Below are 144,179 nucleotides of genomic sequence, written 5' to 3'. Positions count from 1 at the left end.
ATCATAGACTTTAGAAACACTTTGGGGCGAAAACGTAACAATTAAACAACATTAAAGCACATTTTAGAGCAGAAATGTGAATCCGGTGAAAAATCCCACGACTAACCTCTGTCAACGACGGCCAAGGAAGAGGCCAGAACATCGCGAGAGTTGAATTAATCCAATGCGAGCGAGTCATCGTGTCAACGCGAGAGTTGAATGAATCCAATGCGAACGACCGCGAGCGACTCATGTTGTCATCGCGAGAGTTTTTTTTCCAAAACTTTATTTAGAACAAAGAAGTAAAACAACAACTGTGATACAAAAAAGTTTTTAAAAAAACACCTTTGTATTAAGTCCTTTTTGATTTTAAATAAAATGCACTTTATTATCGCGAGAGTTGTGTGAGATTATCAGTTTACACAGAAGAAATGTTTGAAATATTGTTAGTAATGCAGTGGTTAGAGGATACAGGGATACAAGGATTACATTATAGACATTTTTGATAGAATTACAACAAAAATTATACAGAACTCAAATGATGGGTCTTACAATAATATTTCTATGAGTACCGGAACATATTGGTATCAAAGAAAATGAAATGGCAGATAGGGTTGCAAAGGAGGCCACAAAAAATAATCACATTGATTTGGCAATTTGCTTCAGCAGGACAGAAATCAAAAGCATTATATTAAGCAGAGATTGAAGGAAAGGTGACAAAAAGCAGTGGGAGGAAGAGAGGAAAGGATGAAGGTGTTACAGAGTTCAAAGGAAAGTCAGAGAAATGAGCTGTGCAGGAAGGAAAGATGAGACAATAATGTAATGTAGTATAATATAACAATATAATATAATAGATTTGGACACACTGGACTAAACAGTACACTATTCAAAACAGGAAAACATAATACAGGCGGATGTAAATATGGTGGAGAAGAAGAAACAGAAGAGCGTGTTATGATACACTGTCAGAAATATGAGGCATCTGATTCAAAACCTCATAATTTTCAACATATGATTCAGTACAAGCAGACCCAGACAGTACAAGGAGGACAATAAGACAGACAAAAAGGATGCAGTGGAGAAAGTACTGTGATACAATCAGAAACATGACTCAGGTAGGAGAGCTACGGGGGATGATAAAAGAGACGGGAGGGGACAGGAGGGAGTGGAGTTACTGGTTCTGACTGATGGAAATGAGACTGCAGTAACAAATAAGGAAAAGGCAGCGTTAATGGAATAATTTGTCTGGAGAAGAAAGAAAAGGCAGAGAGAAAACAAAATCTGAAAACACGGAGGCTTTATGAGCAAAATGTCCCTTCCAGCATGATAGAATTAAGAAAGGCACTAAATAAAACAGGAAAGACTGCACCTGATAACAATGAAATAAGTTATAGCATGTTAAATCAACTAAGTGTAGGAGGTCTGGAGAAATTATTGCTGCTGTAAAATAAAGTGTGGGAAGAGGGAAGAATGCAGGGAGCTGGAAGGAGGCGATAATTATTCCAGTAAGGAAACCTGGAAAAGATGTCAGCAGGCCTGGAAACAGACCAATGGCCTTGACATCACACATCTGTAAATGAATGGAACATGTGATAAATGAGAAATTAATATACTTCTGGGAAAAAAAGAAGTATAATGGCTACACGTATACTATACTGGATCCAGTGTTGTGTTTAGAGGACGAAATAAGGAAATCTCAAGTAAATAAAAAGACAGTGGTTGCAGTGTTTTTTGATGTTGAGAAAGCCTATGATATGTTACAGAAAGAAGGGATTCTAATCAAACTCCACTTAATGGGAGTTGAAAAGAAATGTTTAATTGGGTTATGGAATTTTTTAGATGGAAGAACTATTCAGGTGAAGATAGGGTCAAGAGTAATCAGGCCAATATGATGTTTGCAGATGACGGGGCTTTGTGGAAAAAGAGGGAGAAATGTTGAACACATAGTAAAGAAATTGCAAGATGGAATTAATCTAGTTGAAAAGTGGAAAACGACATGGGGAGTTAAAGTTAAAGACAGAAACTCAGGGAAGGTTCTTTGAAACTGTACGGAAATAAATTGAGAGTTTTCGTCTTTTGGGTGTGTATTTTGATCCGAGATTAACACGGAGAGAGCGTTTTAGATATGTAATTAATAAATGTAAAAAGTGATAAAGTCAGTTTTTTTCGTTTGTTAGTTAGTTTTCATTGTTTTAAGTCATGGTGTTACATTTCCGATATAGCAGGTGGCGGCTTCCTTAAACGTTGATTTATATTGTAGTCCGCCAGTAAAACCAAAGAAGAAGAAAAAGTACAAGCGGAGGAGCAGGAAGAAGAAGAAGAATGCGACATCATGGATGCCAACTGCCGTAAACACCAAAAGTCACAGTAGAAGAAGAGTTGCGTGTCAACACGGAAAGACGTTAGCTAGCAGTGCCGGTGTCACTTCTCGCCTTCTGTGTTTGTTTGAGCACTTTTAAGGAGTAAAACAAACGCAAAATTCCGGATTTTGAAGATTGAAATAGAGTTTTTTCTGTTGTCATATTTATCAGGAGTGCATTTTGTCTTTCTTTAGAGGTTCAGGAGAAGCTAACGTTAGTAACAGCGTGTTTTGGCATCTCTTACTGACAGTTTGTAGGATTTCATAGCAAACACGCGTTTATGAGACAGATTAAACGCGATTTTTATTGTGTCTGAGCGAACATCACGATGAAAGCCGCCCCTGTTTCACGACAGTTTCTCGGCTGACAGTGATGTTGAGACTGACCAGTCTTTTGAGGGCTGTAAGGTTAAGCAGGACTGTTTGCAGCGCCGCCGACGACATGGCGAAGTCTTACTACGCAGTGAGGAAAGGAGTCAAACCGGGGGTCTACTATTCCTGGTGAGCCTGTTCACACCTTAATGTCAGCACCTTTACCTGTAAGGAAATCGAAGTCATCGATCCCTCTTTAGTGCGAGGAGACACATGCCAGAGTCCATTCAGATATGTGTTAATTTAAAGTCTCTTCGGTGTTCGGCAGATAAACACGCCAGCTAAAAGATCCTTTAAGAGCTTTTTTTAACTATAACAATCCACTCTGTAATTCGGCATAAAAGCAACACATCAGCACCTGCAAATTTTAATAATATTGTATGTTTTTTCCAGTTAAAGTACATAGTAGAGGGCGTTGCTGAGAGGTACAGCTGCAACGATTAGTTGGCTAATTGAATCAAGGGCTGTTTAATTAGTGTTTTTCACTGTCATTTAGGGATGAGTGTAAGAAGCAGGTGGACAAATTCCCATCTGCCTCTTTCAAGAAGTTTGCATCAGAGAAAGATGCCTGGGCCTTCGTCAGAGGAGTCGAACCATCTGCAGTTCCAGACGTGAAGAAAGGTAAGTTAGTCCAAAATGCTTTAATAATCGTTTAAGCCTTAATCAATGGGCACATATCTGCTCTTTAATATTTGTTACAGGAAGAATGTCGATAATTTAAAGTCACTGGATGATAGAAAATCTTCTCAGAGACCTTTTTAAGCAGGAAAAAGTGATGTAAGGTTGGTTTAAAGTAACAGTATAAACAATGGAAGAAAAAATATGATGGCACAGCTGCACTTTCCAGCTTACAGGCTGCTAAGAAGATTTCCTACCGTTCGATAAGTTTGTATTGTCAATATTCTTCCTGTAACAAATTGTATGAGTATATCTGTGACTGAAACATCCAAGTTCTGGGAGATATCCATGCAGCACCCTGATACATAGTAAATGATCTATATTTACTAAATAAAATGGATAGAAAATATAAAACAGCATATTACAAAAAATATCAACTTGTGTTTTTGTCTTTCAGTATCTCAGAGTGTAGAGTCGGACGTCAATCTGCTTCCTAAAAGAGGCCCGGAGCCTCTGATGTACATCCCTCTTGGTAAGAAGAGACGTCACTCGGACGACGAAGCGGAGACCCAACCCAAACGAGTCAAACTGTCAGAAAGCTCGACTACAGAAAGCAAAGACGGATTTACATACATGGGTGAGATGGTCAAACATCTGAATATACATTTTGATGTGGAGCTTTTTTAAATTTCTTTAGGCATTTATGATAAAATATTGGTATATAATCTGTAAACAGGTTTGTTAGCTGCTAGTTGACACATACTGTGGTCTCAAGTGGAGAAAATAGAGACATTGAATAAAACAGTTCTCCGTCCGTCCAGGTGACGCTGTGGTCGTTTACACCGACGGCTGCTGTTTGTCCAACGGAAAGAACAGCGCTAAAGCCGGCATCGGAGTGTACTGGGGCCACAACCACCCGCTGTAAGAAAACACACACACACACACACACTGTAGACACACACCTTTTAGACTGTAAGTGAATTGTTGGCTCACATATTAAATATCTATATAATAAAAAAAATGAGATCAATAAACTAGAGCCCGACCGATACTGGATTTTTGGGGCTGAAACAGATATTAGGAAGTAAAAAAATTCTGATACTGATATATTGGCTGACAATCTGATATATACATAAACACACATTTTTTGCTGATGATCCCTCAGATGTGATTATCAAACACTTGTGACAAACACATGTAAAATAAAGAACAACATAAATAAAAAACACACAGATCCAAACACACACACAGATTGGCGCATATCAGACAACATGTGTGCTGATATATCTGTGACAGGCAAATATCAGCTGACTGATATATCAGTCGGGCTCTTCAATAAATTTCATTTAATTTGTCACATGTGTTGCTGCTTTCCTGCAGAAATGTTGGCGAGCGGCTGCAGGGACGACAAACCAACCAGCGCGCAGAGATACAGGCAAGTATCTCTTATTGAATCTCAGCGTGACTGAAGAACTTCAAAAAAGAAACTTTTAAGCGCTCAGTGAAGTCACTTCTCCAATCTGGCTATTCCTATTCATGTTTTTATTCTAAGTAAAACACACTTTTTACAAATATCAGGCTTAATGTATTTGTTAGAATTAGCTGGTTTGATCAGAGGCAGACGTCTGATGCTTCTCTTCATACTAAACCAAAGCTTTGACTCTGACCTGCTGCTCTTTTCCTGTTCTCCATAAACCAAACTCACTTTATGCTGACGTGTCAAACTGACCTGCAGAGAGGAATAAAATCAACTTAACCTGTATGATGCTCTGCACAAAGAAGAAGTCATATTTCCATTTGTCACAGACCGCTTAAAGAAAACTACTTTCACAATGAAACGTTTGCAGAGCAGAGTATGAGAACAGTTTGTGTTGGACCCTGTAAACATACAACATACTGTAGGCTCTCTGGGTCTAAAGATTAAAAAATTGTGAGTGAAACCTTCCTGTAAAATTTGGCCTCAAAGTCTTAGAAAAGCCCTACACAGATATGATTTTGTGTTGATAGTTTTAACCATGTAAACTAACTGTCTTCTGTGTGTGTGTGTGTGTGTGTGTGTGTGAACGAACCAGGCAGCCTGCAGAGCGCTGGAACAAGCCAAAGAGAAGAACATAAAGAAGTTGGTTCTCTACACAGACAGCAAGTTCACCATCAATGGTGAGTCACAAAAAATAAACTGTAAAACCTGCTTAGACCTCCAACAGGTCCAGGTTTAGACCTTGATAGTTTGAAGGTTTGAAGTGTGTGCGTGTGGTCTATCATAGGCTACTTTTGGGGACAAATTTCAGACTTAAGACCAGTTAATTGGGGACGGTTTGTCCAATTGGGGACAAAAGCCAAAGCTTAGTCTATGTAATGTCCCCAAAAGTGACCGTGATCTGATATGTGTGTGTGTTTCCTGCAGGTGTCACCAGCTGGGTGAAAAACTGGAAGCTGAACGGCTGGAGGCTGAAGTCCGGAGGTCAGATCACCAACAAAGAAGACTTTGTGAAGCTGGACAGACTGAACGCAGAGGTGGAGGTGGTCTGGGTGAATATCAGCCTCTGACACATTACTGTCATGTTATTGTTATTATTATTGTTATTATTATTATTATTATTATTATTATTACATTATTATTATTATTATTATTATGTTTTGTTTTAGACACACTTAAGAGTCAGCAGTGAGGGGGGCCGTCCTGTAAAACAAACCAACTACTTACTTCCTAACTTTTGCATCACCCCTTTAAATATTTAAGCATATATATATATATATATATATATATATATATATATATATTATCCACCTAAACTCAGAAAACCAGCTTTTTAAATACTGACAGACAAAAATTAAATTCAATAAGTCGTCTTGAGTATTTGGTTTTCTTATTCTCAGATCTTCTTCATCAATATTAGATCACTAAAGAGGTTCAAGAGCCAAAGAAACTGTTAGATGAGTGATTTTACTCCTTTACAAGAAACAGAAAATCTTGTTCTGTTCTGTAGTTCGTTAATCAGGAACTTCACTGTCTTTGGCTTCACCACAGAGTGTTAAACTATATGAGACAGTTGATGAGGACAAACACCAAGAACACAGTATCAACACACATGATGAATAAACACAGTACATTCAGTAAAATAGAAATGCAAAGCTATAAAGATTTGCTGCACACAGCTCACTAACTTAGACTGCAGTTTAACATACTTCATCCTACATGTTTAGTACCTTCTTTGCTGTAGGATTTGTTTTTTGCAGTCTACTGCCCTCTGCTGTCAGGACGTTTTTGGTTAAACACGTCCACGAGGGGCGCTAGAGGCACATCAAGTCCAGAACGAGGTTATAACACAGCAGTGGGAAGTTAAGTTACCTGAGTTCAGACCTATGAATCTGCCCGCTCCACCGAGCTGACTGATTCTGGTCTGACATCATGACATGAAACAGATGTTTCTCTTCTGTTGAAAAAGTGATCGATCCAGTGAGCGCTGCAGGGGGATTAACGATCAGCCAATTAGCGCCACGGACGAGTCTAATGCTGTTGTCAAGCTGTGTGTCAGAACCGAGGAGGAGTAAAACTAGTCAAGATTCTGTTACTGTCGATTTATCACATCATTTTGTTAACTGTTTAGCTGTAATATGAGAAAGTCTGTGACCCGGCCTCCATGTTGAAAACTCTCAGTATGTCACCCACTATGTCTTCACTCCAGCCGGATTGTTTAATGGTGATTGAATCGAACACCCCTCCTCCCCCTACGGGGATGAGTTAGAGTGAAGATGGAAACAGAGTGTAACAAGTCGACACTTCTGTCTGATATCAGGGGAGGAAGTGAGGTCATTGTGGCTTTTAAAAATATTCACAAACGGAGGAATGTTGCGTTTATAGAATCATTAATCTTATCTTTGAGGTCCGTATGAAAAGGAAATTTTTCTCTTCTTTTACCCGAATCACCACTGAGACAAACTAAGTCTCTGCTTGGAGCTACTTGGCCAAAGAAATGAACTGAATCAAACAGGTTGATTTATGTTTCATCTGGTATTTTTTGCCTTTTTTGATTTTAGTTTGTTGAATTGTATTATTAATATTATTATAAGTCTGGTCATTTCCATTGAATTTCACAAAAATCAGAGTTTCCTGTTGTAAATACAACTTGAATGTTGACATAAACATTATTTACAAGTCTGAAACTCACAATTACAGTAACATATTTGACATGAACGCAGCGTTAAATCTGACCTGTGACCAAAACAAACCAATCAAACTAATTAGTGTTAAAATGAGGAAACAGAGCAGATTTAGAAATGTTAACTAGAGTTGAAAACACCATCTGTGAGTCTGGAAGAGATGACTTCGCAGGTCAGAAAAATGATATTCTCCCTTCCTCTCTTACTCCCTCTCCCTCTTCCCCTTCCTCTCCTTCCTCCTCCTCCTCCTCCAGTTACATATTCCAGGTCACGCCGGCTACAGAGGCAACGAGGAGGCCGACAGGCTGTCAAGAGAAGGAGCAGCGAAGCCTTTACAGCAGCAGCAGCAGCAGCAGCAGCAGCGGCGAGAAGACGATTGCAATTAAAGAGATCTGCTGCAGGACTGTTCATGTGCACACTGGTTTGTCAACAAGTCTGTGACCAAGCGAAAACTGGATGGTGGATGGATGTGTGTTTGATTGTCAGGTTTTCTGTTGAATGTTAATTATAATTTGTGTCGCTTCTCTTAATAAAGTTTTATGTTTCTGCTTCAACTGCTTGTTTTGTATTTTGTCATGCGGCATGAAATCAAAGTTGATGTATGAGGTTATCAGGAGCAACGTTTTTCTCTTCTTTCTACAGATAAAGAGAAGAGTTTAAAAAAAAATGAAGGAAGCAAGTGAAAGCATAAAAGAGAAGGAGAGCAGGCGAGGAAGAGTAGGGAGACAAAGAGGGAAATTAAAATTGAAGAGATGAGGAAGGATACGAGGAAGTGGACAGGGAGGGTAGAAAGTTCCAGGAAGAAGGAGAGGAACAATGTGAGAAGGAAAGAAGCAGATAAGAGAAAATATTTGTTTTAATTTGATTATGCAACGCAGAAAGAGATCCACTGGTGTGTCATGTGATGTAATACCCTCCGTTGTCCAGCAGGAGAAGCTCCAGGTTGTTATTTGAGCTCAGACAAAGAAAACACACACACACATACAAGGATTTGGGGTTTATTTAAGGATCTGTTTGACTGCTGATTGTATATTGTTTCACACATTGTTGTCAATCAAATTACTTTATATTTTTAATACTGAAAAACTTTAAATTCAATATGTTTAAATTAACTCGTCATCAATGTTCGGTTGCTTTATTCTTGTACATTGTTCTTCTGTTTCCAGCATAATCTGAAGGCAGGCAAACATACAGATCTTTTTCATTAATATTAGACCACTAAAGTACATTGTTTCACACACTTAATTGCTTTGGGAATATTGTTTTTCAAACTACATATAAATAAAGTTTGTTACAGTGAAATCTGGATCTAAATCCAGAAAATCCAGATCATCTGTCGCAAAATTAAACTGGGAGATGTGTGCTCCCAGTCTGACGAACAGGCTGTAAACCAGTACACATTACTATGTAAACACTATTAACCTTAAGCGTTGAATCTGCCCATATGGGCTGTATATAGAGAGTTTCCAATCTCGTTCTCGTGATGGAATTAAAGACTGAAAATGCTCATATTTCAGTCTGAAACACTGTCGTCATAAGTTGTGATTTATATTTTTATAGATTTTTGCTGTATGAACAAACAACTAATCTGTAGCTAGAAAATTGTACAAAACAATAAAAAAATATATAAGTGAGAAGAGAAAAGAAACCACAAAACAAACAACAAACGAAGTTATTCAGTGTATGAAATAAATATCTGAAGACTGATGGGTGTGAAATAGATACATTACTGGCACAAAAGGGCAGTTGTATGCACATCCAGTTGTATATTTAGGACTTCACACTGGGTTATATATCACAAACTTTATTAAACAGTTAGACGTATATTGAGGTACAAAACCGGTAACATTATACCAACGTCATAGTCAACCAATCAAGCAAAACAAGAACAGATTGACGACTGACCCGGTGACCGCAGATGAAGAGGATGGAACGAAGGATCCGTAAGACTGAAGCAGCTGAGTTTGGAGACGTCGTCTGATTGCTGTCATAAGAACAAAGAGGTCAAAGGAAACCGGAAGGAGGACTTTGTGTAAGGATGAAAGGATTTTCTATATTTTTCTTATTGTCAACAAATCTCATGTGCAGATAGATAGATAGATAGATAGACACTACTATAGAAGTGCATTGCATTCATCAGCGAAAAAAAATCATAATTATGATAAAAGATCTCATAATAATGAGATCAGAACCTCGTGATTATGAGAATCTCATCTTTAAAACTAAAAAAGAGACAGCGTTGTTCCCTTCCAGTGGTTGGTGATGTCCACCCGACCTTCTCATACAGGATACAATGATGGGCTCTAAAACTGTCACCAGTAATAAATCTAAGAGAAGTGTGATACACAGCATCAAGGGGTTTGAGGTTATGGGCAGAATTATGCATGTTAATTACATCTGCATAGTCAAGCGCTGATGAAAATGTTGCCTGTATAATCTGCAACCTAATGCTAAAAGAGAGGCTCTTCTTATTTATATAAAAGAAACCTAATTTAAACTTAAGCTTTTAAAGATAGAGTTTTTAAAGATATTTTTTTTATCTAATCTGATACCCAGGTACTTATAACATGGGTCTTTTTCAATTTAAACAGTAAGTTTACAGTAAGAAATTAAACAGATATTGTACTTAGAAGATTTCTTATTTGGGATCTGATGAAGGACATGTATTTAGTCGTATATGGATTTAGTTAAAGCTTAAGTTTAATCAAGGCCATGCTTTGTCAATAGAGGGTGCTGATGAGTAAATTACAGTGTCATCAGTATAATAATGAATAAAGCTGTTAATAACCAATGAGCCCAGGTCATTTATATACAATGTAAACAGGATAGGACCTAGTATCGAGCCCTGTGGCACCCCTTTTGTAACTTCAAGGAAACCAGATTCATGACCGTCCACAACTATTGTTTGAGTTCTGCCAGTAAGATAACTGTGAAACCAGTTACATGCATTTGCCTCAAAACCAATTGATCTAAGTCTATCCAAAAGAAGAGTATGATCCACTGTGTCAAATGCTTTAGATTAATCAATGAACAGGGCAATACAACACTCAGAACGCTCAGATAGAAAGTGACACATTTGATTATTGATGAGCTTTTTCTAAGATTTTGGTTAAACACAACAGTTTGGAGATCGTGTGGTAGTTATCTAGATTAAAAATGTGTGTTAAAGGATGAGCTATAATAGGTGCAGCCAGTAGTAAGAGTCTTGTATTGAAAAGGTCTGCTCCAGTACCTTTTTGGGTCTGTTGAGGCCAAGGCATCGAATACCTCCTTAACAGAGCACAAAAGGACTATTTCTGTCACAACTGCTTCCATCCTTGAGTGAAGCAATTGTAGATAGATTTGGATTTTCAAACAGGTGACCAGAAGAAATAAAATGACTATTAAAATGTCACAAAGTTGTTTTTTTTCTGAGACAAGGACAGAATCTAGAGAAAGATGCTTGGGTAGGGAGTACGACCATGATTTAGTGACTTAATTATTTTCCAAAATTTTGCTGGATTACCACTACAATCGGACAGGGTATCAACAAAATAACATGACTCAGCATTTCTGTCTGTCCTGACACATTCATTTCTCAACGGTCTAAATATCTGCCAATCCAAAGAGGACTTTAAACCTTGTGCTTTTGCCCATGCTACATCCCTTAACCTTAACATCTCTGAGAGTTCAGGTGTGAACCAAGGATTTGATATATTTTTTACTCTGTATTTCTTAAAGGGAGCATGTTTATTTTGCTAAGGAGTTAAAAAAACACATCTGTGAAAAGGCTTAGGGCTTATTCAGGGTCAGGAATAGCACATAACCTTTTGATATCACTGAGAAATAAATCACGAAGAGAAGCTTGCTCAACAAAATGTTTAAAGTCTCTTTTTATAATAACATGTGGTGGAATCTTTTTTTGTCTGGAATCTCTAATGCAGAAAATTGGCCTATGATCACTTAAGTCTAGTGCAAACACACCACTGGCTGCGAATTTATGTGGTTTGTTCATTAGGATTATATCTATCAGGGTCAACTTTTCCGGATTTCTGGTGTCTGGCCGAGTAGGTTAAGAAATGAGCTAAAGTTAAATTTAATTCAATATAATGATTTTTCAACCCCTCAGAGACAGAACATTACCAGTCAAGGTTAAGGTCACCCATGAGCAAAACTACACAAGCCTCATACTCAGATATAATATTTACCAATTTATTTATTAATTTGATGAGCAGACAGGAGGCGATAGGCCATGATTACCACCATATTATTATTAGGATTTAGAGACATTTAATACTAGGAATTTGAATTATTTTGGCAGAGACGGAGCGTAACACAGAGACAGCAAAAGAGTTTCTCACAAAAATAACAACCTCTACCTCCCTTGTGGTTCAGTCCATCCTATATGTATCGTAACTGTCAAGTGCAATGACATCTTTAATTTTATCAACCGGGTTTCTGTTGAAATTAAAATATCTGGATTGGTTTGTTGGACCCAGATTCTAATGGAGTCCAGTTTTTGTACAAAGCTTCTCACATTCATGTGAATTAACCCAAGACATCTGTGGTTTAGGAAGTCAAGAGGAGTATCAAATAAAATTTGATTGGTAGTCTCATTTCTCAAGCCAGGCCATTGGTCATAAAACAAGTCACAGGAAATTAACTTAAGATTGCCAGTATTTACACCATTTCAACCAAGCCACTTACGAGTGGTGATGCCAACAGTAGGGATAAAATTAGACTGAAAACAGGATGTAATGACACTGCATGTACTACTGGCTGTTAGAGGGAGTGTTTTCTGAAAGATCCAAACTAACAAGGAATTAATCCTATGTACTGCAGAGTTGACTTTATGTCACAGATAGTCATTTGATCCATTGATCCATACAAAATCTGGAGTTTTAAACTAAAGTGTTCTATATATTGCAAGGTTTTTTTTTAATGTTTTTCTCTGGGGCTTAACCTGTTAAGCTGTACGTGATCTGCCGATAGCTCCATCTTTACAAATTCATGTTGTTCTGCCTTTTTCAAACCTTCAGAACTTTGCTCTACATTCTAGTGGAGTTCCCAAAGTTTCCAAAAGATACTATATGTGGGTGAAATGTTCATCACCGCCCTTTCTTCTTTTTCGTCTTCTTCGTTCTTTCTCCTTCCTCGCTATCGCCTCATCTTCCTCTTCTCTCCTCACCTCCTTGTCCTCTCGCCTCTTTCTTTTGCGCCTCCTTCCCCCCCGGCAGACCTAATGTACGTGCTTTAGAAAAATAATCACCAGCTTTGTTTCTGCTGATGGAAACAGAGAGAAAGAGACTCAAACGTCCTCCCTCAATCCTTTCCTCCTCCTCCTCCTCCTCCTCCGTACTCTTGCGGCCGGTCGATTGGTCGGTGTCAATGTTGGAAACGGCAGGACGGAGGCTTGGGGTTCCTCGCTCTGACCTCGACCGCTGCCTCGCGGCAAGCGTGGGGCACGACGACCCCGCCAGAGGCAGCCCAGTCTGAGAGAGAGCGCCTCTTGGAGGTCAGAGGTCACCCCGCAGAAGCTTCACCTCCTCGCTGGCTGAGCCTCGTTAGCACTCCTCCTCAACACACACACATGCCGCCTCAGCAGACTGAGCTCTGGCATTGGTCCGCCGCTGTCCTGCTGGAGGGGAGGAAGATCGAGCAAACTGTAAAGAAACTTAACAAACCAGACATTAGAAACATCCTGCTCACATATCAGTTAGAGGTTTTGTCAATTTTTAGACAACCAGTGTCTAAAATATACCAGAATGTTCTGCTGGGGTCGAAGAACTCTCTGACTCCACAAACCGTCTGACACTGAGCGGGGGATGTAAGCGAAAGTGCTCACAGTGCTGATGGGGAGGAAAGAAAACTTCATGCAGACAGAAAATCAGCCCCAACTACGCTGGTGTTGTAGCCAAGTCGCTCAAGTCCAAGTCAAGTTCCGTGTCTTTAGAGTTTGAGTACAAGTCACGGTCATGTCTGAGGTCATGTCACGGAGTCAAAGCTAAGTCACAGAGCTCCTGTCCAAGTCAGTGAAGTCATGTCCGAGTCACTGAGTTAACGTCCAAGTCACTGCAGTCATGTCTGGAGTTGCCTAGGTCATGTCTGGAGTTGCCTAGGTCATGTCTGGAGTTCGTGAGGTCATGTCTGGCTCTCTGATATCATGATCATACATTTTTAGGTTGTATGAAGTAATATCTGAGTCTTTGAGGTCATCTCTGAGTTATTGAGATCATGTCAGAGTTGCAGAAGCAACCTAAAAGTTACTGAGTTAATGTCCATGTCTCAAAGTTAATGTCCAAGGTCACTGCAGTCATGTCCAAGTCGCTGGAGTTGCTAAGATTGTGTCTGAATTACAGAGCTCATGTTCAAATTGTTAAAGCCCCATCTGAGTTTTTGAGTTAATGCGATCGTGCCCGAGGTCTTGAGGTCATGTCCAAGTCTCAGAGTAAATGCGTGAGTCATTGAGGTGATATCTGGAGTTCATGAGGTCGTGTTGCCGAGCTGACGTCTGAATTGCTGAGACCACGTCCGAATCTCCGAGTTAATGTCCAAGGTCATGTCTGTATTTTCTACTGTAATGTCAAAGTCACTGAGTCTGAGTCAATGCCCAAGTTGCTAAAGTCATGTCTTGAGGTGCTAAGACTGTGTCTAAATTGTAGAGCTCATGTTGGAGTTGTTACAGTCTCGCGATACCAGACAATCAGAGATCTCCACCTACCAAATCTGGGGATTTCTAAATGCACGGTAGTTTCTTGAACGGCGGTGAGAATGGCCGCTAATAAACCTACGCCCCTTACATTTTGTCAAGGACACACCTTACTGGAAATGATTCTTGCCCCCCTGTTCTCCTCCGTAGTGAACTGCATGTCACTGCCAAAATATAAAGGGCATCCCTAAAGACTTTGGTTGGTTATGCAATGCAGGGTTTTCTCTTTTAACAACAAAACCTGGGAGATTGTCCTCTGTCTCTACGAAGCGTTTAGACTTGTTAAGGCCATGTCCGGATCTTTGAGTGACTGAGGTCATGTTTGAGTCTCTGAGTTAACGTCCAAGTTGCTGAGGTTATGTGTTGAGTGGCTGCCATCATGTCTGAGTTTGCTGACATTGTATCCAAGTCATGGAGGTCATGTCTACGGCCAAGTCGCAGAAGTATGTCATGTTTGAGGACATGTCCGAGTCACTGCAGTCACATCTTTGAGACATTATCTAAAACCCGCCACCATGACTGAAGAACCTGGGATTTTTTATTTCTTTGGTATAGATGAATAAAACTGTCAGCTAATTACTGGACAGTGAAACCTTTAAACAATTATTAAAGCACATCTGGCGTCGACGGCCCGACTCCCGCTCTCCTCTCAAACAATTATCATTTAACAATTATTTATTCATCAAATCCAGTGACGGTGTTTACACCGGCACTTCCTTTCTGATCCGGCATCAAGGAGAAGCGGGGCTCAGCACGCCATCGATGGGGGGGTGCAGGGGGAGTTGCAATCAAAGATGGCAAGATGAACAAAGTGGCATCTGTTTCCATGACAGCTGTCTGCATCCGGCTCTGAAACCAGCTCCCCCACCTCCTCCTCTACCAACATGGCCGTTTGATATGACAAAAAAGGAAGGTTTCTTAAATGTTTTTGATGAGGGTGCTGGTTTAAAGACACCTCTGATTCATTAAATAAAGATTGTCCCTCCCATTAGGACCTTGTTTTTTTTACTCCAACTTGTTTTCACGTAGCCAAACCCAACATAGCAACTGGTTTAGTTTTTCATGTCTGGCTAAAAAAATGTGTTGAGAAATCATTGAAGTCAGAAAGTAATAAGATAAGATGAGACTTTATTAATCGCCAGGTGGGAAATTAACATGTTACAGCAGTGTAGGAAACAAGGAAAAACAGAATTAGGAGTAATAAATACAACAAAATAAAAAGTCAAGAAATGACATTCAATCTATGTACATTATAAACATTACAGTTCTTAAACTATACACAGTGCATGACCTGTATTTATGAAGGAACTGATGGAGAGCTGGCACAGTGAAGAACTTGTCCGGATGTCTTATGCAGGAACATTTATTAAAGCTCAATCGAGGAGAACAGAGTTACAGAACAAGTGAAACTGTGCAACATCACTCAATTCTGTGGTCTACTTCCTGACAAGAGCATTTAAACCTTTCACCAAATCCTTACCCTTACTACCTCCATCATCTATGCCTCTATTGGGTTCTGAACTATAAGAAAAAAGTCAACTGAAGTCATGTAGTCTGTACTCAGGTCACTTGCAATCCATTCTACGAGGAGACCGGTCTGACCGTCTGCACAAAGCACAGCATATCTCCACCTGACCTTGGTTACCATAGGAGACAGCCAGCCTTATTAAGGCGGCTGCATATCCCGGCCAGTAGACGGAGAGATGAACAGCTCTGAAAGAGACAAGTCGTGACCTGCTGCTCCCAGGATAGAAGATGAACACACAAATATTTCCCCCACAGACAGACCACCTCCTTTTTGATCACAAGATCTTATTACCATTACCTTAAAATCAATTAAGGAACACCTTTAGATGGTTACAATGATCTATCATGAACACTCAAAACAAGTAAATATGTGAATCACCACCAGTAATCAAATATATTAGATATTCAGTAATGGTATACATTAATTTCAAACAAATACCAATTAAAACTTACATAATTTTCACCGTCTATAATAACTAATAACAAGTAATCATATGAATCCATCAGGATCATCAATAATGATTTTGAATAGTTAACATATGTGTCATCATCACACATCGACCAACACCTACTTTCTTCACTAACATCGGTACAATCACATCATATAATGCATATAAATCAAACACACATCAGAACCTCAATATAAACCTGATGTATGTGATATTAATGGAAAATAGAAATACTACTTCCATACTTCAGTGCTGAGATCCAGGCACGTTAACACTGAAACCTAGTGCAAGAAACAAATTTATTTATTTTTTTTGTAATTTGGGTTAAATTACCCTTTAAGCTTTAAGTATTGCACATAATTATCTCTATGTGTCCCTGATGAACTGCTAGTTGCTTCCTCTCTAACACAAAAAACATGCAAAAATGGTTTAGAGATTTGTGAATGGATGAAGCTGTTTGGTCGGTCGGGTCAGTGAACACATTTTCACACATTTTCACACATTAATTTCTTTCTTTATTCTAACCAATCAGTGTATCAGCTGCTAACAGCTTGGCAGGTTCCTGTCATCTGGGGCTTCATTATCTCGTCTCCCTGCTGATTTGCATCGTGGACAGACATGTATGACTCAATCTGTGCCCTCATGGAAATTTTGGCGCGCTCTGCACCCCTGCAGCCATCTCTGTGTTTCTAAAGTTTCACTCCAAAATGAGATTTCCAGCATTTGGAAATTATGACGCCTACTCTGATTTAGAAAAAAAAAAAAAAAAAAAGAAAAAAATCAAATATTGACATGAAAGTAAAACTCATTATGGGAACACATTAAAACTCTTGACTATTCATGTAATTTGCCTGCAAACCAAGAGAGTTTCCAGGATGGTACTTGTGTTTTTTAAATATTGAGAGGTGAAGTTTTTCTCTTTATGAGTTTGAATCATTCAGTAATGAATTAGTTTGGATTGGTTTAATTACAGTGTGAGTCTTTATCATGTGAAACATGTGACTCCGTATTAAAGGATACGACTGATGACATTGTCTCTCTTGTAGTTGACAAATCCCGTGAAAAACTAAAACAATGAACTGATCTACTAACGAGTATTGTGTGTGTATCCAAAGCCTGATATATCTTATTCCTCCGTTGTCGTCAAGAAACTATTAAAAACACGTCAGTGAGCTGCATCGCTGCACTGGGTGACACATTGTTTCATTAACATGAACACACACTATAGTTTATTTTGATTCAATCACACACACACCGTCCTGCTGCCACAGATACTCACTAAAGCACCAAATGTAGATTCATCCACCACTGAAAATAGTCCCCAACAAATGCACTACAAAAAACTACAGTGATCAGCTGTTTTAGGGAATTACCAAAGTATATATTCACGATTCATTTTTAAAGATTTACGGGTCACATTTCACATGTCTATGAGTTGTTAACAGCTCCACCAAATAGTGATTTTTCCCTCTAAACTTCTCACATGCTTTCATTTCAATAAATGTTCAAATGATCCAATATTTCACCAAAAAATCAAAGATTAGAGAAAAAGTCCAAAAAACTGAAAACAGATTTGTGTATCAGGACTTTGTTTTTTCTTCTTTCCTCTCCCATTAATCATCTCACGACCCCTCAGATTTATCTGCTGACCCTTCAGAAGGGCCCGACCCCTAGGTTGGGAACCACTGGACTAAACTAGCTGACTGTATATAAAGTAGTGTAAACTAGCTCCACCTCCAGCAGCTACAACAGTAACATGCTGCTCTAACACTGATGCTTCACTATTAATAATCTAATGATGTCATATATAATAATATATCAGTCAGAGGGACCAAACCACTACTTTTACTGCAATACTTTAACTACATCAAGCTCATAATACTTATGTACTTTTACTGCAATACTTTAACTACATCAAGCTCATAATACTTATGTACTTTTACTGCAGTAGGATTTGTCATGCAGGACTTTTACTTGAGTATTTTTACATCGCTGTATTAGTACTTTTACATTGGTAGGTTTTACCTGCTTGTTTCGGTTTGTAGATAAATACCGGTCCATTTCTGGTCAGGTACCAGTTTTTCGGACCCGTGCAGACAGGTCTGCTCGGCCTGGTGTAGGTGAGGCCAAGGTCGACAGGGTGGAGGTGCTGCAGTGCCATCCATCAGCTGCCAGAGCTCTAATTATGCAGCAGAGTCCTAACCAAGCGTGAGATGTCATTACACAGATGGAGCTCCAGAGGAGAGAGAGAGAGTCTGCATCTGTTTGTCTGTGTGTCTGTCAGTCTCCATCAGTGTTCATCTGTGTGTGTGTGTGTGTGTGTGTGTGTGGACATTTAATATCTGAGGCAGTGAATTAGCTGGACACAGATTTCCTGCATTGCTGTTTTATAAAATTATGCCTTAAAACTCTTAACATGATGGATGAATTTGTGTCTGGATTATTGCCTGCACAGGGACAAACAGTGCATTGCAGTCAGAATGTGTGCTGGGAGTGTACAGTGTTGTCTGTATGTGTATGTTTAGGGTATATTTCAGGTCTAAAACAAGAAGCTACCAGCAGGAGTTTTCAGAGGTTTCATACATTTACTGAAAAATTTAAATTAAAGAGGACATATTATGCTTTTTCTGTTATATACTTATATATTTATATACTGTTATTTGTCAGATATCTATGTTAAACATAGTCTTTATATTGGTTCTAAAATAGACCTCTGTGTGTGTTGGTGTTAACGTGTTTCTGTGTGTTTTTTAAAGCAGCTTCTCTTGTGGAAAAATACACTTTAAAATGCAAAGATGTTCAGAAAGGTTTTAAGTGCGGAGGAGCGAGTTCGCCAAAAAACAGTAGCTAATTGCAGCTGTAATTATAACTGTGGTGGAGGTGAAACATTACTCACATATCTGCTCCAGACTGGATTAAAATCACTGACCAGCACAGGTAATATTATAAACAGCTCACTTCTCCTGGAGAAATGAATCCAGTGCAAATGAGACTTTTTAAGTGATGGGTTTTCGGTTAAGTGGTGCAGCAGCAGCACAAGTAGACCAGAGTCTTTGGCCCTGTTCACACCTGACATTAACAAGCATCTTGAGTGATCTGATCACAAGTGGAGAGCTCTGAGTACATCAGCTCACACCTGACATTAACAGGAAATGAAGCGAGTGCACATAAGTTAGATAAATAACATAAATAAACATTGTGTCTGCTGTGTTTCGCTGTCATTTATGGTCGAGCTAGGATCCTCAGACAGCGACAACTACACTCGTTACGTTACTGTAAGTGCAATAAAAGCTTTGTGAGTAAAAAGCCAATAAGAGTAATTTATTAATGTAATCCATGCAAAAGAAGGACGGATGCCAAGGGGGTTGGGGGCTTTTAAATCATGTGACTATGTGGTTGATGGCAGTGATGCAACTCTATTTCGCACTCTAATATGACGCTGTTGGTGCATGAATGCATTAGGGGTGTGCCCGAATACAAATATGTTATTCGGCAAAGCACAAGTAGTGTTTTTTTTTTTTTACGAATGTTTATTTCATACAAATATTTTTAAAATTATTTGTTTTTGTGAAGAAAAAAACAAAACATGTCAAATACAAGCGAGCAGGTCAGTTATAGTCACTATCTCAGTGTCTCTCCTCTGCTCCGCTGTTACGTCTATAAGCAGGTCTCAACGAGGGGAGTCACATCCACCTGCTACATGACGCACATTTCTTAATTTGGACATCACTTTAATTTTCATCTTGAATTTTCTAAAATTAAAAGCGTGATAAAAACAAAATCAGGATTTTTAAGCCTCTGTCTACTTTTATTCGAATACAAATACAAATGATTTTGCTGCCTCAACAAATACAGATACAAATACAAATACTGGGCCCTCTGCACATCCCTAGAATGAGTACATACTTCCACTTTCGCAGAGGATGTCAGTTGAGTAGGTGGTCCAGTACACATTCATGTAAACACTGCTAAAACAACGTGGCTATATATGGTCCAGACCACCTCCGAATGTGATCTGAGCTATTGGATCTTGATGCGTTTTGGGTGCGTTCACACCTGTACTTAGAGCTGTCCACTTGTGATCGGATCACCTGAGACACATTTTAATGCCATGAGCAGGGCCTTTATGTCAGAATTATCATAAAATAGATTTTAAAAGGTTTACATGAGAAGAAAACACTCAGCCGACTGCAGCATCAAACACCACAGTCCCACTTTCACCTCTCCGCCGAAACTGACTCATAAACTTGTTTTAATTGCTGCTTTCAGCGTTTGAACTCGACACCGCGAGCGCCCGTCGTCCTCATTATGAGAAGAGAGGTGAATTGTGGGTAGAATCTGCGGGTGGTTCGACAGCCCGCTGTGAGTGCTGATGTTTCAGAAGGCAGGAAACAGGAGGAAGGAGACGAAAAGAGGACGGACGTGATGGGATGGGATGGGATGGGGGGGGAAAAAATATAGATGAGAGTGGGAGAAAGAGCCGGCGAGAGGGAGAGAAGCAAGAAGAAAAAAGGAAGTGAGAAAAAAAAAGAGAGACGGAGACGACGACGAGGGAATCGGGGGGGACATTTGAGGAAACAGAAGATGCGAGAGACAAAGGTAGACAGAAACAGAGAGAAGACGAATGAGACGGAAGCGGATGTGGGACTATGGGAAGAAAGAATGACTCAAGAAGAGAGGGGAAAAGAAAAAAGAGTAAGGTGGTCGAGGGAAGGGAAGCGAGATGATTGATGGAGACAGACAGAAGGAAAGGAAAGAGATTAGAAACAAGTGAAATGAGGAACTGTAAGAAAGACAGTGGGGAACTGAGAAGTGAGAAGAAATAGAGAAGGTGAGTCAGGGAGAATCCAGGGTCACTGAGGGAAAACAAACTCGGAAAACGATGGAATTTGGGAACCCCGCAATCGATCACGTGACACGGTCGTCCACGGTGTGTTCGGGTGGTGCTGATTGAGAAGATGTGAGAAAAGTTTTACCTGTATACGCTTTAAAAATGAATAAGTCTTCTTGAAAACATAGCTCTTATTAAACGAGGTTCAGTTAGAGATTTAATTTTCAAGGAAACCTGAATGCATAATACATTTAATGCACTGCATAAAACATTACAGTAAAACAAAACAGCATCCATTAAAGCACATTAACGACCCCATACGGGAAAAAAAAGCCGGCTCACTAGCAAGAACCACACCACAACAATATGTTTAAAGGTTTTAATGGAAAGTCAGGAGGTATTAGATGTTGAGGACAGATAAATGGACGTAAAGGGGGAAGGGTGAAGGTGGTTACAGACCCCCAGACGGTTCCTAGAATGAGATGTGGGAGACGTACGCACCGGATTGAATAGGAAGGGATGAGGGGAGGAGGGAAGAGAGGATGAAGGGATGAGGAAAGGGAGGGTGGGTCGATATATCTGAGACAAACATGGCAGGATGGGTTGACCAGGAATAAGTAGACCTGACAGGCGATTAGAGGTGTGGTTGAGGCATGGCCCTGCTCCAAAAACCTAAATTAACTAGTTAACTTAATCTCTTTAAAGCTCCTATATGTGTAACACTTGAATTTTTCCAGCTTTTTGTCCTCCTATGGTAGTCATCAAGATGTCTTCGGTCCTGTAAATCACCAAATCACTGATGCATGTTTCCCTCAGTAAACGAAGCAAAAAGTGGCTTTAATCAGTGTTTTTATAGTAAAAATTGATCACATGACTACTTGTAGATTAAAGGGATTGCTGGTAGTGATAATTATCACCTGACACTGCAGTTCCCCTCAGCTCTACGGAGCATTTTAGTGCCTTTCAGCTCATTGTTTTGGTTTTCTAGCCCTCTGTACACTACCTGCTCAGCACCAAACGCCAAATACACACAGTTAGCAACAAACTGGTGAAGATAGAAAGGCAGATATTTCGCTCAGTTTGTGGAGATCGAAACGGAGCTAGAAGGAGAGTGAATATTGGACATACAACTCTAAGAGAATACTCCGTGTGTGCTGAATGTGCACATTTTTAACATGTTAACATGTTCACCATATCAATTTTATAAAGTGAAGATATGTCAGTGTTGTGTTTTCAGCTTGTTTCTGCTGCCCTCAAGTGGCCAAAAAAATAAGTTAGTGCAGGTTAAAGTAAAAGTACAGAAGTATTATCAGCAAAATGTACTTACTTATTTTTTATGATAACAATGTATGAGCTGACAATAATGTGTTGGTTGTGGCTCGTAGTGATGAACCTACAGAGAATTATCGGCTTTACGGAGCTTTATAACGAGTTGCAGCTCATTGTTTATCTGTCCGGCTGCGACTTTACTGTTTTGGTTCACTCTCAGCGCTCTCATAGCGTTGTTTTTATGAGAAAAAGCTCTATGGCAATTAGACACAGTTAGCTGTAGACTAGCTGGTGAACATAGTGGAGCATTTAGCGGCTAAAGAGCCAGATATTTCCCTCAGGAGTTGGTAGAGAGCAAAAACAGAGCTAAAAGAGAGTGAATATTGGACTTGCATTCACCAGGTGGACAGAAACACGACTCCAAATGAATGATAATGTTGCTCCGTAACTACTGGATGTGAATAAAAGCAACTGTTTGCTAACAAGTTCGACATATCAACTTAAAAAGTGACGATATGTCAGTGTTGGGGTTACAGCTTGTTTCTGATGTCCCCAAGTGGCAAAAAAAGTTAATGCATGTTTAAGTATTATTAAGTATTAAAAGGTTACTAATAGTGCTCAATGTGCAAAACGACCCATTTTAGTGTTACGTAATTAAATGTTGGATAACTGATGTTAGCAGCATTTTAATGTTGCAGCTGTTATGATGAAGCAACTTTTAATTACTTTATATACTGATGGGTACTTTAATCTAAAACAATGCATCATATTTAATAAACTCATCATATATTATGCATGTAAATCCATCAAAAACACTATAAATACCATTTACACAAAACATCATTATCAACCCCTTCTTCAAAATCACTTTATACAAATTATTATTACACTTGATACAATATTGCAACCCTGTCTCCTAGAAATTACCATCATATACGGCTTTATTGTTTTCCCAGTTGTGTTGGTAAACATAATCGTTGCCTGGATTATGTTGACAGGTAACGAATGAATGAAGCTACATTAATAAAGCACTATGGTTAAGGTTGGTGAAAGACTGGTGTGTGGCTTAAATATTAATAAACATGTTGTGCTTCAAGTCACTGCAGCAACCAGGCACGTCGTCTGTGAACGTTTCACTCCTACGTTCAGTAGCAACATTTTTGCAACTTGTCAAATTAACAACATTTCATCCAGCGTTACGTTTCTAGCAAAGTGTATTTGCAATTCAATCACATTTGAACGTAATTTCTAGGAGACACGGTTGAATATTGATGACCATACATGTAAAATCTTTACATATAAAGTCACTACAGCTGCCAAATAAATAAGCACAATCATTTTCCTTATAAAATGTGGTGCAGTAGAAGTAGAAGGTCCTGCACAGTACTTCATTATGTTGCAGCTCTGTTGTCAGTACTGTATGTGGTAGAAATGGGACACTGTGGTGCTGTGAGCTGCCTGCTGGCTGTTAAAATGCTGCTCAGGTCTGCAGCAGGCTGAGATCCAGCGAGGCAGCCGGCAGCCTGAATCCCAAACACACACACACACACACACACACACATCCTGCCTCTACAGAAAACATCTTCATCCAGACGTTTTAAACCGTTGTAGCCGTCGCATCGATAAATCATCACAAACACCACCGACGACGAGTGGACACAGAAACAGAAATTTTAGCCACCGGAATCAGCTTTTTCATCTTCATATGTAAAGGAGGAAAAAAAAGGGGGGGGGGGGGTTTGATGTGTAATGTGGTCTTAATTTGACAAAACACAACCGGGATCAATAAAAAGTAACCAATCGTCTGCTCCCGCTGCCATCACTTGATTACCGGGAGCCAAAGTGAAGCCCTCCGGGGTCCGCCACAGGCCAACGAGCGTCTGCATATTTCTACATAAATTAGCTCATTTTTGGCTCATTTCCTCACTCAGCATCAAGTGTTTCACATTTGATGCACATTGCTTCAGGGAGGACCGGAGCTACGTCTCTGATACAGTTAGTTATAGGAGGAATTATTATTATTATTACGTGGGTGTCCATAATTGACTAAGAAACCCAAAAATATCTTTTAGCTGAGTAACGTCTCAGTGGTGCCAGAAAGTTTTAACAAGAAAAAGGGAGATTTTTTTTTTTTTTTAGACAAATGCAGCTTGTTCAGTGAGTCATAACTGTGTGTTTATCGTCGGTCCGTGAGTGAATTTTACTATTTATTTTAAGTTATTATCACCTTTCTTTCTTCAGAAATATCCACAGATGCTGATGTACAGTACGTTGCTGCCAGGATATTACAATCTATACGTGTTTGAATAAAAACCAGCCACAGCTTGTACCGTACTGTATGTATTGATTAGTAGAATCTCAAAAATCCCTTCTCAAAACAGATTTTTATAGATTCCTCCAGCATGGTAGTTCAGTAATTGGTTTGGTTTTGATTTTCGCTGCTTTTGAGACTGCAGAAAAAGCTCTCACAACAACAACAACAAAAAAAAACACATCGTCAAGCAAAGGCGTAGGTTTGATTTATAAAATGGAGGCAACACAATGAAGCATGAAGGTTCCACAGCTGAAAAAAAATCAAATGAAACTGGTTATTGTGCTTTATATAATAATAATGGAAGTATAACAAACAAAAGAAGTGTTTTAATGCTGTAATCCTGCTTAAAATCAGACCTGCTGACATGATAAATATCGTATCTTTACTATAAACAGCATTGACCTTGATGGTCACTCCCAACATCTTTTTGGGTGAAGATTAACTGTAAATAACAACATTTATTAAACTATTTTTTACCCAGAAAACATGCAGATGAGGTGAAAGTACTTTTTTTCAGTCCTGTCTTCAGTCTTTTCTCTGTGGCTGCTTAAGTCCCGACAACCTCCGTATATATACGATGAGATCAATTGTACTCAGGAGTGAATGCCCACAAAAGAAAAAAACAAACTTTATGATGTCTGAGAGGCGACGACGTGGATGAGTTTATTAACATTTTGACACTTTTTATGGAGGAAAATGTGTTTCGTCTTCTCCTCTCTTTTCTCTCATCTGGACTTTGGCAGCCGGACAGCGAGAGGACACAGTTTAGAATGATTTTTTAGAGAGAAACTAAACTGAGATTATAAAACTGAGGGACATGTCCTCTACAAAGCAAAATTATACACCGTCGTCTTCTAAGACTAAGACAAAGTCAGACTAAAGGTGTGTTCAGCGAATTTATGAATTCACACGTTAGACCACTGAACCGTCTGTTTATTTGTCCCAAAAAGCCAAAATATCAGAACAGACAAACGATGATGACTTGGCACACTTGTACAGTTTGGGGCCCTGAACATTTTCAGAAATGGGGCCATCGCAAAAAAATGCCTCTGGTGGCCATGGCGACCAATTTACTTTCCGCCATAACCCTAATTATGTATATTGCGACATATCTCCTGAACCAAACATGATAACACAGAAGAAGTGATGTCTACCCCCATGTTTTGATGGCCAAGGATTACAATGATACCATATACAACATCATAAATGGTTCAGATTAATAGTTAATGGTGAATTCATTAATGCTGTGAGAAGGAAATCACAGTATAGGAATACATAGGCTATGGGAATGGGAATGGCTGTTTGATTTTGATGTATTTAAGCCTGGAAAAGAAGACAAGATAGATTGTTTAATTAGTATTATCTAGATTTTTCAGTTCTTCTGACAGTAAATTAGAAGTTCTGCACTTTCCATTAATAGTCTGAAGATCTGAAGGTGAAAAATGCTTCAGTTGTTTCCTTATTTTCTTTCTCTGCTGTTGTCTTATGGTGTCTTGTAAGCTCATTCAGGCCGAGTATACAACTGTATGCATGACACAATAATAACAAAAAAGTGATTAATTCCTTCATTCATTCATGTACATTAGCACAGACTGTACTTTGTTTGTGACAGACTGCACAAATTTAGTCCTGCAGTTAAATTCATGTGAATAAAAACAAGGCGAAAATCTGCTTCTTCTTCAATCTGAATTTATAAAAATATAAATTCAGGAAAAGTAAGTTCACGTTCCTGTCAAGCTAACAGCGCAGATTAATTTCCACTGTCAGAAAACCTCGAAAACCTGTGAGATTTCTAATCTCATTTTTTATTCCTGCAGGGATTTATGACATATTATTAGACCTATTATCAGTTTATGGAATCACATTTCCAGAGATGAGTTGCTGCTTTTAAATATTTCTGCAGTTTATCACAAAATTACACATAACAGCAGTTGCAAATCATAACACAAGCTGCTTCAGATTCAGTCACATTTGGCAAATTTGGGCAAAATAAATGATCTGATGAGATTGATGCTCAGTAAAATTATGACATCGATTACATGAGCAGCTAGCGAGGTTAGCAAGCTAGCTAGATGACTAGTCTGTTAGCTTGACGGGGACATGAACTCACTTTTCCTGAATTTACTTGACTAACACGAGTCTGAATGTAGAACGAGGGCAAAGTGTTTTTTATGTTTGATGTATGTGTAAACTTACAACATTTCCATATGTTTCCACTCTACGTATTCAGGGGCATCGATGCTAATGCTTCTGCTAAGTTCCCAGATGAGTTTATTTTGAACTCTTCAGGGTTAGAAATTTCCTTCCAACTTCAAAACTGAAGCGTAAAGAATGATTTCGCTGAGTCCGACTGTAACCAACAGGGGGCGCCGCTTTAAAACGATCCCTCATTGTTCACCCTAAAACTACATATTGTTATTATTATCAGCTTCGTCTAAAATAAAACATCATGACTGGAGCTCAAACCTGTGACACCTCTCTCTCTCTCTCTCTCTCTCTCTCTCTCTCTCTCTCTCTCTGTCAAGGAGAGTTTTCATTCATCTCCTTGGCGGGTGGGGGGGGGGACGTCTGTTGTCTCCGTGGAAACAGGCAGCCATTTTGGATTCTCACAGGGAAGCTGATGGTGGAAATGCGGCTGCCATCAATCAAACTGTGGTTCCCCGTGGCGACGAGGCTTCTGATCCAATCTGCAGAGTGTGTGTGCTCTTTCTCTCTCTCACACACACATATAGTGTATATAGGCCTCTATGATACACAGGATTTAAAGCCAGAGAGTCAGACAGTTATCGTAACGGTTCACATGTGCAGAGCGCTGTATGTAGCTTGTATGTTTAATAATATAAACTTTACAATTAATATTCATGTACAATACATTCGATGTCAAGTGTACATAAATACAACAAAATATGCATTTTTCATGCATGTCAACACTTTAAATGTGTGTTATTTAAATAATTAAAAACATTACAAAACAGAAATTGCCAGATGAGACTTGACAGTAAACATTCAAACTGCCGATTTTCAAGTTTCACTGATCAATAGTTTTATATTGACACTTAATCAAATAACGAATGTGAGGGTGAAACAACTCTGCAGCTCTACAAGAGCTTCTTAGCCTCTTTTAGCTCATAGCTTTGTTTTTTGTTTGTTTGTTTTTTTATATTGAAAGAGTGAAATTAGTGATTGACAGGACATGACGAGGAGAGACGTACAACAACAACAACAACAACAACAACAACAACAACAACAGACTTAACGTATTCAACAGGAGGCCAATGATGCAACGCAGACAAAGCTAATTATAAGAGACAAAAATGAGTAAAAAATAATCAAAATAAAATATGATCTTGAGAAATTGCGTAAGAAATGTATAATAATTATAATAATATAATGTACATTTCAAATAGCTTTGGTTTTATGGCACATTGACTGTATAGTTCAGTCTCATCATGTTTATCAAACCAGCAGCAGGAAGTGAAACATTTAGCAGTTGAAGTTGGAGGAGACCAAACCTGAGCTAAAAGCAGAGTGAATATTGGACTCACATTCATCAGATGGACACAAACACGACTCCATTCATATGATAATGTCGCTCTGTGTCACATCACAACATCTCAACAACTAAAGTGACATTAAATGTGCTGTGGATATTAAAGTCACCGGACAACAAATCCTAATGATTTCGGCGACCCCCCGACATTCTCTGTAGCTTCACAATCAGGGTGAAGTTTCCACCTGTGTGCAAAGATAATATAACAGAAATGTCAAAAGCTCCCCAAAGGAGCTACAATGCCCGATGACCTTTCCTCTCTGGCACCACAAACTTTTCAGTCTCTAAGAATAGCTGTCTATCTATACCTTGTATTTTGGGAGTGTGGCTAATGTCTGCAGGAGGGTTTTTTTTTTTTTTTTTTTGAGGGGCTGATTTCTGCATAAAGAATGAGGTGAAGAATTGGAGCTGAATTAAGAAACATGAAGCCGAAAGAGCAGCTGAGTCTGCAGGAGGCTGATTAACATTTAATACCAACTGAGAGACAGACAGACAGAGTCAGACCCGTCCATGTTTCTGAAGGAATTCATACATGCTTTCTACTAAACAACATCATACACCTTCTTCATCTTGTGTAGCTTTTGTCTTCTGTCTTGCTTTATTTATTGTTATATGTAAAATAGAATTAGATAAAAAATAGGATTTTGAGGGATGAGCACAGAGATTGATGTGGGCGAACGAGAGCGGCGTGGGGCAGCGAGAACTGACGCCGTCCTGACTCGTCCGTGTGAGTCGAAAATGTTTCAACTTGAGTGAAAAAATCTGCCGGAGCTTTATGAATCTACTTCATGAACGTTCAGACAGGAGAGGAAAAAGGAGAGAGACTGAAGGGAAATAACAGGAAGAGCCAGAGTCTGTATGTTCATGAACTGGAGTCATAAAAGCACAAGTTGGAACATTTTCAACCTACAAGTCTACGCCTCAGTCTGACGTCTGATTAGCTTAAAGCTATTTTTTTTTAGCAATTCGGTTAAAATTCTTAAACTGGAGACTGAATGATTTGTATATTCTCCTGCCTGGTGGCAAAAACCACCTGAGAAGACAAGTTAGAGGGAAATAAAAGTCCATTTATGGAGATTGATGCTTGATTTTTATTTGACTTGACTTGTTTAAGTTTCAAATGTTTGAATGTGTGTAACTGCGATGAATATTGGTTGAACTGAATCATTAACTAGAGATAAAGGATAAAACTTCCTGTTGAATTAGTGTAACTCCTACCTTTTATATAAGTTTTTTTTGGCAGAAGATCATTAAATTTTTAGTTAGTTTATTAGATAATATATTTGCCCATTAATACCAACAAAAAAGTATTAAAGCCGGAGTGCTTTAATGGTGTTATGGAATTTTCCACTCCAACCTGTAACTCCTAAAGATGGAAAATTCCATAACACTCGCCTGTGATTGGCTCTCATGGTCAGGCACACAGAGACATTCAGTAAAAACGGGTATGTTTTGATGGTCCACCGGCCCAATGGGATTTGTCCCACAACAGTATGCCTGATAGCCAGTTCACCACTGGCCATAACCTACTGTTGCAGCTGTAAAACGGTGGATAAATTGTTTTGAGAGTCACACAACAACCACGAAATGACTCGTTTCACTATCAGAATTTCATCCATTCAGTCCGATAACATTTGAAGAGTCTAGCAGAGCCACATGATTAACGGCCAAACGGCCAGCGTGGGAATGTCGAGATATTTATCCGATGGTTTAATCAGCATTGTGTGAACTCGTTTGTCTTGAACGTAACCGACGTTCATTCATATCTAAAAGTTCTGCTCTGCAGGTTTGACATTAGAAACAGGCCACTAAACTTATTGAGATAATGTGAGTTTGTTTCAAATGTAACTTAAAGACAGAGTCACCTCTATGTGAGTCACATTTCCGTGAAGTAACATTAGTTTCATGGTTCACAGAGATGTTCATCCCTCCGAGAAAAACCACTGAAGAAGAGTTCACCGTGTCCTCCTCTTCCTGTCAGCAGTGGCGATTGCGTACGTCTCTGATTGGCGATTCATCATCCAGGCCGCTTCGCTTCAATCACTCTCTCTCTCTCTCTCTCTCTCTCCTCCTCTGCCGCCGCCGCGGCAGTGCGAGATAGGAAGTGACCTACATAGCGTGGCGGCTCCCTCGCCTCGGCTGTCGTTTGCATTTCAAGGGGTGATGAATAATTTACACACACTCGTGACTCCCAAACCTCCCCATCCGTACATCGAACGTACATCCCACCACAACATGACAGGCATCAATAACGTTAGAATAACGTTAGATAACCGAATTCAAACATGGATTTGTGTGTGCTGAAGGAGGTGGCGTGTTCTTTGAGGAGGTGTTAGGAGGAGATCTATGTGCCTGAGGCGCCAACACTGAGAAACCACAGGTGAAACTTTACTGTCAGGAGGGAGGAGGAGGAGGATGAGGAGGAGGAGGAGGAGGAGGAGGAAACATGAGAGGAGAAGAATCATGGGAGGAGAGGAGGTGAGGAGAGTGGGGGAGGAAACAAGAGAGGAGGAGACAAGACAGGGGAGGAGAGGAGGAAAAAGAGAGAGGAGACAAGGAAACAAGAGAGGAGGAAACAACAAAGGAGGAAAAAAGAGGGGAGGAGAGGAGGAAAGGAGAGAAGGAAAACAAGAGGAGGAAGCAAGAGGGGAGAGGAGAAGAGGAGAGGAGAGGAAACATGAGAGGAGAGGAAACACGGGAGGAGAGGAGGAGAGAAGAGCAGGGGAGGAAACAAGAGAGGAGGAAACACGAGAGGAGGAAAAAAGAGGCGAGGAGAGGAAACGAGAGGAGAGGAGGAAACAAAACAGGAGATGAGAAGAGAGAAAAAGAAGAGAGGAGGAAACAGGAGAGGAGGAAAAAAGATGAGAGAAAAGGAGAGAGAAGAGGAGGAAACAAGAAAAGAGGAGAGGACATTTCTGGAGAAGGGAAGCAGGAAAATAAACATCAAGGAGGAGAGGAGAGGAAGAGGAGAATAAAACAAGAGAGCAGATGAGGAGGAGAAAGAGGAGGAGAAAGGAGGAAGATGGGAAGAACATCTACCAAAGGAGGAAAAGGAGAGAGAGGAGGAAAAAGAGGAGGGAAGGAGGAGGGTACATATGAAGAGAGAAGAGATGATGATGACGAGAAGGAGGAAGAGGAGCAAAGAGAAGAGGAAGACAGGACATTGTAAGAGAGGAGTAAGAGGAGAAGAACCAAGAGGAGGAGGAAGATGATGAGAAAAGAGGAGGAGAAGAGGGAAGAAATGGCTGGTGAGGCAGGAGAAGGAGGAGAAGACAAAGAGTTTTGGAAAGACGGACGTGGGGAAAAGAAAGAAGAGGAGAAAATAGAGGAAGGACGTATTTTTGACGTTTTGAGAAGAGGAAGAGGAGCGTGAAGAAGGAGAGAAAAAAGAGATGAAGATAGAGGAAGAAGATGTGAGAGAAGAGAAAGGAGGAGGACAGAGAGGGGAAAAGGAGGAAGAGGAGAAAGATATTTGTGTTTTTGTTTTTTCCTGCCATGCAGATGTTTCTTTTACCCATAATGCAACGCTTGTACTTGTATTACATTTATGGAAAATGACCTTCAAAGAGCAGATTGAGGGTTAAGTTTTGGTTTTAGGTCTTAAAGGTTCACTGAAATGTTTCCGCTGCATCAAAACTCCAGTAAATCTGCATTATGATGACATTTCAGTACAAAAACTCTGAACAGCATTTCTGTATTAACGAGAGACGTGACACCTTCGTTGTGTCTTTAAACTCGAGTATAAATGGTGTGACGTCCAGGTGGAGACGCTGCTCTAAGTGTTAATTAGTGAGTTCTTCACTGTATTCATTGTTGAAGGTGTTTGAGTTTATAATTATTCTGCTTCTGTCTTTACATCACAACTTAAACTGGTTCAGTTTTGTGGTTCTTAACTGAAAACAGGCATGTTTGGTGTTGTAGTTCTCACTCTTCATTATCGACGCTGTTTCATTGCAAATCAAGCACAATAATGGTCTCGTACCTCCTTCAGGCAAAATAAACCCTTATTTATCAATCCGGTCAGCCAGTTTTTCACTGTCAACCTTTGGTTTTTTTTGTATCAGCTTGTTTTAAAGAAGCCGTTTTACTTTTTCAGCCGGAGCTCCAACTACTTTACTAGCGTGGCGGCTAGCAGGCGGCTAAACGGTGACAGCTGAGGTGACGTGATAGTGATGTGTCACTCAAAAGCTGCCCTGCACAGGAGTCCACCGACTGAGTATGTATGATTTAGGGTTAGTGTTGGGGTCAGGCGTTTAGTCGTGATGGTTAAACTTATGTTAACGGGGCAGATAACGCATTATGTCAACGAGGGTCCTGACAAGGATAGAAGTACAAAGATGTGTGTGTGTGTGTGTGTGTGTGTGTGTGTGAGCCAGCTGAATGACCTACAGAGAGGACATCACTGCCTGGCACACATCCCACACACACACACACACACACACACACACACACACACACACACAGTCCTGCTGTTTGCTGATCTGATCTGGGTTCAGCTGAACCTTCCAGCAGTACTGAGGCTGATGTTGGTGTGGCGGCCGCGGTCGGGATTGCAGGTCATGTGTCCTAAAAAGAAGTCGCCTCAAACACAATAACTACAAGAGAAACAGTTGAAACATCACAAAATGACTCTTTGTGTTGATTTTCTTACTAAAATCTCTCTAAACAGAGTCCTCAAACTGTCCAGAGTTGATTCCTCTTTATACTTCTACTCCGCTACATTTCAGAGTGAAATATTTTACTTTTTACTGTGTTACATTTATTCGACGGCTTTAATTAACTAGTTACTTTTCAGATTCAGGTTTTACATACAAAACATCAGATCAGTTTCTAAAATATGATGCACTGTTGTAGTTTAACCCTCAAGTTTAACCCTCAAAACCCTCAGGTCAAAATTGACCCGGGAGGACAACAGGAGGTGTCATTATGTGCTGTCATCAAAACAACTGAAATGGTTTGAACAATATCTTGACTAAACTTTTACCAGTCTGATCTCAACTATAGTTAAAATAATTGATCATTTCTTAGTCAGGATACTGTTTTGAAACCATTTCAATTTTTTTTGATGACAGCACATAACAACACCTCCTGGGTCAAAATTGACCCGAGGACAACAGGAGGGTTAAACTCCCCCAACAGTATATAGTATAGTATTTAAAATTACAACATTAAAGTATCACTTACATGTTAATGAGCCAATAATAATAATAATAACTGTAAACATCCATGTATCCCTAACCTCATAGATATGTAATCTCATAAATCTAAAATATGGGGTTATATAGCCTCAAACGCTCCTTTTGGTTAATCTCATCATGATTAATCAAACTCAGACATCAAAGAAAATAATTGTGATGAAGTTTTTCAGTCTTGAGTTGTTTTGCCAGTAGCAGCCTCTCACTCATGCATGTTGATGATTCTCCTAAATTTGTTCTATTAAACTAAATATCAAACTTTTAGCATCTAACAGAGCCGATTATTAAATGAAAATCATTTGAATGACTCCACTTTAATTTACACTTATTGTGAGTGTAAAAAAAAATAAAATTCCGACTCACCCAGTAGCAGTTTCACCTCCTTTTCATCAGTCACCTGAGCTTTGATGAGACACTTGAGCTTGTTTGTCTTCTGTAAGCTTTTATAGTTTGGGGAGGGCAGTGTGGTAACAGCTGTTAGCGGGCTGTTCTCCACATTCAGCTTGTTCCTCTGCTTGGTTTTGATGTGAGTCAAAGCTGAGAAGGTCACTTCCTTCACACATTCACAAGTAGATCCAAAAAGACAAAAGTTCATTCAACGCACGTTTTCTCAGCTCAAGATATTCCTTTTCAACATCACATCATAACTCCTGTCAATGACTTTTCAGCATGTGCCACCTTTAACCCGCAGTCAGAGGACAAACCCATTAGACTTTCCTGCAGTCTTGCAGGAAGGCTGATGCTTTCATTCGCACTGAATGGGTTCCAGTCAAGTCTCTGACTTTGCTTCAATATCATAGAAGTACTACTTGAAATCAGCGTTGAGTTTGAACAGATGTGCTTTCACTATTTTCACCGCAGGACTTCATTTAACATCAGTGATGGCAAGATGGGCATGAAACAGCTCACATCTCCATCCTCACATTTCCTCTCCTGTAATTTGACCTTCTTTATGAATCCGTTCACTCTGTCATACATGTCGAGGATATGTGAGAGTCCTTGCCTTGATGTGATAGGTTGAGGTCGTTCAGTTTGACGAGCGCATCACAGCAAGATATAACAGACGCGTCCTCAAACGCTGCCGCGAGAAGGTGCAGATGCTCTTTCAGGAAAACAAACACCTCGGTGCAAAGTTCAAACAGTCTCAGTGGCGTTTTACTACGAGACAGCCGGAGGACGTCTGTATGAAGCAGCAGCTGCTCGTGCTCTGACCCGCTGTCATGACAAAGATTTTGAAACGGCCTGTGATTCATTGGCCTGGACTTGAATGAAATTGATCACCTTAACTGCATCATCCAAAACAGCACTTAACTCCGGGCTCATTCTCTCGCTGGCGAGTGCCTCCCGGTGAATAATACAGTGCCTCCACTTCTTTATGTCGCCCCAAGTAGCCCGTGCACTCTCTGCCCGTCATTGCTACCGCGCCATCTGTACAAATGTGACTTCCATCTCCGCTCCAGATTGTCGTCTTTTGAAAAAGCTGTCTATGACCTGAAATAATTTCCTCGCCGGTTGTCTTCCCTGTAAGCTTCTTGCAAAACAAAATATGCTCGTTTACGTCCCGACACGTCTTTATAGCACACAAACCCACTAACATCTGTCATTTCATCCATCTGCAAAGACCTGATGCTTCATTTTATCCACCACTCATCCAAAAATATTAATGGACATATCATTGATGCGATGGGACGCTGTGCCGTTTGATAATGGAACAGTCTCAGCTGCTTTCTTGCCAATCATAGTTTCAGCCAAAAACTACTACGGCTGCAGGGAGAATCAGATCTCCGACCATAGAATGTGGATTTTTTTTGACTTAGCCGCAAGTGGCGACACGGCGCGAGACGCCTCCAGTGATCTGCTTGACACATTTGTCACTTTATTCAGTGTAGTTTGACTTGACTTGAATTCTGACAGTTTTAGATTCAAGATTCAAGATTTAGTTTATTATCATTTTCTTGTGTATTTTCATACAAACGAGATGCTGTTCCTCCCAGCCCACAGCAGTGCAACAACAGAAAGGATAAAGATATACTGTATTTCTAAAAATTCCCATTAAAAAATGATAAAAACATATAAATCCCAAAAGGAATAAAACAAAAAAAAGGTCGAGCAGTTAGCAGCACAGTGCATTAAAGTGCATTTAGAGAGAAAAGTGTCTCGATGTAGATTGATGGGGGAGTTGTATAATCCATTTTGCTGTTCAGAGGACATTTGGCAACATGATTGTTGGAACTACCAGATTGTATGAGTTAACAGTTAGCTTAGCTTGCACTGCCCAGTTTCCACGTCCTGTCACATCCTGTCAACGTTTCCTCTCTGGTGCAGCTCCAGGTGAAGTCCGTGGTCTCCTTTGGGCCCACTGGGTGTAGCAGACCAAGTGCGCTCAGCTGATTTAACTCCCAGCCAGTGCTTCTTGTAGCAAAAGTCTTTGTTACGAATGTCCGAAAGAAACTGACGAAAACGTCCTCAGTTTTACCAAGACTTCCTGACTGTTTGGTGCTCTGGTGCTAGCTTCAGTGAATTATTGTCAGGACTTCCCCGCAAAGAAAACCATACATACATAAAATATATTTTTTCACTGAGCTGCTGGTGTGTGAGCTTTGCTTCTTTTTCCCTTTTGTCACCTGGTTCTCCTAAACCTGAATCCGGAGCAACAGCAACTGGATGTTTCAGCCATTTATCCATGTTTGCTAACTAGTTGGTTTGACATGCGTGACCTCTTCATAGAGTATTGTAACAGTTGACACCTGCCGAGGGGGGGGGTGGGACTAGATGTGGCGCCCACCAACCATTTTAGCAACGGGCTTATGAAATGACTTGGAATATCTTCTTATCATTTTGGTAATAAATTGTAATCCCCAATCTTTCCATGTACCCCCTGCAAGCTGCTCAAGTACCCCCAGGGATACGCATACCCCCGGTTGGGAGCCACTGCTCTAGATGATTAACGAAACTCTTCCCTCCTCCTCTCCTCCCTTTGTTTCCTCTCCTCTTCCTCCTCCTGTTCTTTCAGTCTGTGTGCGAGCAGAGATGAGTGGTAGACAGCCAGAGAGTGTGTGAATGTGTGTGTGTGTGTGTGTGTGTGTGTGTGTGTGTGTGTTAGGACAGACTGTATATCCCTGGTGTCTCTGCTCCCCCTGCTTTATATTCTCCTCCTGCCTCTCGCTCTCTCTCACACACACTGACTGTCTCAGGATGGATGTATAGAAGAAAGAATGAAAGAGATTAGAAACAGACCAGTAAAGACTGAACCATCCGTTACTTTCCTGCCTTACATCCTTTCATTATTCCCTTCTTTCCTTCCCTCTTTCTTTTGTTCCTCCATCCCTCCTTCTTAAAGGGGACATAACATGCTTTTCTGTCTGTTATTATAATGGATGTTGAACAAGGTCAAAGTTCCAAAACTTGAGGTAAACGTATGTAAAAATGATGCCTGCAAGTCAAAAGTCAGGGCTTAAACCTGCCATGAATGCTACTTCCTCCTCGTGATGACGTCAGGTTGTTCGCACACGCCCACAAATGGCCGTCTGTTGCTAAGGTTGTTCCACGGGTTGTTTGCATTGTTCACTCACATGTTTCGGATCCGATTCAGACTCAGACATCTACAGATGTATTTGAAAAGTTTCCATTTTGAGTAAAGAACCATAAAAAGTAGTGAAATATTAACACTACTGTTTCATAGCCTCCCGAACTGGTGGAAGTCTGCGGACAGCAGAGTGGACTCATCTGTAGGGGGGCCTTAAAGGGGATGTATTCTGCACATTTCCAGCTCTATATTTATATTCTGGGGCTCTACTAGAATATCTTTGCATGATTTCCAGTTTAAAATTCCTTATTTATCTTCTACTGGTCCTTTATGCAGCCCCTCAGTTCAGCCTCTGACTGAAACAGGCAGTTTTAGCTCCTGTCTCTTTAAGGCCCCGCTTCCTGATGAGCCCACTCTGTTCTGATTGGTCAGTTTCAGGAAGCTTCCTCCGGCTCAGGAGCCTACGTAAACAAACTATAGTTGTCGGATTTTGCTTCTTTTTCTCGTTCTTTACTCAAAATGTCGACTTCTAAAAATGCATCTGTACATGTTTGATCCCGAATCAGATACGAAATATGAGAGTGGAACGACCTGAGCAACAAAGACGACAGAACAGACGCCGTTTGTGGGTATGCACGAACAATCTGACATCATCATGAGGAGGAAGTAGAGGTAACTTTGTAAACGGAGCCCTGACTTTTGACTTTCAGAGAGCATTTTTACATACGTTCACCCAAAGTTATGGAACCATGTTTAACATCCAACATCATAACAGTATAAAATAACAGAAAATCAAAATATGTCCCCAACAGCCTGATTCAGTCAGAGGCTGAACTGAGGGGCTGCTTAAAGAGCCAGTATAAAATAAATAAAGAGTTTTTAACTGTAAATCATGTGAAGATATTCCAGCAGAGCCCCAGAATATAAATATAGATGCGCATCCCCTTTAAGGCTTCTGTTGGCTGCATGTGAGTGAAGGTGCACTGAGTATGATATATTATGTGTAATATATTTATACCGCCTTGAGCTCAGTATGTTCAAGGGAAGACAACATATGAATGTATAAATGGAAGGTGAACTATCCCTTTAACACATTCACACACTGTTATTCAGCAGTGAAGTCTAAACAAATCCTTCACTTCTCTAAGTGTATAAATACTACAATGGAATATTGCAGGTAAAGCTTTAACTATTTTATTTTATTTTTCTAAAAATCCTTTCCTTGTCTGTGGCACTTGGCTCCAAGCCCACTGGTTCAACAATTTCTTAAAACAGTTGGACACTGTTGGTCGTTTTTTAAGGAGAAATTGTGCATTTTGTTTCTTCCTTTTTATGGGATTTGAATAACAACAATATAGAATATCACGAGACTTATCTTTTGAGTGTCTATGTATATTCTTCTTAAACGTAGTGGAGGAATATACGCAGGGAGGTACTTTAAATCGGAGCAATAACCCTCATGAGATGATTCATCTGGTAATAGGAGTGCACTGAGGTAGACAGTAGGGTATGTGCAGGTATGGAGGTACAGTATGTTGGGATTTGGAGGGAGTATATTGGTGTTTTGGGGGTATATGAGGTATAATGCTGTAATCAGCTCACTGCAGGAGGAAAACCAGTGGAGCTTATTAGCTTCTGCAGAGAGAGTGAGAGAGGGAGAGCATCAGTCTGACTCTCTCTCTCTCTCCCTCTGTTTGAAACGCAAGACTGCTAATCCTGTGCAGCGAGGAGCTTTGGGCTTTCAGAAACACACACACACACGCACACACACACACATGCAATTGTATTTCTATCCTTGTGGGAACCTTGACTGACACAATGCAATCTGTAGTCTCGCATCTTAATTTAAACCACAACTAAATCTAACCTTAAAGCCAAGTGTTGACCCTCAAACAGCCTGTTGAAGAGGTGAGGACCAGGCAAAATGTCTTAACTTTTTCAAATTAGTCCTCGTAAACAATACAAGATCACACACACACACACACACACACACACACACACACACACACACACACACACACACAATGGCTTGCTGTCACGCCTTCTTAATTTGGGATGAAACAAATGAGACCACACACATATGCACACACACACACACACACACACAATGTCTCATTAACTGGGATTCCATTCAAATGCAGCGCAAATTTTAACTGAATTTACAGAATATCCATCCGCTGATGTTTTGTGAATATTTGAGGTCAGGTCGTCCTGACAAACAGCTGGTGGCGCTAACTTTCCAGGCAGGACCGTGGATGTATTAAGAGAGCTGCCACCTACTCAACCTGGCAGCCAATTCTTCTTAATTGCCACTTGTGGTATCGTAGTGAAAAGAATCCCCTGAGGCCCAAAAAGCATTTTCCCCCTTAGACCACCATTGTAAAAGAGACGTCTGTAAAACTGTTCATAAGACATATATATTTATAAAACCTTCCCAAAGCCAAGAAAAGCGATTTACTTTAGAGTTTGTGACATCATCCCAGTGTGAAGTCTACAGACCAGTGAGAGAAACACTACTGTGTTTATTCAGTGGACATTAGGGTTAGGGGGTTAGGGTTAGGGTTAGGGTTAGAGTTAGGGTTAGGAGTTAGGGGTTAGAGTTAGGGGTTAGGGTTCGGAGTTAGGGGTTAGGGTTAGGGGTTAGGGTTCGGAGAAGTGCTTCATGTACAGTTTTTAGCATTTCCACTTCCATTTTTTTAAGCACAAATTGAATATATGAATTAAACCATGTGGGTGGAGAAGCACCTAAAGTCCATTTACTCAAGTACTGTACTTCTACAATCTTGAGTACTTTCTTTAGTACTTTATATGTAGTATTTCCATGTTATACTACTTTATACTTCCGCTCCACTACATTTCAGAGAGAATATTGTACTTTTTACTTCACTACATTTATTTCAGATACTTACTGGAGCTACTTTTCAGATCTAGATTTTACAAATAAAACAGAAGATGTATTTTATATTTGTAATCAATTTAGTTCACTTTGTAGAAATCTATCTTAACTTTGACATATGAAGGTATTTTTTTTGTTGATCAGTGTCATAAAAGCCACATTAAAACTTGTGATTCAACGTTGTAAAACAATAAAACAAAAAAAATCAGAGAGGGGTGAATACTGTAAAAATAATATCTGCATATATAATAAATATGACACCATTTTTCTTAATGAATACTTCTACTTTTCATATATGTATGATTAGACATGTATTTGTGTGTAAATCTCCAGCTATACATGTCTATTCTCATGCTCACTTCTCTTCATGTGTTTAGAAGTGTGTGTGTGTGTGTGTCCTGAATCCCAGAAGTGTTGGGCGGATCGGAACGAAAACAACAACAACAACAACAACAACAAAGCCTCCAGTCTGATGTCGCCTGGCCGCCGTCTGAGCCGAGGATTCACCGCCACCACACAGAGCTCAACTTCCTGTTTCACTTAAATATCTGTTCTCCTACTTCCTGCCACTCACTGATACAGAACAGCAGTGATTCAGTTAATTGAGACTTTACAGCTGTGTATCAATAAAAAGTAAAAAAGTAGAAAAGTTGGTGTATCGATAAAAGCAAAATGTGACAAAGTGCAATCACTTAATGTCAATTATTCACTGTTTGAGCTTTTAATGACGTCATCTCGTGTCATCTTCCTCTGAAATGGTTTAATGGCACCAGCTGGAGAATTAGCGCCACCAGCTCCAAATATTCAAAATATTATGTCAGTGGATGAAAATGTGCATTAATTTGAATTTTCTTTCACAGATATTCTGGAAACTTGTGCTAAATTTGGATGGAAACCTGGCTATTGTCCTTAAATGTGTCTCTACAATCATCCATTGTCCAGATTTCAAAGATAAAACCAGATTAGATTTGATTGAAAAGTAGTTTTAGAGGTCTAAATTACATATAACAGGTGGTTCAACAGCTTTTGAATGACTATATTTAAGTGTGAAGCAGGTCCTAACTACATATTTGAATACAGTTGTTCACATCGAGTTGAATTAACAGTTATAAGTATCATAGATATGATGCTGCTGCACAGGGCCTTGTGCCTCTAATTTCAATGGTAATCCAACTGTAGTCATTAGATAACAGTACGGTTATCAGTTAAATCCTGAGTGAAATTAATCCCAATAACGAATGCAGGCCCTTGAGAACACGACCAGTTGCACATGAATAAATCAGGGGTAAAACTAAAAGTTGAAAGAACTCAGAACTATTTTCCATCAGTGCCTCAGGACAGACGATGTTGCTTCACTGTATCCACTGAAAAAGGATTTTTCATCTGAGCTGCATCACAAAAATGTTGTTTCTCTGTTTTTTGCAAGCTTGCAGACTTATTTTGTTCTTCTATCTTTTTCTTTTTGTTTTGTTGTTTTTATGGTATTTTTAACTGCACATGTATGAAAATGTGCCGTGCAACAGTAACTTCAACAAGTACTGTGGTTCATGCTACTAAGCCTGTGATGATTCTTTATAAACATCTAAAAAAAATCACTATAATTGATATTTGGTTAATATTTTACATGTTCCTAATGTCAAAGTAATTTCTTATGAGGTTTCCTGGAAAGAACAATCTAATTTGGTATTAATTATAGAGAAATTGGGAAAGAAAAGCTTCATTTAAACCCAGGTATTACCCAGATTATTGTTTGAAACCTTGTTGTTCATATGTTGAATTGTTGCCTGTGGATGAATTTCATACTTTTACAACTTCAGCTGACCTGCTGTGCACCGACTAAAAGATTCTCCAGGTTATTCTAACAATTAATTGAAGTGTATCTGTTGAATACTCTGTTTTCCATTTATCAAGTCCCAAATTACATTTCTTTCCCGGGAAACATTTTATTTGGAAATTAAGAACGTGCTTAATAAAGTTTTACCTGATATATTTCATAATAACAATGTCTGAGCTGACTGTGCAATGTGTAGGTTGTGGCTCGTAGTGATGAACCTACAGAGAATTATCATTGACTCTGCAGCTTCATTCGGCTTTACGGAGCTTTATAGCGAGTTTCAGCTCATTGTTTATCTGTCCAGCTGCAACTTTACTGTTTTGGTTCACTCACAGTGCTCTCATAGCGTCGTTCTGGGCCGCAGCAGGCAGCTATTTTAAGAGAAAAAGCTGCAAATAGACACAGTTAGCTGTAGACTAGCTGGTGAACACAGTGGAGCATTTAGCAGCTAAAGAGCCAGATATTTCCCTCAGGAGTTGGTAGAGAGTAAAAACAGAGCTAAAAGAGAGTGAATACTGGACTTAAATTCACCAGGTGGACAGAAACACGACTTCAAATGAATGATAATGTAATGTAATAACTGCTGGATGTTGAAATAAGCAACAAGTTTCCTATAACAAGCTCAACATATCAACTCAAAAGCTGATGAAATGTGAGTGTTGTGTCCACTGCATGTTTCTGTGGCCAAAAAAAATCAATTAATGTGAGTTTAACTTGAGTTTTGTTTGTGAACAAGATGCAGTTTTACAGCAATCAATAACAAACTTCATACAAACTATATAAAATGTATAATATTGAATACAACCCCATCATCTGCTCTCCTGTTTGTCAGTCCTCTTCAGAGTCCCTGCTGCAGCTTTCTGGCTCTGCAGTCTGGAGAGATGCAGGAGGGCAAAGTGCAACGCTCGCCGCCCATACATGCAGCCGGGGGAGCGCTCGACGACAGCCATCTTTACGTTCTTATCTCCCTCCCATACACCCCCCCGCAGGCCAGGCTCAGCCCTGCTGTAATTGACTTTCTCCCACTGAGCCCGGTGGAGGCTTCAGGCTGCAGAGCTGCACTGAAAAACCTATTACACACTGCTGCACACCTACACACTGCAGACCTATAGAGAGAGGGGAGGGAGTGTGTGTCTCTGAATTCATCCGGAGAAGTCGACTGCATGTGTCTGTTGGTTTAGATCCAAACAGGTAGGAACGACAGAAATCTGTTTAAGTGGCTTAGATCAGTGCGAGGAGGACGGATCTGCCTGTGTGAAGGTGTGTAGACAAAACCAACCTGCAGAGGCTTCAAACTTCCTCAAGTTTCTGTAATCTATCACAGTAAACAATGTGTCGATTTTTATATTGCTGTCAGAGTTATGTGAGGAGAAACGCAAAGTCAAGGTCACCGTCCTCTGGTATAAATCTATGATTATTGTTCTGTTTTTATTTGGTGAAGGTTTTCAGCAAATATCCAAAAATAAAGAGTATGTACGGAAGCCTGTAGTGGACTATATTAAAATGATAATGTAGACTTTTAATGTGACTTGAAAATGAAAATGTAATTCCACAATAGCATTATAATTTTCCACATGTATGTTGTATTTTTTCTGTAAAAATTTAAAAATTGCAATAATCTAATTAGCATTTTTTATTTTCACATACTCGTCTGGGCGTTCATATTAAAATGAAAATGGAAAAGCTGTTTTAGCCACAATAGTGTTGATGGGTTGGTCAGTCAGTTACTTTTGTCCTGACTGAAATATCTCAGCAAATATTGGACGGATTGACATGAAACTGTGTATCTTAATAACTTTGATGATTAGCGCCAACATCAAGTCAAAATTTAAATGTGAGCAATTCTTTGGTTTATGAGAAAATACCTGCAAAATGAATTTAATTCCCATCATCTCCAGCTGCATTTTATGTTTACTGCTAATTAGCAAATGTTAGCATTCCAACATGACGGTGAACATGGTGGAACTGCAAAGCATTAGCATGTTAGCATGCTGAAGTTAGCATTTAGCCTCACAGAGCCGCTAGCATGGCTGTTGAATCTTAGTCTTGTTTTTTAAGAGGAGGCCTGTAACCTGCTTTTTGAGATATTTCTGGCATTTTTAGTTCTCAAAATTGGAAATAATCAAAAAGACATAAATAAAAACTGAGTTAAAAATTACAGAGACACTTGTAAATGGCAGCTAGTACTTGAGAGATTAATGTAACTACTGTTTTATACCAAAAGGAAATAATAATATGTGCTGATTTAAATATTTTTAATACATTCCTGGAGTTTCCTCAACATTGCCCACATTTAATAATATTTTATTTTTATTTTTTTTACATTTTCCAGCTCATGTCTGTCATGTGTTGGGGGGCTAGCATTATGCACTGCCGTCAGCCACACTTTCCTTCATGATGTTACCAAAGTCAGAATTTTGAAATCCTACACATAGGGGCTTTAAAACTGTGAGAAAATGGAAATGTCACATTTCTGCAAAGAGAATATACATCAAAGTTTAAAAAATATGTTTCAGTTTATATCTACAACATCTAGTTTTAATATTTAATCAAATCATCATCTTCAACCTTCGCTGATTGCTGCTGGACATATCTGACAGAGTTGAAATCGATTCCAGACTCAGATCTTGAAGTGAAAACTACCAAAAGAAGCAGAGATAGAGAGACATAGACAGACAGTAAGAGAGAGACCTGTGCGTTTCTCCTCTCAGTCTCTATGTTTTATTGAAGGGAGAGTCTAACTAGGTCAGTCTGCTCAAACCAAGCTCGCTCTGCTGCTCTCTCTCTCTCTGTCTCTGTGTCCTTAGTTCACTCTGGTCTGCTGTCAGAGCTGAGAGACGACGGAGGGAAGAAGAGATTGAGGAGAGATGTGGAGGAGGACAGGAGAGGAGGGATGGGAAAGGAGGAAGAAAGATGAATGGATGGAGAAATGTAAAGTGGGAAGAGTTGGGGTGGGGGGGGGGGGGTACAGTAAGGATGAGGAGAGGAGGAAGTAATCAATGGAAGAAGGGAAGGTAAGAGTGGAGGAAAGGATGTAAGGAGGGAAAATTGGGAAAAATTGAGAAATGGAGGGAAATAAAGAGGAGAAAGATCAAGAAAGACTCTGCTTTGGATCTCTAAAGAAAGCATGTCAATTAAACAATCTTCCTCCCATCATCATCATCAACCAAGACTTTCTCTGTTCTCCAACCACTGTGCTGGTCAAGTTGATGAAAAGGTTTTCTTCATTTGCTTGTGTTTTCTTTATTGCAGTTCTTGTTGCAGCGTGTTGAGCTCTCAGGGCCACCGTATATTAGAAATGTCCCATCGAGGCCGATCCAGGCATAGCTTGAGAAATTAAGCTAACATGTCTCTCCGTGATTGTTCTCTCCAGTGGTTGTCGTCACCACCACAGAAGGCCCGCCTCTCAATTCATCTGATTGGACCACGGCAAAAAATGCAAATTGTGTCAGATGATGTTTTGTTTTTCAACTCGAGGCGTTCAGGGCGCTCCTGCAAAAACGCAAGGCGCATAGAGCAGAAAAACCAAAAGCAGCAAAAAGCTTCACTCTCATTGAAAACAATTACAAACAGCCGCGCCAGACTGCTAAAAATTGGGGCCTAAAGCGCCACCTACAGCTGCTCCAACTGACTGCCATTCAAAAAGCCTCAACTCCTCTCTAGAAACACTAAGTCAATCCTTTTTTTTCAAATCCAGGCCCTCTAATAAGTGTGCAGGTGGTCACTGACAGCTGTGATTGACAGTCGGCTCACCCGCCGCTCTGCCCGGCTTCACGACTTGCGTTGAGTTGGATTATGATACGTGTCCTGTTAGCATAATTTAGCTAAAGTAGCTAACGTTAGCCCAGGTGTGAAGCGTTCAGTGCTCCCAGTAAGCTAGCGTTAGCTTGGTAGCGGGGAGTGTTTCCAGAGCGTGAAAGGCAACACCCTGCACTCCTTATTTGGAAGATCCTGGCTCTAAACAGAAAAGATGGCGCCGACTATAAGCTGCAACTCTGGATGTCAAACCAGCTCCATAGCAAACCAACAGGTGATGTCACACATCGCTATGTCCATCTTTATGTAAAGGCTATGGTTGAAACGTTAATAAAAACTTACAAATGTCAGTGTACCAACAGCCTCTCCTTTCTCTTCTCTATATTAGAGGGACAAAATATGTTGTTTGTCCATTCACGCCACATCAACACATGCAACTGTTTTCTGATCTGGCGCCTCTATCGGCAGTAATCAGCAGGACAAAACTGTTGAAAAATTAACAGGTTATAACATATGACAACACTATGGTTATGATCTGCTTAGGTTCAGGGAAACATTGAACATGTTGTTATGGGAGATGATCATAGTTTTTAAAACTCAGTGTGGACTCACGGTTTGAAAAGGGAAACGAGGTGATCTCCGGTGACAAAGTCGAGTGTTTTGTTGACGTATCCATCCATCCCGAAGTCACCTGATTTCCTCCGTTTCTCCCATAATAATCAGGCTACTAACTTACAGCTGCTGGAGCGCTTCTGTCATGTGAATGAATTTAAACATAAACATTTGCATAAATTGCATAAATAACTGATCCTGTCGTTTCCTGTCAGACAGTCTCCAACCAACTGGGGTTAGATGTGTTCAAGTTATTATAATTAATGTCTTACTACTAATCTATAAAGCATATAAAAGGAGTGTAATACAAGGCTACTATTACTAATAAAGATAATAAAGTTGTTGAGTCAAACTTCTTTGTTCCCACAGAGCTCAACAAAGGGAATTACACACTGATGCATTTCAATGCCTATAGTGTGTGTGTGTGTGTGTGTGTGTGTGTGTGTGTGTGTGTGTGTGATCTGGTCTGCGGGGTGGAAAATCAAAACAACACCCAGAGACTGACTGCAGGGCCGCCACACACACACACACACACACACACACACACACACACACACACACACACACACTGAGTCTACACGCTTGGAATTAATTCAGAGGAAAGAGGGGATGCATTGCCATCCTTGGAGCCTGCATGCGCGCCCCCGCTGCCTCTCCATCGGGCGCGTCGCAGGATTTGCGTAAAGAAAAGAGAGGAAGAGGAAGAGGAGGAAGAAAAGAGAGATAGATAGAGAAAGAGCGAGAGAGAGAGAGAGAGAGAGAGAGGTAAACCCGCCGAATTCTTCTTCTTCTTCTGCTGCTGCTGCTGCTGCAGTGTCTGATTCTCCCTCTACCACCTTCATCATCATCATCCTCTGCTCCCTCCTGTCTGTCTGTCTGGGTCCCCCCCCCCCCTCCTCCTCCTCCTCCTCCATCCTCCCTCCTCCCTCCTCTCTCCTCCTCCCTCCTCTCTCCTCCTCCTCCTCCTCCATCTCTCGCTCCGCCAGTGAAGGCATGGCCAGCGACAAAAGAGAGCGAGAAGGGTAGAGAGACCTTGATAGAGACCCGAAAGAGAGTGGAGAGTGAAGGAGGCTGCAGACTTTCCAACCAGAGAGGAAGAGGAGAGAGGAGGAAGAAGAGACAGAGAGATAGAGGAGTCTCCATCTTCGCCATTTCAGTATGTTTCTCTCTTGCTGTTTTTTTTCTATTATATTCCTATAATATCCGGAGGGCTCTGACGTGCTGTATGCGCCTCTTTATGCGCCTCCGCAGCTGCGATACATCTATTATATTCCTTTAATATTCCTACAGTGTGTCAGTCATGCTTCTGTTGTTTTCGGGGGCTCAGTTTCGGTGACAGTCTTTTATTATGTTCCCCTATAACAATCCTGAGCTGTGACAGCGTTTCCGTGCCGCTCTTTATGCGCCTTTACAGGGACAATGTATGCTGTGGTGCCTCCTGTATGTTCATATATCACTCCTATAGTGTGTGTCACGCTTTTGTTGTTTCAAGGAGGAGTTTTGGTGACAATTATCCATCATATTTTTTTAATATTATGTCACTACGCAGCGTTTCCCGTGCTGTTTTTCTATTTTTTATATGATTTCCGTAAACAGTATTTATGCTGCGACTTGTATAGTTTAATAGGTTGTCTGTGTATTCCTATAATATTCCCATGATACTCCTTTACTAGGCTGTTTGTGCTGCTCAGTAGCGAGCCTGTAGTGACCTTATGCAACCTTTTGATTATGTTTATTCTCATGTTTCATTATGATAATTGTATATAATGTCAGTATTATTACTCTGATAGCTCAGCGCTCTATAATATCCTATTTCTATAATGTTCCTACAGGGTGCTATGAGGCTCTTATTGTTCTCTATAGTGAGTGCGTGTATAGGATCTGATAATCCAGGCTGTATGCTATTTTATATTCCTACAGGGTGTCAGTGTTCCTATATTATTCACTGGCAACCTTATGGCACCTTTTTATTAAGTTTATTCCCTCTGTTTTCACTGCAACGTGTATTATATACATATGTAGCATCTCTATCGGTATCTTAGTGTCATGATATCCTTGTAATGTTTCCATGACTGTCCTGAAACAACAGTCAGGAGCCCAAATGAGCAGGTAAATATAGTTTTTTCTTGCTGTAATCATTCCTCCTGTTCATACTAACTATTAGAAGATAATGCGCTTTTAATGTAAGTGATGGGGGACAAAATCCACAGTCCTCCTTCTGTGCAAGAATGTATTTAAAAGTTTATCTGAAGCTAATATGAAGCTTCAGCGTCCAAATGAGTCAAATCAAGTAGATATCTTTCAATATTACAGTTTTTTTAGTGCCAAAGTCCCTCTTTTTGTTACTATACTTCCACCGCAGCTCAACAGGGAAACACTGTCCGAGGAAACACAAAGAGGGAATTTGATGCTAAAAAAGACTGTAAATGTGGCAGATATCCACTTGATATGACTAACTCAGACTGCTGAAGCCTCATATAAGCTTCGGATAATCTTTTTAATGCGTTTTTGCGCAAAATGACTGTGGATTTTGGCCTCCATTACTTACATTGAAAGCGCATTTTGAAGGGGATCTTTTAATAGCCAGTATGAACAGGAGGAATGATTACAGCCAGGAAAAAAAAACCTCCTTCACTGTTCATATGGGCACCCGGCTGTTGTTTTAAGAGACACTTGAAAAATTGTGAAACTATCCTTTAAGCACGACGTTAGCACAATATTTCTACTGGAGTAAAATCATCAGTAAAGTAACAACACTGAAGTATCTGTGAATTAAACTAGAATAACTAAAAGTATTTCATATTTTGAACTACAGATTCCTCATCATATCATGTTTAGAGAGTGTTTGTCTACTTTTGTTTCACTCCTCAGGTGTACATGTCGGTTTCTACTCTTCATATTGCTGTTGATTGTTGTCCTGCTGTATGTAAAGCCTGTTTATTGCTGTGTGCGACTACCTGAGACTATATTGTGCACTAGATGTTGGGTTAAAGGTGCCTCAGAAGCTTTAGGCTACAGTATATATATGATATATAATATGTCATGTTGTTTAGGATGTTGGGGTGAAATCAAACTTAAAGGATATAGTTGGCAATTTTCTATATTTTTCTTATTGTCAACAAATCTCATGTGGAGAAGCAAACCAACAATGAACCGATCTACTGACAAGTATTGTGTGTGTATCTAAAGCCTGATATAACTTATTCCTCTGTGCTGTAGACCTCTGTTGTCATCCAAAAACTATTATGAGCCACACTGGGTGACATGTTTCTTCATTATAAAGAGTTTGGGCATGTTAGTTTCTTTATAAACGGCTCCAAAGACTAATAACAGCGATCATATTTTCAGTCTCCGGAGAGTAGTTCTGTGTCAGGAAGAGGCCACTGAGCATGTGCAGGAATGTTGACATCGCTCTGCTAGCTTGTTGTGCTACGTATCACAAAGTTTTTACTAAACTTCTTTACAACGTCTGTCTTAAGAGTCTGATCAATACGACAAAAGAAAGGTGATTATTTACTGTAAAGAGATGCAGCCGCCGTGACCTCTTCCTGACACAGAAATACTTTCCAGAGTGAAAACATGACGTCGCTGTTATTCGTCTTTGGAGCCGTTTCTAAACGAACTAACGTGATCAAACTCTTCATAATGAAGGAACATGTCTCCCAGTGCGGCGGTGTGACTCATTAATGTGTTTTTAATAGTTTGTGGTCAACAACGGAGGTCTACGGCACAGAGGAATAAGATATATCAGGCTTTAGATGCACACACAATACCTGTAAGTAGATCAGGTCATTGCTGGTTTGTCTCTGCACATCAGATTAGTTGACAATAAGAAAAATATAGAAAATCACCAGAAATATCCTTTAAAATCACTAAGTTAGCCACTCAGTTTTGACTCGTTTTCCAATATTCAGTCATACTTCTTCAATTAACTCAAACATCCTGAGAAAGGCGGAGATCCGATCTGGTTTTGAAGGTTTATTAACATCCATATCCCATCAGGTATTCAATCTACATCAATTTACAAATTCCCCTGAGCGTCTGTCAAAAGGGAACATTTGAAAATATCCAACCTGTCATCATTCTCTTTATATGATCAGCGTTAAACGTCGTTATATATTGTTAATGAGTTTAGCTAACTCGCTCCTAGTCTTTTCATTCTGTGGGGTTTTTCTCACTAACTGCACAGGCTCAGGAATCCAATATACATATATTTGGAAGCAATAACCCATTATCCATGCATGAAATAAACCATCACAGTAACAATAAACAGAAGTATTGTAATAATTCAATTCAACGCACACAAGAAAAAGCTCAACTCTGATATTAATAGTCAAATTAGGCTCCTTCATACTCATCTGTGAGCTCTGAAGAAGGCAAAGTGTTTCTTCCTTATTTAGTAAAGAAAATGCTTTTCTATCAGTCGACACTAGTTCCCTGTAGATTTTACAGTATGTTTCTCTTTTGTGAGTTAGAGACCTTAATGTACTTTTTGCATATGATAATTATGATGCAGTTTGGGATGAGTATGTGTATAATAATGAGATAAGACATAATCAACCTCACAGAGGAATATTATTCTAATAAAAGAAGGTTTTCTAACTGCATTTTACTTGAATGTAAACCTGATGTTTGTGAGCCTGTGAATTCCTCCCTGATGATGTTTTAAAACATCACACAACAGCGAGCTGAGAGGAAATTTCATCATTTTGGGTTTAAAAACTTTTAACACCGATGACCGACGGCTTCACTCGAATTTGAACTTTCAGACTTAAGACTTGATCTCCAATTCAAAAGAGGAAGAATGTTGTCAGAAACTGCTGCATATTCAGAGTCGGAGTCAGAGTTCACACCGTCCTGCTTGTGCTGATGAGCCTTACAGCGGGATTTCTTTTAAACTGTCAGAGGTCCGTCTGCAAATAGAGAGTGATGGAGGGAAGAGAGAGAAGGAGGCCTGCTGTATGATGAGAGCTTGTATTGATACCTTTTGTAGGAAATTTTTGTTTTATTTCACGGGAAGCAAACTCCTGCTTATATTTGTGCGTCTTGTCTTTTTATTGCTCAGTGGTACTTACTCTGTCTCGTTTTGAGGCGTTTTGTGATTTCCTGTCAACACGAGGTTTCGTGTTTTTGACCAAATCCTTCTGTCAACCTTCAATGAACCTACAGAGAATTATCAGCGACTCTGCAGCTGCAGAAAAAGCTCTAAAAAGCCACCAAATGGCAAACAGACACAGTTAGCTGTAGACTAGCTGGTGAACATAGCGGAGCATTTAGCAGCTAAAGAGCCAGAGCCTCAGGAGTTGGTGGAGACCAAAAACAGAGATAAAAGAGAGTGAATACTGGACTTACATTCACCAGATGGACAGAAACACGACTCCAAATGAATGATAATGTTGCTCCATGATTGCTGGATGTGGAAATAAAAGCAACTGTTTGCTGACAAGTTCGACATATCAACTTCAAAAGTGGTGATATGTCAGTGTCGGGGTTACAGCTTGTTTCTGATGCCCCCAAGTGGTAAAAAAAGTTAATGCAGGTTTAAGTATTATTAAAAGTTTACCAATAGTGCTCAATGTGCAAAATGACCCATTTTGATTTTAGCAGCATTTTAATGTTGTAGCTGTTATGATGAAGCAACTTTTAATTACTTTATATACTGATGGGTACTTTAATCTAAAACAATGGAGTTGGTAGCGAGTAAAAACAGAGCTAAAAGAGAGTGAATATTGGACTTATATTCACCAGATGGACAGAAATATGACTCCAAATGAATGATAATGTTGCTCCGTAACTGCTGGATGTTTGCTAACAAGTTCGACATATCAACTTAAAAGCTGATGATATGGTTGGTTGTGGTCACTACTTGTTTCTGCTGCCCCCATGTGGCTAAAAAAAAAAAGTGCTATTAAAGTAAAAACAGATTTAAAAAGCAAAAACAGTGCTGTGTTCAAAAGCTACAAATATTTTTTTTTACAAAAATCAAATACCTGTTTTTATGGTTCTGTATGTTTTCTACTGTTCTGTTATCATCCTTCAAGAGTAACTTGAATATGAGCTGAGTGACGTCTGATCTCTGACCCGCTCGCTGTCGGTTTATTATACAGACAGTGATGGAGGAAGTGAAGCAAACTCTCAGTGCTTCTAAACTCACTGGACTGTGCATCCACAACTCTGCCTCCTAGAAATAATGTGTATATACTAAATGGTTTTCCTAATTACATTGTGTTGGCAATCATTCACAGACAATGCTTTTTTTTTTTTTTTCGAACGGATGAAGTGCTACATTTATATACTGCTCCACAGTCGTAGAGAGGAGGTCGGGGATGCTGGATGGTGGGAGACTCAGGTTTGCAAGGCAACAAAAGCACTTTAGTTAAGGTCAGTGAGAGATGATGGTTGCTGTTAAATTTCAATAAACACGTCATGTCTCGTGCTGCACTGCAGACTTTTCTCTGTATTAAACCAAGACGGAGATCTTTCCTTAACTTTAAAGAGGACATATGCTTTTTCTGGTTTGCTGTTATTTATATACTGTTATGATATTGGATGTTAAACATGGTTAAAGTTCAGAAACTTGAGGTTAACATATGAAGACATAGGCCTGTTTCAGACAGAGGCTGAACTGAGGGGCTGCATAAAGGGCCAGTATAACATAAATAAAGAGTTTTTAACTGTAAATCATGCAAAGATATTCCAGTAGAGCCCCAGACTATAAACATAGAGCTGCCAGTGTTTAAACAAGTTAAATAACGCTGTAGTTACTGCCTCCCGAATATGTTGTCACTGAACATTTTACTCATACATTACGTTTCCTGCTAAACTTATTTGCTGTTGCAATTTAGTCGTATATAAATGTAATTTCAAGGAAACAGGGTCGGTGGAGCGGTAACATATTATTTGACAGAAAGAGCCTAATAATGTCGGGAAGCATTCGTTCTAGTTTATTCTCAGTGTGGTCCGTCTGGTTCGGAGCAGAGCTGCGATGATTAGTTGATTTATTGATTAGTCGGAAACAGAAACTTAATGTTTAGATAACCGATTAATCGTTTTTAGTCAGTTTTTAAGAAAAAAATCTCTGGTTTCAGCTTCTCAGATGTGAATATCTTCTAGTTTCTTTCATTTTCTTTGATATTAAATGAATATCTTTGGGTTGAGAACTGTTTGAGGACGTCACCGTGGGGTTTGGGAAATGGCGATGGACATTTTTTACACTTTCTGATATTTTATGGATCAAACAACTAAGTGATTAATCAAGATAATAATAATAATAATTTAAATAACAGCTGCAGCCCTAGTTTGGAGTGAACAAGTAGAGACAGAATAAAACAGTAATATTTCTCTTAGATCTGGATCTGGTTCTGTGTCTGAACCTTGGTAGATTCTTTCCCGGCTGTTTGATGTGTAAACCCTGAGACCAGGTGAACTCAGCTGGAGAGTAATGCTCTCTCCCTGCTCTCTGCAGAGACAGACGCAGAGCCGGTGATCGTTCATAGCCGCAGAAGAAAATAAACCTTCACCTTGGCTCCGTCGCCTGACACCGCCTGTGTGTGACAGAGGATATTAAACACAGCTTTAACTCACAGTCGACCGTCGTTCATACCTGACTGCAGGTTGCAGATAAGTTCTGAGGCGTCTCTGTTCACACCTGTAGGTCTGCTGCAGAATAATAGCAGGCATGATGCAATTCTGCTGAACTGAGCTGTTGTGTTTCAACGTCAGTGAAGGAAAGTCAGTTTTTGGGGTATTTTTAACATAAGAAGTCCTCCAAGTTATAAACGACCAAATACGTTGTTTGATCATGTGACTCCAGAATGACACATAGCTGCGTTTTCTAATCTGGACGCCTCTATCGGCAGCAATCAACTGTTACACATCACTGTTAAAAAATAATGATGTTTTATGATGCCACCATTGTTGTCATGGCAACAATAATAACCACAGGGTTAAGGTTAGGGGGTCAGATGTCTATGAGTTGTTAACAGCTCCACCAAATACTGATTTTTCCCTCTAAACTTCTCACATGCTTTCATTTCAATAAATGTTCAAATGATCCAATATTTCAGCAAAAAATCAAAGATTAGAGAAAAAGTCCAAAAAACTGAAAACAGATTTGTGTATCAGAACTTTGTTTTTTCTTCTTTCCTCTCCCATTAATCATCTCACGACCCCTCAGATTTATCTGCTGATCCTTTGGAGGGGCCCCGACCCCTAGGTTAGGAACCACTGGACTAAACTAGCTATAGCAATAGCAATACTTTAACTACAACAAGCTCATAATACTTATATACTTTTACTGTAGTAGGGTTTTTCATGCAGGACTTTAACTTGTAATGGAGTATTTTTACTTTGCTGTATTGGTACTTTTACTGAAGTAAACGATGTAAATACTTCTTCCAGTACTGAGAGTAACATTGAAAATCAGTTACGCAACAAAGTGCAGGTCTGAAAGAGGTTTAACAGACAGTGTTCCTCCACTGAGACCTCATCTGAACTACCTGTCTGTCTGCGTCTGTCTTGTTAAATCTGAGCTGTTGCCAAGACACTCATCAATCTGATGATCTAATTCTGATCAATGAAGGTCAGCACACACACACACACACACACACACACACACACACATATACTGCTTCTCCTCTCAGACAGATTAATGTCATTCTGAGCTGTGCATGAAAAACTTTTTAAAATGTGCTCCATCTGCTATGACTTCTGACCTTTGACCTCCTCGTAGTCGGTTATGTCTTTCATCTCTATACTTGAAGGGTTTTCTACTGTCGATGTGACTGAGAGATAAAAGAAGAAAAAGCTTTCTATTCATAAAATGGGAGAAATTATCCGCCAGATCAACTCTGATTCAGATTTCAGTTGGAGGTTTTTTTTGTTCACACATTGGCTGCGCGCACACACACACACACACACACACACACACACATACACACACACAGACTCCTGCTGTTAATTCAAGCAGGAATAACGATTGCGGATCTCTGTTGCCACTGACGACCTGCCTCCGCTGCTTGTTACAGATCATTAAAGCTTCACTCTGACCACATCCAGCCCTCAACCTGTCAGTCACAGAGCCCCTCCCCCCTCTCTCCCCCCCCCCCCCCCCCCTCCCCCGCTCTGCTCTGACAGGACGACAGAGGTGAATGATGGGAGGCGGCCGGTCCTCAACGTGCAAAATGTCAACTTGATCGAAACAAGGCAACAGACGTAAACCGCTGGTTAAATAAACCAATTAGTTGCATCATTACCACGAAATCACACTTAGCTTGCACAGTCTCATTCAACTCATATAAGCAAAATTAGATCAGAATGGAGAGATAATTGATTATATTCTCACTCATGTAAGATTAGAGTTACTCTAAGCTGGTAATACTTATATATGCATGCAGGACTTTTACTATAATGGAGTATTTTTACTTCATATTGGCACTTTTACTGAAGCAAAGGCTCTGAGTAGGTCTTCCACTACTGAATACAGAGAAAAACCCAAAAAATAAACTGCTGCAACTGTGTGAAGACACTCTCTGTAGAGGAGTTCCTGTTATGAGGGCGAATATCTTCTGACAGAAGTTAGTCCGAGGGCTGAAGAGGACTTTTATCTGTTCTGAAGTGCTGACACGACACCGCCGACCTGGTCATTGAGCCGGGGGTAGGAGGCTGGCCGGCGGTGCGTTTTGTGTGTCCTGGCGTGAAAATCTGCTGTGTTGCCCCTTCGCATTCTCGCATTTACAGAGTTTAGAGGGCGAACATGAAGTGTGCCAGAGTTCATTATCAGCAGTTAACCCTGCATGCAGGAGAGTTTTAGGCTTTTTTTTTTTTTTAAGTTCATGTTTGGAGTAGTAGTCTATTTATGGGAAATAGGAATGCAGGAAAATCCCAAACGCACTAAAGATAATACTGGCTGTTAAATAAGGAAGTTATTTTCTGCTTTTTGTTTTCTTGTTTATTAGGATTAGATGATAAAAGGAAAACACATAGTTAGTTTTCCATTTGCAGGCACAAAAAAATGTTTTTACTTTTGATTTTTGAAGGGAACAAATAAAAAAAATACTTCATAGAGTTATAAAAGACAATATAAAAAAACACAAGTGCAAGAATGTAACTGAAGAATTCCTACATGCCTCCACTGTACATTAGTGTGCCAGTGTGTTATTGACTTCCACTGTAATGTCACCGACTCGTCTCGTCTTCACCGTCAATGATTCATTGACTTTTTTTTTTTTTTTTTGCGTCTCGGCGTTCAGACGTCTGAATTCAGCTGTGAAGATCACAGTCAGCTGCTGCCGCTCGGGCTCCCTCTGCGATTGGTCAGAGGTTAATTGACGCGGCTAATCACCCGATCAGTCCAGTCTCCATGGAAACCAGGAGTCGGGCTGATGTACTGTACTGTACGGGAGGGAATTCATACCAGGCTCAGCAAACGGTACTGCAGTACAGTCTTTACATTAGTGTGTCAGTGACTCACCTTTAAAATTCACTGTGTTTTTGTTAGCAACTGATAAGCTAACATGCTGTGTGATATTCAGTATTTGTATGCACATATAGTAGTTTTCAGTAATACAGTGTAAAAATACTCCATTAGGAGGATTTATATGTTATTTTTCACAGTTTGAGGTTTGACTGCTGCTCTTTTAATGACATCATCTCCTCGTGCCGCGTTTCTTCTGAAATGGTTTAATGGTTCAGACTGGAGAACGCCACCAAGTGAAGGAAAGTCAGTTTTTGGGTCTTTGTATTTTTAACACAACATGTCCTCCAAGTTAAACAACCAAATACGTTGTTTGATCATGTGACTCCAGAACGACACATAGCAGCGTTTTCTAATCTGGCGCCTCTATCGGTTGTAATCAACTGTTACACATCACTGTTAAAAAATAATGATGTTTTATGATGCCACCATTGTCGTCATGGCAACAATAATAACCACAGGGTTAAGGTTAGGGGGCGATCCTAGTTATGCTTTTTAAAAGGGGTCACATTTCACATGTCTATGAGTTGTTAACAGCGCCACCAAATAGTGATTTTTCCCTCTAAACTTCTCACATGCTTTCATTTCAATAAATGTTCAAATGATCCAATATTTCAGCAAAAATCAAAGATTAGAGAAAAAGTCTAAAAAACTGAAAACAGATTTGTGTATCAGAACTTTGTTTTTTCTTCTTTCCTCTCCCATTAATCATCTCACGACCCCTCAGATTTATCTGCTGACCCTTTGGAGGGGCCCGACCCCTAGGTTGGGAACCACTGGACTAAACTAGCTAACTGTATATAAAGTAGTGTAAACTAGCTCCACCTCCAGCAGCTACAACAGTAACATGCTGCTCTAACACTGATGCTTCACTATTAATAATCTAATGATGTCATATATAATAATATATCAGTCAGAGGGACCAAACCACTACTTTTACTGCAATACTTTAACTACATCAAGCTCATAATACTTATGTACTTTTACTGCAATACTTTAACTTTGCTTAACCTTGCTAATGACATTTCTAAAATGCTAATGTCTACCAGATAATGTTTACCATGTTCACCAGCTTATTTTAGCATGTTAGCAAATTAGCACTAAACACAAAGTAAAGCTGAGGTTTATGGGATAAATAATAATAAATATTAATGTCATTAATATTGTGGGTATTTTGTTAAAGACCTACGGAGCCCAGGAGGAACCATGGAGAAAACAATATTTGTGCTCTTGATCTAATGTAATTCACCCTCGTGCCATCCTCTCATCCGGTGTACACCCTCATTATAGATCACTCGGGATTTAATACGGTTTCATTTTGATCTTAGTCTAAGATATGTGGATATACTATAAGCACAACACTGTGTTATCTCTGATCCCTTATTTAAAAAAAAAAAAAAAAAAGTCTTTTTATCAGACAATTTTCACCATAAACACTTTCATGCTCCTGCAGATGTGATCCAGTTCATAAAAACTCAGCTTCAAGGTCGAGTAGTTCAGGTTGTGGATATGGATGTATTATATTATATACAGTATATGTATTATGTATTATATTCTCTGGTTGTGGAGTTTGGATCAGTGGCTGATGTTACAAAGAAACATCGTGTTTGTCGCTTTCTTCAAACTTGTGGCTGTATAGTTAAATCGAGACCATGAAGTATAAACCTAATGATTGTGCAGTTTATGTCCAAAACAACATAAATCCTCCCTTCATGTGCAGACAGACAGACAGACCTGAAGCAGCGCTGCGCCTCCTTCTCTCTCCGTCTCCGTCTCTCTCTCTCTCTCTCTGTGTTCGGTTGTGTTGTTTGGTTTGTGCGCTGCGGCGTCACATCACACACCAGGTGTTTCTGTTTGTTGGGTTTGATAAAAGTTCTCTGCTGTAATAAAACACCGAGCTGCTGTCTGGCTCCACCGCAAACACACACACACATGCACACACACACACACACACACACACACACACACACACACACACACACACACCTCACCTGGCTGCTGTGTATGTGTGTTTATTTGGGCTCACAAACATTTGTCTGGGACTGTTTGTATTTGTGTGTGGATATGTGTGTGTGTGTGTGTAGCTCACTCTCCAGCCATGAAACCGGAGCCTTTTTAGGAATATATGACTCATTTTCAGTGAGAAAGTGACTGGACTTAAATTCATCAGGTGACCAGAAACTGCTGGATGAAACGATGTGAAGTAAAAATCCTACACACACATTTATCTTTTTTTATTTAATGACCGGGAGCTGCTTCATTCTTGGCCAAAGAAGAAATAATACTCTCGCTCTCTCTGTTTGGTTTTAGCTCAAGTCAACAACAGTTTAATTACTATTCTAAATCAGTACTCAACTGCAGGTAACCACAGCAACAGTACTGATGCTTTAAAGGCTCCATTAGCGGATAACTAACTGGCGAAACTCACCTGAACAGTTACACTGACTACAAACCCACTTTAAACATGGAGGAGCATTTAAACACAGCCTGGTAAGTGGACATGATAGATGCACGATAATACTCTTTTACAGGTGTCTTCATATAAAAATGAATTGACTTGACAGCAGAAACTCCACCTTGTTCATCTGGAGCATGAATTCAAATTTAGCTTAGTTATAACAGCACATCGCTAAATTAAAACCAGTTGTATGTAGAGATTAGTTGTTACTAAATATGTTAATTGAATGCTATTCATACTAAAACACACATATTTCTCCAGGTATGCAGATAGAGATAAAAATAAATAAATAAATAGAAGTCACACCTACATTCAAAAAGGATCTTTTGGCCACTGAAACTGTTGTTACAGCCTGTGATGCTCATGGATGGATTTTTTTTTTTTTTTAGTAACGTTTCTACCTTCATTGGACAGTTTCTAGTGAAGCGGCAGACAGGAAACAAAGGGGGTGAGAGAGAGAGATGGGTATGTGGTCCAATGGTTCCTGGCTGGAATCGAACCAGTGACATTGATGTTACATGGCACGCACAGTAACCATTCAGCTGCTAATGGATGTACTATAGGAACTGGATACTGGACCAAGAGATGCAGTGGCACCATAGAGAAAAGTGACACAGGTACATTGTGTACATTTCTACACTTTTAAGTCAAACATCTGCTTTTCTGTTAGTCCACATGTCTCTCTGTGTGTGTGTGATGGTATAAGATTTGTACTTGTGTGTGTGTGTGTGTGTGTGTGTGTGTGTGTACATGCTTGTATTTTGTGTGTGTATGTGTGTGATTCAGTATAGGAGCTCTGCATCATATCGTACCAGACAGGCAGAGTGTTGGACTGAATACTAAACAGCAGGAAGCTCCTCTTCACACAGCGCCGATTCAGCCATATAGGACACTGTGACACACACACACAACCACACACACACACACACACACACACACACCAATGAACAACCAAGCTTTTTTAAATTATTTTTTACTTCATTAATTCATGTTAGTGTTTCACAACACCAAAATAAATATATATTTCTGAAAGTCAGCATGATGCTCACAACATTAATACATTAATATTGATATAGTATTATTATACCATTATCAAACATAAACGTGTACACCCACACACATATGTTTGTACCTCTCTCATTGTGAGGACCATCATTAACATAATGCAACACTGAGCCCCCAACTCTAACCTAAACCTTATTATAAGCTTAAATCTATAACCAAGTCTGAACCCTCAAATATCATTACTTCCAAAAATATCCAGACTTCTCAAAAATGTCTTCATTTGAAAAAAAAAGTCCTCAATTTCCAAGTTCAGCAAATATTAGTCTGCACATGCAGGTGCTGCGGAAATAAAAAAAAAATATGCAAAAGAAGGAAGGAATATCCGCACACTGCTCAGTTGATCCCAAATCTTCATGGCAGTGTTTCGATTTAAAACATTGTTTTTCTTACTTTTAAAGATGTCATGGTTTTGGAAAAACATCCTCACTTTCCAAAAAATGTCCCAACTTTCCTAAACTGTCCACACATTCCATTAATGTCATACATGTCCAAAAAGTTCCTAACTTCGCAAAATGTCCTAATTTCCAAAAAAGTTCTCTCTTTCTGAAAAATTTCTTCACTTCCTGAAAATGTTCTGACCTTCCAAAGAGATCCAGACTTCCCAAAAAAAAAAATCATTTCAAAGAATTTACACACTTTCCCAAATTTCCTGACCTTTCCAAGTTGTCCTCACTTTCTCTAAATGTCATCCACGTCCACAAAGGTCATTGCTTTTCAAAAATGTTCAGACTTCCCCAAAAGGTCTTAACTTAAAAAAATGTCCTGACTTTCCAAGATGTCATGATTTAAAAAAAAAAAAAAAATCTCTTTCCCAAACATGTCCCCACTTTCCAAAAAAATAAAACAAAACAAAACCAAAAAAAAACTTTCAAAAATACCCAGACTTGGAATACAATGTCCTCATTTTCCAAACATTCTCCACTTTTGGAAACATCCCATAAAGGTCTTAATTTAAAAAAATGTCTCCACTTTTCAAGATGTCATGATTTTTGAGAAAATGTCTTTTCCCAAACGTGTCCTCACTTTCTAAAAATGTCCTCTCTTTCCCCAAATGTCCTGACTTTCCTAAACTGTCCACACATTCTATAAATGTCATCCATGTCCAAAAACATTTTCAAGGTCTTAAACACAGGGCGGTCCTCACAAGGATAGAAGCATAAGCACACACACACACACGCGCGCGCACATGCAGAGGCAGAACGAGGACACAGCATATGGACACACACATTCATGCACACGCAAACACTGATGATAGTACAGGGGAACATGCACACACACACACACACACACACACTGACATACATACACACATCAGTGTGCAGCACACTCAGTTGTAAAGTTTCCAGAGAGGATTTTTTTCTTTTTTGGCTGAGCTCTTGACAGCGGAGCACGCTCGGTGGAGTGGCGGCCTCAGATGCACCCGGCCTCAGTATGCTGTGGAAACATAATGGGACTCGGCTGAGAGTTCAGGCGAGGCTGTCCAGAATTTACATTTATATTAACGCTGCAACACCCCCCTCCCCCTCCCCCCACCACCCCCCCAGCTGAGCAGAGAGAAGCACGCAGAGGAGCTGCTGCTGCGTTCATGTGATCATCATCAAACTGTTTGTTTCAGCGTTGCCTCTCTCTCTCTCTCGGTGCTGCTTCAGTTTCATGTTGCTGTTTGCATTGAAATCCTCCCAGCAGGATCTCACAGAGTTCTGTTGTGATTACTTCAGCCTGAAGTGAGTTCTTGTGTTATTTGAAAGTTTTTTTTGGGGGGGAAGAAAATACTTTTTTTTTTTTTTGGCATATTTGCCTTTTTTGACAGTTGATATAGTTGATACATAGTTGATATGAGTTGATTATATATTTATAGGTATAGTGAGAGACAGCAAAAATCCCTGGCTGGATTCAAACCTGCACCTGGTGTCTTAACCATTCGGCTATGAAGTCATTCACAAAAATATGTTCATATTTATTTAACCAGGTGAAATCTTATTGAGGTTAGCAGCCTGTTTTTAAAGGGAGACAGGTTTCAGACAAGATGATATGAGGCACACAAATAAAATAATGCTTATATTTTTATGCAACTTCATTTTATTGCCTGGTGTTTTAGGATCTCTGTGTTTGTTTTTAATTTCTGTTTGTTAATTCTTCCTTCTTTTCTGTTAAGCACATATAAAAAAACAGATGGAAGGAGGTGCATAAAGGCTCAAAGTTACAAAACAATTGTCAGTATTAAAGTTAAAAACAGAGACAGTAAAGGAACCGTTTACATTAGAGTTTACAGTAGTTTTGGTTGGATGGTATGTTTTATTAGCATCGCAGTGGTGTTAGGGCTGTATTAGTGTTTTGTTAGTGTTGCATTGGCCGTTATTTTTTCTTCTGTAAATTCCCATTTGAAAGTACTGATGATTCATCTCGAGCTTCATGTCCATCCAAGACTCGACGAGCTCCATCTGGCAGTCCATTAACAGTCTCTATGCATAAATTGAGCAAAAATGACTTCTGGAGTCTTGGACACCCTGATATCTCTATGTTTCACTGTGTCTATGTTATGACTTGTTCATATTGGAACTGATATTAGTCGTTGAATATTTGCTGCTTTAAAAACCATTAAATGAAATTTGGTAAAATGTTGATATGAAAAAGAATATTAACAGTAATAATGTCCTGTGCTCTTGTCTGAACAGTTGCTCAAATACAAAATACCACAAATAAAATTCTGCTAATTCATGATTGTGGTCGACTCTGCTTATTTCAAAAAATAGAAGCGCTGTTATTTTACCATTTAAAGTCTCAAGTTCATATCTAGTGCAGTAGGAAAAATGTCTTTGAAGAAACTATATCCTTCCTGGGTTATAATATATTCTGCAAAAGACTTTATTTTATCTGTGTGGTTGGTCTAATTATGGGTTATTTCCAGACTTTACTGTGGGTTACTGAAAGGTGAGTCTGTAGAATCTCTCCAGAGAACCACCTAATTGACTGACTGAATGAAATGCCACATTTGTACATATCATTAAAAATGTGTAGATGGTGTTTTGCGAGTGTCAAAATGTCATTAAAATATCATAATTATAAATTTCATGGAGACAGTGAAGTCCAACAGCTGTTCGAGGAAACTTCAGCTGCTGACAGACTCACTGGATGTTTCAGGAATCAAACCTGGGACATTTTAGTCTCAGAATGACCTGGTTAACTGTAAATCTCAGGTCAGTCAGGTTTTTCTGCAGGTTTGATGTGAAAACAGAAAACCTGCTTTAATGTCCAGCAGAACTGAAACTTTTCTGTGTTTTGTTTTTTGCAGATCATGACTCTGGAAGAGGAGGTCTGAAAGTAAAGACTCTATAAAGACTCTTCAGCTACGAGACCAGCAGCAGCAGCTCGAGGTGGTGCCACACCGAGCTCCGACCAGGTACATTATCACAATCAACTACTGGAGATTTTTAACAATGGGGTGTTAGCAGTAATTGCTAGCATGTTTACAGTTGGAGGTTGTTATGGTGATTAATAGGGCTTAAGTTGGTAGTTGCTAAGTGGTTGTCCAAAGTGGCTGCTAAGTGTCAGATAGTTGATTGCTAAGGTGTTACTCCGGTTTTTATGGGGTTCAGGGTGGTTGCTGGGTGGTTGATATGGCTTTCCGACATTTGACAGTTGTTACGTTTATGAAATTACAGTTTCACCATGTTTATTTGTGTTATTTTGTCTTCAGATGGAGGTGAATGCAGTTGAAAAACGCCATCGAACACGATCCAAAGGAGTCCGAGGTATGAGGGCAGCCTGACTGTGCAGCTAGCTAGCAAAAACATCCGCTGCTCCTATCCAAACCAGCTTATTTTACACATATATTACAAATCTTTAGGTATTTAAATGCCTGGTCCTTGTGAAAAAAAAACCTACCAGAAATAGGAAAAAAATAGCCAACTCATGGTGAAGCAGGAATATTAACACTATAAGTTAACGTTAGCTAATATAGCTCGCTAGATTAGCCTGTTAGTCTGTTAACCTGCTGGGTCTAAAAGTGTAAAAGACACACAGCCCCTCTTCTTCCTCAACTTAGCCTTGTTTAACATTATTTCCATATTCAGCAAATTGTCTTTGGATAAACAACATGTATAATTAATACTGATTACTTCACTGGTGCTAAATGTACACAAGTTAATGCAGCCTCAGTGGTTTTGTGTTTGACAATAAAATCAAAGCAATCAGATACTACTGATCATCCATCGAATATTAATAATATATGATAAAATATTTTATAGATATCTCATGGCATGAGAATTACAACCTAAAACACATATAAAATATTTAAACTCAATCTACACTGCACAGCGTCATACAAGACCAAAACACTTTAGTAAATAATTTCTTGAGTTTTTATCACAAATTCATCATTGATTTGTATATTAAGTGTCTTTGACCTTGTGTCAACTGTCCCCACCCCTCTGTGAAATAGTTAACACTTGACTTTGACCATAAATAAATGTTAATTTGAAGCCCACAGACAGTAGATGTGTTAATGATTGTTGATTGACTGCAGACTGGTGAAGTTATAACATTATTTATTTTTGTTCTGTCTCTGTCTGAAGCCGCCGTGGAAGCAGTAACACAGGAGTTATTCAGGTAGGTAAACCTCTGCTGATCCACACTCATTAAATACATCATTGTATTGCGCTATTATTATTTTTGCATCATGGCCACCTTGTATTCATTAAAGTAAATAATACCGGGAGATGTTTTCTTGCAGTCATGAATTACATATAAATGATATTACTCATCTTGTATGTATTGTGTTGGAGTGTCACCACTGGGATTTGTAGCAGTGATGTAAACTGAATTTGATTTGTAATCCATTACTCTACATGTTACTGGGCTTTGCCGCAGTTGACTCTTGTCACAGACTCTTTTTGTGGCTTTTATGAACTGGGCAGCTGATGATAGTCCAGTTTCAAAGTTCATGTTTTTTGCAGATGATGTAGTTCTGTTGGACAAGGACCTCTAGTGCACATTTGGGTGGTTTTCAGCTGAGCGTGAAACCGCTGGAATGACAGTTTGACATTAATAGATGGATTTCCGTAACAGATTTTCGAGATGAAGAGGGAGCTTAAAGAGTGAAGAGAGAGTTTAAAGCCAAAGTGAATAAACAGATATTGTAATTCTGATAAAAACCATGACATTATTACATTAGCATCATGCTAATATGTTACTCAGTTGAGTATTACACAAACAGTTAACAATTTGACCAATAATTTATTACATTTTGATGATTTACTACATTTTGCGGCAAGAACGGAGAAAGCAGTAAATGCTGAATATCACTGCTACCTGTGTGTGTGTGTGTGTGTGTGTGTGTGTGTGTGTGTGTGTGTGTGTGTGTGAAGGGCGGTGTTTCTGCTTCACTTAATCTCATTTAGTAAAACTGACAAATATTGGTGTGTGCAGCAGATTATGGTTGAACCCGGTATGATCCAGGTCAGCGCTTTACTGTAAACAACATGTCCTGTTGGCGCTGTGTGAGGAGCCATGAGCAGAGGAGCAGAAAACTCCCAATGATTCACCCAGAATTTAAATCTGACGGGTTGCTGGCGAGGGCTGAACAGCCGGGGCCAGACACGGACAGAGACGCTTTGAAGTAGAAATGATTGTAAATACTTTGAAATACTGTAAGCATGTATCAAGCAATTTTAGTTTTTCCATCACAGTTGTGGATTAATCTGACTAATCTGCAGGGATAAACATACAAATTAATTTCTAATTGTGGTGTGCTGTGGTGAAAAAAAAGAAGCATGTGGCGTGATATTAAAACGCATCGTATCTGTCGGCTCAGTGGGAATCAGAGCTGCGTTTTCTGCTGCATCACAGCTCTGAATTTGAACTTTAACTCCAGGGATTGGGACAAGTCCTGATCCAAATCCTCCCAGAGTGCTGCTGGTGTTTCTGGTTGCAGCCTGAGCTGACAGAGCTGAGGCACCTCGATAACTTCGCAGCCAAGTCGACAGAAGGGGAGAAAACAAGTCGCTCCTTCCCAAAAGTGGTGCAGTCCCACCTCGTTTAAACCACTTAGAAAACAGGTCACAACTATGTAGTTTCAGTTTTAGGCTGAGTAATTATCCAAAACAGCTGAACAGTTTTTTAACAAACAAACAGGAGGAAATGGTGCGTTTGACAGGGACTATTTTCAGCGGCGGATGAATCCACATTCGGTGCTCTAGTGAGTATTTCTGGCAGCAGGATGGTGTGTGTGTGGGATTGAGTCAACATAAACTACAGTGTGTGTTCATGGTAATGAAGGAACATGTCTCTTTGATGAGTTTTTTATAGTTTTTGGACAACAATGGAGGTCTACAGAGGAGTCAGATATATCACACTTTATACACAATAAGACAATAAGTTGACAATAAGAGGAACATAGAATATCAGCAGACTTAGCCTTTAAAGCAGTGTTAAGTTTCTAATATGCTAATGCAACTGTCACAGTTGTGTGTCATTGTTAGTTTGGACCTGCGTCAAATACAGATTTTTGTTGTTTAGCAGATTGTAGTTTGTTTGCAACAAGCAGAGCCAGTCAGATTTACTCGCAGAGGATAAATAAATTGTGAAATTTGACATGCAACTTTTTGACCATACCTTTGACCAACTGCAAACTGCTTTGACACCTTTAATAAACAACTCAACCACATCATGAAAGTCCACTGGTTTACCTGCATGTCTCAGCTGCTAGTTTTAGCTTTCAATAGCTCAGGAATGTTTAGCGCACTGTAAGCACTGAGTTGTTTGCTTTGGCCTGAATCAGTTCTTAGAAAAAGATAAAAGCGAACCAAAATCTCGCTCTCTAGCTTAAACTTGCAGCCTTGTAGTCGGTCAGATCCAGGTCAGATCACATTCCCATCACAAACAAACAAACCGCTACAGAATTAATTTGTGACAGGACCAAGACCACGTCCTCTAAAGGGTCTCTGTGCAGTTGTTTTGGTCTGAGCACAATCACTGATCTGCCCAAACGAATCGTACTCAGGAGGAACACCAACCTATTCAACCAGACTACAACAACAAAGGGTTGAAAATCCTTTTCTTCACTTAAATGTTCTGTTGACATTGAACTCGTCTCTACAGTTCTTCCTCTTGTGAGTCAGGATGTTGACATCGGTAAGTGATACAGATCTCTGCACTGAAATTACGAAAATGATACTTGCGTCAAGAAACATCTTGAAAGAAACATAATAATTTAGTTGCTTTGGAAACAAGTGAAAGTATCTCAACACGGAGAAAAAGTAGTTTTGGGAAAAGGTTTGATTTCAGGTGTGTTTGACATTGTATGAGAGGAGCGAAGGCAGCACACACACTTAAACACACACAAACACACACTGACCTGAGATCAATAAGGCAACACTATCAGTCTCTGCTCCCACACTGATTGATGAGCCACCTCACCTTGAACAAACCTCCTCTTCATCCTCCTCCCCTGTCACCTCCTCCTCTTTTTATTCCCCAACCTCATCCCTGCTTCTTCTACCACACCCCCCTCTTACCCTCCTCCTCCTCCTCCTCTTCCAATCTTCCACCATCTTTTCCCCCCTATTCCTCCTCTTCTCCCTTCTCCTCCTCTTCCACTTTCCCTCTCCCTCTTCTTCCACGTTCTCCTCTTCTTCATCCACCCCTTCGTTCTCCTCTTCTGGCTGCCTGCGCTCGTGATGTTAGATGTCTTCGTGATTGGCCTGCGGTGAAGGAGTATATAGATCGGGTGGATTAGGTGATGCTGGGTGGAGGGTGGGCGGAGCGCTGCGGTGTGAGGTCAGAGGTCGCGGGCGTGGAGTCCCCGGAGCCAGGCGGTGTGCGTTGGCCGGCAGGTCTGTGCGTCTTCAGAGCAGAGCGGCCTGAAAGCTGAGGGAGAGTGACTCAGAGTCTGCAGCCACGAAAACACCTCTAGACAGAAATACTTCAACCTGCTGCTGCATGAGACGTATTTATCTTCTCTAAATTAAGGCCAAAGACATTTGGAAGTAATGTTCATCCTCTATCCTCAGCATTTTCAGATTATTTTATTTCAAGTTTGCCACAACACTAGAACAAGACTAAGGGAGATATTTACTTAGCCTGTCTCAGACTACCGTCAGGGGCACAAGATTCTCACTAAATCAGTATCCGGCCAACAAATCCTCCAAATTAAATAACAAAATATGTTGTTGGCGGGATGACATCATTTGTCTGTGAAGTTAAATGATGTAGCAACACTGTGGTTAAGGTTTGGTTTTGGGCACAAAAGGGACTCGTGGTTAGGTTTAAAGAAATATGGTGGTTTGGGTTAAAATGACTACTCTCTGAAAGGATAAGGCTGGCGATCCTCTATATTTTTCTTTTTGTACAAATCTCCTGTGCAGAGTCAAACCAACAATGAACTGCTCTACTAACAAGTGTGTGTATCCAAAGCCTGATATATCTTATTCATCTGTGCCGTAGACCTTCGTTGTTGTCCAAAAACTTGTTGAGTAAAGTTCAGAAATTTACAATGTAGAAAGTCAAAGTCAAGAGGTTGTGTTATGTAGCACAACAAGCTAGCGAAGCTCTGTAAACCGTGTTCCTGCACATGCTCAGTGGCCTTACACAGAACTACTCTCTAGAGACTGAAAACGTGATCGCTGTTATTCGTCTTTGGAGCCGTTTCTAAACAAGCTAACGTTCCCAAACTCTTCATAATGAAGGAACATGTCACTCAGTGCAGCGATGTGGCTCATTGACATGTTTTTAATAGTTTTTGGATAACGATGGAGGTCTACGGCACAGAGGAATAAGATATATCAGGCTTTGGATACACACACAATACTTGTAAGTTAGCAAACAGCAATCTCTCGTGTTAAAATGTGATGTTTTGTTGACCCATCCATCCAGCCCAACCTCCTCCCTACGCAGACGTTGTCACTCTATTATAACATCACCTGATTTCCTCCTTTGCTCCTGTTTTAATTACTACAGCCACTAACATATGTCCTGTCGGGGCACTTGCTGAAATGTTCAGGTGGATACGGGTCCATCTGTTGCATTACTGTAAAGTTAAGTTCTGCTCTGTGTGTCTCCTCCTCAGCTGTCCCACCCCGGGCTGTGATGGCAGCGGTCACGTCAGCGGGAAGTACGCCAGACACCGCAGGTATGAACCGCTCAACATATTTGTACGTTAGCGATAAAAATAACATGCAGGGTCTCTTTTAGATAGTTCTCTAAGTGGGAACTTTGGACAGAAGTGGAGACGTAGCTGCGTCACCTGATACTGAAGACATTAATTTTCTTCTAAAACTGTTTTGTTTCGTTTTGTTGCTGATTTAAAATCCTTTTCTTGTGTCTTTCAGTCAAAGAATTATGTGATTCTTTGTGAAATTAGAGGAGCGTTTGCTGAAGTCTTTAGACGTCTTACGATGTACGCTGTGCAAAGACCTCTGATATATTGTTTTGTGGAGTTTGCATCACCTGCTCATCCCCGCTGACATTTACAGCAGCAGCGAGTCAGAGTCTCTGTAGGTCACTCATGTTGGCACAGAAAAAACGGACCCATGTGAGGCGAAGAAAGCAGCTTCGGGAGGTTTTTTTGTATTTTTCCTCACAGAAAGAAATTCTGAGACATGAGAAAACTTTGGTGTTATACTCACAAGTTTCAAGTGTGTTTTGTTAAATATTGAACAGTCCGCTACCTTTCAGCCACGATTGTGAGATTTCTGGTTTCAGAGCGTCTCGTTTCTCTACAACTTTTAGTTCTGAAAGACGATAGAAATAAAGGTTTCTAAAAGGACACTTGAGAATATTTTCTTTTCAAAAATTCCATTAAAATCTACGCAAATTAATTCAATTTCAAAGTTGCATCTCGCTGCATTTCATCAGCTTGTTAAGTTTCCAGGTGCAGTTTCTCTGGCATTTCAAATAATTCTGATTCATTCGGTGAGAGATTTAATAGAGACAATAAATTCAATAGAGAGCTCCGAAATTTCTCACTGACATTTGATCCTCTGAAGCCTGGATTTATCTTTCTTATAGGGGAGTCTGATGTTGACAGGGGCAGCTGACGGGTTGTATCTATGACCAAAGACACGCAGGTCACGTCTTGTTTTATGTCGTATCTTTTCTGTGATTTTGGAAGTTTTAACAACTTGCCAAAGAGTTTAGATACTACAATGACACGCGGACTTATTCTGATATTTTTTCACACGATAAATTTAATCTTTTTAGACACAAAGATGATAAATATATGATTTACAATGCAGGGGATTTATTATTTCTTTTACTGAAGCAGCAAATATGAAATATAACTAAACATTTAGATGAACAAATGCCTGAAGGCTTCAAACATCTCACTCCAGCAGCTCAGGAACCGAATTGTACCACCAATAAATAAGTCCACGTTACGGTTTCAGACCTCCTCCATCAGCAGGTCGCAGCCTCCAGCTCGGTAAATCCAACGCTCTGTCACAGGGCCATGGATAGAAAACCAATCAGGCCGAGCGTGGAGCTGTGAAGTCCCCGAGTTGACACCGACCGACGGCTGTCTGTCTGTCCGTCCTTCCTGCTGCCACAGCAGCACGCCGCAGTCCAAACCCCCCCGGGCTTGAAGGACTGATGGTTTCTGCCTCAGATCTCGGTCGCTTTCCGAAACGGTGAATTACCAACAAACGCAGTGGGGGCCGCCGCCGCTCCACAGGTCATTTCAGCTTGTGTCCAGTGTTAAAATCTTTCTGGACTGCAGGAAGAGTGTAATTAATGTATTTCAGCTGAATTTATTTTATTTTTCTTACACCAAAACCCGCCAATAAGATCTGATGGTTTCATCTGCTTCTGAATCTTTTTTTTTTTTTTTACCAGAGTACACCGATGTAGAGCTACAAAAAAACATTCAACACAAATCAAAAACTCTCTCTCTAAAACTCTAAATTTTACAAAACAGTTGAACTATGTATCAAAGCAAGTGCTACACGGAGGTAGAAGTGGACCACCGAGGTTTTCACTCAGAGAAAATATCATTTGAAGCCTGAATATGAGGCCGTGGAGGAGGAAATCAAAGCATTTTTCATTATTTAGGTAAAACAGAAAAAAAAAAAAAATCTGATTTAGACACCCATTATGAAATCAAAGCACTGGTTGAGAAGTTTCGAGGTTATTTTGGAGTGTCTCTATGGTATTCTTTTCAGTGTAGAGGCTGGTGTGTGTGTGTGTGTGTGTGTGTGTGTGTGTGTGTGTGGGAGGCTGGCATGTACTGTAGAGGTTGCACAGCTCAGGACAGCGGTGGTTTGACGCCCGAGGTAACAGAGAGATAATGAGAAGGGCAGGATGGCAAATCGCTGGCAGAGCAGACCGATGGTGCTGCGAAGGGCACAGAAACGCTCTGGAGGAACATACAGAGAGTCAAACTCAAATATTCACCATAAAAATATGAATAATAAATAAGTCACACCATCATAGAGATACTCTAACGGTAATTTAACACATAATGTTTATGGGAAGACGAGGAATCTTTCACTTCATTTCTCTATTATCATGATTATTCCAGTAGTTCAGGCATATTTTTTTTATTATATATTATCTTGTTGTAGTGACCTTTGACCCCCCAGTGTTGGTTCCTGTTACTGAAGATTTTTATTTTACTTGTGAATGTGTTTGAGATTGTTTTGGAAGAGTCTGCAGTCTGTCAGTGAACCGTTTCACATCAACTCAAACCCAAAAAAAAAGAAAGATCTGAAAAGCTTCAAATCCCCAAAGCCAACACGAAAACAGACCTTCAAAATCTCCGATCTCCAAATGCAAAACCAAAAAAAAAAAAATAAAAAATCCCAAAACCAAACAGAAAAAACACTTGAGATCCCAAAATCCGAAAGCTAAAATTCACTCGCACCAAACCCATAAACCAAAGCAAAAATCTAAAACCTAAACAATAAAACCCCATCTTGAAAAATCCAAATACCCCTGAAACCTAAAACCTAGAAACCTTGTCTCCTAGAAATCACGTTTATATGCGTCATAATTCAAATCACTGCAGACTTTTTACTGTATTAAACAAAAGCCGCAAGCTTTCCTCAACCTTTACTCCAGTGCTTGTATGTTAATTGACAACATTTTTTGATATATTGTCAAAAAAAACCCAACAATTTAGCCAACGTTACATCGCCTGCAAAACGTGTCTTCTGTTGCACTTTAGTCGTATATACATTTCTGTGCAACCTAGTCGCCAGAAGAAAACGTTGACATTGAACGTTTCTGCAAACCACAGAAACGTTGAATATCTACGTTTCAACACGTGAATTACGTATCTTATCAACATTTCTACAAACGTAGCATATCAACATTTCTACCCGTTGAATAATGATGTTTTATGGTGTGACAACGCTGTGGTTAAGGTTTGGTTAGGTTTAAGGCACAAAGACCACTTGGTTAGGGTTAGGGGAAAAATCATGGTTTGGGTTAAAATGAAAATAAAAAATAAAATAAAAACAGCCGATGTCTCACTAAAAAAAGACGGTTTTCTAACCGTAACCCCGAAAAATGGCTGCAAATGTCCTGATGTCTCGCTAAAAACACCCGCTTTTGTCTGTTGAAACCGGAAGTGGACATTGGCTTCGGTTTCGAGGTGGTCTAGAACCGTGTTCTCTGCTTATTTCCAACTTGCTGCCAAGAAACTTACTAACCACCTGCCTGCCCCTCCTCCTCCTCCTGTATAACAAAGATCAACTCATATAGATCACATGTGAACTACGTCACTTTGGAAATGTTGAGATGATACGTTTAGTAGAAACGCTGAGATGATATGTTTTGTAGAAATGTTGAGATGATATGTTTTGTAGAAATGTTGAGATGATATGTTTTGTAGAAATGTTGAGATGATACGTTTTGTAGAAATGTTGAGATGATACGTTTTGTAGAAATGTTGAGATGATATGTTTAGTAGAAATGTTGAGATGATATGTTTTGTAGAAATGTTGAGATGATACGTTTTGTAGAAATGTTGAGATGATACGTTTTGTAGAAATGTTGAGATGATACGTATTTCACATGTTGAAACGTAGATATTCAACCATTATTCTATGCTTTGCAGAAACGTACAATGCAAACGTTTTATTCTGGCGACCAGGCTGTTCTATGAGACTGGGTTGAAACTAGCCAACAAGGATATAAGAGAGTCACTGTCTGCCTTGCAGGTTTTATGGCTTCTTATTGATAATTATGTCTCATTATAAATTTAAAAAAAAAAAAAAAAGATTATTTAACTTCCTATAATCTAGTTTTTCACGACATTGTTCATGTCATCGTGCTTTAAATGCACAGTTGGTTACCAAAGATGTAACACCACAAGACACATTTAGTAGCTTCTCTTGAGCTTTCACATGATCTTCATCAGCCACCCAATTATCATGAAACTGTAGGTTTCTTTTTGTCTGAGCACTTTGAAGACTTCTCACCTGCCTTTGAACCTTTGGAAACAGCAGTTGAGAAAACAATCTCACCACAGGACTTCGGTTTTTTTTCCATTTTTTTTTTTCATCATCTCTGATAAAAAGTCGCGCTGACAAATTAGTGAGGTGAGAAATGTGACGGAGACAGTTAAGACAGAGGTAGAGAGACACATAGAGAGAGCCAGACTGAGAGAGAGAGAGAGAGAGAGAGAGAGAGAGAGAGCTGGCTGTCTGATGGTTCCTCTCTGGGGAACCGGCGGCTGAATCATTTAATCATCAGCTGATCACAGGAGTGTACAGTACACAAACGTCTGATTTTTTAAAAAGACAGAGAGCAGAGAGAGAGAGAGAGAGAGACAGAGAGAGAGAGAGAGAGAGAGAGAACACAGCATCTGCGAAATCATTCAGCTTCTTGTTTTCTTGCTTGTTCGTACCACCAGATGCTAATAACACTTTAGAAGTTGGGAAAAATTACTCAGATTCTACAAAACATTCATCAACCATGTGTGAACAGCTTTAGTGAGAACTTTGCTTGACTTTTTTTTTTTTGCATCTTTCACAGAGTCAGATAAGAAGATCAGTTTCATCTCTTGTGTTGTGCAGTACGTGTAGCTTAACACAAAGGGATGTATTTTGCAACGACCAGCGCAAGCAGCTCTCCGACTGTTTGGTATTTTCATGACCTTGAAACTCGCTTTGTGTGTCTCTGTGGTGTTTTGGTGACCGGCTCACGGTGCACAGGTGGGAGGAGAGGCGCAGACAGGTGGGAGACTCATTCAAATGAAGACAGGTGTTGTATTTTAGTTGAAATTTGGTCCCAGATGTTGCGTCTATTTGTGGCACAACATCAATCCGTGATGATCTGGTGATTTTAGCAACAGCATCAAACTAAATACATGCTGCAGATTTGCTGCAACAACATATTAATGCTTAAAATAATTTATTTCAATTGAACATTCTCCAACCAAAATCTGCACAGAAAATAACATTGAATGTGATTAAAGCAGGAAAGTCTTGATCTTGATCTATAAATGAATGTGAGTGATTCTTACAGTATCTGTCGTCCACATCTGCTTTATACTGTATGAAAAGCTTCTTCTTCAGCTTCTACACATGACCGTTCACTGTGTTTACCTCCAGTAAATCGTCTGATGACATCAGGCTGATACAGTATAACCACACACACCTCTACACACATCAGACCGGTCGGTTATAACTCCATATTCTGCTTTTTTATGAAGTCGCGTCGCTCATCAGCCTCTTTTCCTACTTTCTTTTTAGCAAAAGCAGTGTCTCATGTTTTATCCTTAAAACACATTGCAGTGTAAACGCTGTTGTGTAACATTAATTACTAAATGTGACCATGTACAAGGTCAGATACATTATAATTATTGCTGAAATAGCATCGGTCTGATATAATCATATAAACGGCTTCACTGAATCAATTTTTTTATTCTTTGTTTCTATCGTTATTATAGTAACTAACTGATAAAAACAACTACTCCGTCTGTCTTTGGCTGCAGATTTTTTGGTGACGTGTGTTCATGTCGTGACGCTCTGAACCATCCAGTTATTTCCTGAAGAAAAGCTTTCGTCATCACGTTTAACTGTGATTGGCTCAGCTGTCTCAGAGCTATGAGAGCAGTGATGTGATTGGCTGAGAGAGTATTTAATAATCACCACACCAGCTGATCTACATTCATCTTCACTCTGCCCTTTGGCACATTACGCTGCTGCTTGTTGTTGCACTTCAGCTATTAAAATAGGGCCCATAATCCTTCAAGTCCATCTGAAATTAAATTTCAAAATTTATTTAATAATTTAAACTTCTGACCTCTGCATGAATCATAGATTTTTTTCTCATTACTCTTTGTATAATCTAGAGGAAATATATATATTGTATTTGATAATTTTATTTTTAAATGCAACAATGTTTAAAATTCAGTGATGAAGATATACACAACATAATGATCTGATGTATTACATGTACCTAAATTGATACAGATGTTTGAATTTTAGGTGTTATTTGACATTTTAAAGGGGACATTTCCTGCACACTGTTAACAAATAATGATGTTTTATGATGTGACAGCGCTGTGGTTGAGGTCTGGTTAGGTTTAAGGAAAGATCATGGTTTGGGTTAAAATGATCCCTTTGATAAGGTTAGAGAAACATGTGGTGTGGTTTAAAGTTCATACTTCCTTAAGATTGGGCGACCTTTATCGTCATGGCTACAATAATAACCACGGGGATAAGGTTAGAGGACGATTGTAGATCATGTATCATATCATTGTTTTTAAAAAACGGTCATGACTTGTGGTTGGAAAGCGGGTTTGTTGAACCACCCATCCATCCCGACCTCCTCCGTATGCAGGATTTGTCACAATGATGGCATCTGTCACTTAAACTTAAATATAGGTTGTCTTGTGCTACTGGCATTTATGACCTATTGTGTCATTTTTCTTAGGAGGACAATCTCGTTAATTGCACAATTTGAATTATATGAGGAAAAAAGGGACTCCGCCAGGTCTTTTCATGGGATTCATTGACATTTAAAGGATGGGTTCACAATTTTTCAAGTGTGTCAGGTGTCCATATGAACGGTGAAAGAGGTTTTCCTCGCTGTAATCATTCCTCCTGTTCATACTGGCTATTAAAAGATCCTTCAAATGTGCTTTCAATGTAAGTGATGGAGGCTAAAATCCACAGTGTGTCCACACAGTCATTTAAAAGTTGATGTGAAGCTTATATTCAGCTTCAGCAGTCTGAGTTAGTCATATCAAGTGGATATCTGACACATTTACAGTCTTTTTAGCATCAAATTCCCTCTTTGTGTTTCCTCGGACAGTATTTCCCTGTTGAGCTGCAGGTGGAAGTATAGTAACAAAAAGAGGGACTTAGGCACTAAAAAGACTGTAACGTTGAAAGATATCTACTTGATTTGACTCATTTGGATGCTGAAGCTTCATATTAGCTTCGGATAAACTTTTAATACATTTTTGCACAGAAGGAGGACTTATGAAGGGATCTTCTAATGGCTGATAAGAACAGGAGGAATGAATATGGCAAGAAAAAACGATGCTCATTTCGGCTATTGACTATTGTTTTGAGAAATTGTGAACAGGTCCTTTAAATCAGCTTTCTCCTTTAACCTAAACATGACGATTTGTAATCTTATTGGTTAAACCCGACCTTCTGCTTTGAGGTTTCAGGGGCCAATCACAACATTTCTGTACATCCCCGTGATGGGATTCATAACTTCTTGAGGCAGTGACACAGTTAGTAGTGTCTGTGGTACTGAATGAGTTGGGGGTTGGGGGGGGGCAGTAAGGTTCAAAGTCTCTCAACCCCCCCCCCGTTTCTTTCTTCCTCCCCCACCTTTCTTTGTCTCTCTCTCTTTCACTTTACCTCTCTCTCTCTCTCTCTCTCTCTCTCTCTCTCTGGAGGATGTCACCATGGCGACAGCACCGTGCGGATGCTGCAGTATGAAGACCAGGAGGGATGCAGCCTGTCTCCCATGGCAACCGCTAGTATAGGATGTGAACATTGTGTCGCCCACATTACCCCCTCCCCCCCCCCTCCTCACCCTTGCCTCACTGCCACCACCCAGTCTCTTATACATTCCCCGTCTAAACTCCCTCCAACCCCCCCCCCCCCCCCCCATCCTGCCACTGTTGGCACTAAAGCGTTGCCACGGTGATGTCGTTGTGTGGCGTTGCCGGGGGCAATGATCCCACCTAACCACACATACCTAGATGTAATTATCACACTGCAGCTGATATTCCTGTCGCCTGTATCACTCTCTTCTTTGACACACAGTATTCACAGTTTCTTTTTAATGCGATAATATTAAAGTAACTTTTTAATCTAAATCATTTTTTGGCAAATTAAATCCAGCAGTAATTCAGCTGATATTCATTAATAAAAAACAGATACTTTTATAGAGATAGGAAAACAAAACTTCAGATTTATGTCTCGCTTTAGTGGTCGACTTTGCACTGCAGCTGCAGAACAAACCTGTTTCTGACAGCAGCTGACAGGTGTTAAACAGGCGTCAAACAAAGTTCTGGTCTAAATAAATACTCAAGGTATATTAAACTGCAGGTAACCGTAGCAACAGTACTGATGCTTCTGGCTCTGACAGCTGTTAAGTGACTGGTGAAACTGACCTAATCATTGGTTAAACTAACAACAGACACACTTTGAAACACAAAAGATGATTTAAACACCGTCTCTCTTTGTTCGTTTGGTATATGAACATGGTATAAGAGACAATAATGGACTCCTACGCAAAAAAAACACTAATTTGTATTCGGATTTTGAAATCTGGTGCATTTAAAGACACATTTTTTTTCATCTTATCCATAATTTTGATGCACTTTTTAAGGTCTGTCAATATGAGAACTATAAGCTGATTATGTTTCAGATGTTTAATGACAGTGATGATTGATATATCACCGCAGATGATGGTTTACATGGTTACATGTGGCGAATATGAGGCTTCTGCACATGTACTCAGTTCCACAATATCCACAACATTTATGAAACAAGACGATGAGTTTGCACAACTTTATCAATCTGATGAAAAGATGCATATTTCTGTCTTTGTGCCGACACATATTTAAAGAAGAACGCCACTGATTTTACACATCAAAGTGTATTTTCAGGTGTTGGGGAAATCTACTGCGTATATGAAACAAGTTGAATGTGAAAATCTGTTAAATTGACTCAAGTGATGTCACTTGAGTCAGCGTCGGTTCGGGCTGAAGACTCTGTAGCTGCTCCTCATCTCTGCTGGAGGCTAGCAGCTCCACGCTACATTAGCCGCAACTAGCATAAGACATCCGAATCTGTACAGTTGAGTGAATCATGTTGAGTTGCATCATGGGTAATGTAGGCGCAATTTTATAGGAATGAAATGCTAAATCGATGGACTACTTTTTAAAATCATGAGTTTTCTGGCCCCAGGTGTCCAAATTAAGATAGGTGGATATGGTGTCGCTACATAGCCTTGCTGCTAATTTGTCCCCAGTGGCCAACTGTGGTACTGCAACAAAAAATCTGTTTGTTTTGTCTGCAATAAGACATTAATGGACTCAGAGGAGGAAAAGCTACAATGTGAAGTGGATCTTGTATATCAGCACACCTAGTGAGTGTATTATTGCTCACATCATGAATACTTGTGTTTCATCTGATCCTCATTAGGATCATTTCAGGTCAAGGTCTTACACAAAGACAACCAATAAATGATGATCAATCATAATTTCAACCAGTAATCAATCACAGTGCATCACATCAGACTGCAGCAGATCAGCTCAGTGAGAGGAGGAAATATGATGAGAGACCAGTCATTCAAACCCCTCCTCTCCCTCTCTCTCTCTCTTCCTCAACATAATTACCATGCATAGTCTCTCGCCCTTGTCTGCAGCATTCCCTCGTTTCTGATATGTTTTAATTACCACCGGAATTTTAATTGACGGGAGACAGCAAGGTGTCTGAGGTCACACGCGCACGCACACACACACACACACATATATATATATATATACAGGCAAGCTGGCAGCCTGACAGCCAATAAGGTAAAAGATAGAGGGATCATTTAAGGGGAAGTGTGTGTGTGTGTGTGTGTGTGTTATCTGGGAGGAATACACACTGCAGTGTTATATGCTGAATGAAAAGGACTTACTAGCAGTTTCTTTTCTCTCTCCGTCTCCGTTCAAATTTGAATTTAAAAATAGCTTCACTGGCGTTTCCTACAAGTGTTGCCAAACCGTGAACATATTCATGTAATTATATTTTAATTAGATTATAGGGAATTTTTTTTTACCAAGAAACAGAAAGATCAGTGTTTATACGTATGAGTACAATGAGTGAATAAGTGTAAAAATAATCCATTTGTGTTCTCATATACATTTTTTTGAATAATATAATAACAATATAAATGCATAGGAACATTATGTACTGGGTGTTTTTAGCGTGTGTATGGTTTAGCGTTGGTGGATCCATGATGACTCCATTTAATTGCAGATTCGCTGAATATGTTTTATCTTTTTTGCATTGTGGTTCAGTTCAGCCTGTCCATCAAAAATAGATTAAACAGTCTCGTCAAAGTGTCCAATAAAATTACTGGAATATTCCAGGTTCAGCTCTCTGACGTCTATAATAAGCTTAGGAAGGCTGTTCTGGCTCGCCATCTTCCATCTGGTCATGGTTTTAGGGTACCAGTTGTAAGAACCAAAAGGTGTAAATCATCCTTTGTTTTTCTAAACTGGATTCTAACAATGTTTTCGACGTCGGGTGTTATATAATCCTGCTTTGCGAGGAGATTCTTCCCCCCGGAAGGAAGGTGTAAATTGTTTCTGTTATCTGATTTGGGTTTTTCCTGTATTGTGTGTTTGACTATTTGATTAAAAGGTTTTTTTTTTTTTCTCGCAGGTTCAGACAAACACACAGTAGTTTTCAATCAGAAAAAAGCAACGTCACCTCCTCTAGTTTGCCCTGCAAACACGAAATACACTCTTTCATATGGAAATGGACTAATTGATTTCCTAAAATCCACATTAAAGCCGTGAATAATTGTGCTTGCTGTTTTGGAGCAATTAAAGCAGAATTTTCCCAACAGTTAATGACTATTATGGGATTTGCGTAATTGAGGCCCTGGTTGAATAAGCGCTGTTTTTTTTTAGAGGCGGATTCTCCTCCTCGATGAGAGCGAGTGGAAATCCACTGCAGTGTCTGAACAGCGGTGGTAGTCACAGCACTTTGACCTTTAACCTTTTACACACAGAGCCATTTCTTCTCATGATGCTCATCGTGGTGTTTTTTTAATAACGTTTCTGTGCAGAAAGACATTTTGCTGTGAGCTAGAAAACATCTCTCAACACTGCAGACTGACGTTACATTCACTTGTTTTTGTGACAACTCAACATGAAACACAAGACCTCCATGTTGTTTTTTTTGCTGTTAGAAAGCTCATAAGCTCATATTTCTATGTTTTTTGGTCATATATCTTATTTTGAATCATTATTTTGATCTTCACAGTAATCTGCTTTTTTTCTAACTTCTTAATTGTGAACACAAAACAATTACCAATCACAAATAATTCACAAAATAACTGAAAACTGTGTTGTTTACATTATAAAATGGTACTTTTTGGCCTTTTTATACATAACGCTGTTGCTTTCACTTGCAATAAGACAACACAAAACATGACATCACACATGGCGTAAATATCTTTAATGCATTTTGTAGAAGCAGAGTTGGTGTTTCTGGCACAACTTTACCTCCAAGATGCACAGAGAAGAGAAGAAAGTCTAAAAAGGTCAAAACTGCAGCAACATTTGTAGAATATAAAACAACAACAAGCTGAAACAATAAAGTTGTTCTATACACTACAAGTGTTGCTTTAGTTTTGACCTCTAATGCAACCGTTTTGACAGCATCGTCATGGTAACGCTCAGGGTATTCTCTCTATCTAATATTTAACATCAAACGATTAACATTAAAAAGCCTCTCGATGCTACAACTGAACTAGAAGTACCTGCTGACAACAGTAAAAACAGTAATATACATTAATCCCTTGTATACAACCTGCCAAAATAGTGCAACATTAGCAACATTAGCTCAGTGCATAATGTATATAAAGAGAAGAACAGATCGATAATTACATCAGAGTCTAATGATCGTACAGAGCAGTTTGGTTGACGTGTTCCTTAAATTATTACGTCGTGATCATGAGAAAAATGAAACATAAAACTGGGCTTCCACACCGAGCAGAGGTTGAACTCAATGTTCATCCATATACGCTGTGATCTTTTGTCAATATCAACTACTTGCTAGTTGGGGAAGGCCAGCCAAGTTCAGCTGATTACGGCTGAGCGTTGGCACGCTCAGATGTGTTCTGGCTCGGTAGGATCAAATGTGAGCAATTTGGCTCGGTTTTCAGGGTGTGAACTGGATTTGGGATGAGAGTCAGCTCCAGTTAGGGGCGGAAAGGGCCAGAAGTTAAGGCCAGCGTCTGCACATGAATCGTGACACAAGCACGTCAAAGCAATTTTTAGTGTTTTGGAAAATATTTATAAAGTTTAAGATAAAATTGCATGAATGATCAAACGAGGAAGATGGCCGCTGATCTTTATATATCTCTTATGTCTCTCCTCAGTGTCTACGGCTGCCCGCTGGCCAAGAAGAGGAAGGCTCTGGAAAAACAGCCGCTGGAGCCGGCTGCCAAGAGGAGGCCCTTCCTCACCTCCTGCCCGGGTGAGGAGGAGGAGGAGGAGGAGGAGGAGGAGGGCGTTGGCTCTTACACCAACTATGATAACGAAGCCATGGAGGTAGGGGAGGAGGGGAAGGAGCAGGGGGAAGTAATAGAGGAGGAGGAGGAAGAAGAAGAGGAAGGGGAGAGAGGAGATGAGGAAGAAGACGGAGACGTCGAGGACGAGTTCTCGGAAGACAACGAGGAGCAAGGGGAAGAGGAGGAGGAGGAGGAGGAAGAGGAAGAAGAGGAGGAGGAGGTAGAGGTGGAGAGGGCCGACGCGACGATGGGAGGAGAGCGGGCCGAGATGGAAGCCGGGATGGACGAGGAGGAGGAGGAAGTGGAAGACGGGGATGGTGATGATGAGGAGGAGCAGGAGGATGAGGTAGAGGAAGACGAGCAAGAGGAGGATGAAGAGGAAGAGGAGGAGCAGAATCGTCAGCAGGGTGAGTTCGCTGTTTCTGCATTTTCTCAGTGTTTTCCATCATTCCATTATTTTATTTAGCAGATATTAAAATGTTACTCCAGTGATTCAGTCACTTATACTGTAATTACGGCATCATTTTCTTGATTAATCGATGAATCAATTGATCAATTGAAAACGTCAGAAAACATCAACAGTCTAATTTCGGTCAGACAAAACTTTACTTCAGTGTTAAAACAAGGAAAATGTTTGAGATTCATGCTTGAAAAACTGGCTGATTATCAAAATGGTTGCCAATTATTTTTCTTTCGAAGGGCTAATTGATTAATTGATGAACCGTTGCAGCCAATTCACACAGCGGCCACAAGAGGTCACTCTTTAAAGAGGTCAAATTAAGCCCCTTTCCCCTAGTTTAATAGTTTAATTTTCGTGGTTTATTTACAAAACAAGCCCATGGATGCAGCCCATCTATCTCACTCATCAGCCTGAAACGGGCTCTCTTCTGATTGGCTGTTTTTCTGAGTGACGCACGTCCAGACCAACCGCAGGTAACGGATCGTAGAACACAGAGAGCAGAGGAGAGAAACTAGTACGACTATAAATGGCAGCAAAACACAGTAGAGACTCACACACTCACATAAATGAGGTAAATAAGCTAAATAAACATATTTTGTTTCTGTCAGGAGGGGCGGGGGAAACGCTGAGTGTACAGTTGTGACATCACAACTTTAAGGAAGTCCAAACGACTCGTTTAAAGTCACAGTTTCTGGATAGTTTCTGAATATGGGCTTTGTGCATTTCTCTGTGGACTGAGAGTTTTGATACTTTCACAGCATTAATTTAGCACCTAGACCTGCTTTATAATCAAAAAATAAATGGAAATCTCCCTTTCTACAATACGTCCCCTTTAAATGTAAACATAGGTCATTTTAATTGTTTTAGCAAACTCCTGACAATGTTTTCTTTGTGAGGACGATATCTGGACACCAAATATCTTCTGTTATAGGATTGATTCTGTAAGTCCAGTCATGTTTGAACAGAGTCAACATGGAACATTTCCATAAAAGAAACCTTTGTACGAAAGCCAAAAGATAATTACTTAAACAGGCAGGTGAACCCAGCAATGCTACAGATTGCATTTCTGAAAGGGTCTCATATTCAGGCCCTGTTCTGGGTCAAACTGGTGTCTGGTCTTGGTTTGCATGCTGTTCCAGGTCTGCAGTGGGAGAGGAGGAAGTGATGAGAGCTGCTGAGGCGAATCTCTGGTAGACCAGACGCTCTGCGCTCTCCCTCCTGCCACATTTCCCTCAACACCCCCCCCCCCCCCTTCCTCCTCCTCACACCCCTCGTGTCCTCAATCGCTTCTGACAGCGCTTCACGAATAATCGGGAGAGGAGCTCTGCTGAGTTATTAACTACCACCCTCCCCTCCCCTCCCCGTTTCGCCTCCTCGTCTCGGCGGACGTGTCACATGCGCTCTGCCTCGGCTTCTCCTCCTGAGGATATTTATGGCTCCCGAATCGGAGCACCTCACACGCCTCCCTTTTCAATTTCTCTGCTCTCATTCGCCGTCTCTGTCCCCAAAATCAACAGCGAAGGCTTAGCGGGGAGAGCGGCGCTGCTCTGCACAGCTCTGGGTTGTATGTTTTTTGTGAGTAAACAGTAGATCATAATTGGGCGGGATGCAGCTAATGTATTCAGGATTATATGAGAAGAAACTGGGTTCATCAGTATTGCTGAGTTTATTAGAGGCTTCATTTCCTTTTCATCTTCTGGATTTTGATGCTATAAAACAACAGATAGTTATATTATCTACAAAATGAATCCCTTTCCTCTTTCATTTTTGACCAATTACCTACTGTTTATGTTGTTTATAGTGCAAAATACTGAAACTCTCCAGACTGGTAAAATGATTGTCTGTGATGTGAAATGGGTTTTGTGTTTTGATGCCCAAACGCTGCAAAGCCTGAGAGTTGTTGTTTCTTTCTTTCCTGCCAGCAGAGAACCACTACAAACCCAGTGGACAATCAAAGCTCATTCCAATTCAAAAGGACGACAACAACAACAGCTGCACCATCAGCGCCGGCAACGGCACCGGAGAGGATTACGAGAACTACGACGAGTTGGTCGCCAAGTCGCTTCTCAACCTGGGCAAGATCGCAGAAGACGCCGCCTACCAGGCCATGACCGAGTCCGAGATGAACAGCAACTCCTCCAACAGCGCCGGGGAGGACGAAGACGACGAGGAGGACGATGGCAGCGAGCAAGGCGACAGAAAAGGCGAACTGAGCGTGGACCTGGACAGCGACGTGGTCAGGGAGACGGTGGACTCCCTGAAGCTTCTGGCGCAGGGCCACGGCGCCATGCTACCTGAGGACGGTTACCCGGAAGGCGCCATGGTGGAAGACGGCTGCCACGCCAACGGGCGGCCCGGCGTGGGGGTCAGAGTTCAGGGAGACGAAAGCGAGGAGGAGGTGTGTCTCAGCAGTCTGGAGTGTCTGAGGAATCAGTGCTTTGATCTGGCTCGGAAACTGAGCGAGACGCAGCCGTCCGATCGCCCCGCCCTGCACGCCCTCCATCACCAACAACAAAACCCAATGGACCCGCAGATGGTGCATCACCTGAACAGGTACGAGAGCTCCGTCCTCAGTCCTGCCATCATGTTTTCTATCCACATTGGTGTGATATTAAAGGTTCAAGTAACTTTATGATTGATTTATGGTCGATCAGAACTGGTCGGAGATCAAATGTGTTTATAATTCTTCCAGAGAGTGAGGAGCTGACTGTCATAGAGAAGTGATGGGGGGATGGTGAGATATATTATTGTTTAAATACAGGGATAACGGTGCATATTTTCAGACAGTCTCTCCTGTACGGTGTTGCACTCGGTTGTTCACACTAAAAGTGACAGAAATAATGAATGAAAAAGGACAGCTAGTGTGAGAAGTTCAAATGCTGGCTTATTTCTCACCTCTGCACAGCTGACCAAACACAACGTGAGGTGAGTGTGAATGTCAGCTTGTCAGTGTTGGAAAGTTACATGAACGGCCCTGCGCAGTCCTCCCTAATTAGCTGTCGGGAAGGTGTGTGTGTGGGGAGGGGGGGAGGGGGAGGGGGAGGGGGTTTGGACCATCTGACAAGCATGTCTGATGGCCCCTTATAGATTATCAGCTTCAGTGTAGCGCAAAGTGTCATTGACAGCGTTTGCAGACAGCACACTAAATGGCGGAACTGCTGCTTTTACAACCTGCAAAACTGCACCAAACTTCACTCTGTTAGTGATTGAGTAGATCCTCCAAACCGTTATTTCTCCAGGCGCCAAGAACTGATTTGAACATTTGCAAATTGCTGGACAACCTCGACTCAGCAGCCACAGTTTTCCCGTTATTTTGCCAGCTACTGGTGGTCATTTCTTATCGTACTTACCTCCCAGGTATGACAGCTGCCTGCAGGGTATGCCAGATGAGCCCAGGTGCCTGGAGCGCAGCTACTCCGACATGGCGAACTTGATGAAACTAGAGGAGCAGCTGAGTCCGGCGTCCAGAGGTTATCCGACCAGCTGCAGCCAAGAAGGCGACGAAGACACGACATCGGTGGCCTCCGACCGCTCGGACGAGACCTTCGACATGGCCAAGGGAAACCTGTCGCTGCTTGAGAAGGCCATCGCCCTGGAATCAGAGAGGGCCAAGGTCATGAGGGACCGGATGGCCTCGGAGCATACGATGCCCCGGCGGGATCACCATCATCATCGCGGCCACGGCGAACATAACCCGAGGCTGAGCACCACCGCCGAAGAGCGCAAGTCCAGAATGCATCACGACGGGTTGAAGAGGGCGTACTACCCTAAAGGTAGGCAGCAAAAACCCACATACTGACCCTCACTGTCTCATTATCGGTCTGTGTTCAGCAGCAGGTTGAAGTTTCACACTTGTACTGTACGTTTATTCAAATTAAAACTCTGGAAAATCCTCTCTAACATCAACTTAAAGTCTTTCCTGCGTTGTCTCTGATGGAAGTTTACATTTTTCAGTCGCCTCTCGCTGCCGTTTTGAGCGGCACACGTGTGATGTTATGAAATACATTTAATCTTATCTGTAATCTGTTTCTTCATCCACGTGGTCCTACACTCAGATGTTTCACATCTACAAAAGAAAAACTGGGAGTCTGGGAGGTTTTTTTTTTCATGCCAGGACTATTTTTACCACGTCGGCTGGTCTTCCAGAGGCAAATTTACTTCAGTCAGTCAGTCCTCTGTAGCTCTACACATCAATAAGTGTTCACAGCACCTGAACAAAATCATTTTCTTGTAAGATTAGCAGCAAAACTTACACATCTTGGTAATAAATTAGCTATAAAACTGTATCTTCACAGAATAGTTCACACAGTAGATGATAAAAACATGTTTGTTCTCTACAACAAAACAACCTGAAAACTGAACTGTATTCACAAAGTCATCATCTGATTATGTTTCCTCTACAAATTCTGTCAAATTCGCATCACCCCCTTTGCATCATATTTGACCTGAATCAGCTCTTGCTTCAATAATTTGACACCTGGTCAGCAGGGAGGAAGTTTATCTTTTCTGCTTGACTTATTATAACCCTCAATACTGCAGCAGCCGGAGGCTATCGGTACTGTAGCAGGGAAAAAAACACATAACTGTAACCTAAATATCCATCTTTGTACTTCCTTATTTGAACATTTCAGTGCACATTGCTGGGTTGAATGAGTTTTCTGACCCCTGGGCTCTTAAAACCTGTTAAAACCCCATTGTGTTACTGTAGAAATGCTGTACATGGCCGCCAATGAGATAATGGCCACTCATTTTCTGCATTCAGGACCAACACAGTTTTTTTTTTTTTTTGCAGATGCATGGTTTTCTACTGACAGCAGCTTATGTTGTTAAAATAGGCCGGTGTGGGAACATCAGACGGCTCGCTTGTCAGGCATGAGTAATGGCAATCTGCACGGCCCGTTAGGAGAGCAAATCTCATCTGTGGGACGCTATCTGCGGCCTATTTCTCTAAATCCAGTCAAATACAACCCCACCACCGCTGGGAGGGAGCCGGCTCTATGCAGTTATCAGCCTCACAACACACTCAGATGGGCCTCAGACTGCTTCATTAGCACAGAGGATGCCTTTGATAGCCCACAGGAAGTTTTTTATTAGTCCACGGGAAAGTTTTCATTATGATGCATCTGAATCTGACCAAGGACAGTATACTTGGGCCAATTCCAGGTGTCAGTTGACTGTTCGCCAAACCCTACCCGCAAAACTGGGATTGTCCAATCATAGCATAGCAACCGTAACTAGCCACGGCTGTCAGTCTTTGGATTTCTCAACATGTTGAAGTGGTTTGGATGAGGCTGTAGTAAGAGTGATGTTTACTACAGTATTTAGAGTTTGGAGGGTGGTATAAGGCAAGGCAATTAATCGTTTTGAGTCATTTTTTAAGATAATTTTCTTTATTTTCTGGTTTCTTTAGTCTTCTTTGATAATAAACTGAATATCTTTGGGTTGTGGACTGTTGGTCGGGACAAAAGAATCATTAACTGGTGAGGATACTTTCTCTCTAAGATATGTAGCTTTAGCGTAGGGCTGACTAATGATTAATTTTGTCTATAAAATGTCTGAAAATAGTGAAAATGCCTGTTATAATTTTGCAGAGTACAAAGTTACATTTTTAAATGTCTTACTTTGTCTTTTATTTTGTCTTCAACAGTCCAAAACAAACCAAAAAAAAAAAGGTACTAACTTAACTGTCATGTGTGACAAAGAAAACCATAAAATCATCACATTTGAGAATCTAAAAACAACATTTTTTCTGGCCTATTTGCCTAAAAAGTGACTAAAATGATTATCCTTGTACAGGTTTCTCATTTTAAAACGAATCAGGTGGAAACAATAAGAAAAAACAAGCTGGAGACAGATTTTTCAACAAATCAGACAGTTTTAGTGTTAATTAGCAAGCTACTAATCTCCTGGTCATTTCAGACGACAAGATTTACGGTCGCCGGCTAGAAATGAGAAGCTGCTTTTGCTCACTTAAGTGCGAAGTCAAAGACCCATTGTTTGAAAAATTAAAGCAGATTTAAAGTAGTAAATCTGCTGCCATTATAAGAATGGAAAGCTGAGAGGCATAGCAACAGTAGCCAGCTGACAGCGTGCTGCTAATTGGTGCTGATTCTCAGCCCAAATTGACCCAAGTCTGAACCCCGAAAATCAAGCTGAATCTGGCAGACACATAGTCAGAGCTGGCCCACATCTGGTCCCCTGGTGCCAGAAAACATCTGATTGTGTCGACACTCTGCTGCTGTTGACCTGTTGTTTCATCATCATCACCTCCCTCTCATCTCCTCCGTCCTTTCCAGATTCCTCCAGGGGCGAGAAGAAGGAGAGCAAGTGTCCGACGCCAGGCTGCGACGGGACAGGTCACGTGACGGGTCTGTACCCGCACCACCGCAGCCTGTCCGGGTGTCCTCACAAAGACCGAGTCCCGCCTGAGAGTAGGTCTCTCTGCCTGGATGTTATGCTGCACCTAAAAAAAACACACCTAGCTTTGAAAAAACTCAAAAAAATAAAGAACAGTCTGACAAGTCATTTTGGCAGTTTGATGTTGTAGATTGTAGTTTAATTATATGAGCATTTCTTAGAAGTGGAGCTGCTTTGGAGGCAGAAATAATCTAATTGTTTGAGTTCAACCTCAGAGCTAAGCTAACTAGCAATGTTAGCTAAATAGCGTATATGGCAAAGAGGGAACTCTGGCGTAAGATTTACAATAAACAATGTATAAATAATATAAATAATAAATAATTCAGCAGTGTAGCTAACGTTTGTACTGATAACATACGGCTTGTAAGACTAGTTTGAACTTTCAGGGTTAGCTAGGCTAGCTAGGCTAACGTAGGATGGCTAGTTTGCATTATTTTTCTTATGGTAGTGGTAGCCATAAATTGTTTCCCTTCTTTCATTTGTCATTTTTGGGCTAAATGAAGCTCATTGTGTCTCATAATGATGAGAATTTTGCACCTTTCACATCAGTTTCCTAGATGTAGTTCTGAGTTGGAGATATATTGGAATATTTTTAGCTATGATATCTCCCATTTGGCAAAAACAAGCACAGAAGTGTCGAACAATGTCTATGAAACCACCGCAGCTGGAGAAATAAAATCAAATAATAGCTCCAAGGCAGTAAATTCAGCTAATTAAAAGGAGCTGAAAACTGTTTGTTTGCAATTTAAGGGTGTGAACACCCCCAAGACGAAATAACGGGAGGTTTCTCTATTCTTCCCATTATGGCAATAAAATTATTTCTGCCTCTGTGTAATCTTTGTAGCTCCGAAGACATAATTAATTAATCTTTTATTTCTCTGTAAAAAAAAAAAAAGAAATTAAAATTTGTCTACAAGTTATTATCACTCACTTCATGACCATAAATTCTTACTGTAATTTGTTTATTTACTGGTCAGGTCGTGATAATGTCACCTGATTTCAGAAAATGAATGAATGAATGAATTAATACTGACTTCAAATGACTTGTTGGATGGATTGTGTGGCAGTGAAAGTTGGACAGTGTTGGGCATGTTAGCTGTCCACCATCATGCATCTGTCCTGCATGACTCTACATTTGTGTTTTTGGTGTGTTGGAAGTGTTTTATAGACATAGTGGGTTTGACTTGGTTAGAACAGGTGGAGCTGAAGCCTGACTGCTCAATTATAAATTCATTTGCAGTGTTGTAAATTACAATTAGAAGAACAGACGATTGGTAGTTGTGACGTCTTTTTTTTGAGCCATCGGAGGAGAAAAGTTCAAGACAAGCACTGATTGCTGAACTTTGAAACCAGATTTTTAACTAGTTTCACTTCTTTCTAGTACAAAATAACTTGTTATGAGACATAATCTTGAACTTTTTATCTACTGAAAGTACTTCAGAAGTGTTGAAGTGAATATTTTGTTGTTTCTGCTAAGAGTTTATTCTATGGAAGCTGTTAAAAGTTATGTTTACTGTGGCACCAGAGAGGTTTGGTGGGTTTTTTTTATTTGCTTTAGTTTTCGTGTCCTCCTTTTCTTTATTTTCTTTCTCCTCATCACGCTTGCCTGATGTCTGGTTTTAGTGTCTGTGTTGCTGATGTTACGTGAACAGCATGAAGAATCAGTTTAATTCACCCGCTGGCTGTGAAAACTCACGAAACAACCTGCATGAGAACACCTCCGAACATGCTGCTTTAATCACGTACACTAAACTCACAGGTATTATGTGATTTCAAATTAGATAAAGTGAATTCACCTTGGTGGGGCAATCTGGGCTTTGTACATACAAATTGTAAGAATATAAAGTAGAACAGATTTGAATACAAATTAAAAAATACTGCAAATAGTAATAGTGTCAATATATGGTATATAACTGAAAATATAAAAGAAAAATAATAAGTTATGTATTCTTCAGGCTCACGGTGACCGCTCTGCAGAATTGCTGCATTTTAGCCAAGACTCAGTTTTGTCCAATTAATTTCAAGAGACTCTTCTATTTTCAAGTGTAAAAAAATGATAAACTATAATTGAGTTTATGGTAATAAAGATAATGTTTTCCAAAAGTTTAAATGAAGTTTCACAATTTTACAAAACACATCCAGTCCTAATTATTCCAGGGTTTTTTTTTTATTGCAGTTGGAACAGAATGCACTGATGAAAAACATTTTGACAAAATTATGCATTATGACATGTTGCAGAGTGCATGTGACATGAAAACATATGCACTAAAATATGCAATATTATGCAGTCTGCAATACCAGGAAAATATGAAAAATAAAAATATACATGCAGACAGCATAAAAGATGTGTGTGTGCATGTAAAAGCTTTTTCAACTTGTAAATACATTAATATTACACTGTAAATTAATATAACCTATAAACAGATATTTGGTATACATAAGCTTAGCTCTAACACAATATTTAGTCATTCTGATGCAAAATCATAATCCACCGTATGTTTATCTTCCCACACGTTGTTCCTTTTCCATCTGCAGAGTCATCAGTAGATTTTTAACATCGCATGACAAACTTTAGCTTCCGGTACATCTTCATCTCATGAAATTTCATGAAATGAGCACAGTGATCAAAATGCAAATAAGAATTGTAGATTCCCCAGCAGGAAGGGATTACACGGAGCAGACACCGTAGAAACAGAAAGCAGTTGTAATTGAACGTCGAGGTGCGTGGAGATCGAGGAAAGACATTTACTTCCAACTTCGACAAATTACCTGCAACTTTTGACAAAAACTTTGATGTTTTCTTTCATTATCTTAAACCAAAAACCTGCAAGGTGCCTTAAAGTGAAAATGTTGCTAATTTACAAAACAAATTTTCATTACATTGTTTGCAGGTGTTTACTTCCTGCTGTTGATACATAATCCTCTCATAGCGCTGAATATATTTTGTCTTCGTGCTCATTTTGTGAAATTTTTTTGTTGTGGTGTCAGTCGTGCAGCTGTAATCTGTGCATGCCTAACCGTCGTAGCTGAACGCCCGGTAACTCTCCTGTCTCCTCCTAACCCTCGCTGTCTTTCTCACCTTTCCTGTCTGTCAAAAGTCCTTGCCATGTATGAAAATGTTTTAAAGTGCCCTACTCCTGGCTGTTCTGGACGGGGTCATGTCAATAGCAACAGGAACTCTCATCGCAGGTGAGTGAGCGGCCTCGAGCCGGGCCGCTAACAGCTGCATAACACCGCCGACATGTGAATGTGGCTGATTTACAGGACAGATACTGTACGTCTGTGTGTTGTTTATGGAAGAAGTTTGAGATCAAACTGATTAATGAGGTGAAGCTTCACTTTCCCAGTTTTTAGTTTTCCATGTTGGCTTTTAGCCACATCTCCAGAGGCAGAACATCATGTACACAAATTAAAAAAAAAAAAAAGTTGACTCAAGTTTACTTTGTGGGATAACTTGACGTGACTCATCCCCCTCTCAGAACTTCTGAGCATTTGTGGAGAAAGAAATGTTGCGCTTCGCATTAACAATGAAACATCAAAGAGCTGTTTTTAAGTCTTTTTGGATAAATCCAAGTCAAGTCATTAAAGACAAGTCTTATTCATGCAGGTTTTTCAGGTCTAAACACTCACCACTGAACTGACATTTGAACATTTTTTCTGTCTCAGCTGTTAATAATGTTTTTAGGCAAAATCTTTCAATAACAATTTAATATTTTTCACCAGATTTCACCAGAAACTTTAGACTTGATTGTATTTGTCTTCAGTCGAGACTCACAGCGCTGATGCATCAAATCTTTGGATAGTTCAGGTGAAAGATGAGCAGCAATCAGAGGCAAAAATTGCACCCTGGATTGTGATTTGTTGTTTTACAAAAAAAACATAAATCATATGTGAAATCCTTGTTTGTTAGGTGTTTTTTTTTTTTTTTTTATACCAGTATTGCAGTTTTCATCCCAAAGATTTACCAACATTTTTAGAGAAAAACAGACACATTTTCTTTCTTAGAAACTTCAATTTTTTTTTACCATCATAGTGCAAAAATGCTGGAACATTTTCAAGTTTAGATGCATGTGGGGGGGAAAGGGGCTTAAATTAAAATTTTGGCTTGTTTGAGCTGAAAATGTGTCTGCGTCACATCAGCAGTTCAGCTGTTTAACAGACAGAGAAGAGAATCACAAATACACACACACACACACACACCAACATGCATATTTTTGAATTATGTAAAGTGATTAGGATTCACACTCGTTTTCTCACACAGCCTGAGATCCCAGACATACACACTGTTGTATGCACAGTTTTACTGGAACACATATTCGCACATCCACACACACACGCGCACACACACTTACAGTCAGACACTTACAAATTAGCTCACAGACAGCAGCACACGTGCGCTGGCAGACAGAGAAGCACGCATGCACGCACACGCACACACACACGCGCACACACACACTCAGACGTGGCTGCAGGGTGTGTTATGTAGCACAGCTCCGTTGGGAGAGGAAACAAAGCACTAGCTAGCTAGCTTTAGCTACTGTTAGCTTCCAGCTCACATAGCTTTCATGTCTGGCAGTCGCCATGGAAACGCCTTCATAGCTGAAGCAGCAGCAGCCGCCGTGCTGATCTGTCACACATTTTTTTAGACACTCCTATCATCCTTTAAATGTGTGCGCACTGCATGTGTGTTGGTAACAATATTTCATTCCTGCATGTATGAAGTAACGAGGAATTGCTCGGAGTGACAGACAGAGGAACAAGAAGGATGTTTTAGTTCTGAATACAAACTGCTCCTACTATTACTACTCTTTACACCAGGAACAAGATGTCAACAACTCATACACTTACAAATAACCATCCTTCCCATCTACACTGACTTTTCTTAGAAATTTAGATGCTGACTAAATGCACTGCAGCTGGCATTTTTCCCTTTTTCTGTCCACTTTTTTTTAGCTTTTATATATATTTTATATTGTAGGCTCAAACCTTGTGCATCCTTGTTCTCCCCACCAAACTCAGCATAGCAGTGAGTGGGGAGCGACCATAATACCCCCCTCTATGAACAAGAGCAGCGGAGGAAGCAATAGCAGAAAGTAACAGCCGAACAAAGCAATAAAATTAGTTTAATAAAAATTTAGACGTTAATGTCTATTAGTGCTCATCCTTGGGAGTTTGGGTGAAGCAATACTTTTGTTAAATGGAGGTGTTTTGTGGGGCATGAGAGTACAAACACTCCGAAATCACTCAAGAAAACAAACAGTGTTGGTGTCGGACTCCCCTCATAGCTTCTAACCAGAAAACCAGTAAACCAGTAAACCAGTGCCTAACATGTTAGTAAGATGGTTTTTCAAACAGTACGGTCAGTAAACCTGCAAACCAAACAGTAATTAATTAATAAGTGGTCTGTAAGTGAGCAACTGGTAAAGGGTCACTGACCCAGTGAGTACCCAGTCTGAGAACAGGTAAATCAGTCAGTAGTTTGCAGGTCAGTAAACATGTCCATTTATAAAACAGTCAGTCAACTCAGTCAATCAAACAAGCAGACTGTTTAGTCAACAAACCAGTCAAACCATCACTTAGCCACTTAGCCAGTAAACCAGTTAAACCATCAGTCTTTAAAAGTCAATCAGGTGGTAAACAACTCAAACCCTCTGTTAGTGCACCAGTCAAACCCCCAGTCTGTACATCGATCAGTTTGTAAACCAGTCAGTAAGACAATATATCAATTAGCAACCAGTTATTCTAGAAACCTGCAAAGCAAACAGTAAGCAGTCATTCAGAAGTCTGTTATTGAGCAGTTGGTAAACCAGTGAGTATACAGTTAGTCAGAGAGCTAGTAAACCAGTCAGTTGGTAAATTAGTCAGTTATAAAGCAGTCTGACACTCAACAACTAACAACCCAGTCTCTTAGCCAGTTAGTTAGCTAATAAACCCATCAGACCATCAGTCTGTAAGTAAACCAGTAAATGAGTTGCACCAGTCTTTAAAAGTCAATGCGTTGGTCCCCCAGTCACTCAGTAAACCAGTCAAACATCCAGTCACTCAACCAGTTATGTAGCCAGTAAACCAGGCAAACCATCAATCAGTAAACCAGTCAAACCCTCAGCTTGTGAGTTAACCAGTGAACCAGTTAAACCATCTGTCTTTGAAAGCAAGTCAGTCAGTAAACCAGTCAAACGTCCAGTCTCTTAACCAGTTAGGTAGCCAGTAAACCAGGCAAACCATCACTCAGTAAGCCAGTCAAACCCTCAGCTTGCGAGTTAACCAGTGAACCAATTAAACCATTTGTCTTTAAAAGCCAGTCAGTTAGTAAACCAATCAAACCATCAGCATGTAAACCAGTCAGTTAGTTAGCCAGTAAACCAGTTTAACCATCTGTCTGTAAGTAAACCAGTAAATGAGTTACATCAGTCTTTAAAAGTCAATCCGTTGGTAAACCAGTCCCCCAGTCACTCAGTAAACCAGTCAAACCCTCAGCCTGTGAGTTAACCAGTGAACCAGTTAAACCATCTGTCTTTGAAAGTTAGTCAGTTAGTAAACCAGTCAAACCATCAGCATGTAAACCAGTCAGTTTGCCAGTAAACCAATTAAACCATCTTTCTTTAAAAGTCAGTCAGTAAACCAGTCAAACCATCAGTTAGTAAACCAGTCATGCAGTCATCATAAAGTAGGCCACTTTAAATCCATAATTCATTCTGAACTGCTGCGACTGACAGCTGATCCGCTCTTCACTCAGGGCCAGATGCTGTGTGTGTGTGTGCGCGTCACTGTGTGTGTGTGTGTGTGTGTGTGTGTGTGTGTGTGTCCAGTGTGTAACCAGGCTGTGTGCTGTCTCTCCTCCTCCCTCTCCCAGTCTGTCCGGCTGTCCCATTGCTGCCGCAGAGAAGATGGCGAAGGTCCACGAGAAGAGCCACACGACTGACAGCGGCAGTAAGACCAATCAGACGTCAGATCGTGTACTCAGGTAACGCCCCCGCAGGGTTACACACAGTCAGACCGACGATAGAATAACCTCGACCTCTCATTTTATATATTTGCACAGTCGATCAATACGTGACTGATTATCTATGTGATCATTGTTATTGATTTTATTGTTGTTGTTGTTACTAACAGTAAGACTGATTTTATTCTCTTGGCTTCTATTGTTCCATAATGATCTAAATGTCTCACAAGCTTTTCTACCATGATAAGAAGAAACCCAGAAATTAACTAAATTATCTTTAATGAATATGTTATATCATGCAGTTTAACCGCTAATTGATACATGTTAATTAGGGATGCTGAATGGTGCTCGGAAATCTAAGCATGTATCATAAAAACTGTGCTTACCTCGTCTTATTCATTGCTATCGTTGGTTTGAGAAACAGCTGTAGATTATATTTATTGTTGTTACTTAAATCTGGGATGCTGAATGGTGCACATCACACAAACTTTCATGAACTGGGGATCCTGAATAGTAGTCAAATAGCCCAGCCTTGGACAATGTTCTATAAGACAAACATGCTTTGGGAAATGTCTTTAGATTCTGTTTTTGTGTGTCTCTTAAATCAAGGATGCAAAATAGTGCTTTACATCTTGATGTACTGTGAATGCTCAGACGGTGTAGTGGAGATTGTAGCTTTCTTCAACAAGGGATGCCAATAAAAAACTAGCATAAAACACAATATACTATTGTTGTTGTCTCCTAAGATTTGGAACCAGATTTGGATGTTTTTTGAATATGTTTCTATCTTACAACTTAACATCTTATTGTTGTATATGAAAAGAGGGATGCTAAATGGTGCATTGAAATTTAAGCATTACTTTTAACACAGCATCTGCCTCATCTTGTTCATCGCATTTGTGTGTTGTGTTTGGGAAACAGCTGTAGATTGTATATACCCATGTAACTTAAATCAGGGATGGTAAATGGTGCAGTGGAATCCCCACACTTCCTGCCACAGATAACCTAATATGAGCGATAATAAACTGGGAATTCTGAACAGTGCAGTAAAAGTAACAGCCAGGCCTTGAATGTTCCACAAAAAGGTAAAAGATTTGGGAATAGATCCCATTTTGTGTCTCTTAAGCCAAGGATGCCGAACAGTGCAGTGTCTTCTCTTTTTGGATTGTCTGGGAAGCCAAAATGCATTCTGAACAGATTTCAGTCACACGTGAAGCTAGCACAGGTATGTTCAGTTCAGGTACGAATGCTAACTGTTGCAGTGAAATAAATAAGGGATGGCAAATTGCCCGGAAGCCCTGCTCTTGTTGGTTGACTCCAACGATTTGGAACCCAGTTTTGATTACTTTTACATATAATCACATAAAGCAGGGATGCCAAATGATGCAGTCAAATGAGCAGCATGCGGACATTCCACTCCTGCACTACCTGGTTGTCTTCTGAGCCAGAGTGTTTTTTTGTCACGCAGGTAACCCTCTGATAGTCAATGTTGGATGCCGAATGGTGCAGTCATATTTCCAGCATACACTATGAACACAGTGTTTACCTTGTCATGTTCAATGTCACCCTGGCTGTGGGAAACATCTCAAATATTTTTTAATCAACCTTTGTTGCTTAAATCAGGGATGCTGAATGGTGCAGTGAAATCCCCATACACCAACCCAGTCTCTTTTGCCTCTGGTTACCTTTCAGACCGATGTGTTTCGTTAAGCAGCTGGAGATCCCTCAGTGTGGCTACAAGAACAACGTTCCCACCAGCACGCCGCGGTCCAACCTGGCCAAGGAGCTGGAGAAATACTCCAAGACCAGCTATGACTACAGCGGCTACGATGGCCAGCATGGCGGCTACGGAAAGAGAGGCCCAACAACCAAGTCCCACCACGGGCGGGACACCTCTCCGAAGGGATACGACGGTAAGAAAAACAAACGCAGACATCATGGTTCATTCTTGATCTGACTTTAGAGTGCTCCTGAGGAAAATCCTGCACTGCACCCCTGCTATATGTTGCATTTATGTCCCATTGGAGAAAGATGCTCTAATCTAGAGCTCTAATAGTCAATCAACAGAAAATTAATCTGCAAATATTTTGATAATGGAGTCATTGTTTCAGTCAAGAAAAAATGCGAAAGTTCTTTGATTCCAGCTTCTCAAATGTGAATATTTTCTGGTTTCTATGACAACAAACTGAATATCTTTGGGTTGTGGACTATTGGTTGAGTCAAAACAAGACATCTGAGGTTGCATCTTGTGCTGACATGACATTTTTCACCATTTTCTGATTTTAAAGACCAAAGACCTAATTGAGTAATCGAGAAAATAATCAACGGATTAAATGATAATGAAAATAATCATTAAGAGCAGCCCTACTCTAATCAATATTTCTATATTAACAATGAATCAAATGACTCTGTGTAATGTGAAACAGCAGACAGATAAAGTTAGAGACTAGCTTGTGAAGAAAGTGGAACATCTAGCAGCTAAAGAGACAGATATTTTTCTCAGGAGTTGGTGGAGACCAAACTAGAGCTAAAAGAGAATGAATATTGGACTTACATTCAGCAGGCGGACACAAATGCGACTACAATTATTATTAAATTAAACTTTAAACTTCATGAATTCATAGTTCCTCAGTGCTGCTTCTTACCTTCAGGAATAGATCATTTATGTCACTATCATTTATCATTTATTTGTGTCTTTTTGGGTTTTTTTTTTACTTCCTGAGAGAAAGAAATATGTCACAGTAGGTGGCAAAAATACAAAGATGCTGCGTCTCTGGTACAATAGTGGAATTTTAACAAGTAAGATGAAATGTAACAAAAAAAAGCAGACATGTCATCATTTATCTGAAAAAAATTTGTTACATTCAGTCTTCCATTTCCTTTTTACTAATATGCCAAAATCTCCACTCGTGGCGAACATTTAAATTGAATATATGATGTTTCCATTCAGATTTTTCTTGTACGTGAATTCACGGAAGCTAACGTACTGCCAGTCCTTTGTCTTGGTGAAGGGAATAACACCTGCTAAATGATCCCAGTTTGGGGTTTTTTTTTCCCATTCTGTGGAGAACATTTTGTACTTGCAGGGATAAAAGCAGTGATAACACACACACACACACACACACACTAACACACTTACACATGTTCAGTACTCAGTGTATTCTCTTTGTCATTGCGCCGAAAACGCCGGTGTTTTCTGCCTCTCCACATGGCTGGAGTGAAAGCAGAGCAGAGTTATGGAAATGCCAAGCTAAGAGCCTGGCTGCCTGCTCTGAGCAGAGGATGGAGGGAGGGAGGGAGGGAGGGAGAGAGGGAGGAGGTGCAGATGGAGGAATGGTGAAACAGGAGAGAGATAATGGAGGCGAGCCCTGTTTCTTTGGCTGGGAGCCATTAGTGAGACGCAGGCAGGAGAGAGGTTTTTAGACGAGGTGTCTGCGCTCCCCTCCGTCACGACTCCCTCCCTCTCTCTCCCTCCCTCTCTCTCTCCCTCTCTCTCTCTCTCTACCATTCTTCCCTCCATCTGCATCACTCCTGCCTGCAGACCTCCCGCGCTCCGATTCACCATCACACCGCCATACAATCTCCATGCCTTTCTCTCTTTTTCTTTGTCCCTACAGCTGCCTCTCTTCTCACCTCTGTCTGTTTTAAAGAATAAGTCTGGTGTAATGCTCTATTTTTCTTATCGTCAGGTGTTAGTCCGTCTCTCAACACTTTCTGACTTCCCTACCTCGTCTGTGGCACTCAGCCTCAAGCCTGTTTGTTCATTAATATTTATATATGTAGTTTCAATATACGGTATAGGTAATTTTTTTTAAAAGGGTCTGGCATTTCCTAAAGCAGCAGGGCACTGTAGTTTTTAGTTACTCACACTGAAGTAAATTGTGCATTTGCTGGAGACTATTTTCAGCTGCGGATCAATACACATGTTGGTGCACCAGTGAATACCAGCGTTTCTGAATACTAGCGTTACTAGCCTGGTAATCTGATTTGTTTTCATTTTATTATTCAGTGTGACTTCATGTTCATGTTATTTCTGATGTATCTATCCTAGGCTCACAGGTCAGTCTCTATAAATGCTTCGCTAATAGAGACTGAGGACCCAGGTTTCGTTGTTAAAACTGGGTGGAAACAATTTGAAAAGCCCTGTATTGTGGAACCAGTCCTTTAGGGCGGCCCTTCATAATGGGGCGGTGACATGCGGTTCAATATGGAGGGGAATGGGGGGAGTGTGAAGGCGTGTCCTTGACAAAATGTAAGGGGCGTAGGTTTGTTCTCGCCGCCGTTCAAGCATCCATAGTGCATTTAGAAATCCCCAGACTTCAGTAGGCGGAGATCTCTGATTGTCTGGTATCACGAGACTATATCTATCCAGTCTGCAGCAGAGGTTGTTAGAAGAAGTTAACTTACGTTTATAGGAAACTAAATATTATGTATTTCTGTTTAACATTAAATAGTCTACACTAACTAAGCAAGTTAAAGTTATTATTTATTAAGAGTTTAACACTCACAGACTGAACTAATCTGCTTCATCAGGACTGTGAAGGTCAGATTTGACTGACAGTGCTGGCAACATACTGTAAGCAAACAACTCACCAACTGTCATCACACTTTGCTTTAAATTCTGCTAAATCCTGATTGGTGCACAGAATATGTGGCATCACCTTTTTTGAGAAAAGCAGGGACAAAAAAACACAAATACAGAATTCTGTCGTGTAAATTATCCAAAATGATTATTTAGGACAACACAGCTCATATGAAATATGTGTTCTTGTTATTATGTCTAAGTTAAAAAAAAAAAACAGTGCGTGCTGCTCTGTCGACTTTGGTTGTTTTATTAATTGGGAAAACAGGTGTCAACGGGCACAGCACCAGACATATTTGAAGAGCTGAGATGTTGGTAGCAATTCAGATGTCCTGAACCAGATTAAGTATCAACGTCAGCAGCACGGTGTATGCAGGATTGAGTCAAAATAAGCTACAGTGTGTGTTTTCATTGTAATGAATGAACCCAGTGCAAAGGGTTGCATTGATGTATTTTTAATAGATTTTGGAAAACAGTGTTGAATATGCAGATAATATTTTTAGTAAGATCAGCTTATTGTTGGTTTCGGTCGTTTCAACAGTCTTTTTTTTTGTTTCCCTCCACCACCTCTCTCTTTCTCTACATCATTGTCAATTTTTTTGCATATTTTTTAAAAAATGCAGCAGAACTTCTCTTTGAAATTTTAGATCCTCTGTAACGATCCATCTGCTGCACAGTGTGGCTGTGTGCCAGCATCAATCTTAACAAATCAACCGTACTTGTGTGCAGCTAAGCGCTACTGTAAGAGCCCGGCCAGCAGCACGACCAGCAGCTACGCTCCCAGCAGCAGCAGCAGCCTGAGCTGTGGAGGGGGAGGAGGTGGAGGAGGAGGGGAAGGTGGAGGGGGTGGAGGAGGAAGCAGTGCCAGCAGCACCTGCAGTAAGAGCAGCTTCGACTACACCCACGACATGGAGGCGGCTCACATGGCGGCCACCGCCATCCTCAACCTGTCGACGAGGTGCCGGGAGCTCCCGCACGCTCTGGGAGGGAAACCCCAGGACCTGCTGACACAGGTAGCATGTACATCACATTCACACATAATGACAGGAGGGGATGACGTAAACAATAATTATCAGGTTATCTTGATATATTTAAATGGATATACTGTATGTAAGATAAAGTATTAAAGATGACATGGTAAAAAGTTAAACTCATGGTCATCTCAGTGAGTTTAGAGATATAGAGATTCCCAAACTGTCCTTTGTAAACATCTGTCACAGTTTACAGACTGTCCTGCTTTAACTTTAATTTACCATATTTGTACAGGCTCACTGGTTTTTAACACAATGTGGGATTATTACTGACATCTCAGGTGCAATCACTTTCAGTTTTACCCCTCAAATAAAGTAGTTTAGATAATCTGGACAAACTGTAACCGTCAAAAATAAGCCAATAATACCCAATATGTAATAAAATGAATATTGACCTTAAAGGTTGCTTTCATACTGACAGTTAATCTGAATCTGGGAGCAGTTTAATTAAAACTAAAAACACTTTCTATGGACCAAGTAGTCTGACGTTGGTTCAAATCAAACATTCACATTAGAGCCTGACTGACAGAAGTTTTGAGGCAGATGCTTATTTCAAAAGTTGAGTGTTTTAGGAAAATCTGGTGCTGATATATCAGCAGATATTTGTTTTATATTAAGAATAACATTAATAAATAAGATTGACAATAATGATTGTTGAAGTCTAAGAAAATGATCCTAATGATCCTAATGAGGGTTATCTTGGATTGGTTGAGACTAAACCAATTTAAAAGGCACGGAGGGTCTGATGAAGAATGCTAAAGAGTTGCATTATGGGAATTGTAGGAGCCAGTGGTCTTGGAGCTTAACTCACACCATGAATGAAAAGTCAGGATATTGTGAGTCCCCCAACTTTATGAACGTTCAATGCTAAATCACTGAATCTCTTTAATTTTGGTTATGAATAGATGGTGACAAATTAATGTACTTAAAAATGTTGCTTTTCTACTATTTTTGATGGTTTACTGCTACACCAGTGATCATCAGATGTTTCCTTGCCTTTATGCATCAGAGTCCGGTTGGCGACATGGACGACAGCGGTGCGGTGGAGGTGGCCGGTCAGCCCGGCGGTCCAGAAGGCAGCGGAACGGTGTTGACCCCCCTGCAGCCGATGTCGCCCCAGCGGCAGGCTCTGCTCAGCAGCCGCTGCTACCAGCTGAGCGAAGCCGACTGCTGGGATCTGCCCGTCGACTACACCAAGATCAAACGGCTGGGAGACGAGCAGGACCACAAAGAGGTAACGGGAAGGTCTACGTCACTACATTCAACAAAAACAATATATTTAACAGTGTATAGAGTTTAGAATGAACACACACACCTCCGAGGTTTATGTTCTAAAAAAGTTAGTTTAGTTCAGTTATATTAAAACCACAATAGAGGTCTACAGTTAGTTTACAGTTAAGACACTTTATGGCAGTGGTAGGAAAATGGCGACCCGTGGGCCAAATCCGGCCCTTTGGAAGATATATTTGGCCCCCTGACAGTCGAAACTTTTATATAGTTTAACACAAATCTACTGTAGGTAACCAAATAAACACAAGACTTGCGTAAATCCCAATGAATATGTTACTTCTATACTGTCACCACAGGAGGAGAGACATTAAAACAGTGGTTGCACCATGCTGTTTGAACATTGCATGGTGATGAAATTACCTATAATAATACCGGAAATTGAATTTTAAAGGTGGAGTGGGGGACTTTTATCTCCCCCTTCTGGCAGTGAGAGTAATCACAAAAACACTCTCAACATGTGCTTATGTCATAGGCTTTGCTATAGCCTACTCCGTCTCTACTGTTGCAGCTGTAAAATGACGCTAAATGACCTGGTTTCACTATCAGAATTTGATGAATTCAGTCCGATAACAGCTGCACAATAAAATTATTTTATCCACATTCAAGTTAGCAGAGAGCTAACAGGAAGTTAGCCAGCTCGGCCAGCAGAAGTCTCTGGGTGTGTATTCAAATAGCCAGTGTGGGAATGTCCTGCCTGACATGAGATATAAAATCTGTGAAATATAGAGATATTTATCTGGCGGTGAAAGGCTTCACCAATCAGCATTGTATGAACTTGTTTGGCTTGAATGTAACTGACGTTCATTTATATGTAAAAGTTCTGCATTGCAGGTTTAATATGTGGATTCCAGTACTGTTTTAATTCCACAACTTTAACCTTTTCGACCATAACTGATTTATTTTTCACGCACAAGAATAGTTGGCAGTTGAACAGAAATGGTGTGTCGATGCCATTTTCTTTCCAAGGCAACAACAACAACAACAACAACAACAACAACAACAACAACAACAGTACTCTCAGTCACCCTTGAATGCAGCAGCCGCTGTGTGTAGACAACAAAGCACGTCTCAAGGCTGAAAGTACATCACAGAGCATATATTTGTGTATGAATCATTTTTAGCCAAATAAGTATTAAAATAAGCGGAAACTGTTAGCCATGACTTATTAATGGGAAAATAATATTTGCCCGCAGAAACAACCCTAAACAAAGTCATAAATAAACAAGACATATAGGCTTGTGTTTCCACTGCAGCACTTTGTGTTCCTCCAATGAAAAATCCTTAAAAAAATGTCCCATGGTTGCCCTCTTAATATGCTGACTCCCGCTTTATGGTTCAGACACTGTATGTTACATAATTTACATTATTTACATTTACATTACATGTAGTGAAAAAAACACAGCTGTTTACAGTAATACTTTACAATTATGAGAATTTACAGTATAAAAATGTTACAGTTTTACAGTTAATATTCAACAAGAGTCATACATACAGTAATTTTACAGTTGCTAGAAATGGTTTGGATGTTACAGTGAATTGCAGAAATATAAAGTTACAATTTACTTTTTACACAGTTTACAAAGAAGCAGATTATATATGTTTAAATTTTTTACACTGTTGCATTTAAGTTACATCTTAAGTTAAAGTTTACAGATTTGAGCTTCAGACTTTGTAAAGTTTATAGTTTTGTAGTTTAGATTCAATAGTGACGCTGCAAAAGTCTATAAAATTTAAACTATAAAATACAGTATATTTTACTACATTTATAGCTTACATGTTGCAGAAGCATCATTCTGTCACAGCTACTGTTACGAATTTACACTTAACTCACACTAGGCAGCGTAAAAGTTTACCAGCATCTACAGTGAAAAATTGGGATTTTTACAATTTACAATTTACATGTTATCATTTACAGAGATTATAGTTATACATTTACAGTTGTATTTCATTTCAGTTCAGAGTTTCCAAGGTTTATAATTAAAACAGGTTTTGCCAATCAGTCCGCATCAGTGAGTTTATACTCAAACTTCAATTAATGGTTCAATTTTATGTACATTGGTGAAAATACATGGCTTCGGTTTTGAGTTTCTTTGGTAATAACTTGACCACAGGTTCAGCTCAGCGATGTGGAGCGGCGCGAGAAGGAGATAAGAGGCAGAGAGACTAGAATCCCTAACAATAAAAAGCCATCTTAAACTTCTCATCTGAGGATTAATTTAACATGTGCATGAAAGTGTAACATTAAGGGGTAAAAATTGAATCATTTTAGATCAAATTGAAGCTCTAAATGTTTCTCATGCTCCACACTCTGCCCTTACAGTTATGATTAAGGGCTTTAACCATTTAATTTAAGGTACATTTAGGTAGCCTGTCCCCTAATCATGCAAAGTAAGGATAATTTGAAGCATGAAATTGAGTGATTTAAGGAACCCAGAGTTTATATTACAGGCGTGTGCACAGATGATTATGATTTTTAAGCAGTTTAAAGGGATGCTGGTCCCCTGGTGCATAGCAGAAAAGCACCAGAGAGAAGTTGTGGACTTCTATTGCGAGGGCGTACTGTTGCTTGCTGGTATGCATAATTTTTGCATCACTTAACATACATGAAAGGGAATTTTTGTGAGTTTGGATAGGTCTCGAATGTGTGTTTGTACACCTTCGCTAACCAAAGGCATGAAAACTGCAGAATGATGGTGTTTGCCAAAGTTGTACATCACCACACAGATTTTGTTGTTACTACTTCTCTAATGTGATTCTTCACCCTAAAGTGACTAAATAGAGAAAGTTGAACACTGCAAACGGCCAAATAATAATAAAAATGCTAGAATAGGTGCTGAAGAGAAGAGGTAAGTTTGTTTTCAAGGCAATGATTAATTTTATTTTTTTAAATCTTTGATATAATCAGGCATTATGAAGCTAATCCTTATCAGATCAGGGTCTCTTTATCAAACTTTTAAGAATTTGAAGAAGAGAAAAAGAAAGAATTTTTAAAAAATTACATTTAAGAAGAGCAAATTTAGGAGTAAAGAAGTTTGTTGCAGAGTGTGAGCAATAACACATTTATCAAACGACTCACTCTGCCTTACAGCCAACTGTCAGAGGAGCAGGAATAGCTAATCAGATGCAAGGATTTACCCATTATTCTGATGTGTTTTTCCACAAAAACAAATGTGATTTTAATCCTTAAAAAAGTTCATTTTGTTTGAGTGAAATCTGTAATAACTCCAGTAGTGATTAACATGTGAAATTAACAATGATATAATATATTAATGATGTTCACATTTATGTAATACTTTACTTTAAGTAAATCATTTATAATCAGTATATTAGTTAAGGACATTTTTAAGTGTTTATTAATGTACTGTATTTGTCAGCAATTATAACTGCTATGAAGACATTCTTATATTATAATTGTGATTTAATATATTCATCATAGTTAAAAACATTAATTAGCTGTTTATACACCAGCCTCCACTTATAGATGCCCACAGGAGGAGTTATAGTTGAATTAACACTTATATCTGTTAACAACTACATTATAGTTTATTATAGACCATTTATTAACTGTTTATATACTAATTACACGTGCTAATGCTTAAATTAAATAGTTACCCAATGGAATAAAAATAAACTAGCTGAAATGGAAACAAAAAGAAAACCAAATGAGAGCTGGAGAGAAATACTGCTGCTGGTAGTTGAGCTGCATCAGACAAATCATATAATAAGGTGAATTTATTGTAAGTTCAGACAATGAAAATGTAATAGAAATAAAATCAGCTTTATTCTATAATGCAGAAAATAAGAAAACTGATGTAACATCCTATCACATATTCTGAATTATACACATTGTTTCAGCTATTCATCATGACTTTGTCCCAAAAGGTTTGTGTTCACCTCTGTTTCAACCATCTACAGTCTGCTCTTAACCAACTTAAAGGCCTGAAAATGTATTTTCTCAACCTATTTCAGTCATTTCACATGAGACATTTATATATTTGTGTCTGTTGAGGCGGGCGGGGCTCAGATAGAAAAAGAAAAAGGGTGATGTTACGTACCTTAGAGTTAAGAAACATTTGAATCAAAACATGATTGTGAGGTTATTTGCTTATTTTAACAGCATTGTCAGTCATATCTGATCTGAAACGACTCCCATGCAGCCCTGATGATGCAGATTAGCTCAGTTTTGAATGAAACTCATAATAATTAGTCCCTAAGGATGTTGTTTTCCGAAGTTTAATTTTCATTATTGCTTATTTAGTCATGAATGTTTAATTTTATAGAGAAGAAGAGTTGAGAGCCGGTTTTCAGGGGCTTTAAGAGACCACCAGAACCCTCTTAATGAATTTAAGAGCATTTTTAAGTAAAAGAAATCCAATGAAAAGCTTTTATTCAGATGTTGATGAAGGATTTTTGGCTGTATCTTTTACTAAAATCCCAAATTTCCAAGTGAGAAATAACCCTGTTTGGCTGATAGGATGGATTCAGACCAGCTGCTACCGTTTCTCCAGCAGGCTGATTGCGCTCCCATGTGGACATAAGCGGCATTGCATCCACTCAGACTCAGCAGCTCTCTGAATGAACGCTTCAGGAGCTCAAGTACGATGCATTAAAATGCTGAATTACATCCCTAATACATAAGTAAAACATGATAGATCATCTGCACGCTTTAAATCCTCGCAGATCTGATATCACACAGAGCAATCCATGCAGCAAATTGCTACATTTGCTGCGTTGGATTTAGAGCGCTGGAGTGAAAGGTTTTAATCAGGAGAGGAATTGCGTTTGTTAATGAAGCACGACATTGCAGAGGAGGCCGGAGCCTGGAGCTCGGCGGCTGATGGGATTTTCTCCAGACAGTCCTGAACGATTTCTGCTCCCGTCTGAGGAGGTGTGATGTGTGGACTGCAGAGCAGACTGCAGAGCTCACAGTCACAAAAGCTTTTGTTCACAGAGTCCAACTGGTGCAGGAAGGAGTTTGAACAGGAACTCTGAAGCATTGTTCTGTGTGAAGATAATCCAAAAATATAGCACAGACCCACAGAGTGTAATCTCACCTTCAGTTGATTTTACAGATGCTACATAAATATTGGAAATAATAAATTTAGCTACAGATTAGAAAACTTAAGGTTGGAAAAATATTGATCTGGAAATCCTGTGAAACTCGCAACATTAAGACTAACACAGACACAGAACAGAACATTTATCTTGAGTTAGATCATATATGACCTTCGATAAAGCAGAGAAACCTTCAAAACCTCCAAAAACAGCCAGAAACGTGTGTTGTGAGGTCACAGTGACCTTGACCTTCGACCACCAAATTCTAATCAGTTCGTCCTTGAGTCCAAGTGGATGTTTGTGCCAGATGTAATGAAATTCCCTCCGAGCTTTCCTGAGATATCACGTTCATGAGATTAGGACGGACGTGAGGTCACAGTGAACTCTGAACTTTGACCACTGAAATCTAATCAAGTCATCCTTAAGTCCAAGTGAACGTTTGTGCCAAATTTGAAGAAATTCTCTCAAGGTGTTCCTGAGATATTGCGTTCACGAGAGAATGAGACAGACGGACAACCTGAAAACATAATGCCTTCAGACACAGCTGTCACCGGGGCGGAGACAGAAAAAAGTTCTTGTACACAGAAGAAGTGTTCAGATCCTTTACCTCAGTAAAAGTACCAATACAACAAAGTAAAAATACAAGTAAAAGTCCTGCATGAAAAATCCTAATACAGTAAAAGTACATAAGTATTATGAGCTTGATGTAGTTAAAGTATTGCAGTAAAAGTACATAAGTATTATGAGATTGATGTAGTTAAAGTATTGCAGTAAAAGTACATAAGTATTATGAGATTGATGTAGTTAAAGTATTGCAGTAAAAGTACTGGTTTGGTCCCTCTGACTGATATATTATTATATATGACATCATTAGATTATTAATAGTGAAGCATCAGTGTTAGAGCAGCATGTTACTGTTGTAGCTGCTGGAGGTGGAGCTAGTTTACACTACTTTATATACAGTTAGCTAGTTTAGTCCAGTGGTTCCCAACCTAGGGGTCGGGGCCCCTCCAAAGGGTCAGCAGATAAATCTGAGGGGTCGTGAGATGATTAATGGGAGAGGAAAGAAGAAAAAACAAAGTTCTGATACACAAATCTGTTTTCAGTTTTTGGACTTTTTCTCTAATCTTTGATTTTTGCTGAAATATTGGATCATTTGAACATTTATTGAAATGAAAGCATGTGAGAAGTTTAGAGGGAAAAATCACTATTTGGTGGAGCTGTTAACAACTCATAGACATGTGAAATGTGACCCCGACTACACACTGCTTTTTGTAAGACATCAAAGGACAAAAAGGTTGGAAACCACTGGTTTCATCTTTAACAATGTGTTGTATTTTAAAAGCTTGTTATATTATCCATTGTGTCAAATCTTCATCTGAATTTTAATCGTACGTAGGATCAAAGAATCTCGGTGCACATTGTCCATCACTTGGTCTGACTTTATTAACATGACGTTTTGGCATTCAGACCTTCATCTGTATAAAACTGATGTTTGTTTGTATAAAACTCATGTTTTACTGTTGTTTACTTCTTGTCTTTAATGAGATGAGAATAAACAAGCCCTGCCACCAAACATGCATTGTGACAGTAAAAAAAACAGAATCCACAAAATATACTGATAAGATCTGATGATTTTGCAGTTTTTGGGAGAAAGTGAAGGTGGAAATAAAAACAAAAACAATCTTGTATAAGGACTCACCCTTTCCTACCATTTTCATACAGACAGGTTGGATAAAAATAAAATGTACAGTAAATGCTGAGACTTCTGGTACTAACAGCCCATAAAATGATCATTAACTGGCTTAAACCCTCCAACTCCGGAGCAACAGAAGGTTGAAAGAGGTAAATGATATGAAGAATATTACAGCTAGCTTACAACTCAAAGTGGATCCTTATAGAGAAAGATTGACCTCTGTGATAATATATTTACTACAATCAAACATATAAACAAGAACACAAACTGGATGTATATTTGAAATGAAATATATATACTGCATATTCAAGTCTATTAACATGGGTCTGACAATGAGTTTATTGTTTTTTATTTTTTAATTTCTTCTTCTTATTATTATTATTATTATATTTGATTTGTTGGAGCTGTGGACTCTCCAGGTATATTTTAATCATGCTGATCATCAGAATACACTTTGTTGCAGTGAATAAACACTAAAGCAGTTTTATCTGAAGTCTAATAGTAAAGAGAGAGAGAAGCTTCCTGTGTTTGACTTTTAGAAGTTTTCTGCTTTATCAATATATTCTAATGTCTCTCCAGGAGTTCACATTTTTTTTGACATGTCTCATGGCTTAAATTATTACAGTACAGCATGTTCAGCTGTGGGACAGAGCAGATATGATTACTCATATGTCCCTCTGGGATAAGGGAAATGTTTTCATTAGTTGACCCAGTGAGGATAAAATTACAGACTTACTTTAAGTTTTATATTTAACTATGTAAAATTTAGACATTTAGTCATTTAGCCTCACATTCAGTCTTGAAACATCTACCGGTGAGTTTTACTGCTCTCAACAAAAAGGTGTTAATAACTTCGATGTATATTCTTTGTACAGCTGTGTGTCAAATACAAATGTAGCGTTGTAGATTTGTACTTGTAGTGACATGTTGTAGTCTGCTTATTTCTCGTCCCTACACCAGAGCGACGAGTTGGATCCCTTCCAGGAGCTGCTGGACGAGCAGCGCTACCCGGCCGAGGTGACCATGCCCAGCCCCAAACACCACAAATACCCGCCCTGCAAGGAGAGCAAGAAGGAGCTCATCACGTAAGAAGCTCTACCCTGATTAACACAACGCTGTCACAGAACGTCTAAAGTACTTAATATAAGTATTTAACTTCCCTTCAAGGGAAACTGGCCTTGTAGCGGTCAATAAGACAGAAGACATGCTATACATAAATGCATAAAGTACATGCATACACATTTTTACATAATGTACTCAGTGTTTTCTTCAGGCAAATGTTGGGTTTTTTTTGTAAATTGTGAATATGAGACTTAGATTTGAGTTGTTTGCGATGTTCAGTTTGTGTCTCTTTACCTGCTGCAGGTTGTCGAGCTGCCAGCTGGCTGACAAGAACATGCGTGGGATGATGACGGCCAACTCACAAGAACTCAAGTGAGTCTACAAACTCAAATTACTTTGAGTTACAGTCTGAGTCCGAGCAGTTTTGAAATCAGTACAAATTGGACTTACAGCACCCGTCAGTTTGGACACTCTTCATTAAGTCTTCGTCAAATGTTTTTTCTTTATTTCTGTTGTTTCTCTACATTGTCGATTAATACTGAAGACGTCAAAACTATGAAATAACACAAATAGAGTTATGTGGTAAACAAAAAAAAGTATAAACAAAGCAAAATATGTTTTAAATTTTAGATTCCTCAAAGTAGCCACAACTGATGGTCTCAAACACATTAAGAAGGCAAGAAATCCAACCAATTAACATTTGACACACCTGTTCATTAAAAACCATCCAGGTGATGAACTCATCAAGGCAAACAGTGGCTACTTTGAGGAATGTTAAATATGAAACATATTTTGGTTTGTTAAACACTTTCTTTGTTAACTACATAATTCCCTAAATGTTACTTCATAGTTATGATGTCGTCAGTATTGTTCTACAATGTAGAAAACAGTAAAAATAAAGAAAAACCAGAGTCAAGACTGAGACAAAAACATGTAATATTCTTTATACTGTTGTCTTACTGTTGTTTATAGTGAGAATTATATGTGATACAACTTTAATCACTCATTTTCAATTTAAAAAAGTTGACTAAATATCGCATTATTTACTAAAATTGTAATTCCATCTGGGAAAAATCAAATATTCTTGCACAGTATCACAAACTAACTATCAAAGTTGGATATCTCTCTACACTTTTGTGCATAAAAGTACACAAGACATAATGGAGAATTAGCATCAGGTATACTTGTGAGTGTCGGTTCAGAACAAAATGCAAAACCAGACTCAGGTATTACAGCTCAGTCAGAGCACTAAAGTGAAATTCATACCAGTATTTATAACTCAACCAATCTTCCAAAACTACCAAACTAGCTACCAAAACATTATTAAACAGGAGATTTAAACATTACAAACTTATTCAACAAGTCCTCAAAAGTCCAAACTTTGTTCAAACCCACATGACATTACTTTTAAATTATACTTAAGATCCTAAAGTTTCCAAAGATGCCAAATATATCAGGCTGTATTTGGGGAAATAATACAAAAACACATTTCCAAATCAGTTTTTTTCACATTTCCTAAAAAGCAGCCATTGATTTCAGCTCATTCTGTATGTTATTTATTTATTTATTGTGTCCAGCCCAGTATAAGGCAACAAAACTACAGCTGCAGTGGTGAAACGTTTGCAAGACATTAACATAAGTTAACTTCTTCAATACAATATTACATTGCCAAAAAAAAACGTGTCTTCTGTCCCAAGCTTGACGAACAGGCATCAAGAGTATGACACTGTAACCTGTTTTGGACGATGAAGAATAAAATAATCGTACAAAATAAAGATGTCAGCTCACTAATGCAGGGACCTCCATACAAAATGTCTCAATTTAAGATCTTTGAAGTGAGAAATATCTGGTGATATTCAAAGCTGAATCATCTGACATTTATGTTTGACGTTTGGAGGTTCAGAGACTTGAAACGTGCTGCAGAGAGATAATCCGTCAAGAGTCTCAGTATCATTATTTGGTGACACAGTTATGAAGTTTTGAACTCCAGTGTTTAATCCGTGTGTTTGTCGTTCAGGTGTCCGACCCCCGGCTGTGACGGCTCAGGACACATCACCGGAAACTACGCCTCCCACAGGAGGTACGGTAGCCGCACCTCAGACTGCAACCGCCAACAAACACTCACAGTACTCAACTGTACTTATGCTTCATATGATGTATTTTCTGTCCTGCAGTCTGTCCGGTTGTCCACGAGCCAAGAAGAGCGGCATCAAAATCCTCCACAGCAAAGAGGACAAAGACGACCAGGAGCCAATCAAGTAATGTTTTTGCGATAATTTACAGCTTTGATACGGAGCCTGGGATGTGAAATGTCATAAATATGTACCTCAAATGAGTAAATTGTGCATAAAATATGTGTATTTCGTTCCCTCAAATTACTAATCTGACATAATTTGCATGAGACAGCTTTAGGGCTGCAACTAACAATTATTTTCATTATCAGTTAATCTGTTGATTGTTTTCTCAGTTAATCATTTTGTCTAAAAAATGTCAGAAATTAGTGAAATATGACCTTTTTTTGTCCAACCAACAGACCAAAACCCGATGATGTTCAGTTTATTATCATGTACAACAAAAAAAAGCACCAAATCCTCACATTTGAGAAGCTGAAACCAGGAAATGTTTGGCATTTTTGCTTAAAAAATTACTAAAATGATTATTTGATTATCAAAACAGTCGCTGATTAATTTTCTGTCGATCTACTAATCGATTAATTGAATAACTGCCCCATCGTTGCAGCTCTAGACAGCTTTTACCTCTATTACATCTAGTCTCAGTGTGTTTCACAGCCTAAACATGAAGTCTGTTATCTGTCAATCCAGTCAAGATCAAAATCAATATTAAACCTGTGGAAAAGTGCACATACACTCAGGATGGAGTAGATGTGTTTTTAAGACATAAAAAGTAGTCTATTGAACTTTTTTTTTGATGAACAGCCGCATCAAACACAAATTATTATTCGAAGCAGGGTATTTTCTTTTCAGTGTGTATGTTGAACTCATATCTGCCACATTACAGTGAAGACACTCTGTGGCGTTCTCGACAGATTCATCCATCTACTCTCTCTTAAAATGCTGCCTGTGTACGCTGACCTTTCAAACTTTAGGAAAGAATATTTTAGTGTGTGGTCCGTTCTCCACTTCACGTCCCGCTCCCAGCAGGCCCAGACCAGTAAAGGTTAGCACTAGTGAGTGTTTGACATTTTCCTTAAAGCAGAGCCGTAATGTTGAGCCAATACGACCTTGTGAATAATCTAAAGTTCATCCGGTGTCAGTCTGCAGCCAGCTGTTGCTGCCACCTCTGTTCCGTCCACCATCATCATTAACAGTGGAATCATAATTAAACTTAACCTGAGCTCGGCTGGGGAGCGCCACGCCGACGCTCGGCTCATTCTGATCAGCCCAGATGTACCTGATTTGACTGTTATCAGCCTATTGAATAGGTGCTATCATCACTCATCTGTCCCAAATATATGGGCTAGTAATGGCCTACTAAACCTACTAGTAGGTTCAGGAGGCTGTTATCACCCATTTATTTCAGTGAACCAGTGTTGGTGAAGCCAAGTAGGCGCAGAGGGCCTGTTATCAGGCGTGTAGTGTCAAGTGACTGTCAAATTTCTTACTGCAAAAACAAAAAAACAAAAAAAAGGCCGACATTCTTTTTATTCTGAGTGAAAAATGCAATATTTCAAGACAGTTTTGGTGAGAAATGTGCATTTTCTTTTCATAATGTTTGTTCAGTGATGATGTTTAGTTTGTCAGGTATAACAAAGATTTTTTCAGGTCTTTCTATCGTTGCTATGGTGGTTGCTATGGATGCCGCTATCGCTGAAACCACATAGCATACATTTGATGCTAGAAGACTGTAAATGTGGCAGATATACTCTAGCTATAACTCAAACTGAGTTGTGAAACTGAATCACTTATGTTGAAAGCACATTTGAAGGGGATCTTTTAATATCCAGTATAAACAGGAAGAATGATTACATCATGTTTTTGGCTACCTGTAAAAACAGACTAAGTGAAATCTTTGTGTTTGTTCGTCCTCTCAGGTGTCCGGTCCCGGGCTGTGACGGACAGGGTCATGTGACGGGGAAGTACGCCTCTCATCGCAGCGCATCAGGCTGCCCCCTGGCGGCCAAGAGGCAGAAGGACAGCTACGTCAACGGCTCGCAGTTTGTCTGGAAATCTGGCAAGACAGACGGCATGACCTGCCCGACCCCGGGCTGCGACGGCTCAGGACATGTCAGTGGGAGCTTCCTGACCCATCGGAGGTGAGTTCTCTGTTTCTTTTATCACATAAAAGTTTCCTGAGCTTCTTTTTTCAGCTCCACACAATTTAAAAAAAATTTAAGGAATTAATTACAGAAAAAAGTACTTATGAAAGGACCATTTGGGATAATCCATCAGTCAGCCTTTTTCAACGTGTGTGTTTTATTCCAGTCTCTCCGGTTGTCCCCGTGCCACCTCGGCCATGAAGAAGGCCAGGATGAGCGGCGTGGAGATGCTGACAATCAAGCAAAGGGCGAGCAAAGGTCAGAGAAAAAGAAACTTTGTTATTGGACCTGAAATGTCATTTCCATGACTTTCCCAAAATAATCACTGATTCACATATTTTAAGTAATGATGAGATGAAACGTTGAACTGAACTCACTGTTGCTTTGACGCTTGTATTTGTTCAAGAAAAGAAACGTTTTGTGAAACATGTTATTTGGTTTCAGGCATCGAAAATGATGAAGAAATAAAACAGCTGGATGAAGAAATCAAAGATCTGAACGAGTCCAACAACCAAGTGGAGTCAGACATGATAAAACTGAGGACACAAGTAAGATGGCTTCTGTGTGTTTACTGTAGTGTAGGTAAGGTATAATGCCTGACGAGGTGTCCGTTATCAGGAATTAATGGCCTCCTCCTCACAAAATTGTGAACCTATCATCCTCCTAGGGTAAGGGGTTAACGTAAGGGGTTAACGTTAGGGGTTAACGTTAGGGGTTAAGGGTTAGGGTTAAGGGTTAGGGTTCGGGTTAGGGGTTAGGGTTACGATTAGGGTTAGGGTTAGGGGTTAGGGTTAAGGGTTAGGGGTTAGGGTTAAAGGTTAGGGTTAAGGGTTAGGGTTCGGGTTAGGGGTTAGGGTTACGATTAGGGTTAGGATTAGGGTTAAGGGTTAGGGGTTAGGGTTAAGGGTTAGGGTTAAGGGTTAGGGTTAGGGTTAGGGGTTAGGATTAGGTTTAGGGGTTAGGGTTAAGGATTAGGGTTAGAATTAGGGTTAGGGGTTAGAGTTAGGGTTAGGGTTAGAATTAGGGTTAGAATTAGGTTTAGGGGTTAGGGTTAGGGTTAGAGGGTTAGGGTTAAGGGTTAGGGGTTAGAGTTAGGGTTAGAGTTAGGGTTAGGGTTAAGTCAGATCAAATATTTTCCTGTTGGGTGTGAAAACCAGGTTCAAGAAGACACAGATACATTTGCTCTCCACCTCACTTTTCAACAAAATCTTTGGGGTGTTTCCTTAAAACCTAACATAGCTAACAATGTATTTCCTTACCTGGTAGATAACCACCATGGAGACCAACCTGAAGTCCATCGAGGAGGAGAACAAGGTGATCGAGCAGCAGAACGACTCGCTGCTGCACGAGCTGGCGAACCTCAGCCAGTCGCTCATCAACAGCTTAGCCAACATCCAGCTTCCACACATGGTAAGAACGAAGTCAGCTGCAGATTCACTAAAACTAACCCGACGCGAATGGTTTGTCAAGTGTTCTGCTTCTAATAGAACTTATACAGCAAAAATATGACAAGCTTTGTACGTTGCATTTATTGGCAGCAAATAAATGTATTGTTTCCAAGAATTCTGTTATGTTTTATGTCAATATGAGAACTTAAAAGTAACAGACAATCATTAATCTTTGGTTTTATATTGGTAGAAAAATTGAGATCATTCCTGTAATAACTGGTCACTTCCGTCCCTTCAGGCTTTAAACTATTGAAAGGAAATTGGCTTGTTTTTTAGAGATTTGATTTTGTTTGAACTGAGTTAAACAGGCGTCTTGAATTAGATTATTTAATAAGAACAAGTGCAGTGAAATCAAAGTTTTGCTAGCACTCTCCCAGTTTGACCACTTTGGTAGAAATACTGGTTAGTTAATTTCTGTGATGGTAAAATTGAAGAGACAAAAACTTTATCTTTAATTTTAATTCATCTTGACATTGTATGTTTTATTAGTCTTATGGAAGTGTGAAAACTGCCAGTGAAGTTTGATCCAAAATAAGAAATTTCTATCGATAACTGTCATATCTTGAAACACGAGAATATTTTCTGATTTTTTTTTGCACTTAAATGAAAGAAAATATGATTTTTATAATGACTAAATAATGAACTAAATGATTTGTTTTGCTTTATTTTCATTTAATCTTATCTTTATTTTAGGGAGTTTGAAGCTTCTGTTGGATGTTTGTTTTATATTTAATGTGCTAAATTTGTTTCCTGCTTTATTTAAAAGTCTTTGTGGAACAGTAAAGATTTTGAACTGCTAACATCTGCTCACGATTTTAATCCAGGGAGGTGTTAAAGTCGTCTCCAGCCTTTTCTGTAACGACACTCAGATTTTTCCTCATCTGCTTCTTTTTGTTCGCCACCTTTTTATTTCCCAGCAGTCCATGCTGTGCTTCTTCTGTGCTTTTACAACACCTCACAGAGTTTCACGTTTAAAGAAACGGCCCGGTTGTTTTTTTTTTGTTTTTTTTTTTGGTTTCAGTTTGAGTGAAGTGTTCGTGGCCGTTTTGACGTCATTGTTGTCTCGGTGTAGAAAGAAGACTGGGGCTAATTGGATAATCTCTTTCTGAGCTGTATGAACCCGAGTTGTTTGATAACTGGACTCTGCTTCCTGTCCTGCAGGACTTCATATCACACTGCAAGAGAAATGTCCGTCCTAACAACAAATTTGATGTGATTTGATCTTTATCTCTCTCCTGAAACAAGCTTGAAATCCAGCTCACTTTCACTCATCTTGATTTTTTTAAACATATAGTTTCAGCTTGTTTTCAGATAATCGCTCAATTTTCCCTAAATGAGTTTTTGACAAACTCCAAACTGTAGGATTGGTAGAATTTTCCTGTTTTGTTTCCAGAAAACTGAATCAGAGGCTCTGTTCACACTGCAGGACTTTATTTTCACACCCAAATAATATCTGTGTTTCTTTTTGTGTAACTGTTCATATTTTACTGCAGGATTTAAGCTTTAGTAGAGTATAAAAAGACAAAAGAGGTCACATTCACTATTTGAGATGTCATATCATCTGTTATTCTTTCCATCATCTCTTTATTTCAAGTTGACAGTGATTAACACAGAGGAATTTCAGTTTGGATTTTGTTGTTCATTAGATTTAAAAAAAAAAAAGAACAATCAGAAATGAGAAACTGTCACCTGCAGTGTGAACTGAGCCAGAAGGGGGAAATGACTTGCTAAGGCGGACGTTGTGTGTTTTTTTCTCGGTGGAGCTTAGCCTTGTGACCGCCGCCGTTTGTCTAGCGGGCTAATAGACTTCTCTGTACACCCTCTCCTGTAGAGACCGCTGCCACAGAAAGAGGCCCCAGTAAAGCATAACTGCTGTTTGCAGATGCCTCCCAGAGTAAGAGATCCATTTATCCTTTATCCAATTATCCTTCTCTTCTGCACTGTCATCCTCCCCTCCTTTAACTCCTTTAGTCCACTGTAGCATCTGCACATCACAACTCTCCATTTATACGGCAGTGAACAAGAGTGTAACTTAGTCATTTTGATGACACTAACAGTAAAGAACCATCTGATGTGGTTTCGCATTTCTCCATTAATGGCAAAAAACAAAAAAATCCTGTTTAAGAAGCTAAAATGTCTTGTTGCAGAGTGTCAGGAATTGACCTTTTTACCAGCAATGAAATGCTGAAATGATAATTAGTCGGAAACACACATGCATTATACATTAACTGAAATAATTTAACATTAGACTTGGACCTTTGATACAAATGAGATTCACATGATGAACAATAAGAGGAATTTGTTAAGCATTCAACAGGAAATATGAAGTTATAACTCAAGTCACAGTTGCAGTCATGTTAATAGTAATTTTAGATCAATAAACCTGGAGGAGGAGCTGCTCTGGAATCAGAAATAATCTGAATTGTTAAATTAAACTGTAGTTGGTGATGCTGACCACAGTGCAAATGGGTACAAGTGAGGTAACATGCAAACTTAAGCAGCAAAGTTTGCAAAGCAAAAAGATTTAAATACTCAGGACAAAATTATATGCATCTTTTGTGCAATTAAGTGTGTGTAATATGCTGGACAGTAAAGTAAAATAATTAGAATTCTGATAAAATAAAGAAATACAAGCAAAGTATTATTTCATGAAATGAAAGACAGCAGAGAGAAAAATAATGCAAATATAAGAAAAACAACATTTTCTCTTATAGCAGATACAAAATCCTTTTACTCAAAATAAAACTGATCGTTCTGATTGATGCAAATGATTGGACATCATTTAAATGTGTACATTCTCAGTGGAAACTGATGAAATGTTTGCAGATGAAAGTCAATAGAGAAAGCCAAACTCTTATCGCCAGGCAAGAAGTCGATAGTGGACAAATCCTTTTTTTATGTCTGATGGCAAGATTTTTGAAATTCTTGCATCCCTCAGTATTTACAATTTATTATTTATTTGCACATTTAAAAAACTACACTTTAAATAAAAGATTTAAAGATTTGATATGTACACAAAGACATTTGCATTTATAAAAACACACTTTTATCTACATATACTCAGCTATACATGAAAGTAAAACATTGCTTTAACAGGAGAGGTAGGAAGCTAAAATCTTATACAAAGACCTCTCCTAAAAATGCAAGACAAGATAAACAGAATTACATGAAATAAAAAGTTTGGTTAAGTTTAGGCTAAGATCATAATTGCAGTTGACGTAATTGTGAAATGCACAATCGTCCAATATGGGTATAAATCCAACGAATAAGAAAGCACATACAGCCTAAAGAGAAAGGGGCCTAAAATTGAGCCTTGAGGGACACCACATGTAAAACCTGAACAACTTTAAACCCGTTTTAAAAACACAAATGCTGTTGTGAGTCGCCCACTTAGGTTTAACTATTCCTGAAGCCAAAGCTGCTCCATCTCTGAGAAATATTTCAACAACCAAAACTCCCAGTCGACTTTGCTAAGTTGAGCTAACAGTTGTCTCGTTCATCTGCCCATTAACCTCCCATTAGTTTTTAACATCCTGATTTTGTCTTCATATGCTAAACATTAACCTTCCATCTACCCATCAGCTAACCATCCCTCTCCTGATTTTTGCATGGTTTGGAGTTGCATTGCGTAGACGTTCACAGGCTGAGGTATAAGATACTGAATATAATATTAAAAATATATTTAAAAAGGAGCATTTTTGTGTAACCGAGCCATGTTTTCCTGATGGTGTTCCCTTCCTCCCCCCCGCTGCCCTCCTGTTTTCCAAACCTTTCCCACAATGTCTTACAGATCTGTCTATACAAACACTTAATGTACCTGATTGTTTGTTTCTTCATGGGTTTCTTTCCCCTCACAGGAGCCAATGAATGAACAGAACTTTGACACATATGTGAGTACATTGACAGACATGTACACCCACCAGGACCAGTACCAGAGCCCGGAGAACAAGGCGCTGTTGGAGAACATCAAACAGGCTGTTCAGGGCATCCAGGTCTAGCCCTGACCGAGGCCAAAATAACAAATGCAAAGCAAAAACAACAACAACAACTAAAAAAAAAAAGTCAAATAGAGGGGAATGGGTTGTTTTTTGCTGCTGTAATCTACCATACTTCTTTTATTTCTTCTGCTGTAATGCTCTCAACTCCATGGGTATCTCTTTTTTTATTATTTTGATTGTTGTTGCCTTGCTTTGAAAAACAAATTACCAATGTTTTAAACGAACATTCACGTTTTGTACATTTTCATATGACCTAATATAATGTGATGTACTGTTTATAGCTGCTAATGTATGCACATTCTAGTGTATATGTATGTATTTATTTATTGTAAGCTTGAATCATTTCTTATTTTAATGCGATTTACATGCATCGAATATAACTGGGCGTCACGGGTTTAACAGGGAGCAGAGTGGCGTGGGGAACGTGAAGAGCAATCATTTTTGGGAAGGCGTTTCTCACGAGCTGTAAAGCTGGAGGTTGTTAAATGGATGTAAATTCATTGATTTTTTTGTAATGTTTGAAAGTGGAACGTGTGGACACTAATGTTATTGTAAATCTTTAGCTAAAAATTATGAGAAGAACCAATGCTACAAACAAGAAGATCTCAAACATCATGACACGGAAACTTACTGGTGCAAATCCCATCATCCCCCTACGGAGTTGTTTGGTTTTAAACTGTCCTGTTCTTTCGCTGTTCTTTGTTCACGCAAAGAGAAAAAAGCGGGAAAGACCAATGGCTACAGAAAATGTAGGAGACAATCTGCCATTCTGAATTAATTTTAAATCATCAACCTTGACTAGCTAATAGGGACAGCGTGTCAGCAATATTGGTATGATAATATTAAACCGTTTGTTTAGATATGCGATGCAATCTATATTAAAAACAAGTTTGGGTATATGCAATTTCTTATGAATAAAACTAGCAAAGAGCTGATAGATCTTTTTACTAAATGTATTGCGTTTTGTATAAACCTTTTACTACAATCATGTTTTAGGAATCTGACGCGGGTGAAAGGACTTTGGTTCTGTCATGTTTGACTTTGCACAGGGACACCTTTGTTTCCATGTTTTGATGTTTTTATTGTCGATTAAGAGGCGCTTGGCAGGCGAAAAAAGATTTGTAGATATGATTTTTCTTTCTAAAGGCTGACGGCTCCGCTGGACTTACAGGGTCAAACGTCCCCATCTGTCATTGTGTATATTGCACTCGTTCTGTAGAAAACGTCTTTCCAGTCATGCATTTAATTGTCTGAGCCACAATGGGACATGATGCCAGATGACATGATGACCAAGCAGCGCTTTTTTTTTTTTTTTTTTTTAAATTATCTTTGATTGTTATTGAAAAGATGAATGAAAACTAGAGCCAGCAGTTGTAAAGCGATGTCTGTGCACTGAATTTACTGACTGAGTATTTGATCTGAATCAGCCTTACGATGACATTCAGTCTGAAATCACAGTACTGGTGGAGTATGTTTTCTGAACACCGTCGATCATGCATGCACTTTATTGGAGTATGTCAAAGTATTATCACGTGGTAAATGAAGCAAAAACTGTACAGCGAGTTTGTGGAAACTGTGACTTCGACAAGACTTTGTGCTGGTGATTCCTGTTTGAAAGCGACCTGGAGCAAATCTCACTGAGTTGATTTGTTATTTAAAGGAAAACTCCCCCGCTGGTCCCCTCACATCATCAACCTCCTCCAACTCCAACATTTAGTAAACCAGAATGCATTGTTGCGTTGAGATAAAATTTTGTCAAAAAGTGGAACGTTTACCTGTTTTTTTTGTTTTGTTTTGTTTTTTGAAATTGGATCCAGGCTTTTTTTTCCAGAAATGGAACCAACAAATATTGCCATTATGGATTCATCTGTCAGTTATTTTCTTGATTAATTGTTTTTTTTTTTTTATAAAATGTTAGAGAATAGTAAAGAATGACCATTTTAATTCACCGGAGTCAAAGGTGATGCCTTCTGATATTCAGTTTTCTATCATATATGACAAAGTAAAGCATTAAATCCTCACATTTGATGTAGTAAAACTAGCAAATTTTTGGCATTTTTGCCCTAAATATTGACTAAAATGCTTTACTAACAACCTAGAGTTACGGGGGAGGTGTTAATAACGTAAAATTTGTATTTATTTTCTGGATAGACAGTGTTAGGAGCACTTCAAGATTTGGTTTGACATGAAACTCTCTTGGTTGAATTATTGGCTCTAGGCTCTTTGGTAAAAAGCTTGTGGACATAAAAACTGAAGCGGAGACATCAACTATGGTTCACAAGTTGCATTTTAGGAGGACGCATCCAATTACTATGCTTCAAATTTAATTACCCATTTTGAAAAACCGCAGCTTAAATTGATTCATGTACAGATTCTGGGTCAATGCTGGATGAGTTTGGCATCTATGACACTGTGCTGTGATCCTATCTGGCTTAATCTCCATAGCAACAAACGCCTAGGCTCATGGTTATCATAGGATTTAGAGCCCTTCAACAAACTTATGTAAAAAAACCTGATAAAACATGCACTTATATTACCATTACATTGTCCAAGAGCCTCCTGTGATTCTCCTGTGAGGATATGATAAGAAGAAAAAATTGAAATGTGAGTTTACGGTGAGAATTCAAGAGCTAAAATTCATCAGTCTGGTCAGGTGTCGGACCTCAACCTGCCTCTTCTATTTCTAGTTCAGGTTTTGATTTCCTGCATTTTTCAGAATGTATTTCAATAGCCTGCAAAGAAATTGACCAAAATATTGTTACTTGTAGTGAAATAATACACGTGATGGGTATAAATCCTGTTTATTAGCCGAATAATCTGTAAACAAAGTGGTGCGTCTTTCCTCTACTTAAAACTCAAACTTCTGCCTGTGTTGCTTTCTGCTCTATTGCTCTAAATCTGACTTGTCTTTTCAGGAACAGTTTCTCCATTTCTCTGGATAATTCACTGCAAACAAATAGAGGGTCGTTCCAGTGAAAACTGTCCAGACTATCCAGAGAAAATGAGACATGCTTGCTGGAAAAAAGTTGCTATTAAATTATTTTATGTAGTTTTTCAGTGCTGTGAGCACCACAAACTAAACTGCATTTACCTACATTGTATTGGAGCGGAGGCAGAAATCTCAAAGTAGATATCTTGCATGACTAGATACAACTAGGTATGAGTGGAAAATATGAAAATTATGAACCTACCCTTTAAAAAGATAACCAGTATGTCCAGTAGCAAATGTTATAGATGCATTATACTTAATCTTGTCCACATTTCCCAAAAATATGCCTAAGAAGGTATGAAAACATGCCAGCTTGGGTTTGAATTGCCCCTTTTCTCTCAGTGTACTCATCCCATAGCGCCAATAAAGTGTTGGAACAAGCAGATCAAGTAAATATATGGATAATATGAGACATTGTGGAAATGATTTGACTTTCATGTTGAAAATCTAAAACCTAAACCAAATCGTTACCATTTCATTGATGATTCTGAAGGTCTGACGGACAAAAACCTGCAGTTTGATCTTTTTAGACAAACTAAACATTTCTCCACTATGAGTCCGGTTTTCCACATGCAGGAGGAAACTGCTAACAGGGGGAGTTTTCCTTTAAACATGTTTCTTCTTTGGACTTTTACTGCAAAGCCTCATTCTCCGACATCTCTTCCCAAAGCTTTGTGTCTGCAGCTTCCTGCCAGTAAACTACTGCATTAGATAGACTGACAGCTTGTACTTTTTTTATTTAGTCAGTTATTCTTACTGATACAAAGGAAATGGGAGTTAAAGCACAATTCTGCCACTTAAAGACAGTCAATAGACTAGATATTGTAATATCAGATGTAAAAGCTAAACTGTAACTATTTACATAGAGAATCTCAACACTAACATGTGACATGCTAGAATGCAAAAGAAATCCATATGAATATTTGTGAAATCATAATGAAAATATTTCTTTTGAGCAGTGCATTGATAAGGGTTTTTATACATTGTTCATTTTCTCTCCTTTAACCCTTTTTCTATGTTACTTGCAAACTTTCAACAACAGTTTTCTTACCACATGGCATGGGTTTTGTTGATATTTTTGCTGTATGTTTAAGGTCACGAGTTGCTACGTGATATTTTAATTTGACTTGTGAAGTTTGTACAATTTTTATCATGCTGGTGTTGGCATCTCTTGCTCTGAATAAATCTTGTGTTGCAACACTGATTACGACCCTTTCTTGTTTTAAATTGATGGCTAATCATCAGGAAAGTTAATAATGTACAGCAAGTAGAGAATATATTCTATTTAATGGACTATATCAGTGTTTTACTGTGCCATGTTTTTAGCTTTGACATAAATATGCTTCACATTGTTAGGTAATGCTTTATTTTACAGGTCCTTAAATTTCATACTAATTTCCTGGAAATTTTCGGAGTAATTTGCAGGTATTAAACGGTCAAACGGAATTGATACTTACCAACTCAACGAACTTAATACTTTTTTTCATTTTTTTCTTGTAATTTGTACCAAATTGCATCACCTTCTCTGTAAAATGTCCTAAAAATTAACTGTTAAATACCTGCAAATTACTCAAAACATTTTCCAGGAAATCAGGGGATCTGTAACATAAACCAAAAAATACTTGTGAAACTTAAAACCTGACACAGATAGATCACAGTGAAAAGGACAAAGGACCAAAAATCAGATGTCACCATACTTTTGACCAAATAATTGAATTATATTTTAGGTCTGACTGTCAGCATCAGTCAGGAAAAATTTAAACATAAGACATTTAATGTTGGGTAGATTTTTTACATGTTACTTGAAACATGGGTGTGGAATCTGACCATCGGCCAAAATATTATTATTATTATTATTATTTTGCCATAATGTAATTATGATGAAATGTTTGCAGCATGTTTACTCTTTTTTTTTGCTTCATATCTGTTAAGCATATTTTATTTCACACTTTGTCTCATTTTAACGTTGGGTAGGGGTAGTAGGGGTTACATTTACATGTATGAATAGTTACATTTATATAATAACGGTGGTCAGATTAGTTTTTATTATAAAAACAGAAAACATTTGGTTTTTGGTTATCTATAAAACAGACTGTAAACTGTAGAGGGCGCCAAATTGGCGCCAATACATCCATGCAAAGAGCCCTCTGCTAGCTTGATTTTTTTACCACCCGCATCCCGTGAAGACCCGCCCTACTCTGCTTCTGATTGGCTAGATCTCATTGCCTTCGTTGGTTAGATTGGTTAGATTCAGAGTGAGAGCCAATCAGAGGCAGGTTAGGGGCGGGTCTTCGCAGAATGCGGTAGTTTCCCTCCATTGTTATATATCCGGGTCAGTTACACCCCTTTCCGGTGTGAAAACAACGTGAAACGCGACATAAACAAACAGGACAGTCGTGTCGTGTGTAGTTAGCTGTTGTCTCTGACTCCAGACGGTTGTTAACGCAGCTCGGATGCACCGTTAGCCCCGGTCGGTTCGCTTTGGGCGGAGGAGTGACGGTTAGCATGGTGAAGTGTGTTGTCTCCGGGTGTCCCAACCGTTTACTGAACGTTAACCGGGGGATCTTACACCGCCCACCGAAGAGGTTCTTCAACTTCCCCAAAGACCCCGCGCGAGTCAAGGTACGAAAAACATCAACCTAACCGTGAAGAATATACTGTTTTATCGGTATTTGTATATCAGGAGCTTCATCTTTTAACATTACCTTAATTTATCCCTGTTTCTACCATCTGTTTAAGAGACCCTAACTTACTGTTATTGATAACTTATGTGTTAGCCCATTCAGTTATTGATAACACGGATTTGTTTATTTTTCAGAGCTATAATATTGCATTGTACTGTATGCGTTGTATTGATTTTTTTAAAAAAATTCCGAACATGTAACAAATAATAAGAAAACAAAACAAGAATAACCAATAAAATGAACAGTAAACATATACAGCAAATTCTCAATAAGCAACATAAATAAATATAACATGTTCAAATGATGAAGAAATATTTACTTATATGGTCCTTCTCTATAACTGAAATAAAGAGCTTAATGTTTACCATATATACACATAAATAAATACCATAATGTTTGTAATATTTAACTTAAATATTGACCTTAGTGTTAATCAAATATAAATTCAATAATTACTTTATTGTTTATCCTATTTACACATTAATAATCATGGTATGGGTGCCCATCCAGCAGCAACACTCCATTGTATGTATTCCAAAATATTTTGGATTGATATTCAAAACTTTCTGTGTAGAAAAACTGGTCAAATGATCATGCTATATGATAGTGATATTTTACTTTATTTTGAAAATAATTCAGTGGACATGAATGTTAACTTTTTAATCCAACTATTTATAATGTTTGGTAAATTCCGTATAGTATATAAAATGAAGAAGACCAATAGAAAACCAAACTTTACCTTATTTCCAACTGATATTGAGCTCTGTTACAATTCTCTAGTCAAACCAGTCAGACCAGTAAAAATCGTCACTTTGTACAGGTATGGCTGGCAGCACTGAGGGAGACGGACAAGCAAGACTCGACAGAGCAGCACATAATCTGCGAGGACCACTTCCTGCCTGACGACATCGCCACCAACGGGGTCACCAGTGATGCCATTCCCATCATGCCCCCTTACCTGGACGGGCCACTGGGCATGATCAGCCCCTGGGGAGCCGAGTCGTCTGAGGAAGAAGATCAGTGGGCCGGTGGCGGCGGTGAGGAAGAGGAAGATGAAGGTGGAGATGAAGCTCCTGCTAATGTGGAGCCTCCTGCACCAGAACCACCGGCACCGGATCCACCACAGCGGGTCAGGACTGAGTCTGCTGTGTGTCTTATTCATATATTCCAGGAACTTTTTTGTCCTGATTCAGCTCATTCACTTCATATTGATCAGTGTCTATTATTATATATTATGAAACATATGTGATGGTGTCAAACATTTCTATTATTATTATTTATTATAGTCCTGCTGCTGCCTTCAATAGCAGTTTCATTTTTTTTAAAATGAAAATACCTTCAGATTGTACGACAACAACTCAACAATCGTTATAAGTTTATTGACATGATGGGTTTAATCAAGTCTTGATCGCACTCCGTGTCAGACTATACGATGAATGTCGTGGTGATTAATGTATACAAGAATGGAGGCATGTCATCAGCTTGTATCTGTTGGAAGGTTTTCTCCTTTGCCACAAACTTCTTTTTGTTTTTGTTTGTGTTTTTTCCCATAAACTTTATCTATAACGGTACTTCTGAAATGTCGTGCCGGGCAGTGTATTCTGTATTTTGTTAAGTTTGAATGTGGTGATAGTTCTGCTTACTGTGATATTTGTCCACAGTAATACTTGAACATGCCTGGTGATGACTAACAGGGATTAACAAGAGAGAGTAAAGAGAGTATCTAGTAAAAATAATAATCCTCTATGTGACAAATAGTTAAAGTAAGAAAACACCAGTTAACTTCACCAACCCCAAAAGTTTATGTTCAAATGCTACGAAAGCCGACGATGTTCAGTGTGTAACATGTTTGACCTGTTTTGTATTAATTCAGAATTTCATCTCTTAAATTGTGTCAGATAATCAGACTCTTTAATGTAACCGGAGCAGCTTTAACTCGCTCTGTTTTCACTTTCTGATTCTCAGGATCCAGGTTTGAAGAGACCTTCAGGAGCGAAGACGACCAGGTAAATAAAATCCTCTCTGCTTCCTTTTATTACATGTGAGCATCTTTCTAGTTATGTTTAATTCCTGCACTCACTTTTTTATTAGTTAAAGTTTCATTTTGATTTTATTTATATATTTTCCTTCAGTGATTTCCATTTGGGAGCAGGCGTTACGGTGGGACACTGAAGTGGTTCTTGCACATTTTGGCATAAAGTGTTTAATATTTTTTTGGTCTCTTTTCTTTCCAGTGCTGGCCTCCATCAGAAGAAAGAGATCCAGACTAAGAGAGTTTCCAGACAGGGTGAGTGTTGCTGTCATTTAACTGAATTTTTTTTTTTTTTCACTGGAAAAACTGGTTTGTATTAAAAAAGATCTGGTTTTGGAAGCTGAACTGCTTTTGACAGAATTTTATATTAAAGTGCAGAGAATTGTCACAAACTGTTAGATTTACTCTTGGCAGGTTAAAGCCAAAACTCCCTGCAGTATTTAAAACTCATGTTTAGTTTTGTGGGCACATTTGTAATGAACCTTTACTGTTAGCAATAACTTTCATGACAAATACATTCTGTACAAATATTGTACTCCTTAAAAAAAAACCTTGGACATAGACGAAGCTTTTTAAAGGCTTATAAGGACGGAGATGTGATCCTGGTTCTTACTCTGCTTGTTGTTCTGTGTTCAGACGTGTCTCTGGGGCTGCTGACGCGGCGTTTCCTGGAGCTGTTGCTGGCGGCTCCGGACGGCTCGCTGGACCTCAGGCACGTAGCCACGAGCCTGCAGACCCGCAAGCGGCGAGTCTATGACATCACCAACGTCCTCACTGGCATCAGCCTTATCGAGAAGCAGTCGGCCAGCAGGATCAAGTGGACGTGAGTCAACAGATCTTTATTATTCACCCTGCATGTTTACATCCAGGTAAAACCAATTAACTACAAATCACATATTTTACATGAGACCAGACCAATAATGGATTTCTAAGCTTGATAGTAAAAAAATATGTTTCATATGAACACATATCTTTGACTTCTCTGTACTATAATTGTTTATTTTTTCATATACACCAGTACTATATTAAGTACAGTAGGGCTGCAAAGATCAGTTGTAATCAGGTGACCAAAGGTTAAAAGCCCATAAAACTACTATTTCCAAGTTCAAGAACGAACTTTAACTGTCCAGTAAAAAGTCTGTGCTGCCTGTAAGTGTTGCACTACAAGTGTTGCTGTCGTCCGTCCAGAGGAAAGAGTCCGATCTCCAGCTTTCTGTGGAAGAACCAGCAGAGGTTCCAGAAAGAGCTGGAGAACCTGAAGCTGGTGGAGGACACGCTGGACGGCCTCATCAAAAGCTGCGCCCAGCAACTCTTCGACATGACCGACGACACGGAAAACTCAGAATATCCTTTCACATCAGACATCAGAGGTCACCGGCAATAACTGCAGTTATACATGTTTAACAAAGTTTGGGAGCGAATAAAACAGTAGCTTTAAATGTGGATAAAAGAAATTAGCAGGTTTTCTTTAACCTTTCCTGCACGTCGGCTTATGTGACCTACGAGGACATCAGTCGGCTCAGAGCCTTCCAGGAACAGACGCTGATCGTCGTCAAAGCTCCAGAGGAAACTAAACTGGAGGTTCCTGCACCTAAAGAGGTAAAAACACACACACACACACACACACACTCAGAGGTAACACACACAGCCAGGATTAAATACTGCTGAAGCCTAAATTTGCCCAACATGTATTTTAGATATAATTTATTTGTTTTAATCACCTTAAATTTAAGATGTATCTCATTTGTAAAGATAAACAGAAATTTCTTGTTACTTTACTAGAATATGTGTTATCAGACAAATCTTCACACTTCAATATATTCTTGTTCAAAATAGTTCTTGAAATCAAGAATTTCAGTAAAATATTCTTGTGTACAATCAGATTTATTTATACAATTTTTATTATTTTGTAACGTGACTTTAAATTTCACACCGGTGATGTAAAATCGTCTGAGGTCGTGTAGATTTTCTCCTGCAGCTGATACATTCTGACTCATGGTGTGTGTGGGTGGTTGTGTGTGTGTGTTGATGCAGGACAGCATCCAGGTCCATCTGAAGGGGGGGAGGGGTCCCATCATGGTGCTGACCTCTGATACGGGGTCAGGAGACGTCGTGACTGGAGAGAAGAGCGGCTGCTTCTTAATGCTGGAGGAAAGCCGGATAAAGACGGCCGTGCTGCACACAGGTAACACGTTTATAGACAGAAGCAGACTAATTATTTAACCTTATATACTTTATATATGGCAGCATATAATTTATGTTTTATCTGGGAAAAGTTTCTTCTTTCAGTGAGATATTATTTGTGTAAAAGTTGAGGAATTTTGCCGTATTGGCCCAAATATAAGATGGCCTCCACTTTTCCAACACCTGATTTTGAAAAAAGGCTTTTCAAAATAAAACACACTTTCACATTTTTCACTTTTCCAAATATAATTTCCTAGATAAAATATCTTACAACATATAAAATATCATATATCAATTTGTATTTGTGCCAATATGATAATAATAGAAAAAATGTATATTATAACCTGAAAAATGTCTTGTTACAATGTAAAAAAGATCTCATTAAAACAAGAATGTCTTAAGCAAATTTTGTTTTTGTCACATAACAAACATTTTTGGATAAGTACTGAGTGCAGAAACCAATATATATGTGTGATTAGCTAAAATTGGCTAAAATAATATTGTCCCTGCTGATGTGAGGCTCTGGTTTTTGTTTTTATTGTTTCATTTCATCGTTATTTTCTCGTTGCAGAGTCCTCGAGTCCACAGAGCACCGTGCAGAGCGCATAGCCACCAGCTGACCACCGGGAGGCGCCAGTTGTCCTCAGGGTTCAGACGCAAACCTGGAAGAGTTACAGAGGCCCGAACAGATTGTTTCCAGGTATCAAGAGGACTGAAAGTTGCACAAAGCGTCTGGTTCAGGCTGGAACGTTAAAGATCTCAACTGACTGCAAGCTCATACATGCCACTTGTTTAAAATAAATAAACATCAGCTGATATCTGTTTAAATCAGCTGAAACACACATGTTGGGCAATATAACAGAGTTTTGATAAGGATGGACCATTTTAAGTTCTTTTTTTATATATATATATGTATATTAAACTCCTGGATGTGTTAGTCCTGTTCAGAGGAGTCCTCTTGTTCTGCTGAGCTCTCAGGAGAAGAAATGTAAATGATGAAGGTGAGGAAGGACGTTTGTAGCTTTATTTTTGTATGAGAGATGACAGAAAGGAGTGAATGAGCTCATTTATAGATGCAATACACAGCTGTGCCTCTGTACTGTAGAGAGGTGCAGTGTTTCTACATTATCATCACGTGCTGACTTACATGTGCTGCATCATATTTTACTTCTTTTTTTTTTTTTTCCTGTTTTTTACTTTGTTTTTGGATATATAAATGTTTTCATCTTGGTTTGAAATTTCTAATGAAAAAAACACACCTCAAAGATGCTGTAATCAATAAAAAAGCTCATATTAAACTGGGGAATTATTATTTTTCCTATTGTCAGCAGCTGAAGCAGCAGGGTTAGTGGAAAGTATTTTGATGCAGTGTCTACTAAGACTGTCTTGGACTCAGATGTCCTCGTTTTGAACTGCTGAGGTACCCCTGAGCAAGACGCTGAATCTCTTGTCAGCTTGTAGGGCCGCTGTATAACTGTTTCCTGGCCTTTGACCTTTGCCAACAGACGTCTTATAAAGGCTCTGGAAATGTGTCAAAGGTAGGAATAATCTACAGAAAAATAAAAGTCTCAGGTAAGTCTGGTTTTGAAGGAGAAATAAAACTTTTACTGCCTGGTGTTGACTCGTACAACAAACTATACTTACACACAAACTACATTTTAACTACATACCTGCCACCACCTTAGAAGTCACTGTGACTGCTGCTGTGACTTTTATTCAGACATGAGATCGACATTTGAAGTTGCCATCAGATGATTGTAAAGGGTTGGATGTCTGGAAGGAGTTTCGCTTGGAAATAAAGAAATTACAGTTGGAACATGGTACCAGAACATTTCTAGACTTCTTCGTCTAGATTTGGACCTTTCAATGAAAGTCAAGTTAACTTTCTATGATTTTGACCCTTAAGGGCAGAGGAAGTGAGTCAATAGTAATAACAAATTATTGGTTTTTGTTTTCTTGCTATTAGTGTTTCCACTTTATCCAATTCTGTCTTTTCCTTTTCCCGGATTGAATGGAATAATTGGACACATGATCCCTATCTTACAAAACATTCACCCAACTCGTGATTTATAAAAAACAAAGCACATGCTTGGCTTGATTAAGTATTTTCCTCTACAAGCTGCAGTGTTAGTGAATCCTTAAATCTACCAGTAATTTCTGCCAGAAACAGACAATATCTATAAATGACGATAGCAATCATGGTGATGGATGTCTGATCTGGTTCCTTTTACAACAACACCACCACCCAGTGGTCAGACTGCGTCACTGCACCGACACTGAAATTCCCTCGAGCAAAAGCATTTAATGTGGTCCGGTGGAGCTGCCCAGTGCTCAATAGAAGGCTGTGGTTGTCTTTGGGTTTTTCTTTTTCATGTTGAGAAGGAACAGAAATAAGTTTGGAGTATAGTTGCTGCTGCTTAAACTGAACCTGACAGGTCCAGACAAAGTATAGGGTTGGTTTTCGCTATTTTGTGTCATAAAACGTTTGGCTATGGTCAGGTTTAGTTATTTTTAAATGTAATTTATCAAGAAATTTTCTCTCTTTTTCCTCTTTGACTGACATATTGTGTTGCAAATAGATGTGAAATACCCAGTATGAAGAGTGAAAGAGATGGAGGACAATCAATGCACTGGCCTGGAAAGCTAACGGTCAATAATGAATGAAATAAAGCAGAATAAAGTTTAACTGTTGGATTCGAGTCTCTAATTTGGCAGCTCCAGTTGGGCTCAGGGTCTAAAAGTTGTGAGTATGGACTAGGTTCAGGTCTGAGTTGCAGTATGTTATTTTTAACGCAGGCATAAGAAGTATTCAGCATTTTTCTGCTTTCTTTTGATTCTTTTTTTTGCTGTTTACCCCTACCCACAGGAGCCATGTCATGTCCAGCCTGGTTTTGGTGGCTTTTCTCTCAAGTTGAGAGAAGCATAGTTTCTCTTTCCTCTTTACTTCACTCACTCCTTCATATTCTCAATTACTAAACTTTACAATTTTTCAGTACTTCAGGGTTTCTAATATGAGCTCTCACAACCTTCAACTGGTTTTCATTCAATCAAAACATTTACAGCAGCCAGTTTTATTGATTATATCGTTTTTTGTTTTTTTTTGGAAAACACTGTTTAGCAGACTCATAATCATCATCCTCATCTTCTGGACTATTTTGTTTAAAGCCACCAGAATGTGCTGATCTTTTCTTGCAAGTAAGAATCAACTGAAAAGCAGCTATAACCACTGAAGAGTCTGACAGTAATATGAATCTTATTCTGTGGCCTTAACAGTCAATAAATCTCAACCCAGCTGAACAACTATATGTGATTTTGAAGACTCGCCACCAAAAATCATCAACACACCTCATGGTAGAACAACACCATACTAAGACACTTTGTTGGTTTGTGGCTACGCTAGGCGGCTCGACTCTGTAGGGATGGTAATGATGTCTATTGATCAGTTAAACTGTTGGCTCACTACTTTAGTCCAGACTGAAATATCTCAACAACTGTTGGATGGACTGTCATGTAATTTTGCAGAGATATTAATGGTTCCACTGACTTTGGTGACTTTCCATCTAGAACCACCATGAGGTTGATATTTGTGGTTTGATTGAATGCAAGCAGCAACCTCTGGGGCTGTAAAATGGAGCCAATGCGGAAGTGGCAAAACTGCAGTTCCTCAAATGGCCACTTGAGGCTCCAAAAGCGAGTTAATCCCCATAGACCCCCATGTTAAAATGCCCAACTTTACTGCAGAAATAAACATGTTTACAGTCTGGTACAAAAAATGGTTTTGGTCTCTGTAGCTAATTTCTCCTTTCATGACAACTGTACGGGCGGTGAATTTTTTTTATAACTCACCCGTTTGAGTTTTATTAAGCCGTAAAGTTCTGCATAATGAAGGACATGGCTGCTTTGAGTGACAGGTCTGTCAGCCGCTAGGTGGCTTGTTTCAGCCATTCGGCCCGCCTCTTTGCCCATTTCTGATTGGCTTGGAGTTAGGCAGCGTCACGCACTGCCAAGATGGCGACGGCCGCAGCGGATCGCTTCATGGATGTATAATATGAGCTGGATAGGGCGCCGCCACTCAGCCTTGCAGCCAGTTTTTCCCAGTGGCCACTCACGGTATTGCAGTGAAAAATCCCCCTGCGGCCCAAAAAGGATTTTCCCCATAGACCACCATTATAAAAGAGACATCTGTAAAACTGTTGACAGGACGCCTCGAACTGCAAACGTCAATTATGATTCTTTCTATTATGAACTTTTGATCCATGGAGGTTTTATGTTTGTAAAACTTTCCTCGAGCCGAGCAAAGCGTTTTAAAAATCTGTGACGTCATCACAATGTAAAGTCTATGGGCCGAGCAGGAGCTCACGGCCGGGGCAACGGGGGAAACACTACTGCACATATTCAGTGGGCCGCACAACGCGGAAGCAAATCTGGAAGCTAGAAACTTTTTTTGGCGTATGCGCCAGGCGAGCAATTCCTATAGGACTGAATGGGCGCCATGTTTAGTCCGGTATCCAGCTCTTATAATACATCCATGCTCTTCAGAAACCAACGGGTGACGTCACGGCAACTACGTCCATATTTTTATACGTCTATGATTGAATGTCTCAACAAATATCGGAAGGATTGCAGTGAAATTTGGTAAAGATATTTATGTCAGGATAAACTGTAATAACTTTGCAATCATTGGGTCACATTTTTAATTTGTCCAATAGCAAAGTAAGATGGTGAAAATGGTTCACATTATACCTGATAAACATTTTAGCGTTGTCACTGTGAGCATGTTAGCATGTGCCTGTGCCTAAATATAGCCTCATAGAGCTGGTGCTGTGGCTTTAGACTCTGGTTCTTTTATTCTGTCACCCATCTGTACATACGACCATGCGTACGCTGCAAGTTTGTCCCGCTGTCCATCTCTCAAAAACAGTCATGAAGACAAGACTATTTTCCTACTCTGCCACAAACATAATGAATATGGAACAGTGGGTAATAGAGGAAATGATACTTGATTGTCTCTCATTTTGCCTGTGGACAGGAATATAATGACTGTGTGCGCACATGCATGTCAGTGCTCAGATACTGTTTCCCATGAGTGCCACCACAACATCCAAACCTCAAGGCGAACCCTGCTTCCAGACTGTGGCCGAATGCTCCCAGAGTCTCTCCGCTATCTATCAAACTGTCAGAATGACCCACAGAGCACTTTGATCTGTCTGACATTTTAGGTTTTGGAGATGATACTCTCATCCAGAGCGGCTCATACTGACAGTGACAGGAGCAGAAGAACAAGGCTCAGTTGTCAGACCGCCAACATTACAAGAAACCAACAGTAAAAAGGCCCGGATGGACCAATAACCAGGCAGGTGGCATAACACAACTCAAAATACATAATCAATAATATAGATATTGGTCTCTTTTGCCACGTGTTGTCCAATGTTTTAGCATTTCATGATAATTGATGAGAGAAAGCCTCTGAGAAAACAGATGTTACTGCAAAAGAAGTGTATTTAGAGCCATTCACTGGCATTTGTTAGCTTTTACCAAAGGCGTGGCTACATTGTGATTGACAAGTCGCTACCACGGCGGTGAGTGAGGTGTTGTAGTTGGACCCTGGAGAGCTCCTCCCCAGCTCCATGCTCTTGTCCAAATATGTTCACTTCTCATCACTTCTGGCTCCAAAAAAACAAGATGGCGACAGTCAAAATGCCAAACTAAAGGCTTCAAAACGGGAGTCCACCAACCATTGGGTGACATCACGGTGGCTGTGTCCATTATTTTTATACAGTCTATGGTCAGATTATTGCAATATTTCACTACATTTAATGTTACGTGATCATGATACCTAACCCTGTTAGCCCAATTTAGCTGATGTAGCTAATGTTAACCAAAGTATGCATGGCTCAGTGTTCCCAGTAAGCTAGCGTTAGCTTGGGTCTGAGGTAGCAAGACGTGTTTCCACCGTGTCAAAGGCAAACGATGGCGCCGACCATAAGCAGCAACTCTGGGCTTCAAACTGGCTCCAATGCAAACCTTAGGGTGAAATCACACCTCTCTACAGACATCTTTATATACAGGCTACGGTGAATGGACTGCACTTATACAGCACTTTTCTGGTCTTATCAACTGCTCAAAGCGCTCTACAATACACGTCAACATTCAACCATTCACACACACATTCATACACTGATGGCAGAGGCTGCAATTTGGGGTTCAGTATTTTGCCCAAGGACACTTTGACATGCGGTGTGGAGTCGCCGGGGATCGAACCACCGCTCTTCTGATTAAAGGACGAGTTGTTCCTGAGCCACAGCTGCCCACAGGCTATGACCAATACTAAGTTCTCCAACTTTATAGAAGTGCAAAGTTAAACTGCTAGACTACACTTCTAGATGAAAATTGGACCCAACTCCCAAAAAAGTCAGCCTTTTCCTCTCTGGACTTGTGAACACTGAGTTTCTTTGTCCTGCCAAAGTGTTTCCAGTAAGCCTCATCAACTAACCACACATAAAGTGCTTTATGAATGGGTTAAAATAACACTACCAAGCATAGGTTTAAGATCTGCTAAATCCATGTTTTTTTTTTAAGTTGTATAATTACACCAAAACCAGAAAAACACCAGTTTCTGAATTGCTATTCAAAGCAGTTTTTTTATTCTGTTCTTTTGGGGTTCAGTGACTCTGAGAGTCCCTGCAGTGACACTTTGAAGCTCAGAAAACATGCTGAAAACATGTTGGGACATTTCTTTCAACGGTTGAGGAAAGAGAAGCGAAATGCATGTAAGATGGAGATGGATGGCTTCCTATTGGTTTGGCTCAATCACAACAAACTTTTTTTTTTTTTTTTCCTGTACCCAGAGTCCTTTAGGAACAAGCGGAGATTATATAACCAATGTTTTTTAAAATAGTACTCTATTGAACATGCAATGTCATTTAATTAAGAGATATTTTTTTTATTACTTGTTTTTGTGTTTCATTGATTGGTGAATTGATGCCATTTTGCTCTGAATTTGAATCTAAACCTGGAAAATAAAACTGAGACGCCTACTGAAGACTGAAAATACTGGTTGGGTAAAGATAAAATCTTCCAATAAAACAATTTTGATTATAGTAGAATTAATTACCTTCATAAAATTGATTTTATTGCTTAAATGCTGTCAGCACTGTACCCTGGATTCACTCTCAGTGAAACAGCTGCTGCTGCCTGCAGTTTATGTACTGTAATATATCTTGTAATACATCAAGCTTCGATTGCCAAATCACCAACATACAAAAACATACATGAGGTCATAGCATCCTGAGAGGAGATGGAAAAAAATGAATGACAAGGAATGTTGTGGAATGAGCCACACTGTCTGCTGCACCTCACAAGTCTGACTGTTGGCAGTAATGCAGCTATAAGGTGGTTTTGTGATTGACAATAATCAATAAGCATGAAGATGTTGAAGTGTGTGACTCAGCTCCTGAACGTGTTCGGCACTGTCTGATTGTAACTGTAGTTCTGCATGGTTGATCCTACTTGTTTGTTCATTATGTGGAAATGAAATAAAAACCCAACGGCTCTGTTGAGCAATGATTAATCTCCACATGCTTGCTGTCTTAACGAGCGCTTGGGCTCTGTTGGCAGTTACTGGAAATACATCACACAAGAAGGCACTTAACTACTCGCAAATACCACAAGTGTGGGTGTTGAGACAGACTCAGAGGAAAGTGAATGCCAGGAAAATTAGTCAAATCTTTATTTTAAAATTCAAAGACTGTATTGTATGTTGAAAATAAAGAAAAGATACCGTTTCCTGTTTTCCTAATTATTCTTTACAGTTGTCTATTTAAATTGATTTGTGTCACTGGAAATCTTGTGTTTGCAGCACAGCTGATGGAAGACATTTATTTACAATATGAATTAGCTGCCTGTTCACCTCACACACACACACACGGTGTGACAGCTCGCTGTGTAGTTGGGTGCAGGCCATGACGCGTGCTGATGGTTAACATGTTGCATCGCAGCGTGACTTTCTGAAACAGCAGTGGTTGCTCAGAGCTGATGACGCCAATCAGGACTATGAATAAAACACACACACAGAAAGGAGTCCACTCTGTGCGTCACACGGATTATAAATGCCACCGGCCTCTCTGCCTCCACATTCAAGTCTTTCTTTTCTTTGCCTTTTTTCCCGCTCCCGTCAGGGCTGCAGAGTCATCATCTGCTCTTCAATCTCAAATCATTACTGAAACACCTGTTTCTTTTCTCCTCTTTTCCTCATAACGACCATCCAAAGCCTTTAAACCTTTAAAAAAACACACAAAATAATCAACGGGTCTTCTTGGTTTTATTTCATTGTCAGTCTTAAAGTCTCATCTAATTAAAAAGTTGAAGGTAAAAACTCAAATTAAGTAACCTGTAGTCTTTCCCAGCGCTTGTTTACCAAATGTTTTTCATCTATGTGTGACTGGATGAGAGTACTAGTGTGTGAGTGATGGCTCTGTCACTGAGATCGGAGAGATTAGGGGTTGGATGATCAATAATTTTGGAAGCAGTGTGTTTAATATGTGAGAACTTCTTGTTGGAGACAGACAGCATGGTGAGAAAACAGGGGGAGCAGTAAGGAAGTACGGATTCTTCATGAACGGAGTCTTTGCTGGCAGCGTTTGTGGATGACAGTGGTGTGAAGGTCAAAACTGAGTTTACTGGTTCAGTGTGATTTCAGGGTCCGACTGTCTCACCATTGATGGAAGTTGGGTTCGGAGACCGGTGCCTTAGTTGGTTTTGTTGTCAGCATTTTTAACCATCAGCTATTTTCACATGAAAAGGCATAAAGTTACATGTTTAAGGCAGGAAAGGTCAGCAATATGCATCACAAAACAACAACAACCATTACAAAAATTACTGTTTTCTGCTCTTTGCACTTAATGCTGCTCATGTCCTGGGATTGTTTTTAATTTCTAGAGAAGAACTCTATAAATAAATAGTAATAATCATTATTATTACATACACAAGCATGCACATCACACATTCTGCTGACATGCAGAGAACATGTCGTTTACAAGAACACAGCTTTATTCGATGTGGGGACGTCCCAAAATGTCCTCAAGGCCGGTACACCGACGAGGGCCGATCCTCATAAGAATAGCTAAACTTGACCACACACACACACACACACACACACACACACACACACACACACACAGGGTGAGTCATGTCTTGGCAGAGTTATCGCTCCTGTCACAGTCTCTCCATGAGCCTTGGCTTTCAGTGTAACACCGGACAGTTTCAAGGTACAAACGTGTGTGTGTGTGTATATATATGTGTGTATACAGGTACAGTATGTTCCTGTACTGTATATGTGTGTGTGTGTGTGTGTGTGTGTCCTGCAGAAGACTTATTGTAAGACTTATCAGTGAACACGCACACACACACTAACAGCACACTAACACACAAATGCAAGTACATGTGTGAGCAGTGTGCATGCATGTATATAGCTTACACACACACACACACACACACACACACACAGAAAGACCATCAATTCAGCTGATGTCTGTAAGAATGGCAGGGGTGTGTTGGATCATAAACAGGTTACTTTTATAGTGTGTGTGTGTGTGTGTGTGTGTGTGTGAACGCCCAGGAGTAAATCTTTCAACTCTACCTACACACACACACACACACACACACACACACACACACACACACACACAAACACCAAGTTGTCCTGAATGACAGCAGTTGTTGCTCCAACCACAACTCAACCGGTGTTGACACAGCCCTGCAAGGCATTGTGGGTAATGTCTCTCCTATAAAGACACAGTCTGCACACGCTCTGTCTGGCTCTGGAGAGGATGAGGGGAGTGCGTTTACTGTCGGGATCATAAATCACAAACTAAAGGGTGACATCCACTGTTGAAGGTGAACATTAACTGGACCTTAGTTGGAGTTTATACTCAGAATTCACAGTGATTTTCTGTTATTTTTATACTGTTATGATGGCAGATGTTTATGTTAAACATAGTAAAAGTTCCCAAACTTGAGATGAACGTGTAAAAATGCTCCCTTCAAGTCAAAAGTCAGGGCTTCAACCTGCTCTGGAAATGAGTAAATGTGCTATAAAACCAGAACTATGAACTAAAAGAGGCTAAAAAAGCTCAGTAGGGCTGCAGAATCGGTGACAATCATTATAAAATATAGATTTTTACTCACTGATGTGTCTTTTTAACTGAGCTTAACAGTCTGAAAGAAGAGCACAGACCATCCATCCGTCCATCACATGATGCTTGCATTAATAACCGCGTGTGTTATTTATCAGCTTTAAATAGCGCAGAACATTTTGATATTTTTGAGCGGAGTAGAGAGTGTGTTTTTGGCCGTCACGTCGGACTGGCACTGTGCAGCTCGGCTGTGATGAACAGTCTGGACGATGGGAAGCTGCCAACATGGCCACCTGGAGGACGTCCAGATGGAGAGGATCCCCAGAGACTCAGCGGATCACAAGTCTGTGGCCGACTTCGTCATTAACCGGGCTTTAGATGATTCCTGTAAACAAAATCTTTACATCCAGGTAATGTGTGACAATGTTTTGTGTCGCTCATTAATTTAAAAAAAACATTTAAAGCATTGAAGCATTTTAAAATACCAGAAAGTCTTCATGCAGTGAGTTAAACTGGCTTGCTGTGCTGGAGGTTTAACCAGATGGTCGTGAGATATGTTTCATAGTTACTCTGATGTAGAGAAACTTTTGAAAAATCTGCAAAACATTATTATGTTTGTAATGGTGTCTGTATTTCAGGCACAGGAAACCTTACGAAAAACAGCAAACTAGTCCAGAGTTGCATCAGTTTTTTTCACCACAGGTTGCAAAATATTGGAGGCAGTTGACTCAACGTCCAATTACAACTCCAGCGAATGGTATTCCAGCAAAATATTTCAATGGAGTTGCATTTTTAAAGGGGACATGTTATGCTTTTTGTGTTTTTATGTTATTTATTTTGGGTTATGATGTCAGATGTTCCAAAACTTGAGGTTAACATATGTAGAAGCTGATGTTGGCTCATTGGCCCATAAGTTGCCGTCGGTTACGTATCCTTTGTTGCTAAGGTTTTCCAAGTGTTGTTCACGTCGTCCAGTCATATTTCATATTGGATTTCGGCTCAAACGTGTATGGATGTACTGGAGAAGTTCATATTTCTCGTCAAGAAGTGAAATATTACTACTGTATAAAGAGCCAGTATAAGATATAAGGATATTTTTGAACTGTAAATCATGAAGATATTCCAGATATTCCAGTAAAAGCTCCAGAAAATAAATATAGACCCTGGAAATGTGCAGAATGTATCCACCTTTAAGCTGCCAGTTCACACAGACTTTTGAAAAGTAATAAATACAAAATTCTATAAAAGCAAAGGTGACGAGACCAATAAGTATAGAGAACAGTAGTCTATATGTAACATAAGCCTCTTGCATGTTACATTAAATACATTAGTTGTGTTTTAAATGGTCACTATGTCTACTAGCAAAATCTTTTAATATAGAATATACTTTTGTCAGTAACTTTACCTTTATTTAATAGTTGTACATATTTGTGTTATTTTCATTATTTTATGCTGTTATATTTAATATTTAATACTTGGTTACATAGTATCCAAGGTAACGATGCAGCTATAAAGCCCATCACCAGGGCAACAAGTCAGACCAGGTGAGTGTGTGACTATTAAATGGAAACCTGTAAATAATAATGTATAGCTGACCTGAGATAGACTTTATTACTAATTATAATTATATTGTCCATCATCTTTGTGTAATCTGTAATATAGTGAGTTTTTGATCCTGGTCAAGGTTCGACTGTCGGCCCTGTAATTTGTTATTTAACGGTTATTAAGCTTCGTCACAGAAATCATTTATTAGTTTTGTAAGTTTCCTTTGATTATGATTTTATTTATATGAAATAGTTTTACTGAGACCGGGCTTGTAAGCAATAAACAGACATCATTGTATCGACATCGGAGCTGTCTGGGTGTCTTCGTCGGAGTCGACTGATGTTACTAACTGTCAGCCGTTAGTCCACCATCATCATCATCATCATCATCACAACACAACACAGAGACTGTAGGCTGTCACTATTATCAGCCATATAAAGGAAACTTAACGGTCTCCTGTTACATATGCATTCAAGACCAAGATGATGATTCTGGTGACCCTCTGTGACCTGAAAGTGTATTAATACATGAGAGGCACAAACTGAGGCTACGGGGTCACACTGCGCTGCTCTGCGTCGGCTTCCCGCCACAAACAGGATGGGAGGTTTTGGTAAAAACACAGCGAATTTACAGCAGTAAACAACTTACCTGCTTCCACATCTGGTACTGATTCACTCACACACACACACACACACACACACACACACATGGGACAGATATTACAGATACAATGATGATTCACAAATTACACCTGTTTTTCATGTAATTCAACCCAGAACTGCAGTTAAAATAAAAAAAAAGAGACAATCAGCAGTTTTTCAAGCCGACTGATGCCAGCTGCTACCTGGAAGTCCTTGGCTTGTTTGAAAGTGTATTATGTTTTTAATTTAAAGGTGGTGGTTTTGTCCTTTTGATGAAATAATGTTTGTGTTTTTTAATCCCAGTATCACCATGACTCAGGGTGTTTTATGGGCTCTTAGTGTCTTGATGCCCTTCCAGGAAACAGAAGGAAAACAACATTCCTCATTTCTTCCAAATGACCACATCTCCAGCTCCACCAGCCTGGATGCAGTACCTCAGCCGGCCAACAGAGGTCAATGTGTAACTGTGGCAGCATAAGTTCCAGCTCCTCCTCTCCTATCGGTCTCTTTTCTCCCTTTTTTTCTGTCCTTTTTTCATATTTAACACAAGCAAGAACGATTTCTTTGTCTCTTCTCTCACCTTTTTTCTTACCTGCTCTTCATAATGTTCTCATCTTTTCTCCTTTTTCTTCCCTCACATCATCTCGTCTCTTCTCATCCGCTCTTCTCTACGCATTTTCTTCATCTCCTTAATATTTCTGTTTTTTGACGACCCACTCTGCAGTCATTGTGAGATTCCTACGTTTTTTGGGGGGTATTTTTTGCCTATTGTTTTCTATTGGCCTACATCCATGTCACATGACTGTCAAGTTTCTGTGGGTGAAAACAAACAAAAATGGCTGACATGCCTTTTAGGCTCAGTGGAAAATTCAATATTTTAATAAGATATTTGCGACATTAAAATGTGTTTTGATAACATTTCTAGAGAGAAATGTCAATTTATTTTCATAATCTTCATTCAGTGAATGTGTATGACGTTTAGTTTGTCAGTTATGAAGATTTTTTCAGCTTTTGTATCGTTGCTACGGTGGTTGCTATGGATGCTGCTATTGCTGAAGCTACGTAGTTGCATGTTTGAATCATTGTCTTTGCTTTGTGTACTTATCTGAGCTGTTGTCTTCTTGCTGATCTTGTGTCAATAAAAACATAGATTTTAGAGTGTCGCCCCAGGGATGAATGAATTTGAAAGCCAGAATTTGAAGCGTTGTGATTGGCTGATTGGACGTATTTCCTCATCATCACCGTGTGGAGGTTTTCTCTTAATAATATCTTTAACATTTCTCAACACACAAACATGAAAGTATCCTTGATAACTCAACAGTTCGATAGGTTGATGTTAAGTCCACCAGTTTTAATTATTTCTTTTTCGATTTCTGATAAATTACGTTTTTTTTTGTCAGGTTTTGATAGCAGAGGGCCGTAGAGGAGCGTTGTATTGTGGGCAGATGTGGCGTGTCGGACTACTGTTTTGGGTTGTCTGTCATCAATGGGCTTCGTTCCATTTCAAATTGCAGCCGTCTGCTGCAACACGAATCCAAACGCCATTATCTCTGTTAAGAAAAGGCGTTTTATAGCCTGTGATTGTAAAATGTGAAGTTGCTCATTTAACTTTATATTTCCAAGAATATGTGGCTGAGGATGTTTAATAAGAAATCTTCCTCAATTAATATTGAGCCGCGTCATCTTAAAATATTGCATTTTCCACTGAGAACAAAAGAGATGGCAGCCATTTTTGTTTGTTTTCACAGACAGAGACTTGACAATCATGTGACGTGGATGCAGGCCAATAGAAAATAAAAGGCTAAAAAACAAACAAACACACAAAAAAACATGAGCATCTCACAGTTTTAGAGCCGTTGTTGTGACACTGACACGTTTTGCGCTGTGGACCAATGTAACTACATTTTGATGTGAGACCGGATTGTTTTTGCAGCTGTTCTTAAAGAGTTTCCCTTCATCCATCTTCCTCCCTTTCCTGTCGTCTCATAATTTTTCTTTCACCTCATCTTGTTTCCCATCTCCCGTCTTTTATCTCTCCTCTTGTTTTGTGAGGAAGATTTTCTGGGTTTTTCTCCATC

The 144,179-nt window shown here is 39.5% G+C and overlaps 4 protein-coding genes and 1 long non-coding RNA gene across 6 annotated transcripts in view; 3 read left to right on the top strand and 2 right to left on the bottom strand.

The window, feature by feature from the left end:
- The window catches only part of rps7 (ribosomal protein S7), a 7,398-nt gene extending 7,219 nt beyond the window's left edge, over nucleotides 1–179 (bottom strand). The window contains exon 1 of the mRNA XM_067572704.1: nucleotides 107–179. The gene's annotated coding sequence lies outside the window, so the exon portion shown is untranslated. The remainder of the gene's footprint in view (nucleotides 1–106) is intronic.
- A 2,110-nt stretch (nucleotides 180–2,289) lies between these two features.
- rnaseh1 (ribonuclease H1) lies at nucleotides 2,290–8,043 on the top strand. Its single transcript, XM_067572703.1, has 8 exons — nucleotides 2,290–2,839; nucleotides 3,207–3,331; nucleotides 3,786–3,965; nucleotides 4,150–4,249; nucleotides 4,709–4,767; nucleotides 5,405–5,485; nucleotides 5,733–5,857; nucleotides 7,744–8,043. Exons 1-8 carry the CDS (start codon nucleotides 2,712–2,714, stop codon nucleotides 7,873–7,875), a joined length of 930 nt encoding a protein of 309 aa, XP_067428804.1. The 5' UTR covers nucleotides 2,290–2,711; the 3' UTR covers nucleotides 7,876–8,043.
- Nucleotides 8,044–15,285: 7,242 nt separating this feature from the next.
- On the bottom strand, nucleotides 15,286–19,385 carry LOC137169200 (uncharacterized). The gene is made up of 3 exons (XR_010924412.1): nucleotides 19,050–19,385; nucleotides 18,179–18,351; nucleotides 15,286–15,890 (listed from the first exon to the last, which is right to left on the bottom strand). It is a non-coding gene; the product is annotated as an uncharacterized lncRNA (long non-coding RNA).
- Nucleotides 19,386–46,914: 27,529 nt separating this feature from the next.
- Nucleotides 46,915–124,086, top strand: myt1la (myelin transcription factor 1-like, a). Its single transcript, XM_067572337.1, has 24 exons — nucleotides 46,915–47,092; nucleotides 63,226–63,333; nucleotides 63,631–63,685; nucleotides 64,508–64,541; nucleotides 68,998–69,060; nucleotides 81,504–82,042; nucleotides 84,021–84,648; nucleotides 85,453–85,868; nucleotides 88,392–88,526; nucleotides 91,611–91,701; nucleotides 95,366–95,476; nucleotides 97,148–97,368; nucleotides 100,767–101,050; nucleotides 102,078–102,302; nucleotides 110,070–110,194; nucleotides 110,475–110,543; nucleotides 112,189–112,251; nucleotides 112,346–112,429; nucleotides 114,223–114,444; nucleotides 114,614–114,705; nucleotides 114,892–114,995; nucleotides 115,714–115,857; nucleotides 117,727–117,789; nucleotides 119,753–124,086. The coding sequence occupies exons 3-24, from the start codon at nucleotides 63,631–63,633 to the stop codon at nucleotides 119,891–119,893; spliced, it is 3,909 nt and encodes a 1,302-aa protein (XP_067428438.1). The 5' UTR covers nucleotides 46,915–47,092; nucleotides 63,226–63,333; the 3' UTR covers nucleotides 119,894–124,086.
- A 1,107-nt stretch (nucleotides 124,087–125,193) lies between these two features.
- On the top strand, nucleotides 125,194–131,080 carry e2f6 (E2F transcription factor 6). Of its 2 annotated transcripts, none has more exons than XM_067572523.1 (9): nucleotides 125,194–125,504; nucleotides 126,387–126,713; nucleotides 127,532–127,572; nucleotides 127,801–127,853; nucleotides 128,235–128,421; nucleotides 128,787–128,942; nucleotides 129,083–129,197; nucleotides 129,633–129,783; nucleotides 130,354–131,080. In XM_067572523.1, exons 1-9 carry the CDS (start codon nucleotides 125,388–125,390, stop codon nucleotides 130,389–130,391), a joined length of 1,185 nt encoding a protein of 394 aa, XP_067428624.1. In that variant the 5' UTR covers nucleotides 125,194–125,387; the 3' UTR covers nucleotides 130,392–131,080. The 2 variants fall into 2 exon arrangements, with proteins under 2 accessions (XP_067428624.1, XP_067428625.1); XM_067572524.1 differs by having other exon boundaries at nucleotides 125,196–125,504; nucleotides 126,387–126,695.
- Nucleotides 131,081–144,179: the final 13,099 nt, after the last annotated feature.

The sequence above is a fragment of the Thunnus thynnus genome, chromosome 18, assembly GCF_963924715.1.
Source record: "Thunnus thynnus chromosome 18, fThuThy2.1, whole genome shotgun sequence".
In the NCBI taxonomy this organism is placed as follows: domain Eukaryota; kingdom Metazoa; phylum Chordata; class Actinopteri; order Scombriformes; family Scombridae; genus Thunnus; species Thunnus thynnus.
This window is presented reverse-complemented; position numbering and strand designations above follow the sequence as displayed.

What these genes read in the sequence shown, in the direction of transcription:
- rnaseh1 (XM_067572703.1), top strand. Translation starts at nt 2,712, where the DNA reads ATGTTGAGACTGACCAGTCTTTTGAGGGCTGTAAGGTTAAGCAGGACT. An exon ending in AGACGGATTTACATACATGG is followed by an intron (nt 3,966 to 4,149) that starts GTGAGATGGTCA and finishes CCGTCCGTCCAG; the next exon opens with GTGACGCTGTGGTCGTTTAC. An exon ending in GCGCGCAGAGATACAGGCAA is followed by an intron (nt 4,768 to 5,404) that starts GTATCTCTTATT and finishes CGAACCAGGCAG; the next exon opens with CCTGCAGAGCGCTGGAACAA.
- myt1la (XM_067572337.1), top strand. Translation starts at nt 63,631, where the DNA reads ATGGAGGTGAATGCAGTTGAAAAACGCCATCGAACACGATCCAAAGGA. An exon ending in GCCAACTCACAAGAACTCAA is followed by an intron (nt 110,544 to 112,188) that starts GTGAGTCTACAA and finishes TTTGTCGTTCAG; the next exon opens with GTGTCCGACCCCCGGCTGTG. An exon ending in ACATCCAGCTTCCACACATG is followed by an intron (nt 115,858 to 117,726) that starts GTAAGAACGAAG and finishes CCTCTCCTGTAG; the next exon opens with AGACCGCTGCCACAGAAAGA.
- e2f6 (XM_067572523.1), top strand. Translation starts at nt 125,388, where the DNA reads ATGGTGAAGTGTGTTGTCTCCGGGTGTCCCAACCGTTTACTGAACGTT. An exon ending in TAAGAGAGTTTCCAGACAGG is followed by an intron (nt 127,854 to 128,234) that starts GTGAGTGTTGCT and finishes TTCTGTGTTCAG; the next exon opens with ACGTGTCTCTGGGGCTGCTG. An exon ending in GACGGCCGTGCTGCACACAG is followed by an intron (nt 129,784 to 130,353) that starts GTAACACGTTTA and finishes TTCTCGTTGCAG; the next exon opens with AGTCCTCGAGTCCACAGAGC.